The 144,179-nt window shown below is 39.3% G+C and overlaps 5 protein-coding genes and 1 long non-coding RNA gene across 8 annotated transcripts in view; 4 read left to right on the forward strand and 2 right to left on the reverse strand.

The window, feature by feature from the left end:
• LOC145456294 (uncharacterized) overlaps nucleotides 1-2,593 on the forward strand; it is a 2,693-nt gene extending 100 nt beyond the window's left edge. The window contains exons 1-3 of the long non-coding RNA XR_013920559.1: nucleotides 1-61; nucleotides 1,982-2,110; nucleotides 2,476-2,593. The exon at nucleotides 1-61 is cut by the window's left edge and continues 100 nt beyond it. This is a non-coding gene — a long non-coding RNA (uncharacterized LOC145456294). The remainder of the gene's footprint in view (nucleotides 62-1,981; nucleotides 2,111-2,475) is intronic.
• Nucleotides 2,594-5,997: 3,404 nt separating this feature from the next.
• LOC145456025 (uncharacterized) lies at nucleotides 5,998-47,565 on the forward strand. The gene is made up of 15 exons (XM_080334056.1): nucleotides 5,998-6,292; nucleotides 17,813-17,883; nucleotides 17,945-18,110; nucleotides 23,495-23,693; nucleotides 23,769-23,926; nucleotides 23,996-24,048; nucleotides 26,114-26,246; nucleotides 28,146-28,326; nucleotides 35,167-35,474; nucleotides 35,657-35,831; nucleotides 38,568-38,731; nucleotides 38,794-38,986; nucleotides 39,045-39,202; nucleotides 39,936-47,316; nucleotides 47,550-47,565. The coding sequence occupies exons 1-15, from the start codon at nucleotides 6,202-6,204 to the stop codon at nucleotides 47,563-47,565; spliced, it is 9,447 nt and encodes a 3,148-aa protein (XP_080190182.1). The 5' UTR covers nucleotides 5,998-6,201.
• Nucleotides 47,566-50,552: 2,987 nt separating this feature from the next.
• On the forward strand, nucleotides 50,553-54,192 carry LOC145456026 (uncharacterized). The gene is made up of 2 exons (XM_080334057.1): nucleotides 50,553-53,514; nucleotides 54,129-54,192. The coding sequence occupies exons 1-2, from the start codon at nucleotides 50,660-50,662 to the stop codon at nucleotides 54,190-54,192; spliced, it is 2,919 nt and encodes a 972-aa protein (XP_080190183.1). The 5' UTR covers nucleotides 50,553-50,659.
• A 470-nt stretch (nucleotides 54,193-54,662) lies between these two features.
• LOC145456291 (uncharacterized) lies at nucleotides 54,663-85,675 on the forward strand. 3 transcript variants are annotated; one of them, XM_080334369.1, is made up of 17 exons: nucleotides 54,663-64,934; nucleotides 66,545-67,987; nucleotides 68,051-68,203; nucleotides 69,316-69,395; nucleotides 70,013-70,292; nucleotides 70,833-70,937; nucleotides 70,997-71,113; nucleotides 72,863-72,976; nucleotides 74,494-74,601; nucleotides 76,137-76,301; nucleotides 76,356-76,429; nucleotides 77,762-77,888; nucleotides 77,947-78,123; nucleotides 81,330-81,503; nucleotides 82,284-82,460; nucleotides 85,274-85,450; nucleotides 85,524-85,675. In XM_080334369.1, the coding sequence occupies exons 1-17, from the start codon at nucleotides 54,830-54,832 to the stop codon at nucleotides 85,598-85,600; spliced, it is 13,653 nt and encodes a 4,550-aa protein (XP_080190495.1). In that variant the 5' UTR covers nucleotides 54,663-54,829; the 3' UTR covers nucleotides 85,601-85,675. The 3 variants fall into 3 exon arrangements, with proteins under 3 accessions (XP_080190495.1, XP_080190496.1, XP_080190497.1); XM_080334370.1 differs by having other exon boundaries at nucleotides 72,875-72,976; XM_080334371.1 differs by lacking the exon at nucleotides 54,663-64,934 and having other exon boundaries at nucleotides 65,829-67,987.
• Nucleotides 85,676-90,172: 4,497 nt separating this feature from the next.
• On the reverse strand, nucleotides 90,173-91,180 carry LOC145456292 (uncharacterized). Its single transcript, XM_080334372.1, has 2 exons — nucleotides 90,977-91,180; nucleotides 90,173-90,796 (listed from the first exon to the last, which is right to left on the reverse strand). The coding sequence occupies exons 1-2, from the start codon at nucleotides 91,014-91,016 to the stop codon at nucleotides 90,333-90,335; spliced, it is 504 nt and encodes a 167-aa protein (XP_080190498.1). The 5' UTR covers nucleotides 91,017-91,180; the 3' UTR covers nucleotides 90,173-90,332.
• A 320-nt stretch (nucleotides 91,181-91,500) lies between these two features.
• Nucleotides 91,501-105,141, reverse strand: LOC145456027 (ryncolin-1-like). The gene is made up of 4 exons (XM_080334059.1): nucleotides 102,871-105,141; nucleotides 96,110-96,206; nucleotides 94,608-94,707; nucleotides 91,501-91,684 (listed from the first exon to the last, which is right to left on the reverse strand). The coding sequence occupies exons 1-4, from the start codon at nucleotides 103,096-103,098 to the stop codon at nucleotides 91,501-91,503; spliced, it is 609 nt and encodes a 202-aa protein (XP_080190185.1). The 5' UTR covers nucleotides 103,099-105,141.
• Nucleotides 105,142-144,179: the final 39,038 nt, after the last annotated feature.

Below are 144,179 nucleotides of genomic sequence, written 5' to 3' on the forward strand. Positions count from 1 at the left end.
TTGGCAGTCATCGGGGCCATTTTGCTTCTGACATCGTCTATGGGGAATGCGAGAAAGATGAGTAAGTGTATTAGGAATATAACGAGGCGATGCAATGACTGGCTAAAAATCAACAATTAGTTTTACAATAATTTAATTGACGGTATGATTGGATGTGTTGATATTTTTAGTCAACCAACATAAAATCTGGAAGAAAACAGTATTTCGTGAGTTGAGCCTGAAATGTGATTTTTTTCTAGTCAACCAACCACAATTTCATGGTAAATCTACCCATTTTCCCGGATTTTACTCCAGTATTGTAAGTCTGAAAATTGTGAAAAAGTGCACTCCTTTCCCGATTCCGAAATATAGTAACACTACGTCACAGCACTTCGTCAGTCCCCCTAAAAAAAGATTGTCAAAATTTTCTTTATTGCGTGTATGAATAGGTGGTAATTGCATCTATATGCTGCTATAAACTTTTTATCCTCTCAGCCAACGTAATCAGATTAAACAGTCAAGTAATTTATAATTAATAATATTCGGGAGTGCCGTTGGTACAATTTCTTCATCACATGTTGTTATTTTGTTACCTTTTGTCCGCTATATAGTCAAAATATATTGAAACGCATATACGTAATAAACTTAAATAAGCACACGATTCAAAATTTGTATTTCTTCACTGGCAAATAATTTTTCTCTGATAAATGCTATTCGCCATGTGATGTGAAGATTGCGACGACATGATGATTCAGCAGGAAAGATTTAAGCACCTATGGACAATTAGACTTATATACATCGAAGTTTACGGTCAAAATAAGGGCAATCCTCTTCGGCTAAGGTTTTATCGCTGACTTCTCGGAGTCCGATATTGGCCGTAACTTTATATTTCTTCGTGCATCGTGGCGTGGTAATGGCCGACGTCAAAATGCCTGGGTATGTTCATGGGGCTCTCACTCTCAAAAGTGATATACAGCGCCTCCTTCGATATCCACACACTGTGCGATGCAGGATATAATTGTATAATATTTTGTTGAAAATAACCCTAACAAGCGTGACGGTAGTGTTTAACGTGAAATTGGAGATCTAAAAGTACGCGCAATTCATTTTACATGAATCATAATGAACCTCTACATTTACGAAAACATATGTAGAAAACGTTGATTTCGAGATTTGACATGTTTTGTGCAGTGTTAATTTGCTCTGAATACTCATTAGGGATATGTCCTACTACTACATCATCTACTGCGAAGCCATTTTTCTTCAGCGGCCCCCATATCTCTCCTGAGCGTTTCCACACCCTTCAAAATCAAGGCAAGGTTAAGAACCACTGGTGTAGCTTAATGCTTATTATGAAATCCGGTATAATATTCGCAATATTCATCATACGTAATATGTTTTTGTGGTATTCATGGTGTTTGTCGACTACATTGTCATTTACACCAGGCCAAATTTCTTCATTTTTATTATGTAGCTGCCTAGCTGCAGCATGGCCCACTTCTAGGCTTTTATAAGACACCCGCTCACGATGTGGCAAGGAGGAGCCGAGGAGCAGCCTATTGTTGTTTCAGCATTGGATGATACCACTAGGCTATCTCGCAACAGATCATACATAAAGAAATCAGCACTGTTGAATGTATGATTAGCATGAATACTGTGCCGATTGATGACCAGAAGTAGTCAAACTAGTCATCGTTGGTACTCAAAGTAAAAGTAGAAGTAACGATTTCTAAGAAAGTATAAAAGCACATATTGCCAGGTATAGTTGTGTTGAAAACCTGAATACTGTTAAGTAGACGTGGCAATAGTATACACTCATAGCAATTGAGTAAGTAGTGCAAGTAGGCAAAACCTACTTCAGTACTCCGAAAAAGTGGAAGTATTTTGTTGCGGTTCACCTATGTTGCTGATTCCGCGCATTGATTGATGTTCTGGTTTGACTGCATTTGTTGCTGATTATTATCCAATACTGGTATGAAGTATTCTTATTTTTATTCCGCAGTCAGGTTAAGGAGATCACAGTGCGTTGACGGATGGGCAAATTGTCCGGCCGAAGTTGCACTTTCTGGATGCTCGCAGACTTGGATGCAACAACTTTGTCCAGTGAGCTGCGGAACATGCTGAACATAAAGTAAGATTGTCGTTATATATACATAGTCAACTGTGCTACCTCCGCTAGTGTTAAGGTAATGACAACTCGAGGTTCCGACTACTGTACCACTAGATAGGCTAACGGTCATAATTTGTCTACCGCCATTCATCAGTATGCATATAGGGAGTTCTTTTTCCTAATTCACCAAAACGAACTAAAGAATTGCACAAATATTTCATTTCAATTTCATTTCATCCCTGAAATATCCAAATATATCCAATATTCGATACCTCGGGAAGACTAAAAATGACAATAATATCATACAAGAGAAGAAGCAGCTATAGGCTTCTTGTAATAGCATTCATCCTTTTTAGTCATGTTTTAATCAATTATCAATGTTTCAGATTTGTGCTCGAGGAAGATCACTTGCGTCTTGCATGAATGAAACCTGATATATGATATAATCGTGTATAGACTATGATATTCAGAACTCAAATAAACTTGTAACCGGAAAATGCAAAATTCGTTCTTCACGCAGTTCTTGTTTTTTTGGCTCATTAATACGAATATGAAGTCTACCATGCAATATACTACGATTCAATTCGCACAAACCAAGTGCAAATTACCGCTGTCACAAATACTGCAGTTGTCTCTCCTGCTCCATGATTTAGGACGTTACATATTTTTGTTTTTGATGTTTTGGGGCATTTACACAGATATACACACACCACATACGATATGTGCATAATATATGCATACCATGAGCGCATGATGTGGATTTGCCGCTGGACAGAGAAGGTACAGATATCGTTATATAGGGCTTTCCAAGTCTTGGACCATCCCTTCATGCTATCACGGAAATGCTGAGCGCCAGTGGGGGTAGCCACGGATACTAGAGGTTTACTGCAGGTCTTTGGTCTTAGTCGGCCGGGATCGAACCTTATACGACATACTGATCAAGAAGCTGGACGCTCCATTATTTCTCTATCTTGTCGGAATGTGACATTAACATTAGATAATTCTATAAAGAATAGACAAATGTATACACTGCGTTGTTTTACATGCTCATTGGTATGCATTTTTCATACAAATATTTTTGCGATTTTGCGTCGTCGGGTGAGGTCGTTCCCACTCTCATTTGTAGAGCTTCTTCGACCTACATACAGAACTTCAATGAACAAGGAAATAGTAGGCCTATGTGAGGGTTACCATATTTTAAATACGAAAAAGTGGACATTTTTCACAAATTCTGAATGCTCTAGTACCGGAAAAGAAAAATGTTGAAAATTTTTTGACTAATAGTAGGGGAGACCGGATACAAATGTAACTAGGGGGAAATGTAACACTCGACCTCACCACTAGTACGGTGGAGAATTCGCCTTGATACTTTGAATGCGCATGTGGTAGTTATGTCTCCCGACATACTTGAAGTTACATTGAGCTGCAACGCGAAACCCCGAAATAAAATTTTTGGACACTTGAGTAAATATTTTGTGGTCTTGAATAGTTTGTTCAGAGGAATAAAACCTGAAGTGGTTACAACGCAATATATGCAGCTGGAACAATGTCACCAGAGTCTACCGTGATGATAGGAAAACTAGGACTGGTATAGCAGGGAAAGCACAGTCATTAGACAGTAATCATGGTCGAGAGTGTCAGGGGCAATTGTAACACCCTGTTACTTTTGCCCCGTTACAATATCTTTTCAATGCTAAATGTCTTTGTTCGTATATATAATTAGCAACAGCCAGAAGTTCAATACCAGAACAGGTACTCTTGCCACACCAATTCAAACATGATCATATCGTGGTAATGGCAATGTAGTTGTACACTGTGCAGAAGTGGTGATGTAAATCTTAGGGTTCTGTTATTTCCGTGATTCTGCCACCTTTTCTCATGTTATTTGACTTTTGGAGTGTCGACTTCAATGATCATTTACTCGCTCATGACTGAATCATTTCCCCCTCGCTTTGATCATGACCCACTTACAATTTGTCATTAGGTGCAAACAATTTATTTTACCAGACGAAAGCCATTAGCTTTGACGCCACAAAATGTTGTGTAGGCCTACTCGTTTTGCTACACCATCATTGGCCAATTCAGCCATGATATTTTAGTCAGTTGATCGAATGTCCAGCCCGTTATGTACGCTGAACAGCAACACCTTGGTAAAAGAATCCGAATATGTGTAGGGAGATGATGTAATGGATGTGTTTCTTATACACTTTGGGCTCGTGAAGAAGGCATGAAGGGTGACACTTTATTCAGATGCCAAAATGAGATGGGGTGTACAGCCTGGAAGCGTTCAAACTTCTACGGGTAACGGGGCGATTGTAACGTTTGAGCTGTGATTTTCGCGACCAAAAATTGTCTGATTTGTTGTTGATTGAGCTCCATTGTAGTTTTGATATCAACTATCGAGTTGTTGGCTTCTTTATATAAAACCTTGGAATTGAAATTTCCATTAAAAACTCGTAATGCTGGAAAATGGAAAACATGTTACAAATGTCCCCAATCTCCCCTGCTGTGTTGACTAAAAAAACAGGTCATCTTTATCATCTCTACTTCCAAAATACCCGTCGCGCCGTTAATTTCTGGCCAACGCGATCGTGTTTCAACACTTTTTCTAATATAAGAGGACAAATTCCCCGAAATGTTGACATTTGGACGTCCTCCGTGGACACTTTCAATTTATTGAAAAAAGAAGACAAATCCTCCTAAAAGAGGACACATGGTAACCATAATAGTAGGGATGGTACGAGCCCCAAAAGGGTTCTGGTTCATGTGAACACGAACGTGACCACGAAACCATGACGTCACATGACGTCATATTGTTAACTATAACCCAACATTTCCCTAAATTAATCATTAATGTGCCCGATCCCTAGAAATTACTAAGGCCACTCTGACGGGGACCTACAAGGGAATGTAAGGTTACGCCTTCGCGGTCTAGGCTAGACCGGATAATTTATTCGGCAGAATATCGCTATATATTGATATTTCTCAGAGTGAAATATCGGTTTCTATACTTGCTACTGATATTACTTAAAAATGAAGTTATACAGTATAGCCAACACCCAAATCGGGCTGTAAATATATCAGGTCAAGATAGATCCCGTACGTCTGATATATTATTTACATTAGACAACGATGCATTCCTTATATCAATTTCGTTGAGGTCAAACATTGATAGTATTTGTTAGTGTGGGTGCGGGCCATGCTCACGGCACAGAGTCACTAAATATTCACAAATGGAAAGCTGAACATTTCGAGCCAATTTTCTAACAAAGCAAATACTATTTTTGAAAGGGACAAGGTGCCCGCTCGTATAATGCTGAATTTCCTTTCATGCTGCCAGCGCCATGGAGAGAGTGGTCCGAAGTTTAAATAAAATAATTTCAACCATATAGATGTTATAATGACGTGAAACATTGAAAAGCGTTCACTGTGCAGAACCTACCAAGGTTCGTTTGCGGATGCGAACCTCCAAATTCTAAGGCTCACATCCCGAACGCGACACGTGAACTTCACTTTCCCGCCATCACTAATAAATAGTATCTCCATAGTGAAATGAACCCGGATATTTTCGACGGTTACACTCGTCAGAGGTAATCTTTAGCAACTACAGTAAAAAATTGGAATTAAAATTGTATATCAACAATCTTAATGCAAAATATGACGTCACCGACATCAAATTTCGAATGATCGGGGCGAAGAGAGCCTTGCATCTCAAACTTAACATGTACCTTCTCATCTATGAGAACATGTTGTTTTGGTAGTTATTTTCTATAGTTCAAATCTCGTCATGATCATTCATAATTTCATCACATCGGTGCGAATTTTTGACTCCATATATACGAAATTCCCGTAGCGAACGGGAGGCAATGGTTTACAGGCTTTGTTTCGTAGTTAACAGATGGTATGATAGTGATAGACTAACATGCTATTTTAAATGCTGCAACGTTGGCGAAGTGTAAAAATTCTGAGCAACCCGTCAAACCGCACAGCAGTATAAATTTGAACGCAGAAGTGAGAAGATATCATTGATAGACTATACCGTCAGGTCGACACGATTTCATATTGTACTTATTCGTGACATGAGACGGATTGCATCGTAAGAGCTGACTCGGATGCTGCTGTCAGCCTACCTATTCATTCTGCAAATATTTCTTCAAGGATGGAGCGTTCAATCGAGCAGGCAGACCGCGACTGGAGTGTTGCGTGAGTCGGAGCATTTTATTTTCAATGAGATATGACCAATGACTATCTACCACCTCCAGTTTATAAATAGCAAGCCAGTGTAATACCACTTGACTATTGATGACCCGTTTTAGTCATTAGTAGGGCAAGTTTTTGCAACTTTTGCAACTTTTTTTACAGCTTCCGGCAGCTTCCTAAATACTCACATGTTATGTAGTGTGGTGTTTCAAGCTGTTTGGAGGAATCTTATACCGCAACTTTTTGCAACTATTATCCGTTTTTTTCATGCAACTTTCTGGAAGTTTTTCGATAGTTGAAGAAACTTTTTGCAATTTTTTTCGATTTCTCATGAAACTTTTGGCAATTTTCATTTGCATTTTCATGCAACTGACTTTTTACTTGAAATATTTGGCACCATATGTAAATAGTTCGCTTGATTATGTCACTGTCATTTGAATTTAAGGTCCTTTCTGATTTGACGTACATTCTGGCTAGCCGCCAAAAATTATATTATCACCGGTTCAATTATTTCAGGCTATTGAATTCAGTCGCCGACATTGACTTTTGCTACAGTACCTTGGATAACGATCGATTCGAGTATCTCATACCCTAATAATTTCAATTCCATAAATGCAACTTTTTAGTGCAACTTTTGTGAAAAATAAGTGCAACTTTCCACGGATTTGACTGCAACAAAAACTTGCCCTAGTCATTAGTCATCTTTTATTGAATCAATTGGCAAAATGACAGTGGACTGGGCGAAAGTGACGACCTTCTTTCCATCCCAAAAACGATAAATTTTGCTCTAAAAGTTGACTGAGAAATAAAGAACTCAAGTCGTTAAGCTAAGCACTATTACATAAAAATTTGAAATCAATTGCAGTACTACTAAAGTTACTGTGCTGCATTTTCTGGCAGTCAACCATTCATTGAAATTTCAACGATTCAAAAGAACCACAAGACTGCGATTTATTGAAACTATGGTACGAACTGTCTCTCCTTAAGAACGACTTGGCAATAATGGAGAAAGAAGAGTAAGGAGATATATGTTGTTCGCTAGAAGCACAGAGGTTCTGCGTATATTGCTGGTGACACACTCTGTTGCTTCATACTGGCAATTGATGTTGTCTACTAGGAATGGTGCGAACCTCTAAAAGGTTCAGGTTCCTGTGAACGCGAACCTGTTTGAAAGGTTATGTGTGAACGCAAACGTGAACATATGACGTCACGCGACGTCATATTGCTAATTCCAACCCTACATTTCAGTGTACACGACTTGCAAGGGAATATCAGCTTATGGCTTAACGGTTTAGGCCAGCCCGGACAACGTATTCGGCATCTGACTATTGTCGATATTGAGCAGAGTGTGAAACTTACTTACTCACTTACTTACTTATAGAGTACATAGAGTGGTCCGAAGTTGAAGTCCGAAGTTCAACCAAAAATGTTATTATGACGTGAAATTGTAATATATTAATAAGGTTCACAATGCAGAGCCTACCAAGGTTCGATTGTGAACGTTAACCTCTAAATTACCAAGGTTCACACGCAGAACGCGAACGTGAATCTCACCTTCACGCCACCCATATTGTCTACATCGCAGTTGTTTATCCTGCGGTCTTTGATATAAGACCCAATGTCTATCGCGAACTTATGTCAGATTCAGATTTGAGATATCGGCGTGAGCCAAGGCCTCCTAAGTAGGCCATGCGTGAGCTTATGCATAATGCAAGGTCTCTCTATTTCTGAGAGGTAGTCACACTTTCGCTCGGTCTACCAACGCCACAATTTTGACAAAATGTTGACTTTTTGACATGTTAAAAATTAATCGCCGTAGTCATCAGCTTCCCTAATTTCGCGGTCACGCTACTGAGAAGTTTGGCTGTCGACGAGCGTGTGATGGGTAACGAAATCAAAGTGTCGCAGCCAAAAACAGTGGAGGGGCTTAACATATTTGATGGTTTCAGGGAATTACAAATTGTTTGTTTTAAGCAAGGCCGTAGTCGTACTTTGTTAGTCCCTCAGGCACCCAATTCTTCAACCGGGAATTTCGCCACTACCCCGTGTACATACAATTCACAGATACTCACATTACTTTCCGTTGCGAATTAAGTCCGGTATGACGCGAACGAACCGGATGAGGTACAGGCGAACGCAAGAGTCATATTGATATCGGTTTACAATGCACCAAAATTGCCCATATGTATGCTATGAAAAGTCAATGTGAATTTATTTTTTAGTCACGTGGGGTGTGAAAATTTTTCAAAGTTATTGAATGACTTCGGTCAATAAAATTGTTTCTTGTACATATCGCGTATACGTGATCGGATTTACCGGCCGAAGAAAGTGTTGTTTTCATAAATTTAGGGCACATACTGTAAAGATTGTTGCATCGCAAAAAATATTGGATTCGTTCTCACGTACCAGACCTAGCTAGAAGACATATTTATCTGGTGAGACGCGTGCGTTACCAAATCTACATTTCTTCACGAGGTGCAATATTTTCCTCTGCCAGTCGAAATTGTACCGATGGGATAAGATTGTAGGGACAGGGCTAGTTCGTGCCTACCATTTGGACGCCAGGACATATCAATGTCGAAGGTTTCGGCCAAAATGCGTCTGGTATTTTTGACCAAAGTGTCGCGGTCGGTCTGTCTGGAAGCGTATATAGCAAAGACGCATATTCGCCGACACGTTATCTGTCTTCGTGTGTCCTGGCGTGAAGATGGTTAGCGCATAAATGCCGGTGCTTATGATTATTATAATAGTCCTGTATGCAGTCGCAGGCTGCACATATTAAAACTGAAGCTTCTCAACAGCAACCATAAGTGATACAAGTAATATAACGTTATCCAATTATTTTGAGTACGGTTGGACTCAATTCTGTGAATTAAGTGTATATATATATATTTTTTATTTCCAGGAGGGGGTAGCCTACAGAGATGAGCATGGATTAGGATTAGGATTTGAAAAAACAGGATTTGTGAAATTTTGTCGGATTTGGATGGGATTAGGATGAGAGATTTTTTTCTGAACGGATTAGGATTTGGATTGGATTTACCTATTTTCTGGGAGATTGATGTATCGTGTGGCGGATGGCGACAAACTTTATTCAGATCAGTTATAAATGCACTTATGGTTACTAGATTATCTTGAATCAAGGCAATCGTTGGTTGTGAAAGAAAATTTTCCAATCCCTCCCTTGCATAAACTAGCATTTTCCCTGAATTTACAGTTGGAATCGGATTAGGATTGGACATGGACTTGAAAAAGTTATGGATTAGGATTTGGATTTGACGATTCGGATTTGGATTGGATTAGGATATGGAAATTCCAAATCCGCTCATCTCTGGTAGCCTACCGATAATAAAATCAAGAAATATGTTGACAATAATTCGCGCGATGGCGAAGAAAATATTCTGTAGGCCTACGTTATGTTTATTTACGACGAATTACGAACAATTTGTTCGAATGCAAGTTCGCAATAAATTACGTAAGCGATAGTAACTAATTTCGAAAATTACCACGAAATTTACTCGCCTTTGATTTATAAGTAATCAGATCGTACTGTCTTCTTGCTGAGATAGTGTTGCTTAGGTATCAAAATGGCGTGGCGATGCCTTTTAGAGAAGCGAAATGTGGGATGTAGCATTTTTCTCGATCTAAAAGAAGTGTTTGACTGCGTAGATCATAAAATTCTCATCTCGAAATTGGCGCGTTACGGACTTCGGGGCCCACAACTTCAGCTCATGAAAAGTTACCTCACTTATCGCCAACAAATGGTTGCGATCTCAAACACTTTGTCCTCTTCTCACCTGGTGACCTGTGGTGTGCCCCAAGGCTCAGTACTTGGACCGGTTCTCTTCACCTTATATGTCAAAGACATTTTTGAAACCTCCTCATTGAACACCACACTGTTCGCTGATGATACTCACCTCCTCTCTTCCGCATCTTCGACGGCAGAGCTGGATGCCCTGACTGGTGACCAAATGCCTAAAGTCCATGAGTGGACGGCCCAGAACAACCTTTGCATAAACGAGAGAATCGGCGTCCTAAACATAGAAGATAAGCGGAAACTAGAAATCGCCAAGTTTATGTATCAGTTTCACTGCGGTCGTTGCCCCGAATATTTCAATGACTTCTTTACCTCTGAATCAAGAGGGCACAAGTACAACACACGCGCGTCCACGTCGTCCAAATATCATAAGATCGACCGAAAAGATCATCGCTCTATCAAATATGCCGGACCTGATGTGTGGAACAGTATCCCGCCGGCCATCCAGCAGTCGACGAGCATGTCCACATTCAAGTCGATATACAAGCAATTACTACCAAATTAATACAGTCCATCCTCAAGATTACCGGACCACGACTGACCTATCGATATCGCTTCCCATGACATGCCGCCCTATTTCTTGTCGCTTCCTTTTTCTATACTATCTTTCTAACTTTGTGTGCATGCCTCCTCTTTACATCGCCTAGGCCAAGGTGGGTGTCTGATTCCATAGACAACTCCTAGTCGCTTCGACATCTTCCTTTCTTTTCATTGTATCGCATTTTTTGTGGTGTATTGAACTGATAAAATTGCTAATACACCAATGATGATGAATGATGATGATTTAAGAGGATGGATCAGAATGGTCAGTGATTACTGCTCACAGTTTTTGAGCCTGCGATTTATTTACCCATTTTCGACGATGTTGCGATTAACCGAATTATATGCGCCATATCTAAAGTTGCGAATGTTTTCTAAATCGTCATTACTTTCGTGCTGTCCTAATTGTTACTTCTCCATTTAGTGTTGATGTCGCCCGTTACACATATTATGAGTATAGCCTCCATTTCCTATGATAAGACCTGTTACGGGATCTTCCCAGTGACGCAGCAGCCACTTGGCGGTTCTGGCTCTGCGCCAAGGGCGGCTGACTACAAGGGGGTGGTAAATGAGGCTGCACCATGCATAGGGCACGGAGGGCTGCATGACATATCACGAACTAATTTGTTACGATCACGATTTGGTTCCGCAGACACCGAAAACTGTGGAAGATGAAACAGTACTGGGCATCTAAGCGTTCAATTGTAAATGTTTAAGTTATTATGAATTGTAAACGGGTAAATTAAAGGTTTTTGTTTAATTTATGCCTGTGTTAATTTTAACTCTACACCTATTTGAATCTAAACCAGCGCTTCCCAACGTGGGCGATATCGCCCCCCAGGGGGCGATTTGGCGGTCTAGGGGGGCTAAAATAACGAAGAGGGTGATAGGGGGCGAAAACTGACGAAGGGGGCGATAGGGGGCGTTAGGGGGGTTAAAACGGCTATATTGGAGTCAGGGCCATAACTGCCGCACCCCAAACCCCCAATTGGGGGCCGAACTCGAAGGGGGCCCAAAATTATTTCGTGAATTAAAATAAATTATAGAGTATGTTTTTAGAAATACATGCAACTTAAAAAAAAATTGAGGGGGCTGGGATTTGGTTTATCACCATATCAGGGCCCAAGAGCAACGTTTTTTTGGGGGGGAGGGGGCTGACGGTGCTGTTACGGTCCTGATGGGAGTCAAGTCGGAGAAATGACCTTTTTTTAGCTGTAGAAGTGTAATTTCTAGGTCGAGCCGAAAAGTTGACCTTTTTTATTAGTCAACTCGTCGACGATCCCGGATTGTATGCCCATTTTTTGGTTCCCAATATTTTGGGAGCGATGATCGGCGTGGAGCTTCAAAAGGGGGCGATGAGTTGAAAAAGGTTGGGAACCATTGATCTAAATCATTTTATGCTTGTGTCTGAAACTTTATCTTACTATCGGTGTTTCAATTGCGAGCGGTGAGTGGAGTTTCTCAATGCTCAAAATGAAAAAGCCGTATTTACGTTCTACCATGAATGGTGATTTGCTATCAGCTCTAGCGATTCTTTCCATAGTAACAGATTACATTCAAAAAGCAATATAGAACTTATGAAACTTCAGTAAATATTTTTGACAATATTACTTGAATATTACATTACTTGCTGCAGTCTAGTTAGGGCGGCATTTTCAACGAAAGCCCATAGGTGGCTGCATATGCTCCACGTCACTGGGTCTGCCTAAATCCCTCCCGATCTACTGGGAATGTATTCGCGAACTTCTGATTGATGTGATGGCCACTATACAGCACTGGCGTAGCAGCATGCCTGGCTCTCGCTTAAAATGCCCCCCTAAGTAGACCGCAGCAAATTTCGACATAGATTCATGTCCAAGCAATCTTTTCAATAAAAATAATTACAAATAATATGCCGCGTCTCAGCCTCACCGTCTCAACGTTAATAAGGACAAAAATAATAAAGACAAGAAATAGCAAACGAAAGTATTGTGCAAATAGAATATCAATAGCCGCCTCAAAGCAAAATCAGCGATACTATCCTCAGATCCAAGTTTTTGAACGTATTAGTCTCTTTCTATAGACAGAATGGATAGAGCTGATAGCCGATCATCATTCATGGTCGAACGTAAATAAGACTTAATCAGTTTGAGCTTTGAGAAGCTCCTCACACAGCTCGCAATTGAAACTCCAATGGTCAGATAAAGTTTCAGGCACGAGCATAAATATGCAGTTGCACTACGATCAAACGTGGTTTCACTGCTCCGCACCAGCCTCTTATAACCCACTTAAAATCTCAAGTTGAACAACATCATATGATCATATCTTAATTTGTGTACGTCCTAGAGGCCTCATATTGGTTTTTACGAAAAACTAGCAAATCTTCTGATATATATCGAAGGTATAAGGCATGACAATTTTCATGGCTAACTCCAAAAAGTCCACCTCGTCGTCATAAATGCTTCTAAAAGCGCTGGTGAAAAATTGTGACTTTCGCTTTGCAGCAGCGCGTGCGAATTCAGAAATCCAAACATATCATTTAAGTGATGTATGCCGGTAAACCTAGTGTCAGCTTCAAGTTTAAATCTGTCCAAAGCTTGAAACATGCATCGTCTAATTTCTTCAACAACACTGAGGCCAGCATCTTGTGATTGTTCGGCAGGCATTCTCCTTTTTCTGCGAACTCTCCGAACAATCGACCTTGACGGCTATTTCGGAGTGGTTCCCTTGTCATGTTAACATATTGATTCGTATTTTCGGAATCAGCGCGACACTAGCTTTCGATTAAGACCTGTTTGATTAAATTTTAGCTCACGGGACGCCAGCTATAGGACTACCAATTACCCTTATTTTAGCCGGCTGTGTACACTGTGCCGAGCGAGATAGTGTAATGGTGATGCGCCGGCTTCTTGATCGGTAGGTCGTGGGTTCGATCCCCGGCCGGGTCAGACCAGAGACTCGAAAACTGGTATCAGCGGCTACCCCGCTACACGCTCAGCATATCACGCAGGAGAAAAAAACGGGGGTGCAGACTGGATGACCTTCCTATAAAGTTCGTATCGCATCTCCGTCGTCAAAGCATCTTGATGGTGCAGGCGAAAAATAATACCATATGTCTCCCTCTCTCTCTCACTGTGCAACCTCATATTGCTGCCTCTTGGAGCCTGCCGCCCCTGGCGCAGAGCCAGAACCGCCAAGTGGCTGCTACGCCACTGCTATACAGTACGTGTTTTAGTTTTGCTATATGCCACCAGTGTACTGGTGATATTCTTCGTACCTTTACGATGACAAGCTCATAGGCAGTGGTGGCCATACGATTGGGGGGGCTCTAGGCGAAACTTCCGGGGGGCCCCTTATCTACATTATCGCTACTTCTGGGGGGCTACGCCCCCCAGACCCCCCTACTAACACTGAGCGAAGCTTTTATTGTTGTACACCTCGTGTGCACTGTTCCGGTAGTACATTGTCTGTGCTTCATGATAAAACTTTAACCATATTAAATAATTATAATGCCATGCCAAAGTACAATAAACTACTTGTCATATTTGAAAACAAGTGACTCAAGTGAACTGTAGCGCGTGTCGAGACCCACCTATTTAGAAGAATTATGGGATGTAGCATGACATAATAGTATACCAAGGCAACTGCACGTCAAATAGACCATATAAAAATAAATCCAGAAAGCTGTCAGCAGACATTAGTAATAAGCCAGCACACCATGTCAAGGTTTCAGCCAGGTGCTGGATTGGGCCTTGGGCCTATCTTTTGTCTACGAAGAAGATTTTGTTGCATGATTAGGCATACAAGCAAAATGTGCGGCAACGTGGTACAACATCAGTAATACCACAGGAACACATCAGCACTGGTATAACCTGTGAAGAGCTAGTTCCACGATCAGTAAGAATATAGCTTTCAATACAACATCCATTGTAATATAATATTTCTTGCACTCGAATAATTTTCGGGTGCCACTTTTCAAGAGTTAACGGCACACCAAAGGGATTTGAACAGATTTAGAAGCAAAACCAAAAAGGTAAAGTATGATGCAACAATCAAAATAACAAACCATGATATTCGCATTGTAACAATGGCAACAACAACAAACTTTGAAGTATACGGACATACGGTACTATAGTAGCAGCGCAATTTGTAAATAAACAGTCACACACACGAAACAACACGCACTAATGAGAAATTTGTAAGTTATAGAGAAAATCTTTTTGTCTGTAAGAAAGAACTTGCCTGGTTGGATTAAACCTAAAAAGCCACAAATAACATAGACAAAAGACCACTACAATCAAATACCATATACGTATTTGAAAGCACTGTTACATCATTCAAGTCATAAGGCATTATAGTTGTTGGAAAAACAGCATCATCCTCAATTTGTGCAGAACATTCCTGAGCTGACATAGATGGTTAAAATATTTGTGCAGCAGTTCAAAATTTGCATTGTCATTTCTTTCTGAATCTGAACCACTTCCTTTTCTGAGATCCTGACTTACATTTGGCATGTACTCGCGGCATTGTAGCAGATACTTGACTAGAGTAATTAGGAGATACTGATGTTACAAATTACAACATAACTTTTAAATGAGTGATACCAAACTCATCGTAGCTAATGAAATGTACGGTTGTCAGCTGACGAGTGCGCCTTACTTAATACGCTGTTTACCGAGTCATATTTATATTGAACTGGTAGCCCATATGAAGAATGTAATGGTCAAAATTGTCTTATGCAACACCTTATCTTAGGGCAAATCTTGGTTGCAGTCAAATCCGTGGAAAGTTGCATTTATTTTTCACTAAATTTACACTAAAAAGGTACATTTATGGATAAGTTCCTTGAAATTATTACGGTATGAGATACTCAAATCAATGCATATCCAAGGCACTGTCGCAAAACTCAGTGTTAGCGTATTCGACAAAATCAATGGCCTGAAAAAATTGACCCAGTGGTAATATAATTTACGTTGGTCTAGCCTGAATGTACGTCAAATCTGAAATGACCTCAAATTCAAACGACAGTGAAATAATCAAGCGATCTGTTTACATACAGTACCAAATATTTCCAGTAAAAATGCTTGAAAAAATGAAGAAAAGTTGCAATATAAGATTCTTGCAAACAGCTTGAAACACCATACTACATAACTTTTGAGTATTTAGGAAGCTGCCAGACAAGAAATGAACAAATCATGACAACCCTAAGAATGGATTTCCATTCAGAAAAGGCCTAATTCACAACTAATATGTTGAGTCATGAGAATGGCACAGTAAACAACAATATATAGGCTATAATAGCCTATATGCTTTCATTGGCTTTTAAAATGACTATTTCCTTTGGTATTTTGGATATTCAGGCTCAGTGTGGAAACGCTTCATCAGAAATTAACATATCATATGAAAGCTGGCATTATAGAAATTAAACATGGACCGGCAACGACCGATTTTGCAGCTTCGTTCCGCTTCGCTGAGGCTGGAGTGGAGAATTGTTTTGCGCAAGCGACTGTAGGATTTCTAGCAATCCAAAAGTTATCTTCTCGAGAGCAGAAATTACTGAATCTGGTCTTGATCGAAAGCTAGTGTTGCACCGATTCCGAAAATATAAATTAAAATATTCATCAGTCACTGATCCACCTAGAATCTATCCTCCAAGTCTGAAATATCGGCATTGTTCAGAACAATTGGGTGACCGCAACATAATGGCCATAACAATGACCCGTTGCGACTCTCCGATTGTTCGAACAATGCCGATATTTCAGACTTGGAGGACAGATTCTAGGTGGATCAGTGCCTGGTCATTGTTTTAATTTATATTTTCGGAATCGGTGCTACAGTAGCTTTCGATCAAGACCAGATTCAGTAATTTCTGCGCTCGGGAAGATAGCTTTTGGATTGCCAGAAATCCTACAGTCACTTACGCAAAACAATTCTCCACTCCAGTCCCGGCGAAGCTGCAAAATCGGTCGTTGCCGTTCCATGTTTAATTTCTATACTGGCATCAAGAGCTAGCAAGTAGAATCTCACACAAACATATACTGGAAAAGTTTGATGCACTGAAATATACACTGCTGCCACTAGGAAGTATATATTCAGTAATAATTCATTCCATGTTATGATATGACCTCGTTGACATAAAATCGAAGTAAGCTCTTTAAACAAGCACAGAAATTCAATTATCGAACACCGTTTATAGTACCATATTCTACATCGGTAGGCTTACATGTATTTTCACGGTTATTCGCAAAATGATAACTAAAATTCGCATAAATGTGGGAGGCGGGCCCTCATAAAATCAAAGTAAGCTCTTTTAGCGGATGCAGAAATTTAATGATCGACTACTGTTTAAGGTACCAGATGCTACATGGGTACATATATTTTCACGGTTATTCGTAAAATGCTAACCAAAAATCGCATAAATGAAGAAGGAAGGCCCTCCTCGTAAAATCAAAGTAAGCCATTTTAGCGGGTGCAGAAATTCAATGATTGATTACTGTTTACGGTATTATATTCTACATGGGTACATGTATTTTCGCAGTTATTTGCAAATTGATAACATTCACGTAAATGTAGGAGGGGGGCCCTTTACCTAATGGCAAAATGGATAGAGATCATAAAATCGAAGTGAGCTCTTGCACCAATTGCAGAAATTTAATGATCGACAACTGCTTACGGTACCATAATCTACATTGGTGCATGGATTTTTGTGGTTATTCGTAAAATGATAACTAAAAAATGTCGATTGATAATTGACCCCTCTTTCACGGTACAATACCAAGATTCTTTATGGATAAAAGGATTCCGCGGTTATTCGGAAAATGGTAATACTTAAAAAAAAAGCGCGTAACCCGGAGAAATAGTTTTAAAAAGCGCGTAAACTGAGGAGGGGGGCCCTCGAAAGCGCGTAAATCAACCAAGGGGGGCCCTAGGCGACCGCCTACCTCGCCTACCCCAAAAGCCACCACTGCTCATAGGCAAAACACATCACTATCACAACACACTCTCACGCAATCTCCTTGATTTCACGACACATTACGTCTAGTCATTGAGTTGGGTGTCTGATCTGTGAGGATATTTTATAGAGCACCCGTTTTGTAAAAATCATAGAGCTTATTGGTATAGCTACTATTGATTACCACCTTTTCGCGTTACCTCGCTGAACCGTGAAATGTATATTGAAATTCCAGCCAACGGCGAAATAAGGAGATGCGTCACCAACGCACAGTGTCGATACAGAGCTAAATGTAATGACAATGGGGTGAGTAATTTCGTGGCAGTTTAACATGTCGAATTTGTTCCTGAACGCGAAATTTTCGCAGCAATGCGAATGCAGATTCGACTGCCTTCCACCCAATGAATCTACCGTCCACGTATGCGGAACCAATGGAAGAACTTACGACGGCCTATGCTGGTTACGACAGTCTTCCTGCCTGCGACAGAGAAAAATAAGGATCGAGTGCATCGGTAGATGTAAAGATTGCAAAGGTAACGTACGTGTTGATTAGAAGTCACGTTCGCGAATCGGGATTGGCTACGCTTATGATATTATCATTAGGCGGTTATCAGGCATATGCTACCACTGTGAAGCCGCCGGAATATGCTTACGTCATATATACGGTTATGCTGAATCACTATCATGTGAGTGCTTCGCCCGTCAGTATATCAAATATTCAACACGGTAATATATGAATTCATGTTGTAGTATCGCATCAGTATCGTGTTTTAGAGTATTAAGTGGTGATATGAGTAATGTAATAAAATAAGGACGGCAATAATCTCAGTTTAGAAGGGTTTCAAACATTGAGATTCGAATTTCGCACCGACCATACGACCATCACAACATATCACTAGCACTGCGATATCACAATAGCGGCATCACATATCACATCCTTCAATACAAACTATTCCTATCACTCATTAGGGCATCGCAATATATCACTAAGACGCTTATATTTGCACGAAGATATTGTCAGCGAAATACTTTATAATACGCATCCCAAACTACGATTTCACAATAGCGGCAACGCAACCTTCAATACAAACTATTCCTATCACTCATTATGGCATCGCAATATATTACTAAGACGCTTATATTTGCACACGATGTAGATAAAGTATCCTACTATTCTAAAAATGCATTCATTTTATCACATCATTAATGGTATAGTCAGCGAAATACTTTAAAATACGCATCCAAAACTACGATTCCACAATAGCGGCAACGCAACTTTCAATACAAACTATTCCTATCACTCATTAGGGCATCGCAACATATCACTAAGACGCTTATATTTGCACACGATGTAGATAAAGTATCCTACTATTCTAAAAATGCATTCATTTTATCACATCATTAATGGTATAGTCAGCGAAATACTTAAAAATACGCATCCAAAACTACGATTCCACAATAGCGGCAACGCAACTTTCAATACAAACTATTCCTATCACTCATTAGGGCATCGCAACATATCACTAAGACGCTTATATTTGCACACGATGTAGATAAAGTATCCTACTATTCTAAAAATGCATTCATTTTATCACATCATTAAAGGTATAGTCACTAGGGATGGTGTGAACGTGAGGTTCACGTTCGCGTTCTGTGTGTGAACCTCGGAAATTTTGAGGTTCGCGTTCACAACAGAACCTTGGTAGGTTCTGCGCTGTGAACCTTTTTCATATATTACAATTTTCACACTTCATTATAGCATCTTTCGTTCAGATTTATTGCATTTCAACTGCGGGCCAATGTATGCATGGCGATGACAGTATGAAAAATCAACACCAAACGAGCATGCACCTTGACAATCCCAAAACGTTTACTTGCTTTGTTACAAAAGTTTGCTCGAAATATCCAGCTACCGTTTGTGAATATTTGGTGACTCTCTGCTGTGAGCTTGACCCGCAATCAAACAACATCACGAGTGAAATGCGTAGCCAGCGAATGATGCTAATTCAACCAATCAGTGAGATTGATATCGTTTTCTGATGAAAAAAATCTAGCAGGCGTACGGAGTCAATCTTGACTTCATATCTTTACTGTATCATTAAAACCAAATCCGTGCGATTGAGGTGTTGGCTTTTGCTGTATTACTTGTTAATAGCGTAATATCGGTAGCAAGTAGCGAAATCCGTTTTACACTCTGCTTAATAACAATGTAGCAATGTTCAGACGCTGAATACATTGGCCGGTCTGGCCTGGACCGTAAAGGCGTAAGCTTATATTCCCTGGTAAATCCTCGTATTATATCCGTTGATTGCCTCATTTGATACTTTTAGCGACGTTTAAAACGCCAATATGTACTTCAGCATTGTGGCATTATGTGGATGGAGTTGTCGCTAGGTATCGTGTACAGCAGGGGTGGGCAATTATTTTCCTCCGCGGGCCAAATGAGAAGTAGAAAATACGTTGGCGGGCCGAGTGAAAATTTTTAGCTATATTCTCCAGCGTATTTTAATTTCATTTCTAAATTACATTGTTAATATATGCTGCTCAGTGAATGTGTTCAGGTCAGGTAACGATATAGGGACGGTTAATTAAAAAATATATATATTTGCCGTCATGATACGAAATAATGTTAAACATGATACATTTTAACTCTCTTTAAACCCCTATCCACGTTCTTCTATTAAGATTGCAAAACAGAGGTTCTCAAACTTATTTAGGCACGCCTCCTTTTATGATAGTGAAAATTTCGTGCCCCTTATCATAATATCACAAAATTTGAAAAAGTGCAGTCAGAATGCTAGCAATCCCAACGGATAGTTTGATGACGTGGAAGTTTATGGCTGTTATTGAGTTAATTCTGAAATCTCAAAGTCGGACAATTACACAGAGCAATATAACTGTAAGCTGGGGGTAAATCGCGCGAAGCGCGAAAAAAACACATTTAACTTCGGCTTCGCGCTCACTGCTGATGCTTTCGCGCCCCCCCCAGTTCGAGAACCCCTGCCCTGAATTGTATATGCAATAGAGTACGAAGCTTATTTCCTTGGTCGCTGCCTTCCTAGCAGTGTGCACTGTGCAGCTTTAGTAGCCTTGATGTTGAGCGAAGCTTGCAGTTTTTCTGAGCTCTTCCCTCCATTGACCGAGTGTTTCGTGTTTTTTGTCATAAAATAATTAAAATCCCTAATCTCGGCAACATGCTCTGCAAACATTAGAAGGAAGGTCTTACTCCTGACTCCAACAAACAAATATTTAGTGTTTTGTAGTCTAAACCTTCTTTTTAATTTCAGTTTGCTGGTTTCTTTTTTGGCATGCTCGTTAATCAATTATTGGCGATAGATATAACGAGTCATATAGTAATCGCGAGCACTGATTGACTTGTTTTACGAATTAGGGATTTGCCAACGTATATCACGTAACAATTTGAAACACATGCCGTATAATGCGTAATGTGACAATGGCAACAAAGAAGGTTTGGATCAAACTACAGGGAAAGAGTGATTTCTTGTAACTCCAATTGCTACTCGTATTTTGCTATATTGCCTTTTTTTGAAATTTGGATTACGCATGCGAGGTACGTAGGCAGCGTAATCGTGGCACATTAATGAACAGGCTTCAAAGTAAACGAATTTCCTGTTAAGTTGATACAGCCTACGGTTTTATAGTCATTCAAAAATCAAAAAGCATGTTTTATGTCTTGAATTCCAAGCAACCTTTCGCGGGCCGCACAGAATGGCTTCGCGGGCCGCACTTTGCCCAGGTCTGGTGTACAGTGTACTGTGTCACGTTAATAAAGGCGTCATGCCTTTGCACATGCCATGAGGTTCACGTTCGCGTTCACACAGAACCTTTAAAAAAGGTTCGAGTTCACGCGAACCTGAACCTTTCAGAGGTTCACACCATCCCTAATAGTCACCGAAATACTTTAAATACGCATCCAAAATTACGATTTCACAATAGCGGTAGCGCAACCTTCAATACAAACTATTCCTATCACTCATTAGGGCATCGCAACATATCACTAAGACGCTTATATTTGCACACGATGTAGATAAAGTATCCTACTATTCTAAAAATGCATTCATTTTATCACATCATTAAAGGTATAGTCACCGAAATACTTTAAATACGCATCCAAAATTACGATTTCACAATAGCGGTAGCGCAACCTTCAATACAAACTATTCCTATCACTCATTAGGGCATCGCAATATATTACTAAGACGCTTATATTTGCACACGATGTAGATAAAGTATCCTACTATTCTAAAAATGCATTCATTTTATCACATCATTAATGGTATAGTCAGCGAAATACTTTAAAATACGCATCCAAAACTACGATTCCACAATAGCGGCAACGCAACTTTCAATACAAACTATTCCTATCACTCATTAGGGCATCGCAACATATCACTAAGACGCTTATATTTGCACACGATGTAGATAAAGTATCATACTATTCTAAAAATGCATTCATTTTATCACATCATTAATGGTATAGTCAGCGAAATACTTTAAAATACGCATCCAAAACTACGATTCCACAATAGCGGCAACGCAACTTTCAATACAAAGTATTCCTATCACTCATTAGGGCATCGCAACATATCACTAAGACGCTTATATTTGCACACGATGTAGTTAAAGTATCATACTATTCTAAAAATGCATTCATTTTATCACATCATTAATGGAATAGTCAGCGAAATACTTTAAATACGCATCCAAAATTACGATTTCACAATAGCGGCAACGCAACCTTCAATACTCGATTATCCCTAAGGATCGTATCGCTGCAGCCTGTAGTATATTTTTGAATGCATTTTTTACTGAATAAAAACTGTTACTCTCAACACTAGCCTAAACCTAAACCCGAGCCCGAAAACAATAATACCATACAAAGTAATACCAAGTAATAAGTGCCATACAAAGTAATACCAAGTAATAAGTGCTGAATTCACCGAGTGCCGTATAACTACACTTCACTTTATTACTCATGCACTCGAAATATATAATTTTGTTTTGATTTGGTGGATTTCCATTAAAGTATGTAATTACCGTGATGAATATTTGGTACATCGACGAGCGAAACACTGCGTAGACAATGAATCAGCAGATTCGTATTTATGACGTGTTCATATTCCGGCGGCTTCACAGTAGTGCATATGCTTGCACTCCTGTAAGTGATGACTGTAGTGGCTCGACCCGGCGGCTTCAGCCTATTATTTGAGAGGCCGAATCGGCACTGGAAGTTGTTGTCAGGCGTGCCCGGAATATTTCAGCAAATATGCAAATAATTAACATAGAACACGATCATGTTAAACGCAACGTTATTGTAATGTAATCAAGTCTAGCCTGATGACCTGCAAAGACTTTGCCATGCATCATCTGGAATACAGTCTGGATTGGAATTGCCGGATTGCAGGGGCCAGCGTCGGGCAGACTTTCGGATGTTTACCAGCCATGATGGAATGGCATTTGAACTTGACAGTTCACCTGTTAAAACTTGCGTTATCAAATGATATGGTCCAGTCCAAATTCAGTAACTACAAAACAACTTATATAATGTATGCCGTATTCAATCCATCCATGTTATCGTAGTGCTGTTTCTTCGAATGCACGGGAAAAGAACTATTATTATTCACCCCTATTCTCGTAATGTAAAGATAGCGCATGTTGAAAACTCCAAACTATTTCTCATGCTTCAAATATCATGTTTCAATGATGATATAAAGCACGCCATGCAGAATGTGTTATGTATTTCATCTTTCATCTTCAAGCAAGAGTCGGCTATCATAATTACGCTGACGGAGTTGTGATGGACGTATCCGTCAGCTCGGATGTATAAAATTAATGATTGCCAACTAATTTTGCCATCACGATGTACTGCAGTCGTATAATGTGCTTCTGCGAACAGACGATTTGTTACTGGTGGATACGGAATCGCCAAAACGCGGATACCCGGGAGGAAATGTCACGTTGCCCTGCGAGTACACGCCGCCCGGCAAAGAGCAGCGCTATTTCTTGCAAGTGTACTGGTTCAAACGTTTGCCCGACAGGCGCGAGAGCGTTTTCAAAATCGTTCACGTCTTTCAGAAATCTTTCGGAAAATACAGGTGAGGTAACGATTTAGGGGACCAATGTCGAATGGCAATGAAACTAGTAATTCGACTATATCTTGCTAACTGTAGAGATCGTGTAACCGTGTCGCCGAATCGCGGCAATGCGTCACTCACGATATCGAATTTAACAAGCGACGACGCCGGCAGATACTTTTGTGACGTAAGCATTGCTCTGAAACAAAATCGCGCCAAGGTGCAGCTTATAATCGAGAATGGAGCTGATTCGGGTGAGACCATCCTGTCATGCTGAGCTTATCGCTTCAATGTAGTATTGTTAATCAACTTTTGCGTTACAGCCGATGGAGGCGTCGGTAGAGATGTTACAACTGTAAGAGTTACCAGAACAGAGGTGAGTTCCCTACTTTCTCAGGGAGCTACGTTTTTAGAATACTTAAAATTCTGCTTAAACCGTTGTCTCAATCAAAACCACTTTTTTGTATTTTGAACAGTGACATTATTAGTTTTGGGATAAGTTTGGATCACTTACATTACATACATGTTAAATCGTCGTTAGAACCACTTGAAATAGCAATCACAGTAAATGTTGCATATATGATCGAGAAATGAACACATTCGTTGTGTCATTAGTAGGGCAAGTTTTTGTTGCAGTCAAATCCGTGGAAAGTTGCGGTTATTTTTCACAAAAGTTGCAGTAAAAAGTTACATTCATTTTTCACAAAAGTGGCACTAAAAGGATGCATTTCTGGACAGGTTGCTTGAAATTATTAGGGTATGTGATATTCGAATCGATCCGTATGCAAGGCACTGTAGCAAAACTCAGTGTTGGCGACTTCAACAAAATCAATAGCCTGAATGAATTGACCCAGCGAAAATATAATTTGCGGCGGTCTAGCCTGAATGTACGTCAAATGAGTAAGGACCTGAAATTTAAACGACAGTGAAATAATCAAGCAATCTATTTCCATATAGTGCCAAATATTTCCTGTAAAAAGTTAGTTGCATGAAAATTTGGAAAAGGTTGCCAAAAGTTGCTTGAGAAGTCGAAAAAATTGTAAAAAGTTGCATGGACAAATGGATAAAAGTTGCAGAAAGTTCCTCCAAGCAGCTTAAAAAACCATATACATAACTTCTGAGTATTTAGGAAGCTGCCAGAATCTCTTAAAAAAGTTGCAAAAGCTGCAAAATCTTGCCCTAGTCATTAGTCGATTGTGCTAGTCACCAAGATGTAGCTTGGAATTTTGAAAGTAGCCCCCGCCGATTTGCCAACAAGAGTATTCAAACCCCAATTCCAATCCACGTTTCTAAACTACTTACTTAAAATACCACTTAAATACTTTTGAGACCTTCATTTTTACTTCTACCCGAAGCCGTGTTGTCATGTCTTGAAAATCGCCATTCTACTTGTAATTGAGTATCAATTGACGGCGTTCCTGATACTTCTACTTGAGCAGGAGTGGGCAAAATTTTTCTCCGCGGGCAAAATGAGTTCCATAAAATACATTGGCGGGCCGAGTCAAAATCTTTAGCTATATTCTCCAGCATATTAATTTTATTTCTAAATTGAGAGCTAGGTGAAGTACAGGGCCGCACTTTGCTCAGGTCTGTGCTTGAGTATCTACGCTGATCACGTTAATAGTATTTGGTCCTATTCATTGAATCCTTGACTGATAACGACAATGCTGTACTATGTGGTGCGTTGTGGGTGACCAACATAGTGCGGACGAAAATCGTAAATAATTGTCACTTTTTTGACGTGGAATAATTCAAATAAACCTAATAGCATTCACAATAACCTTGTCTCCCATCAGCCGTAGTCAATTAAAATTTGAGCACTATAATTATTACCTAATCAAAGGTCTGATTCAAAAGCGGGTGTAGTAGCAGGCATACATTGCATCAGCCAGTCTGAGTCTGCGACACTGGGGGAAAATGATGCAAGATTGACTTCGTGAATTCTTTCTCTGAACAATCATCATGTTTTCGTAATAATTGTTCGATTATCACGAGGCGCTAATATACTAATACCATCATTACAGACCCACATTTGTAAGTTACTGTAACGGAGATTTTTCTTGTAAGAATTCTTGAAGTATGGGTTGCAAAGAGTCCTCACGGCACCAGAACGATCTGGTAATATGTATGTAATATTTGATGAATTTCGTACAAAAAATGAGACACTTGATGGCATAATCCTGCAGCCTACTTGTTGTATCAAACTTTAACAAAATATTGTTAAGTGTCTTAATTTTCTTTATTTATAACAATTTTCGGTTGCTTTGTGCGGATGAAATTATTTTTGCATAAAAAGTGCGCATGATGCCCAAAAAGGTTGAAAAGCACTGGGCTGGACACCCCCGACATATGGGTTAGGCTTCCACATCGATGCATGAACAAACATTTATATAACTCAATATTATACTATGATCAGGTTGATTGTATTTCTGTTTCTGAAGACTACAGGCGGAGAGGCACTCACAACATCCATACCAACAACTGCAATTGAATCATACTCGAACGCAACAACAGCAGCTGCAGAAACTGGCGAACTCGAAATATCCACCAATACGATTGCTGTCTTGCCCAGAAGTATGTGCTCTTAACAGTTAATGATTTTGAACATTTCCAAGTTTAATTCAATGTTGTCTTAATTGTATAATGTATATGGTATAATTATTATATACTTGAACTTTCTTGTTGAATTTGTGTCAACACCTGCTAGTGTCTATTGCGGGGGATAACTGAGGGATTATATTCTTTCGTGATAGATTTTATAATTTAGTGAATTGGTGGCCGTAAATTCATGTTAGGACGTCATAACTCGCCATGTTTTATATCCGAATATATCCATTAGATTGAATCCCTTTTTTGAGATAACATTCTAAATATGAAGATGTGCGCTCGACTCAACTCGATTTTCTATCATGAATCAGTGATCAACCAATTGATGCAAAACAGTGGTAAGTTATGTCCGTTTCAAAAATACATTCATAAAATGGCGTCGTAATTCCACGATGACCTCACAATTCGTTAAAATTAGGGATGCGTGTAGGTAATAGACTAATAGCCCATGACTTTTTGTACTAGTGTATTAGAACAGCTTCTTGGAGGTACAGAACTTCCATATACAATTGAATAGTATATTCATATTGAAATGAACTCGAATATTTTCTGCTCACACTCGTCAGGGGTAATCATCAGCAACTAGTAGAGAATTCAGAAGAACATCGTATATGAACAATCGTATCACAAAATATGACGTCACCAGCATGAAATGTCGAATACCAGAGAGTTCAATGTACTATTTTTAGATGATAAACGAACTCTTTTTTTGACACTAGTGTATTAGTTAAAAAATTATATTTTCTATCATGAATCAATTTGGAAATGCGGAATTTATATACAGTCAAAAATGCATCCATAAATTGATGTCTGAGCCACAGGATGACATAGCACAGGGGTGGCCAAACTACGGCCCGCAACATCGTTTGTACGGCCCGCGAAAACCTCAAGAAACGTTATAAAATATTTATAAAATGCCTACTAAAAATCAAATTACTGCGGGTGCTTGATTAAACTTTTTCTTTATATATTTCAACATGATAATAAGTTGTGTTCTTACCATACTATTTTTTTTATTTCATTGATGACACGATAGCCCGACATCGAGGCCCATGCATTTTGAAAGGTTTCAATTGCCAAATGTCAAATAAAGTGAAACGTAAATGACTTCATTCGGACCACGAGTGTGATTTTAGATTTGCAGCACGAGCAAGTTTATATCTTTTAGTGCTGTACTTGGAAAAACCCATTCGCGAGTGTGGTAGATAGATTCGTTCTTTGTATGTGTAGAAGTATGTAAGTTTGTAATATTTATATACTGTAGAAGCGTATTTCAAGGTAATATGGTTATGATGCTATCAGCATTGTGTGTCCAGGAGTTAAACAAAAAGTACAATCAGCAAATCTATCAACAGATCTCTGCTCTCAGAGTCAAATTTACATCCAGTTCTAAAAATCGGGTTAACCAACTTTCATCCCTAATTTTGACGACCGCCCTATAAATTTTCGTCAATGTTTCTGAAACGTGTACGTTATCATCAAATCCATGTATGGTTTGTTTCAAATATACAAATACATATAAGGTATTTCCATGTAGTCGGTCACTTTATAATCACATAACAATATCAATTGTGGCCTAATATCCCAATTTTAGATGGTGCGGTCCGTGAATGGATTCAAATGTTGAATGCGGCCCGCGAGCTAAAGATTTTGCCCCCCTGACGTAGCAATTCATTATAATTAGGAATAATTGAGAGCCTCTGGTCTCCATGCTAAACAACAAAACTAATAAATTTCTTTCACAAGTGTAATTGATGCACGATCACATGATCTTACTCTCAGAGCTTCGTCATGATATAACTATATTCTCAAGTGGAATGTCATTTCTCTCATGAACATAACACATAAGCGTGAATAATTTTATAGAAGACCGCAAGGGCAAGCAAGCAAAGATCGTGGGAACGGTGGGTGGGTCAGTGTTGCTGCCATGCGTGTACAAGAAAAAGTATGGCAATTTGCAAGTTCGTTGGCTGAAGAAGAAGGGAAAGAAAACCGAAAAAATTCTCACTCGAGAACCAATATCTATTGAATCTTACGGATCTTTCAGGTAACAAACTAGATTATTCAGAGTTTTGTGAAGGCCTGACTGTAACTCGAGATTATCTGTAGTGTTCATCTAGAATTAGTCCACTATGATTTTATCAATAGCAAAATAGATGCTGAAATGTGATCTTATGGCATCTATCTGTATTTAAAACACCATTTATTGACTGTGAATATGCAATTATGATACCGTATATCTGACTACATTTGTGGGAGTTTCGGTCTCACTATTGAACTGTTGTGCTCTGTTGTTGCGTAATTGAACGAACTGTTACTGATATAGCGATGATGGTATGAAATTATCTCGAGGAAAAGCATAAGTTATAAATTTATTCTTTTACCTAGCTGTGACAAGATAATGTTGATATAGTTTCTCTAACATGGAAATATTTGAAGAGCTTCATTGGCGGTACAGAACTTCAATATATAATTGTATAGCAGCCTATATTCATATTAAAATGAATGCGAATATTTTCGGCTGACACTTGTCAGGGGAAATCGTAATCGACATTTGTTTTTACGTCACAATACAACACTGCACAACTTTATAGTTACGATTTTTCGCACCCAACGATTTGCATTCTAGATAGGGCCGTAACTGCTGCACACTGCATCCCCCAATTGGGTGGGTGCGAGCTCGGAGGGGGCACAAATTATTCCGTGGTTCAAACTAAATTATAGAGTAATTTTGACAAATTGAATTATCTTAAAAATTTACTTTGCGCTTCTCGATTTCATGTTGCATGTCTTGATTTTATTATGCATACCCCTCGCCTTCAAGAAAATAATATGCATAATTTAAAGAAATATACACTTCGGTGCCGGCGATTACCGCGTCACGAAATACCAAGACATATGCAGTGCCGGCCAACATGCGACTTCACGAACTGTGCTACCAAAGAGAGAGAGACATAGACCGAAACTTTCTCTGCATTGTTTATGTCTCATGCCCATTACCATAGCCACGCTGACGAATAGTCCTGTCCTCCGAATCTGAGCCCCAAGTACAAATGCCGCCCTGGGTAATCACATACGAAATTGATGTGCTTGTGAAGAAATTAGAATTTGTGTATCTTTTGACTATATATCTTTTGACTATATAGCAGACGGGAGGTCACCTATTATCAACATTAAACAAAGTAAGAATAACAACGGGCCCGCCTGGATATGTTACACTTTCACTGCGACTCCATATCATATCAAACGTGTCTTCCAGTTGTTGTGAAAAAATCCGTCGTAAAATGGGGGGACACATGATTATGGGGGCCAAACACCAACGTTTGGGAGCAGACGAAGTGCTGTCTCGGTCGTGATTCTATCTACAACCCACGTTAACATGGTGTATAAGCGTGTGGCTATGGCAGCAGATCAAAATGTTGAGTAAAGAATTGTGAAATAGCGATTGGTGCCTATTTCAAATAGGGCCGTATGAAAAAAGGATAAATCGAACATAAATTCTGCATCATGAATAATGTTTCTCGCAGTTGAACAATGAGTATATGCATGCCTATTGCGTACACTCCAATCGGGCGCGTAGACGGGGGTTATGCGAGTAGAACCCCCGTTTGAAAGGCAAAACCCCCGTCCTTTAGAAGTGACCATTCTGACGCTAATATTCAGTTGCAATTCACTAAGTCGTATTGTCGGTATTGCGCGCGGTCAATCAGCGAGTTGCGTGTTGCCAATTAGCGAGTTTCGTCTGTACACAATGTAACGAGGCGCGATCTCCGGCAATCAGGTCATTAATTGCCTTGCGCTCGGCAATCATCGCTGGCCTGATTTATCGCGTCTCAACAAGCCTAGTTCCGCTGGCTTGAAGAATCGCAACAGCAATAGGCCCGATGCGCACGATACCATCACTGGCCTTCACAGTCGCATCTGCACCAATAGGCCTGGTACGTAAGATGTCATCGATGGCCTAACTATCGCGTTTCGGGCCTAGCATGCTTTGACTAATATCTCTCGATGGCTTGGAGACAATAGCGTTACGGGTATGGTGATTTACTGATTAGCGATTGTGATTTTAAAGAGTGCCATCGCGAAACTGAATGACATCGAATGCCCGCAAACATGTGTGACTGTGCTAGAGGTCGACCGATTATCGAGATGGCCGATTATCGAGGCCGATATTTAGAGCTTGCCCGATTATCGATATCGGTCTATGAAGGCCGATATCGCGGCCAATATTTTATATTTAAAAGATGATAAAAATACTGGAAATTCAATGCCCCGTGTTTCAATCTCAGGAACTTGACGACGCAAAGGATAATATATGACAGATTTACCATTGTAGGGCGAGTTTAATTTGGTGAGCATGCAGAGAAACTTTGCTTCCTGCATTACAATCTTCCTTTTCTGAACTGATCAGCAATTCTATATCGTGTTTTGATTTTCGTGTTATCCCAAATTTCAACGAATGTTCACAATTAAGCAATAAGTCTTTTCAATTTCAGTTTTCTCGTTTGTTGTTCAGCTTTCTGTGGCATGAACCAGTGCCATCTTGCCTAATATATAATATTTTTGGCGAAATTGTCCTCTGCTCCTTCCATATTAATATCGGCCTATGATATCGGTTATCGGCCTTGTGAGTGTCTAAATATCGGTATCGGTATCGGCCTGTAAAAATCAATATCGGTCGACCTCTAGACTGTGCGTGCGTACGTGCATAAATGATTTCGGTTTATACTTGAACATAACCACCAGAAGATGTATGTGAAGGCTTGATCTATTAAAGATGAGAGAGGTTTGAACCACTTGAAATCGGTGCCATTAAAGAACAGGCTCCACAACAACGCGAGCATTTTGACTACGTAATACACGTTGATAAGCACTTGTATTTAAGCGGTCACGAGAGATCAGAGACTCCATAAGTGACAGCTCTTTCGGACTAGTTGGCAAGCTTATCAAACGCGTAAGTTCGTCAACACGAGGAGATTGTATAATCGTCATTCACGCATATATTTAACCCTAGTGAATTGATGTTATATTAGTATATTCGAAAAAATCGAATCCTCCCTTTTATTTCAAACGCTGACTTATTTTTTGGCCGGCTACGGGCCTGCTCCACTTAATACATATATTGCAAACTTCCTTCACTCGTAACGGCAAAGAACAGCTCGGCGAAACTTGTGTCAGTAGAGGTTGTTTTCTAATACTTTGAAGTGTAAATCGTAATGTTTCATTTGACAAGTACTAATTATCTAATCTTCGTCCGGTGTACCTGTACGTGCGTCGTACTGGGCATGAACCTACACCTTGCGAAGCAGCAATGTTCAATGTGCTTTCAACTAGGCATAACCAACGATCAATGCGAACGTTACTATTTGCAAATAGGTAGAGATGTGATTATTAACATGCGGTGAGTTAACGGGGCTTGGACTGATATCCTGATATACGGCATGCCGGTATTTCTTACAATCCTATTTACTGTGTGGATAATTCGTTATGCAATGACGACCAAAGGTAATGCTAATGGCGTAATAATGAGCAGTGGCGTTTCAATATATGACGTTTCTACTATCATTACCAGATATTATATGACACTCTTCCTAGTTTACTAATGTTCTGTTTTAGTCATTTTACAAGTAAAAAGTAACCGTTCTTTCGCAAAGAAATCGATTCACTGTTCAACACAATTTTTGTTGACTTTAATCAGTTAATTGATTTCGACTAACTTTTGGGCTCTGAATTCAAAAATGACTTCCGTTTTTCTCTGTCACGTCAGGTTTTTGCGTTATGCACCCACCCCATTGTCTCATAACCCACATAAAAGTACTACTTTTAATATTTTATGTTTATTGTATAACACGTTTCAAAAACCAAAATAAGTCGAAAGCAAATCAATAGACTTCAAATAAACATTTGTACTGCTTTATTTGGTGGATTCGAACTGATATTGCTTCTACAAGACAAATAAAGTGCGAGCTTCGTGGTCCAAATTTACGTAAATAACTCATAATTCTGTGGGTTGTCTCGATTGATATTCGAGCAATAGTCAGCTAACATATGCGAGCTCTGCTACTCAGGTATCTCACCCCATCATCTTCATATATTGGAGGATGCTTTCTCCTTGCCTATCGCTGACCATCCCAAGGTTTTCCGGAAAATTATCGAGATATTTTAGCTTGTTTGAATGTCTGCTGTCTGACGTATTCGATTGCGATTACTAATCACGATTAACCCATGTCCGAACTCAATAAACTGTAAGAAATGACACATATAAATCTGTTTAATCAAAATAGCACAAGAATCGTGACAGTATGAAAAGAAAGGAACGAGTCAAAATACCTTGATGAAGTCCAATAAATCAAAGTCTTACCTTGTCTTATAAATATAATAACATGAATGAAAACAATATATATCAATAAATATAATTATAATCGTAGTTTGGCCTATAATTATTTTCATTCGCCCAAGGCACATAATGCGAAGTGCAATACAGAATGATAGGAATATATTTAAATAACCATAAATCTAAGAACTACCTTGGCCTACTGATTTTAATTAGGCTAGAATTAATGCCGAACATAACACTGACATTGATATTGTTGGTGATCTTCAATCTGTTGTTCTTCGATGCTTTCTTGCTCTTCCAATTATTCTTTTCCAAAGATGCCGTGTGACCAAGGGGAAAGTGTAGATGCCCAGATTACCTTCCTACTCTTCGAAACGTGTTACAGCTGAGGCCGGAATCCTCAAGTGTGATCTTCTACTGAGGCTTAAACCATCAGATGCCATTGGCGGTCACACCAACCAATTGTTCTAACTCCCACATCAGAAATTGCTCAGAAAAATATCAAAGACAGGAGCAGTCAAATGCTAGTTAAAATTAAATCTCATCCAACAGTGTATGGAATATTAAGTCAAGCTACCTTCCATTTGCTTACTTATTGGTTGGCAAATAGTATATTGCAGATCTTGCTCGTGGATTGCGATATATCTCGTCAGACTATTTTTCTGATTGCTATTGAGTCTAACACTCTAAGATATCTTAGGGAGCATAGGCTAACTAATATCAGACAACAAACAGTTTTCCTCGTTCGGTAATAAATATTCAATATTCCCGTTGATATTATTTTTACATATTTAGATTTAAGTAATATATTCATTTCATATATATATTGAAACCCGAAGCTTTTCGAGGGGACACTCTTCAGGGACAATCGTAAGCTAACAGAGAATTTCAAAAACTTGCATTCGACTACATCAGAGGTCTCAAACTCAAATGTGCTCGCAGGCCAATTTCCTACATTTTGATGGCGCCGCGGGTCGCAGCACCAACAATAAGGGAATTCAATGTATTTCCAAGTAGGCCTTATTTGATGGGACCTTGCAGACTGACATTCCACGCACATCGTAAAAATGTGATTTACTATTGTGAATTCACGCCTGGCACGAACAAAAAAAAACATTTTTAGATATTTGAATTTTTATTTAAAAAAATAGTTGTAGAGACCATGCGAGAGTAGAAATGCATCAGGACAGCGTAAAAGCTGTCGCGTTATAATTTTGCACCTATAGCGGACATTTGACGCGCAGCAATTATAGGTAGAATTTTAAAATTTTACATCGTTTGATCTGATATCAGAGCATTGGAGCAGTAGAGTCTAATCCGGGTCTCGGGTATACTGCTGATAACTAGGCTATTGATCATGTCATTATCATTACCAAAGTCAAATTAAATCTGCGTTCGATTTACCTTCGAATATTTGAACAGATCAATAACAACTTGAATTTAAGAATTACTGTGCCACGACAATAGAAATGTCCAATCACCGAAGAATCCATTTGTGTTACAGCTGTGAAGCGTAGGCTGCGACTACTTTATACTCGCCACATTTAATTGGCGATGATAACATGGATAAAGACACCCAAGATGACACAGGATGTAACCAACTATACATCAAGAGGGTAACATAATGCCAATGGTTGCCATACCGACCTGCTTCTAGATATCTAAATAAGCTACGAAACGCAAGCTACGACCTTTTGATATTCTACTATTTTCCATACCAGTTTGATAGTTTGTGGCGTCCGTGGTTGTACCAAGTCACGGCGTTCCGCGTCACAAAAGTCCTTCTCTGATTGTATCTTTTGACGCAAGTCAACTCGAGCCATTTATATTTTATCACCCATTGAGTCCGAGTTCTAGTAATTCTACAAAAGGTCGCGCCCAAGTCCAAATCACAATTTTCTGTACGAATCATCATTAACGGGTCATGTTTAGCCATCATAAACAAGTAATATCACGTAAAATAGGTAATCTTTCACTGAGTCGTAACTTTTGAAGGTGATGTAATAGTGAAGTTTGATGAGTAGTTTCTGGCTTCTGGAGTAGTTTTATAGCGAATATTATGTCCTCAAATTTAAAAAAAATGGTAGTTAAATATTGTCGAATACTTCGAAATCCAAAATGCCGTCGCGGGCCGCGTGTTTGAGACCTCTGGACTACATCATACACATCCTATTGTGACGTCATAAAAAGAAAACAACATTGAGTACAGGCAAAACGCGAGCGCAGCTAGTGGTCAATTTTCAGCTTAAACAAACGCTCTTTCTGCTGGCATATAAATATCAATATAATTGTCGATTCAAGTGCGGACAAATGGGAAAGTGTGCGGCGTCTGCCAAAAATCGAGAATCTCTCGTCACTATAGTTTTTGTCGCAAGTAGTATGCTCAGCTAAATGCTTGCCAATGGCAGAATTCATTGCCGCGGCCTGATTGTGTTCCAACACCCGTAGATCAGTTTCGGTTTCAGTAGCATGTTGCCAAGAATTTAATGTACGCGATCTAATAAAGATCTAATATTTACATTTGATTGCCAATTCTTTTATGTTTTGCAGGTCCAGATCCAGAATATCCTACCAAGATGGGAATGCATCCATAGTCATATGGCAACTGAATGCCAATGATGAAGGGTTGTATATTTGCAAAGTATTGATTGGTGCAAAATGGCGACGATCTCGTGTTCGACTGCGAGTTCTCCCAGAGGGTTCTTTCTCTTCGAGCACCAGAAGCTTCTTCTTATCTTCCATCACTACTGTTACACCAAAAAGGCCCTTCATTAGTCTGGGCTCAACAATACCGTTAACTACGAATGTACCGTCTACAAAGAGGACCAAGCCATTAACAGCAGCAAAGGCTATAGAAAGTGAGTTTTAACAGAGAGGGTGGAATTTTTCCCACTTGTCAAAAAAGATAGTTGTATTCTAGAGTTGATTTTGGCTTAATCTCACTGAATACGTATTCAAATGCTGTCACATCCTTATATTAGATATCTCTATTTTATATGTAACTTATATCACACTGATTTATTTGATTATTACTTGACAGGAATACTATTAAAAGGTGAGGTGGGTGGCATTGTAACTCTGCCATGCATTTACCAGACGAATCATTCGGTCGTATGGCCTAATCCAACGAAATTATGGACTGTATCTGACCTTGAAACCCCACAAAAAGTGGCAATGATGAATTTCTTTGATATTGAATCATACGGCAGTTACAGGTAATGTAGATTCTGTATTATTTTGAAACGCATCTCTAAGTGCATATATTCGGACCCTGATGGCCCTGCTAAGGGAAACTTCATAAGTTCATTCATGTTCCTTGAGCTTTTTACTATTGTCAGATGAAAGCATCCAATTTTAGTAAAATCCTTAGTCATTATCTAAGGCTAAGCAATGCTCTCGTTTTAGTGTTTGATTCACACATGTACAGTCGATTGACTTGTTTACATGACCTGCTCAATGTTCATTGTTTATGCTTTGGCTTGAAAGAAATCAGATATGACACCCGTGGTTAAAACGAACGAAACACGAAATTGGTTACTGGGTAAAAAACCTTAACACATCAAAGATGATTTACTGAGTTACTAGCAAACCAAAGCTTCTTTAATCCAAGGGTGGGCAACCTCAGGCCCGCTGGCCTTTCAGCGTAGGATGCTTACCCAGTTTTCTTGTCGATACCGGATCCACGTAAGCGATGCTTTTAAAAGCCAATGACAAGAGTGGGCCTTACTGCCCTTAGTTTACGTTGACAGCTCAGGAATACTGATAAATCCAAATTTCAGCCTGATGTGACATGACCACAGAGGTCGTGGCACTATATCACTAAACAAGAACAACAGCAACACCAGCTTGTCAGAGAAATGTCTTCCAACTCGAATAGCTGATACGCATTTGAAAAATATTTCGCAGATTTTTAGTAGACAGAGAGATAGATCGTATAATATAGAACATAAACATCGATACGACCACATTATTCTGTTCAAAATCGATGTTATGAAAGAATTCATGAAACATCAACTATCCCATTGAATTTGTACGCACTTCGTATTATCGAAATTTCATAATAATATAGCTAGCGTCGGAAACGAGATGATTTTTCGTGTCGCCCAAATGAATTGACGCAAACGACATATTGTAACCATGTTTCTTCAAAAAGTGAAACAGAAGTTTTTAAAATGTACATAGCTCGTAGGCGACCCAAAATTATTTCGTAAATCAACATGAAATAGAGTTGTCCGGGGCAGATTTTATTTACTTTGGAACAGATACTTCCACGTTTCGCGCGATTTATTGGAACGTGATTTCTCGATATATAATGTAGGAAACCCTCATACATATATGTATGTATGGGGAAACTACTTTAAAAATATGCATAATGTACAGAAATGAGTCCAAACGTATTAGCAAATATGAAAGAACTGAAACTTAATATCGTATGCAACCATCTGGATGATTTAGTCTAGGAAATTGGACTGTGCAGCCTGCAGCAGCGGGACTATCATATGGACTGGCATTTCGGCACTGCGCATTTTCGCTAATTCACTAATTCATTCACTAATTCGATATATGGTACCGAACGCAAGTTGGCTTCGAAACGACCAAAGCAACCACAGAAGATCGGTCATCGCGCGACTAAAAATAAATTATGCTAATAAATTACGTACATTCAAGCGATATATGTGTAGTGCGGCAGCGACAAAAATACTTTAAGAATCACCCGCGTAACCGATGCCTTCGCCAGCTGTAGATAATCGGTTGGTGGGATTCCTTGCTCGAAGCACTAAATATGACAAAATTAAAAATGTTTGTGAGCGTAATAATTTCACATTTCTTTTATATTTTGGCACGCACAATACAAAAGGTTACCGAGCCCTGAATAGCTCTTTCGAATAACCTAGTCTTAAATAACGAACAGTCACAGAAGCATGTAGCATAGCCTAACCGAGGACGTGAATTCGAGATTTGCTTAAAGCGATACATACGTATTTAAGTCTCATCACCACACTATTAAATAGATTTTCCTGACTCTTTGTCTCGCTACAAATCTCCGTGCCGTAAGATTTGATCGAGTGCTAACTACGTATATCTACATCAGCGGTTCTCAAACTTTCTTTGGGCACGCTGCCCTTGAGGATATTCAAATAATAATGTGCAATAGTAGCAGGTATGGTACATATTTCGGTGTTTAATATCATTCAAGTTCATTACCTGACTTGAGCTTGACTCAAACGTACGCTACCTGACCACAAAGCCAAATCAAAAACAAATACTGCACGCTATTCAAACTTGGCAATTCTTCGCGGGGTCAAACAATTTTTCTCTGCGAATCGCAGGTATTCGGCAAGAGAATAATAAAATTAATGACTTTTGGGCTGACATAAATTGCGCTTCTTAAGAGTGGCATTCTAGAAAATTGTCTAAATTGAGTATACTAGGAGTGGCTACTTCGACATTCTAAGCCACTTCGATTTAAGTCCTTGTTCATTAGATTCAAAAGGAATATTATACATGGGATATGACATGACCTTATAGGAAAATATCTTATTTCTCCATAACTCTATGCCTTTCAGCGCAATCTGCACATTTGCTGGACGAACAGACTATAATAGCTAACAGCTGCACATTCATACATTTACCAGGTCCTCTTAATTCAGAGACATCGTTTGATCGATGCAAGGTGAAGTATCAGTCGAAATCTAGCATCGTTACATGGGTGGTATGACGCTACTATAACATTTAAAATCGTAATATTATTAGGATTATTGCCGTTGTTGTAACTTTGAAGTTTTAAACATACAACGAAAAACATCATTTCTCTCAGACGGCTTCGCGCCCCTTCCTCCCTTCAGATGATTTTACTCCCCCTAGTTTTGAGAATCACTGATATACAAGTTCAGCTAGCTTGACTTAATATATCAGTGCAAGTATACAATACATCTACAACTCTATTCCAGAGGTCGTTCCCGTATATCTGCATCTACTGGCAATGCATCCTTGACAATATGGCAACTAAGGGAGAATGATACCAATGTATATGAATGCAAAATCACTTCAGACCAAGAAAATGTTCGCGCCATTGTGAAACTTGAAGTCACCCCGAAGTACATTCCTCATGCGGGTATGCAAATCAACTCATTACTTACTATTTTTTGCAATGATTTACTCATTTTATTTGTACAGTTGACCTAAACTTAACAACAAGAACGCCAGTATTTGGTGTTGCTGGAGAATTGGTCACGTTACCTTGCATATTCAACGCATCTAAAGTGGATGTTTTCACTCTTCGTATTGAATGGCTCAAGAAAGTTGCTGGAGAAACCGTGAATGTGTATAGACAAACTGGTCTGGAATATGAACGCTTCGGACACTATCGGTAAGAACTATTACACAGCTGGCGGGTTTTGTATCGAGTTTATAATTTTATGCTGCAGGGGTAGAACACGACTACCATTTACTCTTGGTGATGCGTCTTTGAATATTTGGCAACTGAAGTCCCAAGATGCTGGAATGTATGTTTGCAAAGTCTCTGGAGTCAATCGTACAGAAAAGATTATCACTGAATTAATTGTGGAGTCATTGTCAGCCCCAGGTACTTTTGTGCGATACAGGTATTTATACTATATAATAATAACTCGTCCCAAAAGTCGGTGAAAAAAAGAAAAGATGACATAATCGAAATTTAAATTAGTGCAGAACTCAAGATACACAATATACAATGCGTGGCAAAAGACATCATGCAATCTAATATAAATAACATTTATCGACAGAAATTTGTTATTATTTTCATTATATATATTGATGTACGAAACGATAATAGCTTGCGCGCTTTATAGGCATGTATAGATTTGATGAAATAGCTGACCAGCTACAATAAATATTTCAACTTTATGCGATAGCTAGAATGTAATTGTGTTCAAACCTGTCACCTACTTTAGATATTTCACACATATACGTAGTTATTCGATTTCCACAAGAATTTGAATATTTTTAAGATATAGAGAGTGCTTACACATTTTAGAACAGTATTGCCATCAAACTAATTGTAGGCTATAACCTGAAATGAAGATATGATATAAAATCCACACAGCTACTCAAATTTCTACTAAACTATAAACATCTTTAGGGTAAAGAAAGAAGTTTAGTGATGTATTTATATTAGAATATAATAAAATATACATTGTAAATATTCAAATGAAAATGTGATACAAAATTAATATTAAAGATATTATGATACAACAGAGGACAAAGTGGATATATGAGTATGCTTGCAGTCAATCCTCCTTCATTTTTGATGTAAGATATAATTAATACTCTTATTACAGATATAGGGACTGCAACATATTCAAATCCTTTGAAAGATGACGAGAATAAGACTGCAGTTTTGCTAGTATCGGCACAGACTACCCCAACAAAGATGCCATTACTGTCTGCCGCATCTCATACCTCTCAATTTCAAATGATACTTGGAACCGACCGAACATATTCTCCCGAATCTAAACCAATATCAACAATTAAAATTATCGAAAAACCCATCACAGATGAACAACTAAGCACCCCTGTGTGGCAATCCGACACAGCAGTGTTATCTGAAGCCATGACAGAAACAATGCTCAGATTGCCCCCAAAAGAAATTGGATCTACGCCTGTTAACAACATTGAACATTATAGGACCACCAATATTCCGGACATTGGTGTTTCGGAAGTATTATTGCTGAATGTCACTGTAGGGATATTACCTTATTTTATTCCCTCGAATAAGTCTGAAACCTTTACCATGCCAGTCACAACTCTAGAACAACTAATTGAGACAACTTCTGGAGATGTCAGAGCTTTACCAGAAGTGACTTCCGCCCAACCCAGCTATGCAACATTGACATCTGATGAAACAACTACTTTGTCACAAATGTTGTCAACGACAGCGGCGCATTCATTTTCCTCGGCACTGAACGCAATCAGTTCTGCATCAACCCTTCAGAGCGAAATTCGAGGTAGACGTCATAATTCGACACATGTCATTGTTGATGATGATGGCACGTCAGGAAGGCTTTCAACTTTTGCAAAGAGCACCGAGCTGTACAAGGATATCAGCAACACAACTACATTTGAACGAACTATCAGAACAGAAAACATGACAAGATCAACCCATCTACCACATCATGCTAAGACTAAAGAAGGTGTAAAACCATCTTCAACTTCTCTGCATCATGTAACTGAATCTTCAGGTCAATTTCCCCATACCTCTCCCAAACTTTCGTTGCAAAGTTCAATTATAGATAAATCCCGCGAATTGCATAGTTCAAGTGTTCAAAAAACAACTTCTAGCGTTTTGAGAATGAATTCAAGCTCTTCTCTTGTCAATATGAGCACCAGTAAAGAATTAATAAAGTCGTCGACAAAACTGTATGAAGCATCCAGAATGCCGGATTTTAATCATTCGCAATCGACAAAAGTGTATGAAGCATCAAGAATGCAGGATTCCAATCAATCACAATTTCCTTTCACCCGTAATACGTTTTCCAAAGCGCGCACATTCTCTCAACACTCGGCTACTATGGATATAATTGATGCTTCATCTGACTCTTACGATGATAAAGATTCTCACGTTGTTACTATCCTTGATGATGAGTTATCAAGAACGTCAAATAAAGAACCAATTTCCATGCAAGTTTCTCTACCGACACGAAAAGCTGAATTACTAGACATATCGCCATCATATACTCCAAGTAGGTTCACTGCATCACAGCAGCAGTATTTGACCTCAAACCCACAATTCTTCAACATTTCAAGTAACGTGGGGATTTATGATGATGGATTTACAGAAGTCACCAAGCAATCTGTGAACGGGACTACATTAATGGGAGAAGCTAAAGATATGACCAAAACCGCAAATAATATGGATGCTACAGAAAATGCAACAACTACTATGGTTTCCACAGTTTCTTCGCCATACACTGTGTTAGGAGTTAATGGGTCACAATCGACGCTGTCGAATTTTATCAGTAAATTTGATGATTCAATATCTGGAAGTGGAAGCATTCATTCCGAAGCGATTGTATCTACCAGTAAAAATATTGTTTCTCAGTCTAACGCAGCATCAGATACCTATTCAATGTCATCCACGCCAACTAGCATTTCCAGTCAATATTTTATGAAAGTTACACCTCTGCCGAAAAAGATTGTGGGTGAATACCAGACTTCAGTGCCTTTGTCATATAAACCATCACTATATGCGAAACTATCATCAACTACGCGCAAAGATATAAATCTCATGAGAACCAATCTCATTCTAAATGCAACCCTATCTGATGATGGAGAGAGGATTTATAGCGGATCAGAACCAACAGTGACTACTCTTAGAGAAGCAGATACTCCTTCAGATCATACCATTTCTATTAGTCTTAGCCCATATACGTCAACTGGTCAGGCTGAAGCATCTGCATCTGATACTTCTGAATTATCTACTGAAGGAGTTAGATCAGCGCAAAAGACAACGGTTGCGTTGGTGAATACGACTGTAATCAATGGAGGGGTTATTCAAACCTTATCAACAACATCTGGATCTACACCGGATGTAGTATTAAGTATTGACGGAAGTATTGATCATTCAATTCCAATGCCTCCGACACTAACTTCCAGGCCTGTAATCTCATTTCCTGTTCGCTCAACACCTTGGTCGTCTGAAATTCATTCAGTATCTGAAATAAATCGCTCATCTTCATATGGTACCTCCCCCAATATCCAGTACACACATCCTCCAATATTCTCCATTGCTTCTAGTCCACATTATTCCAGTCAAACTTCAGACATCCCGAAGGTAACGGAGTCTGATACGTTTGTATATTCCGGTGCTACTGAAACTGCGTTTGACGAGCTATCAAATGTTTCCCGTGTTGTTGAAAATTTGTCATCCTATATTTGGTTGACTACAGGACCAGAAACGTCATTCATTGATATCTCAGACCACGAATTTATATATACCGCTACGGATGAAGATTCCAATGCTTATTCACAAACACCAAAATCTCAGATTGTAAGAAAAGACCATGATGAAGTATATGAAGATTGGGATAAATATTCGACACGGTCCACTGACAAGGAATCATCTATAAATCCAACAACTAATGAAGACTTTTCAGGTAGTGGCAATACAGAAGCTATTGCGACAGTTATTCAAAACATGGCCTCAACTCAGACCAGCACATCTTTTGGGTTATTTACACCTTCCAGAAATGATCTTACCTCTGAACGAACTAGTTTTTCTGCAACTGATGGACACATATCCCAAGGAAGCCCAGTATTTTTGACTGATATATCAATTGAAGGTGCATTTTCTACAACAGAAACATTACAAAACATGTCCTCATATGACGAAACTTCTCCATTTCCTGCATCGACTTTCGCGGAATCTGGGACATCATCAATACCTCAGCAATCAACTTCATATGGTACAATGAAATCGATTGAATCTGTGAAAAGCGTCACATACGCAAGTACAGATAGTACCACATTATCAGAAACCAAAAGTCTATCAAAGGTTTCTCCAATATACGGAATCACTGACAATATTCAGCAGGAAACAATTGTTGTACCATTCGAAAATGTGACATTTGATAATGCATCAGGTAGTGGATTTACCGAGAACACAACTACAAAGAAGCAGAAAGACTCGCATGATCAAACTATATTTGATGAGACTTCGGAATCATCAACACCACGAGATTTAACCCAAACTAACACCAGGGAACAATTGTCTGAATCTTCTGCAAAATTATCAGAAACAATCGTTGTTGGACCGGAATATAATAAACATAACGTTACTGAAGACCTTTTATCCACAACAGAACATGTTTTATTAGAAAATATGAAATTTTTGGATGAATTATCGGGCAGTGGATCAACGGCTTCTGAATATTTTGCTCTGTCTTCCACCAGTCCAGTATCCTTTAAGCCCATTTCTGCAACAGATACTCGTCTGACTGATACTGCCGTTATGAACAAAACATTACCCAACAATATTACATTCGTTCCATTTGATAGTGAGCTATCAAGTCTTTCAACCGATATGGAAATATCTGGAAACGAGGAGATCACAAATCTGTTACCTAAAGATACAACATCGGACCTGGAAACTTTGAATGCCTACGCACCCACTACAGGATTAAAGTCATTGGGAAGAGGCATTGCAGAATCAACAATAAAAGATATATCTTTCAATGAAATGACCACAACAAATGTAATATCAGATATGACAACCTCTTTTACACCAGTCCTGTCTTTTAGTCAAACCAGTGTCAAGACTTCACAAATTCCAATAAAGAGCTATAAAATGACGGCAAAACCAAACGAAGCATTCGCCAAACCAGAATCCAGTACAACTTATCCAGTTATCACAGAAACCATTCAAGGAAATCAACCAACCTCCGCATCCAAAGATTCAATAAAAATTACTGAAACAATTGATAAAGGCACTACCATGTTATTGGAAATCAAGAGTGAAGGACAACTTTCCACAATACATAACATTACTGCGGAAATGTCACCTGGAACAACGTCAGTCTTACTACAAAATGTGTCGTTTGATGATGAATTATCAGGCAGTGGATTGTCACTCTTCACGGTTATAAATGAACAAAGTGCATCATTCAGTCCAGTATCGAATATGGCCCAGCAGAATTCAACATGGCCAATGCCCCAAGGAATTTCCATAAAGCCGACCAATGAATTATTATCAACCATTCCGATTGCCATGGAAATATCTGAAAATAGTGATACAGAAAGTGTAACGCTGGCAACTTCAGAGTTTATAAGTATGACCGAATCAACATCGAGTACAGAATTGAATTTGCGTGATAGAAGCACTTCACAACCAACGGCAGATGTCATATCGTTTGACGACATAACCGCCATAGGTGTAACATCTGATATACCAAAGTCATATACATCAGACATATTTTCCGGTCAAAGCGATATCAAGACTTCACAGATTTCTTTGAACAATTATCCGATGACAGTTCACCCACCTGAAGCATCCAAAGAAACTGAATTCAGTGGAACTCTACCAGACAGCACGCCAATCTTTGAAGAGTATCACACATTGTCAACATCGCACGAATCGACTGAAATCAAAATTAAAGAAGACTCGACAAAAATGATGGAGCCACATGATCAAGACATTGATATCATGTTTGACACCACGAGTGAAGGATCAGATTCTACAATATATAACATTACTGACGACATATCATCTGGAACAACTGGAATCGCATTGCAAAGTACAATATTTCAGTACGAGTTATCAGGCAGTGGACTGTACGAAATGAGATCTACGAATAAACCAAGACCGTCGCTCGCTGGATCAAGGAATCTCGTCCAGGAAAATGTAACACGACCTTTGTCGCATGATTTAAACTTAAAATCGACATATTCGCAAACCCTCTCTGCTGTGAACTCTGGCACGATTTTGGCAGGAGATAATCACTTGACTGCTACTGATGCTCTACTGAAAACATCAGAATATGATATGACATCTACTCGATATGATAGTGCACTATCGAGTATTTCAACTGATACAGAAATATCTAGAAACGCAATTACAGAAGTTCCAACATTGTCAACTGAAGATGGAACTTCAGAGTTGGAAATTAGTGGTGAATTTGCTTCAACCACAGATGTAACTTTAATCAAAAGCACTGAAAAACCAACAATGCAAGACATAACTGTTGACTTCATAACCACTACTAGTGTAATATCTGACATAGCAATTTCATTTACTCGAGACATATCTACAACTCAAAACGAATTTGAGACTTCACAAATTTCTTTGAAGAACCATTCTATGCCGATAGCATTTGATTATCCGGAATTTAGCCAAACTATCTCAGTTGGCACATCGATCTTACCTGTATCACTGGCATCATCGACCTCGTGGGATTCAAATCAAACTGAAATCAAAGAAGCATTGTATGACTCGACAAACATTATTGAACCACTTTTTGAAGAGACTACCACTGTACTTGATACCATGAGTATAGGATCAGTTTCTACGATATATAACATTACTGACGACATAGCATCTGGAACAACTGATATGGCATTGCAAAATATACCGTTGCATGATGAATTATCGGGTAGGGGATTATTTGACTTCAGTTCTACAAATAAACAAAGCACGTCATTCGATCAAACAATTAATGTCGCCAAAGAGAATGCAACGCGTCCATTGTCGCAAGAATTTGCACTATCAAGTATTTCATCTGATATAGAAATATCTGGAAATTCAATTACAGAAGACCCAACATTGTCAGTTAAAGATACATTTTCAGAGTTGGAAACTAGTGGTGAATTCACTTCAATTACGGAATTAAATTTAATTGAAAGTACAGAAAAGTCAACAATGCAAGACATATCTTTTGGCATCATAACCACAAATAGTGTAATATCTGACATTCCAATTTCATCTACACGAGACATATCTACAACTCAAACCAAATTTGAGACTTTGGAAATTTCTTTGAAGAACCGTTCAACGCCGATAGAACAATATGAAGCAGTTGGCACATCGATCTTTCCTATATCACAGGCACTATCAACTTCATTGGATTCAAATCAAACTGAAATCAAAGAGCGAATGTATGACTCGACAAACATTATTGAACCACTTTTCGAAGAGACTACCACTATACTAGATTACTCGAGTGAAGGATTAGTTTCTGTAAAATATAACATCACTGACGACATATCATCTGGAACAACTGCCATTACCTTACAAAACATCTCATTCGATGACGAATTATCGGGCAGTGGATTGTTTGAATTCAGTTCTACAAATAAACAAAGCACGTCATTTGATCAAAAAATAAAGTTCATCCGGGAGAATGCAAGAATGCCATTGTCACAAGAATTTCGCTTGACATCGACGGATTCTCAATCACTCTCTACAATGAAAACCGTTTTCGATAAATCTGAGACACCATCAACCTCTGAATATTCAGTTCAGGCTTCCATCAATCCAGTATTGTATACATCGATTTTTGAAACAGATGCTCACTTGACTAATACTGCTGTTATGCTCAAAGCATTAGAATATGATATGTCATCCACTCTATATGATTATGCACAATCACGTATTTCAACTGATATAGAAATATCTGGAAACGCAAGTGTCGAAGTCACAAAGTTGCCAGTTGAAGATACAACTTCAACTTCAGAGGGTGAACGTAGTGGTGAATTTACTTCGAATACTGTAGCAAATTTAAATCCAAGCACTGAAGAACCAACAATGCCAGACATATCTTCTGGTAATACTACCAGTGAAAGTCGAATATCTGACAAAACAACTTCATTTACAAGTCAAATCGAATTAGAGACTTCACACATTTCTTTGAAGAACCATTCAACCCCAGTAGAAACATCTGAAGCATATCCGAAATTCAGCCAAACTGTTTCAGGTGGCTCGTCGTTCTTTACTGCATCACAGGCATCATCAACTTTATGGGATTCAGATCAAACTGAATTGAAAGAAGAATTACCTGAATCAACAAACGTCGTTGAACTACTTTCTGAAGACACTACCATTGTAACCACCGCCATAAGTGAGGGATCAGGTTTCACGATATATAACATCACTGACGACATATCATCTCGCACAACTGACATTGCATTACGGAATATTTCATACGATGACGAATTATCGGGCAGTGGATTGTTTGAATTCACTTCTAAAAATAAACAAAGCACGTCATTCGATCAAACAATGAAAGTCATCCAGGAGAATGCAACAATGCCATTGTCACAAGAATCTAGCGTGAAATCGACAGATTCTCAAACACTAACTACAATGAAAACAGTTTTCGATGGATTTGAGTCACCATCGATCTCCGAATATTCAATGCAGGCTTCCATCGATCCCGTTTATTTTACATCATTTCTCGAAACAGATGCTCACTTCACTAATACTGCTGTTACACTCATATATGATGATAACGCACCATCAAGTATTTCTACCGAGATAGAAATATCTGGAAACGCAAGTATCGAAGTCATAAAGGGGCCAGTTGAAGATACAACTTCAACTTCAGATAGTGAAAGTAGTGGTGAATTTACTTCGAATACTGTGACAAATTTAATTCCAAGCACTGAAGAACCAACAATGCCAGACATATCTTCTGGTAATACATCCAGTGAAAGTCGAATATCTGATAAAACAACTTCATCTACAAGTCTATTCGAATTAGAGACTTCACACATTTCTTTGAAGAACCATTCAACGCCAATAGAAACATCTGGAGCATATGCGAAATTCAGCCGAACTGTTCCAGTTGGCTCGCCGTTCTTTCCTGCATCACAGGCATCATCAACTTTATGGGATTCAGATCAAACTGAAATGAAAGAAGAATTACCTGAATCAACAAACGTCACTGAACCACTTTCCGAAGACGTTACCACTGTATCAGATGCCAGAAGTGAAGGATCAGGTTTTACGATACATAACATCACTGAGGACATATCATCTGGAACAACTGCCATTGCTTTACAAAATATATTATTCGATGATGAATTATCGGGCAGTGGGTTGCTTGAATTCAGTTATACAAACAAACAAATCGCGCTATTCGATAAAACAATGAAAGTCATCCAGGAGAATGCAACAATGCCGTTTTCACAAGAATTTATCATGAAATCGACAGATTCTCAAACACTCTCTACAATGAAAACCGCTTTCGATAAATTTGAGACACCATCCACCTCTGAATATCCAGTTCAGATTTCCACCAATGCTGTATTTTCTTCAACATTTTTTGAAACAGACCCTCACTTGACTGAAACTGCTGTTACACTCAAAACATCGGAATATGATGTGTCATCCACTCGATATGATTATACACCATCAAGTATTTCAACCGATTCAGAAATATCTGGAAACGCAAGTATCGAAGTCACAAAGGTGCCTGTTGAAGGTACAACTTCAACTTCAGAGGGTGAAAGTAGTGGTGAATTTACTTCGAATACTGTGGCAAATTTAATTCCAAGCACTGAAGAACCAACAATGCCAGACATATCTCCTGGTAATACAACCAGGAAAAGTCGAATATCTGACAAAACAATTTCATCTACAAGTCAAATCGAATTAGAGACTTCACACATTTCTTTGAAGAACCATTCAACGCCAGTAGAAACATCTGAAGCATATGCGAAATTCAGCCGAACTGTTTCAGTTGGCTCGTCGTCTTTTCCTGCATCACATGCATCATCAACTTCATGGGATTCAGATCAAACTGAAATGAAAGAAGAATTCCCTGAATCCACAAACGTCACTGAACCACTTTCCGAAGACACTACCAATGTATCAGATGCCACAAGTGAAGGATCAGGTTTTGCGATACATAACATCACTGAGGACATATCATCTAGAACAACTGCCATTGCTTTACAAAATATATCATTCGATGATGAATTATCGGGCAGTGGGTTGCTTGAATTCAGTTCTACAAACAAACAAGTCGCGCCATTCGATAAAACAATGAAAGTCATCCAGGAGAATGCAACAATGCCATTTTCACAAGAATTTATCATGAAATCGGCAGATTCTCAAACACTCTCTACAATAAAAACCGTTTTCGATAAATTAGAGACACCATCCACCTCTGAATATTTAGTTCAGGCTTCCACCAATGTAGTATTTTCTTCAACATTTTTTGAAACATACCCCCACTTGACTGAAACTGCTGTTACACTCAAAACATCGGAATATGATGTGTCATCCACTCCATATGATTATACACCATCAAGTATTTCAACCGATTCAGAAATATCTGGAAACGCAAGTATCGAAGCCACAAAGGTGCCAGTTGAAGGTACAACTTCCACTTCAGATAGTGAAAGTAGTGGTGAATTTACTTCGAATACTGTGGCAAATTTAATTCCAAGCACTGAAGAACCAACAATGCCAGGCATATCCCCTGGTAATACAACCAGGAAAAGTCGAATATCTGACAAAACAATTTCATATACAAGTCCAATCGAATTAGAGACTTCACACATTTCTTTGAAGAACCATTCAACGCCAGTAGAAACATCTGAAGCATATGTGAAATTCAGCCGAACTGTTTCAGTTGGCTCGGCGTCTTTTCCTGCATCACAGGCATCATCAACTTTATGGGATTCAGATCAAACTGAAATGAAAGAAGAATTCCCTGAATCAACAAACGTCACTGAACCACTTTCCGAAGACACTACAACGGTATCAGATGCCACAAGTGAAGGACCAGGTTTTACGATACATAACATCACTGAGGACATATCATCTGGAACAACTGCCATTGCTTCACAAAATATATCATTCGATGATGAATTATCGGGCAGTGGGTTGCTTGAATTCAGTTCTACAAACAAACAAGTCGCGCCATTCGATAAAACAATGAAAGTCATCCAGGAGAATGCAACAATGCCATTGTCACAAGAATTTAGCGTGAAATCGACAGATTCTCAAACACTCTCTACAATGAAAACAATTTTCGATAGATTTGAGTCACCATCGATCTCCGAATATTCAATGCAGGCTTCCATCAATCCAATTTATTTTACATCATTTCTCGAAACAGATGCTCACTTCACTAATACTGCCGTTACACTCATATATGATAATAACGCACCATCAAGTATTTCAACCGAGATAGAAATATCGGGAAACGCAAGTATCGAAGTCATAAAGGGGCCAGTTGAAGATACAACTTCAACTTCAGATAGTGAAAGTAGTGGTGAATTTACTTCGAATACTGTGGCAAATTTAATTCCAAGCACTGAAGAACCAGCAATGCCAGACATATCTTATGGTAATACAACCAGTGAAAGTCGAATATCTGACAAAACAATTTCATCTACAAGTCAAATCGAATTAGACACTTCACACATTTCTTTGAAGAACAATTCAATGTCAGTAGAAACATCTGAAGCATATGCGAAATTCAGCCCAACTGTTCCAGTTGGCTCGTCGTCTTTTTCTGCATCACAGGCATCATCAACTTTATGGGATTCAGATCAAACTGAAATGAAAGAAGAATTCCCTGAATCAACAAACGTCACTGAACCACTTTCCGAAGACATTACCACTGTATCAGATGCCAGAAGTGAAGGATCAGGTTTTACGATACATAACATCACTGAGGACATATCATCTGGAACAACTGCCATTGCTTTACAAAATATATTATTCGATGATGAATTATCGGGCAGTGGGTTGCTTGAATTCAGTTATACAAACAAACAAATCGCGCCATTCGATAAAACAATGAAAGTCATCCAGGAGAATGCAACAATGCCATTTTCACAAGAATTTATCATGAAATCGACAGAATCTCAAACACTCTCTACAATGAAAACCGCTTTCGATAAATTTGAGACACCATCCACCTCTGAATATCCAGTTCAGATTTCCACCAATGCTGTATTTTCTTCAACATTTTTTGAAACAGACCCTCACTTGACTGAAACTGCTGTTACACTCAAAACATCGGAATATGATGTGTCATCCACTCGATATGATTATACACCATCAAGTATTTCAACCGATTCAGAAATATCTGGAAACGCAAGTATCGAAGTCACAAAGGTGCCTGTTGAAGGTACAACTTCAACTTCAGAGGGTGAAAGTAGTGGTGAATTTACTTCGAATACTGTGGCAAATTTAATTCCAAGCACTGAAGAACCAACAATGCCAGACATATCTCCTGGTAATACAACCAGGAAAAGTCGAATATCTGACAAAACAATTTCATCTACAAGTCAAATCGAATTAGAGACTTCACACATTTCTTTGAAGAACCATTCAACGCCAGTAGAAACATCTGAAGCATATGCGAAATTCAGCCGAACTGTTTCAGTTGGCTCGTCGCCTTTTCCTGCATCACAGGCATCATCAACTTTATGGGATTCAGATCAAACTGAAATGAAAGAAGAATTCCCTGAATCAACAAACGTCACTGAACCACTTTTCGAAGACACTACCACTGTATCAGATGCCACAAGTGAAGGATCAGGTTTTACGATACATAACATCACTGAGGACATATCATCTGGAACAACTGCCATTGCTTTACAAAATATATCATTCGATGATGAATTATCGGGCAGTGGGTTGCTTGAATTCAGTTCTACAAACAAACAAGTCGCGCCATTCGATAAAACAATGAAAGTCATCCAGGAGAATGCAACAATGCCATTGTCACAAGAATTTAGCGTGAAATCGACAGATTCTCAAACACTCTCTACAATGAAAACAGTTTTCGATAGATTTGAGTCACCATCGATCTCCGAATATTCAATGCAGGCTTCCATCAATCCAATTTATTTTACATCATTTCTCGAAACAGATGCTCACTTCACTAATACTGCTGTTATACTCATATATGATGATAACGCACCATCAAGTATTTCAACCGAGATAGAAATATCTGGAAACGCAAGTATCGAAGTCACAAAGGTGCCAGTGGAAGGTACAACTTCCACTTCAGATAGTGAAAGTAGTGGTGAATTTACTTCGAATACTGTGGCAAATTTAATTCCAAGCACTGAAGAACCAACAATGCCAGGCATATCTCCTGGTAATACAACCTGGAAAAGTCTAATATCTGACAAAACAATTTCATCTACAAGTCAAATCGAATTAGAGACTTCACACATTTCTTTGAAGAACCATTCAACGCCAGTAGAAACATCTGAAGCATATGCGAAATTCAGCCGAACTGTTTCAGTTGGCTCGTCGCCTTTTCCTGCATCACAGGCATCATCAACTTTATGGGATTCAGATCAAACTGAAATGAAAGAAGAATTCCCTGAATCAACAAACGTCACTGAACCACTTTTCGAAGACACTACCACTGTATCAGATGCCACAAGTGAAGGATCAGGTTTTACGATACATAACATCACTGAGGACATATCATCTGGAACAACTGCCATTGCTTTACAAAATATATCATTCGATGATGAATTATCGGGCAGTGGGTTGCTTGAATTCAGTTCTACAAACAAACAAGTCGCGCCATTCTATAAAACAATGAAAGTCATCCAGGAGAATGCAACAAAGCCATTTTCACAAGAATTTATCATGAAATCGACAGATTCTCAAACACTCTCTACAATGAAAACCGTTTTCGATAAATTTGAGACACCATCCACCTCTGAATATTCAGGTCAGGCTTCCACCAATGTAGTATTTTCTTCAACATTTTTTGAAACATACCCTCACTTGACTGAAACTGCTGTTACACTCAAAACATCGGAATATGATGTGTCATCCACTCCCTATGATTATACACCATCAAGTATTTCAACCGATTCAGAAATATCTGGAAACGCAAGTATCGAAGTCACAAAGGTGCCAGTTGAAGGTACAACTTCCACTTCAGATAGTGAAAGTAGTGGTGAAGTTACTTCGAATACTGTGGCAAATTTAATTCCAAGCACTCAAGAACCAACAATGTCAGGCATATCTCCTGGTAATACAACCAGGAAACGTCGAATATCTGACAAAACAATTTCATCTACAAGTCAAATCGAATTAGAGACTTCACACATTTCTTTGAAGAACCATTCAATGCCAGTAGAAACATCTGAAGCATATCCGAAATTCAGCCAAACTATTCCAGGTAGCTCGTCGTTCTTTACTGCTTCACAAGCATCATCAACTTTATGGGATTCTGATCAAACTGAAATCAAAGAAGAATTACCTGAATCAACAAGCGTCGTTGAACTACTTTCTGATGACACTACCATTGTAACCACTGCCATAAGTGAAGGATCAGGTTTCACGATATATAACATCACTGACGACATATCATCTCCCACAACAGACATTGCATTGCGAAATATCTCATTCGATGATGAATTATCGGGCATTGGATTGTTTGAATTCACTTCTACAAATAAACAAAGCACGTCATTTGATCAAACAATGAAAGTCATCCAGGAGAATGCAACAATGCCATTGTCACAAGAATTTAGCGTGAAATCGACAGATTCTCAAACACTCTCTACAATGAAAACCGCTTTCGATAGATTTGAGTCACCATCAACCTCTGAATATTCAATGCAGGCCTCCATTAATCCAGTATTTTTTACATCATTTCTCGAAACAGATGCTCACTTCACTGATACTGCTGTTACACTCAGATATGATGATGATGTACCATCAAGTATTTCAACCGAGATAGAAATATCTGGAAACGCAAGTATCGAAGTCACAAAGGTCCCAGTTGAAGATACAACTTCAACTTCAGATAGTGAAAGTAGTGGTGAATTTACTTCGAATACTGTGGCAAATTTAATTCCAAGCACTGAAGAACCAACAATGCCAGACATATCTTCTGGTAATACAACCAGTAAAAGTCGAATATCTGACAAAACAATTTCATCTACAAGTCAAATGGAATTAGAGACTGCACACATTTCTTTGAAGAGCCATTCAACCCCAGTAGAAACATCTGAAGCATATCCGGAATTCAGCCGAACTGTTTCAGGTGGCTCGTCGTTCTTTACTGCATCACAGGCATCATCAACTTTATGGGATTCAGATCAAACTGAATTGAAAGAAGAATTACCTGAATCAACAAACGTCGTTGAACTACTTTCTGAAGACACTACCATTGTAACCACCGCCATAAGTGAGGGATCAGGTTTCACGATATATAACATCACTGACGACATATCATCTCGCACAACTGACATTGCATTTCGGAATATTTCATACGATGACGAATTATCGGGCAGTGGATTGTTTGAATTCAGTTCTACAAATAAACAAAGCACGTCATTCGATCAAACAATGAAAGTCATCCAGGAGAATGCAACAATGCCATTGTCACAAGAATTTAGCGTGAAATCGACAGATTCTCAAACACTCTCTACGATGAAAACCGTTTTCGATGGATTTCAGTCACCATCAACCTCTGAATATTCAATGCAGGTTTCTATCAATCCAGTATTTTTTACATCATTTCTCGAAACAGATGCTCACTTCACTGATACTGCTGTTACACTCAGATATGATGATAATGCACCATCAAGTATTTCAACCGAGATAGAAATATCTGGAAACGCAAGTATCGAAGTCACAAAGGTGCCAGTTGAAGATACAACTTCAACTTCAGATAGTGAAAGTAGTGGTGAATTTACTTCGAATACTGTGGCAAATTTAATTCAAAGCACTGAACAACCAACAATGCCAGACATATCTTCTAGTAATACAACCAGTAAAAGTCGAATATCTGACAAAACAATTTCATCCACAAGTCAAATCGAATTAGAGACTTCACACATTTCTTTGAAGAACCATTCAACGCCAGTAGAAACATCTGAAGCATATGCGAAATTCAGCCGAACTGATCCAGTTGGCTCGTCGTCCTTTCCTGCATCACAGGCATCATCAACAATATGGGATTCAGATCAAACTGAAATGAAAGAAGAATTACCTGAATCAACAAACGTCATTGAACCACTTTCCGAAGACACTGCCACTCTACCCGCTGTCATAAGTGAAGGATCAGGTTTTACGATATATAACATCACTGACGACTTATCATCTGGAACAGCTGTCATTGCATTACAAAACGTATCATTCGATGATGAATTATCGGGCAGTGGATTGTTGGAATTCAGTTCTACAATTAAACAAAGCACGACATTCGATCAAACAATGAAAGTCATCCGGGAGAATGCAACAATGCCATTGTCACAAGAATTTAGCGTGATTTCGACAGATTCTCAAACACTCCCTACAATGAAAACCGTTTTTGATAAATTTGAGAAACCATCCGCTTCTGAATATTCAGTTCAGGCTTCCACCAATCTAGCATTGTTTACGTCGGTTTTTGCAACAGATGATCATTTGACTGATATTGATGCTATACTCAAAACATCGGAATATGATATGACATCTATTCGATATGATAGTGCACTATCAAGTATTTCAAATGATGCAGAAATATCTGCAAACGCGACTACAGAAGTTTCAACATTGTCAGTTGAAGATACAACTTCCGAGTTGGAAATTAGTGGTGAATTTACTTCAACTACAGAGGTAAATTTTATCGAAAGCACTGAACAAGCAACAACGCGAGACATATCTTTTGGCAGTATTACGACTACTAGTGTCATATCTGAAGTAGAAATTTCATCTACACCATATATATCTACAACTCAAACCGAATTTGAGACTTCACAAATTAATTTGAACCATTCAACACCCATTGAAGCATCTCCATATCCGGAATTCCGCCAAACTCTTCCAGTTGGCTCGTCGTTCTTTCCTGCATCACAGGCATCATCAACTTCATGGGATTCAGATCAAACTGAAATGAAAGAAGAATTACCTGAATCAACAAGGTCCGTTGAACCACTTTTCGAAGACATTACCACTGTACCACATGCCATAAGTGAGGGATCAGGTTTAACGATATATAACATCACTGACGACATATCATCTGGAACAACTGCGATTGCATTACAAAATATATCATACGATGATGAATTAGCGGGCAGTGGATTATTTGAATTCGGTTCTACAAATATGCAAAGCTCGTCATTTGATCAAACAATGGCAGTCATCCAGGAGAATGCAACACGGCCATCGACAGATTCCCAAACCTATAGTGTGAAAACTGTCATTGATGAAGTTCATCCATCACCGACCTTTGAATATTCTGCTAACGCTTCCACCAATCCAGTATTCCCTACGTGGGATTTTGCAACAGATGCTCACTTGACTGATACTATTGCTATCCTGAAGAGATCAGAATATGATATGACATTCACTCCATATGATAGTGCGCTATCAAATATTTCAACCGATATAGAAATATCAGGAAACGCAATCATCAAAGTTAAAAATCTTTCAGCTGAAAATACTACTTCAGAGTTGGTAACTGGTGGTAAATTCAGTTCAAATTCAGAAGCAAACTTAATTCCAAGCACCGAGCAACTAACAATGCAGGACATATCTTTTGGCACTATAACCACTAAAAGTGTATTATCGGACATAGCAATTCCATCTACACGCATTATATCCTCAAGTCAGACCGAATTGGAGACTTCACAATTTTTCTCGAAGAACCATTCAACACTGGTAGAATCATCTGAAGGATCTGCCTATCCATATTTTGATCAAACTCTTCCAGCTGGCACATCAATCCTTCAAGTATCACTGGCATCATCATCTTCACAGGATTCAAATCAGACTGAAATCAGAGAACAATTATCTGAATTAACAAACATTATTGAACATCTTTTCAAAGACACTACGACCCTACTAGATAACACAACTGAAGGATCAATTTCTACAATACGCAACATGATAGAAGTCATGTTATCTGAAACAACAGCAGTGGCATTACAAAATATATCATATGATGATGGAATATCAGGTAGTGGTTTTTCTGACTTCACCATAATGACTGGACAAGGTACATCATTCGGCCAAACGCCGAGTGTATCCTGGCAGAATACAACATTGTCGATACCAGAAGAAGTTGACATGAAATCGGTACAATCTCACACACCTGCTATGAAAGAAGTATTTGAAACATCATCAATGTCTGAATATTCTGCACCTGCATCCACCAGTCGACGCTTTTATCAATCAATTTCTGGAGTAGATCTTGGCGTGGCGGATAACACTACGCTTGATGGTGTGCTTGAAGGTGTATCGGCCGATATGGAAATATCTGGACACACAAGTACTGAAGTTATAAAGTTGTCAGTTGAAGAAGCAACTTTAGAGTTGAAAGCCACAAGCGCATCTACTTCAAATACAGTACTCAATGTATTTCAAAGAAGCACTGAACAGCCAAAAATGCAAGACGTATTTAGTGGTGACATAATCACAACAAGTTTCACGTCTAACGTAACGACTTCTTTTACACCAAACAAATCGCCTAGTCAAAGCGATGCAAAGTCTTCACAGATTTCGTCAAATATCTATTCAACGCCAGCAGAGCCATCTGAAAAATTCACAAAACCAGAATTTATTAAAACCTCACTGGTCACAACAACCTACTTTCAAGATTCTCAAGCCTCATCAACATCACAAGATTCAACTCAATCTAAAATCACAGAAGAAATATTTGAATTGATAAACACTATTGATCCACTTGTTGAAGACACCACCATCGTATTGGATATCACAAGTGAAGGAAGATTTTCTACGATAAATAACATGACCGAAGGCATGTTTTCTGGAACAAGAACAGTCTCATTTCAAAATATATCACATGATGATGAAGTATCAGGTAGTGGCTTATCTGACTTCGCGACTATAAACGAATCAAGTACATCATTCAGTGAAATTTGGAATGTATCCCTGCAAAATACAACACTACCAATATCAGATGAAATTTACGTAAAATCTACAGAATCTCGAACGTTTGAAAACTCATCTACTTCGCCGTCTACCAGTACACAGTCATTTGCGTCAATTTCTGCAACAAAAGCTCATTTTACGGATACCCCTGTTTTATCGAAATCATCGGAAATCAATATGACATACACTACAGTCGCTAGTGCGGTACCGAGAATATCAATAGATATGGAAATATCTGGAGATGGCTTACCAGATGTTACGGTACTTTCAGTTGAGAAAACAGTATCAGAGTTGGCAACTAATAGTAGATCTACGTTAAATAAAGAGTTGAGTTTACTTGAAAGTACTACTGAACAGCCAACAATACATAACATAACCGCAGTAGGTGTACTATCTGACATAGCAACTTCATATACACCAGAAAAATCTTCCTTTGAAACTGATGTCACGACTTCTGAAATTTCATTAAAGAACAATTCCATGCTATTGGAACCATCAGATGCATCCATGAAACCGGAATTTAGTCATATATCTCCGGTTAGCACATCAATTTTTCAAGGTTCTTGGTTGTCATCATCATCACATGATGTGACTCAAACTAATATCCAAGTAGAATTATCAGAATCAACGAAAATTATGGAGCCAACTGTACTAAAAACTTCTGTGGAAATAGAAACCTCTAATGAAAGACCACTTTCTACGATGCAGAACGTGAGCGAATATATGTCATCTGGGACAACAGATGTTGCATTACAAAATATATCATTCGATGATGAATTATCGGGCAGAGGATTGTCAGACTTCGTCGTAATATCGTTGCAGAATTCAACACGGCCAATGACAGATGGGTTTAGCATGGAATCAACAAAAATATACTCACTTTCTACTATGAATACCAAATATGAAGACTTTCTGATATCATCGCTTGCTGAATATTCTACTAAGGTGTCGTCCAGTTCTCTGCTGCTTGAGTCGACTTCTGCTACAGATGACACTTCAACCGATAATGCTGTTACACTCAATGTATCAGACAAGGAAATCACTGGTGTCACTTTTCAAAGCACGTTTTCAACCGTATCAGTTGATGAAGAATTATCTGGTAGTGTTTCTTCTGATAATACTGATAATACTGAGGAAATGATTCAAGACACTACTCCTCAGTTAGAGACAATAATTATATCTACTTCAAACATCAAAGACAGCAAATTTGAAAGAAGTTCAATACAAACAACAGTGTCAGAACTAGACAACAAAAGTGCAAGAATCGGACTATCTGAATCCACGCTTCCTTTTATAGCCAACATATCGCATAATCCGCCCAGCAACAATTCAGGATCTCAGTCATCGTTGATATCACAAGATATAACTCAATCTACAATCACCGGTGAATTAATCGAAAATGGTACTGACGAATTAGTGAAAAGCTCTACCACTGATACAGTATTGGTTTATCAAATGCAAAATACCACAAAAGACTTCCTTCTTGAACCAGCAATAGCGACACCGCAAGATCTCTCTTTCGATGATGAATTATCGGGAAGTGGATTTATCAAAATGACTGCTATAGATGAGCTCAATGTAACTTTCACTCAAACGGTTTCAAGTGAATTCTCAACATTCCTACCATCCATGACACAGTACACGGAAAGGCAATCAAATCAAACAATCTTTTTTGGAGACGCAATAGTAGAAATATCTCACACATCACCATCTTCTATATATCCCACTACTCCGTTATTCAGCTCACGGCCAATACAATCAATTCCTGCAGCATCTAAAGCAATTTTCCTTACCTCACAAATTTCAATAAAGAATATTTCAGCGCCATTAGCATCATTTGAAACATTTTCTCAGAGTAATATGTATCCACTTGAAACAACGATTTATGAAGAATCTGAAGCGTCATCAATGCCTCAAGATGTAACGGAAACTTCAATCAAAGAAGAATCCTCTGAATCTACCGAAGATATTGAGACTTTGTCTGAAGAAACGACTTTAAAAATTGAAACTACAAATACTGCAGATGCTTCCAAAATGATGAACATGACTGAAGATTTTATACCGGCAACTGAAACAACGACTGGTGAATCTAATGTATCATTTGAACAAGTCTTCGACTCCACAGCGAAAGTTTCATTGGATAATGTTTCAATGCAATTTGCACCAACTGGAATTTCTCCACAGCCTCACTCTCAAGACATATCAGAAAGTACCACTGAAAAATTTAGGGTGTCTCAAATGACTCCTGCATTAGTACCTTTACCAAGTACAGAATTGTTTGCAACCACAAAAGGTGTTGAGCCAGGTATGAAACACTCTACTAATGCTAGAGATAGTACTTATGAAGATATAATACCAGAAACCATATTATTTGACGAAATATCATCAGGTTTAGAATCTGTCGGATGGAGCACTGTACATTTTCTGAATATATCTACTAATGAAACCTCTTTATCCGCACTTCAAACTTCCTTGAAATACTTGCCAACTACATCAGAATCTTTCGAGATTTCAAAGATGGATTCGAGTCAAGCGTCAGCATTCACCGAAACAATCCGCAGAACGTCTGAAGCACCATCAACCGCATATATCCTTCCCGGCAGAACTGTTGGGGACTCATTGGAAGCTACTATGTCATCCAATCGGTCAAAAACTTCAACATCTTTTTTTACCCCATTTCCATTATCGCGGAACACTGAGATATCCACGGATTTTATTGAGGTTACACATTCTGGTTACGATTCTCCTCACATGTTGAGCGAGAATCCATATCGAAATATTTCGATTGATCAAGCAATTTCTGGAAGTGGACTTAGTCCTACTAATGCGATTTTGACAGGCACTCCTACGGAGGAAAGTATGAATGCGTCAACTATTAACGAAATTGAACAAAGTACATTGCAACCAACAACTTCTTTACAAAGTGTATATTTCAGTGATGGAACTACGGGAACAGAAGTTATTGAACTGGAAACTGCGTTTGAAGTGAATGTATCTGTCGATCAAACATTCATGCCAAAATCATTAACCCCATCACAATATTTTTCGAAAAATATAAGTTTTAAAAATTCTGCTTCTATTCCAGTGTATTGGTATACTAAGGAAGCAATCGAAGGATCTTCAATGCTTCAATATTCAACTCTGTCGTCGGATGATGCAGAATTATTTGCACCTTTATTAACTACTAAAGAGGATAATCAGAACTCAACAGGGGAAACAGAAACCGAAAAAGTAGAACATTTTCTTTCAACTTACAGTGATATTCAAGGCAACGTAACACAAACAACCGTATCATGGATACAACAAACTTCATTTCAAGACGGATTGATACCTATGTCGTCATCTGAGTCAATAGAAAGTACATATCCCACTGAAATCTCCATTTCAACATCACAAAATATTCCAAAGAGCTCTCCAATTCCATCACAATTGTATCATCCTTATGCCTCATCAAATACCACGTCCAAAACTCGAAGTACTTATTCTTCTGCAGCATTTATCACAAGCACCTATGACATGCAGAAATCTCGTGATGTAGCGGTAAATCAGCAACTTTCAACCATGGCACAAACTGAAATAATACCAACAGAGCATAGCATATCAAGTGATGATTTTCAATCTACACTGTCTGTAGAGTCATTACCAGATACTACAACAGATGAAAAAATTTATGGGAGTGGCTTTGCTGAAACGGGATCTCAAAATGCGTTAGATGCTATTACTGCTTACAGTTTATTTGATGTTAAAGCAAATTCGACTCAAGCGAGTTATATTACGCTGAGTTTTCCAGCTGACGGGGAAATTTCAGGCAGTGGACTTTTCGAGGCACATGAGAATGCAACCCCAAACATTGTTTCGCCAACAGTAAAACCTTATCAGCAAATGTATCTAGGTGACAGGAGCACTTTCAGCAGATCGTCTATTTCACCAGCCATATTTACTGCAAAAATACCTTACAGCCATACTATCAGCAAGATGTCACCAACTTCACTGCAGTCGGAAGGAGGTTCCAGTCAAACAATCCCAACATTCACAACGTCATTTAAGGAATCTGAAATTTCGAGAAACCCTCTAAATTCCACTCAGTACCAATCTACTTCAGTAATAGTTGATGCTACTTCTGGGAGTCATGCTGTGAATTCTACATTTTTATCTGATATAACTTCCCCCAATATTGAACTATCGAGTCTGGTCCGTATTTCGGACATACCTTCAAGTACATCAGCAGTTGTATACCAAACAATTTCTCCGGACGCGATGGAAAATACAACTACAAGGAATGTTTCTTATGCCAATACTGAAGAGTCAACGCTGAGTACTTCAACAGGGAAGAGCTATACCGGCAGTGACTTTGCTGAAAACACAACAATCATTGCCGAAGACATTTCCTTGGGAGTGCAGGATTCAACATACAACGATGTTGACGTGACTAAATTGGAAACAACCAAATTAATATCTCAAAACATTTCTTTTACTGATGTCCCTAAATATATTATATATTCTGAGGAGCCAGCTGTTAACAAACCAAAAGATTATTTTGATAGTGAGATTGCTTCAACAGCAGATATAACACTTCCATATAGCACGATGACGCGGAAAGCTATATATTTCCCTGCGAACTTGCATTTGAATCAGACATCCTCATTAAAAACTCTTGGTTCCACAGAAATGTCAACATATATCATCGGATCTCAAGCAATTATTAATGCTTCAAAGAGTCAGATTTTTGACAATACTGTGCAGCATTATGACATGACTACTTCAGATATTGAAGTAATTTCAGGCAGTAAGATTGATGTAGCAACTGTTCCACCAGTGGGAAACACTACCTTCCAAGAAGAAGAAACGACTAAAATTAAATCAATGTTTGCTCGACCTTTTAACACAATTAAGGTCAACATAAATGCTTCGCCAGGGAAAAGTATACCCAATGGTCGTAACAGTACTGAAATGGAAATCAAGACATCCGGAAGTAAAAATGAATACATTAGTCGAATTTATACTTCGTCCCTTGGAATTCAATCTGAAATGATGGTACCAAAATCTACAACATTATTTTCGAAACTAACAGGTTCTCCTGGCCTTCGCGATTCTTCAATTTCATCAGAATCTCAGTTTCCAACACAGCTATCAATCAGTTCATCCTCGCTTGATTTTTCTGAGACTGGTGACTTTAATGTCTCTTCGCGCATTTTCAGCAGTACTGGTGACGATCTCATATCTCCAACACTTGCTACCGGCTTGTCTGAAGAAACTCCACCATCAATGAAAGACACCACATCGAGATTCATAAAAAATGATGCATCAGCGGCTTCTACGACATACACTGGATTGAAATTCGATAGATCACAGGAAACACCAATGCCTTTGCTAAGTGTATTTTCTAGCTCCAGCAGCACATACGCTGAAGGTGATATTATCGAACCAGCAACCTCTCATAAAGTAGACATATCCATGATTCATACTCCTGTTCAAAAGTCACCGAATGCTTCATTAGCTTATTTATTATCCTCCGGGCCTTCTTCAATGCCAACGACTTACCAGAATGAAACATTGATGCCTGGTACGGCCGATGACTTAACACCATCCTCCCGCAATTCTTCGTCAACAGAATCTTTGATTCAAAATCTGCCATATTTTACTAGTGAAAAACCCTCTACATCGATTTATCAATCAATGGATTCACCTCAGTTCCATTTTTCACCGGAGTCTACCACTAATAACGCTAAGATGACACGGGGAAGCACCATCAATCTGCCAGTGACTCCTGACATTTATATCACTAAAGAGAATAACACACGACAGTCAATGATGATTGCTCCGAAAGGTGGATCCCTTGGTAATGTAATTGACGGAATTGATATTTACCAAATAACAACTGTAGATACACCGCGTGCATCTTCCGGTCAAATTACCGTTGAATTGCCCGATACCAGACAAAATTACTCGACATTGTCAGATTATCAAGAAATATCTTCTTATTTCAAGCATCCATCAACCACCTCTAAAACACACAAAAATATTTCTGAAATTCCAAGTCAGAGTATATCTTCTATTTTTGAAGATAGCATATCAACGATGGCTAATATACGAGGAACTAGTTATGCAGCAACCGCTCTTGTTAGAAGTAAGGTTTCTACTAGAAAAATGATCTCCGGCGCATCAGAGGCTTCGACAAACGAAAATGTATTAAATGATGTATCTTCTGAAGCCGTGGAAATTATCAGTGAAACAGTTTTGCCATCTATATCTGCACTTGGAATTTCCAATCAGCAACAGATTTCAGCTGAAGCATCAACGATCATTGAACTGAAGTCTTCGAGTGAAACAGTGCCTGTATCTACGTCAGGATTACGAAGTGATTTTCTTACTAGCACTTTTTCGCCTTACTATTCAACAGAACCATTTGATGACACAATGTCTTCAGATATTAGTCTGATGCGAAGTTTTTCACCTGTCACTAACAAAGTCATCAAGAATGCTTTAGAATTCAATTATTCCAGGCCTGTAATAACAGAGCTACCTGATATTTCAGTCGATGAAGACACTACGATTGGTACGATTCCTGGCACGGAGTTCATGTCATCAAATCCAGCAGAAAAATCTACTGAGCTTGAAACTACTGCTTCAAAACAAACGTTTGCAGGTAGTGCATTGTCCGCTACGGCTGTCAGGGAAGAAATTACAAAAAGTGTCGATATTGAAAGTATGTCCAGCAAAGAAAAGATTGAAATTACAAAGCTGACAAGTACTAGAGTATCTGAAACAGATATATTTGAATCTGCTGCACACATGTCAAACAGAATGGATGACAGTTCAATTTCTGTAACAAGCTTACAGTCAGCGTTACCCGTGAAGAGTTTGAAATTGTCGCACTCTCGTTATTCCACCGGAACAACCAACATACCAGCACAAGGCGAAGAATCAGAGTCATTAACAACTACATTGCTTCTGTCAAGCACTGAATCAGGTATCCATTTGACCCAGTGGTTCTCAAACTTTTTGACCTCGCGGCACACTTTCAAAATGTAAAATAGTTCACGGCAAACCAACACACTGGTTCCCAGCTTTTTGTTGGCTTACGGCACCTGAAAACTACCAGAATAGTTAGCATGCAGCGCCTTATACAGTCGTACAGAGGTGGTCTCTGACGAAGTACTTCTCTTTTTGCGGAGCATTCAAGTACGATTTGCTATGCTTCGATGAATAAATTACGGTATCTTCTATATCTGCGGACATGTCACAAATACGTCTACGAATAGCATCATTTAACACGGGAATCGTTTTCAATTCTTCCGCTGCCTTGGTTCCAAATATTTTTTTTACAATTCTAGTGCAAGCTGGAAGAATAACGTTCTCCGCTTCCGTGTGAGGTGTTGAATTTTTAGCGATTACCTCTGCCCCCACATAACTAGCCTAATGCGATCTCGTTGAAACTTCGACCTGCACTTCCTATTACATAAGATTTATTCGACAATAAACTCTGCCCACTATACCACGCATTGTCGATGTAATTAACCAAAGCGTCGAAGAGACCAAGCACAATCGCCACAGACGAATACACAGGATACAAGGATATTAAAGTCATTTCCACGCGGATCGTGTAGCACGCGTGAGGATTGCAATACCTAGTTCTATTGGGTCACCCGCAGTTCAATTATAGTTCCAACAAACCGGGATAATAATCTCAAAGGCGGGGAAATTTGTAAACTGATATAATTTGATCAACCTTACTTCTCACTTATCAAATTCGTTGCCTGTAACATAACGTTGCTCTCCGCGCCTACATTTTAACGGGATAGCCGGCACGTTGTTTAACAATCGCAATGTGGATGGCTATTGTGTTGTCATTCGAATTTTTAAACGTGAACACAAATTCCAAAGCAGTTCATTTCTCGCAGGTGATCAGGTAGACGATAAGGATTTTAAAACTACATTGTAATAGAGGCGACGCCATGTCTGCTCTCCTCTGCGTTCAGTCAACGAATTGTGCAAAACTGAATTCAGCCTTCCTGGCACACTATATGTCTGGTAAAGCGAATTCGCGCTAGATGTTGATTGCGGGTATGACAGCAATTGGGATTTGTCAAATGTATAACTTCACATCGAGCCCGTTTTTGATTATTGATCGTTTGCTATAGACTAGAATTATTTTGCGCTAAATTTCGAAATTCCGGAAAATTCTCTCGCGTCACCCTTCCGAGACGTAAATGGCACACTAGTGTGTCGCGGCACACCGTTCGAGAACCATTGATTTAACCTCTTCAATGCAACCTTCCAATTCAATTCTGAGCCAAACTTGCAATGGTACTTTTAAAGATTCCAGTCATGATACACAGGAGGGATATTCTATGACTGCTACAATGGATAAATCCACATTTTCCGCATCTGCAATTACTGGATATGTTACGACCATATATAGCACCTCATTTCAACAACGAACATCCACACCTATATCCAAACGATTTCTGCAATATTCTGTCTTAGATAGTAGCCTTACTTCTGATTCAAAGCAGAATACTGCTCCCCGATATGTCCCAGTATAAACCCCTTTAGCTGTAGAAAGCATTCTTTTTACAGATACTACGTTGGCACCTATTTTTGAAGCTGAATCTTCAATGGAAAATTTCAGTACTGCTGTGTACAACCCGACAAATGCAACAGGATTGTCGTCCACCAGGGGTTCTGATCTAACTGAGGCTTCTACAGCAGCTTCTGGATCTATGTCATCGACTATTGTTAGTCGTACATTTTCGCATGATAGAGGTGGTTATCTGTCACCAAATGCCACAGTTCAACAAGGAAATATGACTACTGCAAATTCAAATTTAGGATCAAATAAAACATCCGTTATATTACGGAGTGTGTCTACATCCACTTATGTGACACAGAGCCTTTCATCAAATCCAGATCCTGCAGCAACCTCAGGGAGCATTTTGATCGGTCCCAAAATGATCAATACATCCCTATCTCCGTCTACGGCACAATCTCCCACACAGGACAGCAGTTCATATGATGATGCAGGATCTTTGCCATCAAGGAGAATACCTGCAGTAACAAAAACGTCTGAATTACCAGACACGCCCTCGACAACTACCAGGTTCTCTGATATAGATCATACATATGTACCAGTCACCACCCTTCTACAATTGTACACCATTGCAGCTGCACATGCTGATGATGTTCTGACCTCAACATCAATTTCACAAGATGTTTCCAGATCTGTTGAATCTACCCATAAACCATCTGAGACAAACACAAGTTCACCTAGAATGACGATCGCTCATTCAAAGTCAATTTCGCCTACATCCCGTTATGAAGGCACTGAGCTAAGCAATTCAACTGTTCCTCTAACTCAAAAAGGATTATCATACACCTCAACAATTGCTGACGCAGAGAAAAGATATGGGAAATTTCCATCAGGCACCGACGATTTTGAATCACCATCATACACCGTATCTACTAACAAATTAACATATGAAGTCGTATCCAGTGCTTCCAATTTGATCCAAACCTCTCTAACATCAATAGTGAACGCAACATCAATACGAAGTTTGCCTACTCTGGTATATTCCATATTGAACAATATTTCAAGTTCCAGCCATCCTGTCGATACTGCGAACCGGACTGAAGCAGAAATACGGTCTTATTCAACACATAGTTTGCATTTCCCCTCCCAGGGGCCCTTAGTTCACAGAACTTCCAGCTCAGTGACTAATCTGTTGCAGAAACAAGATAGAGAAAATGCTACGGAGGAATTGAATGAAACAACTGTAATTTCCTCAGTTTCAATGGTGGAAGCAAATGTGACTGTGAGTGTACGTAACGTCTCATCAACACCTCTCCCATTTCCTGAGTCAACAGAACCAGGTGTTCCCTATTTTACTAACATGACTGAAAAGCAGCCTCAGATGCTGCAGACATTGAATATGACAGATTCAAGACAATACATCTCGAATGGGTCACCTCCCACAACCACCAAATCTTCGCCAAGTGCAGTCTCCGTTACAATGAAAGAGACATGTAAGTATTATCCCACAGCGGTAATTCCTTACCTACTTTTGTAATGTACCTATTCATTTTTAGTATATTGCCCAACAGAATGGGTAATGTTCCAACATAACTGCTACAAACATTTTACAAAGAAATTGCGGTGGCATGCAGCTGAAGAGAAATGTGCTGAATTTGATTCTAACTTGGTCAGCATCCACAGTGCATCAGAAAATGACTTTATTTCAGGTGAAGAACATCATATAAAACTCATTCTTCATGTTGCCTGCATGTGCCAATATTTCTACAATGTTTAATATGTATTTGATAGACAAAATGCTGTTGCTGATTATATCTCGCAACAGTTTATACGCCATACAAGAATACACTGCGTAACAGTATTTTTGTTTAACTCGAATTTCAATGGCCCTTCCTGTTTTCTGGGACGCTAGAGTGAGATAGAGAGCTAAGATGAGATCGACAGCTGTCGCATGTTACATCTCAAGTCCGGCCCTTATTTTGGCACTCTCTAGACATGCCAATATGCAATCTAGAAATTTTCCACTATTAGGCTGCTTTCACTATCTTATTTGAAATGTGATTACTACCAAAGAAATATCCACATATACATAAAATAAGTTTTGCTGGAACAAATTGCGACTTACGTATAAAAAAAAAATATAAAAAGTAATTTTGCAATAACAAGGTATCACACTCATAAAGATGTGACTCTGGTATAACCTCTAGTAATGTATCAAACCTGCGAACGATAAGCGAAATAGTTTGTAAGCAGATATTTGCTATACTAGCCAAGTTCCGCAATTCTGATGTAGATTGTCAAAACATCACAGCATTTATGAGTTAAAAGATGAGATATGGTTTTTCTTCACCTATCCAAATATGTATAGACTAGACCTTAACCCACAACTTAATTATGGTGCCATATTAACAAATGGAATTTGTGCTTTTCAGTGTGTAGTGCAGTTTGGCACTGCTCCACTCCTCACCCCACTCCCGCAGCATAATAAAAATATCAAGGCAAATCAAAATTTCATCCGATTTTGTTACATCGTGATATGAGTGATGGTACCAATTTATAGTACCAGTACCCCTCGTGATAATTATTGGTCAAAAAAGTTATTTTCTCTTGAAATGAACTCCATTTCATGGCATTAATTGGCTTGATAATTTGACTTAAAATTTGAAAAACGTAATTCCAAGGTATCAAATATACCCCTGATAATAAACGATTAGCGACAGAGACATGCTTCACTATGAATACACTCTGAAAGCAAGAAACTTTCATCAGTCTCCGGTAAAATTATCCAAGTCATTATTGTTACAATTTTTAACCATTCAAGGACAAGCAAGAGTATCGCAATGGATTGGATTAAAATCTGAAAGAGGAAGCACATCTATGTGGTCTGATGGAACAGCTATGGTGAGTTCCATTATTAGCTGTAACTGAAGCAATTATTGGAAGGAAACCCAGGTCAAGTCAAAGTCAAACCGGTCCCTTCTAATTAACTTCATCAAGGTGATTATTTTTAGATGTACACTGAGGAAATTGACTTGAAATGAACATGGGCGGTTGAGCTGTTTTAAAATTCAATATTATGCGTTTTAGTGTTAGCATTTGTCTAATTGGAAGACAAAGTTGTTTCGATTCCTTTTCATTCTATCTCAATTTTGTGGTGTTTTGAAATAATAAAATTATTGATATATTGAACGGAACCAAACATGTACCAGAAATTATGATTGCAGTTCTGTAACCTTATATTTTGTAAATGATTAGGTATAGAATAAATGTTTGTATAAGTTGTTATTGTTCCTATCCTCTGGCTGAGAAGGTAATTTGAAACGAGTCGATAATATTGGTTAAGACACAAAAATTGATAACAAATTTTGATCCAGGCTTTCCATGTATGTATTATATAGTGCACCTTGTCTAGGAGCAGTTGTCCGTGGCTGCCATAACTATGGAAATGTTAAATGTTTGAATATGTAAACCATATGCTTAGAGAATGGTTATTGGTTACTTATGATCTATTATGTTAGGACTATCACAACTGGAGAAGAAGGGGCGAAAACAGGAAAAAAACAAGGTGCGGAATGCTGCTACAGAAAGCCGCCAAATGGTCTCTCACTGTTTGCAACAAAAAGAGGAGGCAGTTTGTTTGCAAGATGGCTATTCCGGACAGTACGACATCTGCTGGCAATGCTGCCACCATTGCTTCTTACACACCACCCGTAGATAGCACAGACGTCCATAGATTACAAACTGAGACAAGACTTAATCTACCCACCTCAGATTTCCTGATTACTGATATAATAACAGGTATAAGCATTTTTGGAATTTGTTTTCAATATCGTAATTATTCATATCATTTTTCGTGGGATCTTTCGGCTCTTGAAACTTTTGAAGGGTGATGCATACAAAAAAATATACCAGTCAGGGTAAAAGTGTATTGTGATAATAGGTCAATTTCAAATTGTGAAGATTACATGTTGAATTTTACCGATGAGTTGCAATTCATTCCAGTTGACAAACCAATATAATGACCATTGCGCAGTCTCTATACTTAATTTGTCAGATAAATATAGATATCATGATGTTATTCCTTTTATTTTGAAATTTTCTTATTATCAAAGAATTTGTGATCATTGTATTGATTAAATTTCCTGAACTTTCCATTTTCTGAGGTAACAATACTCGTATGATCTGAAATATCAACCCTCGCTTCCATTTCAATTCCAATCTAATTTCCTACAGGCATTCGAATGGATCATATAATACATATAATATTCTGATTTTGCACTTGGAGCATGGTTGAGGCCGTATTCAGCTGATCAATTGTATTCGTCAACTTTGTTTTAGCATGCGATGCAGAAACATGTCTAAATGGGGGGAAATGCTCAGAAGTGGAATCAGCGCCCTTGTGTAATTGCGCCGAGGGATTTGATGGAGTCATTTGTGAAATAGGTAGAGTTTGTTGAGGGTGTTTTAGATTCATTGTAATCAGCTTTCCTGTAAATATTCAGATGTGGATGAATGCTTCAATGGAAAATGCGACCAGTTTTGTACTAATACCTTTGGTTCGTACATATGCTCTTGCGACATTGGGTTCCGTTTGGATGAAACTGGAGAAAGTTGTACAGGTAATAATGTGCATTTATCATTATCTTTATCCGTGGTTCCAATTCTAATATATACATCTGTTCAAGACACACAATATACGATGTCCTGTAGTGAACAAATAGGTGGATGGCGAAACAATTAAGCGTAGACTGTCGGCCTTCTGGTATTACTAGTATAAATGTCCGATATTACAGTGTTCGATATCTCAAGTCTTTATTTTAGGCACTTTCCTCGCCTTTTTCATTCTTCCATTTGCTCCCGCTTCACCATATCTTTATCATAAGCTTTTTGTTAATATTAGTATGGTAGAAAGTGGTAGTACCGCGTAACTCCCATAACTGACTGGTGCGCCATGGTCGAAAATTACCTTCTGGTATAAGCTACTTCGAAACATACTTTAGCTTTTACTATGCAGGTCCAGATTTAAGGAATCCATCACACGATATCACAAACTCGGTAACATGTGTTAATAGCGCAGGCAGGACTAAGAGGTATTCAGTTTTGAATGAAATGTTACAATTATGAAAGAGTTCCATGAAAAAAGAACGCGGAAAATCATATCTTGAACAGTAGAGAAGTAAATGGTCGACGGTTTCGGCGATATTGCAATGATTACAGAGCGGAGTATCTGAACATCCTGTTCTAAATAAATGAGCATAAAGCCTACAGTGACCGGATGACGGATGACGGAAATTTATGACCTCAAATTGCCGATTTTTTTGCATTTACGGGACTTTTTACGGGACTTTTGATGCAACTCTTTTTTGTAAAGACGGTGTAAGAGTAGCGAGACAGGAGAGATTAGGGTCCGGATAAAAATCGGTGGTTGTATTTAGGGCTGTTCAAAATCGAGTACCTGAGTGATTCGATTCTGAATCACATAATATGCCTCGGGTCGAGTCGAGTAACGAGTATCACCCATTATGACGTCATAACATAATGTTATACGTCAAAGCTCAAACATGTACCGTTTATGCCACCAAAAAGAATAAGCTGCCAGTTATCCGTCTCATAAAAGATACTTGGGTATTTTTTGACCATACCGATTTCATTCCAGCTGGGGACAATGTTGTGGGATAATCATGACTTTGGAAATGTGCTATGCCCAGTAACCTTCGTAGCTTTTTACCAGATGTTTCGTACACTACGATACCGCCAATCAAGGTTTCAAGGCTTCAACAGTGAAAAATAGTATCGAAACTATAATTCTCATTGATAAATTGACTTTTAGCGCTGAGAAGCGTATAATTTCAGTACTCGAAAAAATCGTATTTTACTACTCTACTCGACTCGAATCATCAAATTTATTATTCGATTCAGATTCGAGTACTCGAATCATTGTGCCCAGCCCTAGTTATATTATTTATAATCACAAAATGTACAATCCGATACACAAGACATAATGCGCAATGCAACGTAATTAGCAGATAGAATAATACTTAAACGAACAAGTACAATATGAACTACTGTGTTAAGAAATTATTGCCCAACAATTATGCATGAAAACTCAAATATAGATAGTCTTTGTTCGAAAAAGATTTCACAGATCAACAGATTGTGGTATTATATTTTGATTAAATGTTTATTTCAAAAGTATTTTCTCTCTTCATATTATATCAGTTTATTTGTATCACCATTTATATTGCCAAAATGTATTTTCTAGAATCTATATGATACCCGATCATATTATCATATGTAAGAAATTTCTGTAAAACTCCAACTCAACAATTGAAGTTCTGTACCTACAAGAATCTCTTCTAACACAACAGTTCACCATGCAGACTTGTGCGATTCTGAAAGATGTCTCAATGGAGGCACTTGTATCCCGAACTCTGGAGAATGTTTATGTTCCCAAGGATTTGTGGGTACGAGATGTGAGATAGGTGAGATTGCAATTTTCCAATTCTTTGCAGAGCTTGAACATTTTCTGTCAACTTTCGTTTCACCGTCTGTCAGGGACGTTATACTATTTGTGAACTGATTTAGTGTGATCTTTGTGATCGTTTATACTGTAAATTACACAAAAAGATGGATATGATACACTAGTAGCACTGTGTTGTTGCTTTCAAGCCATGAACATGATCTGGAGTATGATTCCAACTATTTTCAGTGATAGGCAGGCGCGTAGCCAGGGGGTCAGGGGTCAAACCCCCTTTTTGAAACGCGAAACTCCGCTCTTTTGGAAATGAACATTATGACACTAATATTCAGTTGCAATTCAAGAAGTCAGTGTTTCGTGCGGCCAATTAGCGAGAAGCGTGCTGCTAATTAGCGAGTTTCGTCTCTGAACAATGTAACACGACGCGATCACCCGCAGAGATGATCGAGAAACTAAGTCATTGATTGCCACGCGCGCGGCATCGTCGCTGGTCTGATTTATCGCGTCTCCAACAAACCTAGTTCCACTGGCTTGAAGAATCGCATCTGCAATCAGCCGGTGCGCATTATACCATCATTGACCTACACAATTGCATTTGCATTGGTCTGGTGCGCACGATGTCATCGCTGGCCTACACAATCGCATCTGTAATAGACCTGGTACGAAAGATATCATCGCTGACCTAACTATCGCGTCTCGGGCCTAGCATGCTGTGGCTTGCTATGGCTTGGAGACCATGCCGTTAAGTGTATGATGATTAGCGATTGCGATTGAAGAGGGACATCGCGAAACTGAATGGCATCAAATGTCCGCAAACAAGTACGTGCGTAATGGATTTTCGATAATACTTGTTAACATATAACCATCAGAAGGTTTGTGTCAAGGCTTGATTTATTAAAGATGAGAAACGTATGAACCACCTGTAATCCGTGTCATTATAGAGCAGATTCCATAACAACTCGGACACTTGGACTTGCGCAAATCGTCTCCGAGGTAACGGAGCACGCGTCGATAACCTAACCAGTAACCACGCGTATATTTAATTATTCATGAGAGATCAGGGACTCGCTAATTGACAGCACTTCCGGACTCGTTGACAAGCTTATCAAACGTGTAAGTTCGACAGCGCGATGATATTGTATAATCGGCATTTACGCATGTACGTAACCCTAATGAATTGATGCTATACAAGTAAATTTGAAAAAAATCGACCCCCTTATTTTTCGGCTGGCTACGCGCCTGGTGACGGGCATGGCATTTTAACATATCTAACCCAACCACAGAATGAAACATGCCACTAGTCACCTGTATGATAAGTTGGTCACAACTGACATCTAAAGTCTAGTTCTCTGAGAATTTGTAAAATATGTGAATAATACTAAAAATTCAGAACAAATTTTAGTTGATGTTGATCCCCAACCATCAACTGTCGTCAGACTGTTGGTTCATACACAGAGTTTACGGTCCGAGTTTATTTATTACTGACACTTATTCAGGTATGATATGACTTTTCAATCACAGAGACTTGTAGCCCTACATCATGCTTAAATGGTGGCACATGTATTCCTGGGATGGAAAGATACTCTTGTTTGTGTGCAGACGGATTTGCAGGTCATAGGTGTAAGGCAGGTACGTGCAATGCAAGTGTATGTGTAAAGTAAGCCGACAGTAGGGCTCTTCAAAAATGACTTTTTTTCTCAAATCGTTCTGGCTACTTGATAAAATTGTTAGGTTACCTAATTTAGGCCTACACACCAAATTTGGTTCAATTCCAACCAGTAGCCGCATTGCTACAGAAGAAGAAAGTTTCTATTTATTATATAAAAATAAATAGCATAAAATTTGAAAATTTTCTGTTCACCCCATGAAAGTGTTAGGTTGTGTATAGAAACGATGCTCACCAAATTTGGTTCAATTTCAACCAGTGGAAGCGGAGTTATGGCCGTCGAAAAATTTGGATTATGAATAAAATAGTATTTACGGTGACCAATTCTTTACTTATTTATTATAGTGGTGCCACCGTAAATACTATTTTATTAAAATCCAAATCCAAGATATTGAGCGTCGAAATGCCCTAAGATGGCATAATAGCACACTAAAACAGTGGTTCTCAATCGCTGCTGCCGGTCCGTGGCAAGCTTCCTGCCGGTCCGCCAAATATATTAGAATTTCCTGTCTCAATTCTAAAACGCAAGAAGTTGGACGTCCGGTAATAAGATAAATTAAACAGCAACTTGATGATGATTAATTTAGAAGTTTAGAACGTAATTTCCGCATGGTGTCGTAATAGGCAATTCATGGTATACTTTGAGCGTACGTGAAAAAACTTCGGTAAATTCCGACAGTGCGATTAAGCGTGATATACAGATTATCTAATTATTACTATGCGGCTCACGGCCCGCAGCCGCAATATTCATAACCATGATCAGCAGTTTTTTTTATTTTCCTCCTCTCAAGACGTTGTACCATGCAATACACACGACAGAATGCAATGTAGTAGTGCACAGATGACGATAACGGGTGGGTAACGAGTGGACAATGGACATCTGTATATGGTTCCCATATTCTGACGAAGAAAAAAGGTTGTAACTTTTTCTCGACTACCTGGAAACCGCTTTTTTACGATACATTTGTGGTGCTGACTAAAACAATGGGTCATCAGTTCGACTCGACCTCCGCTTTTCCCGATTTTTACGAAACTTTGTCGTACGCTGTCATACGCTGCGTCGCGGTCGAGTTTTTAATGCCATTTTCATACTTTTTCTACAAATAGAAGACATTCAGGTGCCCTCCGAGTACACTTTCAATTTATTGGAAAAACAGGACAAAACCTCTGAAAAGAGGACGTATGCTAACCCTACATATATGTAGGATTTAGTGAAGAGACGAGGGAACATGGGAACAATGACCATGACCTGTTTATCAATTTAACATTGACCTCAGATGTCGCAGGCTAAATTAGCTATTTCTTGTCCGCAATTCAGGACTCAATATTGAACTATAACAGTCAATTGAGAATCAGTTTATGCTCAGCAACTTCAGTTTCAATCTATTACTATCAAACATCACCAATACACTACTCGTGCTATTGTAGGACATACATACAAGCATCGCTGTGAACCTTCATAATAATAATATAATGCGATACTATTATTATTTCACAGATATCAAAACACCATGCATGACTGGCTGGCTCAAGTTTGAGGGATATTGCTATCAAGGGCAAAGAGACAAGCTTCCATGGTTAGAAGCTGAGCAATATTGCAACGATCGCTACAATGCAACGCTACCCAGTGTCAACTCGATACACGAAAATAGATTCCTTAACCGTGAGTGACACTCTCGACGTTCTAAAAGTCACATTCAACTGATTAAAATTTCAGGTTTCGGCAATAACTTTCAATGGCTCGGTTTGTCTCAATTGCAAAGACGGCGATGGACGGATGGTTCCCCTGTAGTATGTATAACAGCCTCTTTATAATAATGTTCTAATATTATTTTCCATAAAAGGTGGTAGCCTACTGTGAATATGTAGTGAGCTCCAAGTGGGTGTCATACATTTCCAAACAGATTACAGTAACTTATAGTAAATACAGGAGGACATGAATAATTAAAAAGAAGTCAAATGAATAACTATATGAAGAATTTGTAGGGATATGTCTTAACCACGTTTTAATCGTATCAGTAGAATTCGACTACAGTTAGAACTAAGCGGTAGGAATCCGTTGACCGTGACCGATGTAGGACCACTAATAGCATTATAAAAAGGAAAGGAATCCTGTCACAGCTCGTGTTCGTATTTGCAGTTGTTATTTTGTGTAAAATCAATTTGTTCACTTGCATTAAAAGAAAATACAAATGGGGCTACTCCATCATCCAAGATCCTATCTGTAAATTGGAGATATTAAATCCAATGCCCCCCTAAAATGGAGGCAGAAACAATCCACTTTTCCAACTCAAATAGAGGATGCTAATATGAGTATTAGGGCGGATCACTAAAGCTACTAGAGCAGGGGTGTAAAACATAAGGCCCGCGGGCCGCATCCGGCCCGCCAGACGATTTCGTTCGGCCCGCGAAGTAATTCTGACTAGATTGAAAAATTATTTTATCCAACACATTTGTAAAAAATATTGAAATTTTCTGCAGTAAATACTTTCATAAAGTAATCCCTCAAGACAGCAAATGTAGAGCAGTTTCAATTGTTCATAGGTCACATTATAACCAACCGACTATGGCGTTGTGATTTCACTCTATAATTCGAAAAAGCAAAAAGTGCACACCGAGTTCAGAGTTTTATTGAAAAAGGACTCTGAAGTAGTTATTCACAGAAGCGAAAACGCCAATGTGGAACAGGTATATGCAGTTTACATGGAAAGTATATTATTTATTACACAAAAATACAATTCAAATATCTCTGATCGCACTGCTGTGTCGTTTCCACCCTATCGGTCCCCGAACTCGAGATTAGGTTAGTAACCTGTGATTCATTCTGACCGTAATCGTATTTTTGCCAGTTTGATTGTTCGCGAATAAGGGTATTGCAACAAGCTATAATAAAACCCCTATGAGCTGTGTATTTTTTCTCTATATAAGCTTGATAATGAAGAATTCAAGTGAAAATCAAGGCCATACTGGTAACATTTTGGAATGAGTTGAATGGTCCGCTCCGCGACGGATTTGAAGGCTTGAATATGGCCCGCAACGCAATTTGAGTTTGACCCTGTACTAGAGTAGACTTTCTTCATAATACCTGTTGCAAAGGGATACTGATTTTACTCTGTAATACAGACTTTCAGAAACTGGAAAAAGTCAAACCCTACGGATGGTTGTACGCTTATGTCATCCTCACAAAGCGGGATGTGGAACACAGTGAAATGTTTCCAAAGGGTTGGATTCATTTGTAAAGTCGCACCTGGTAATATGACCATTATCCTTATGAAATCAGACTTATGCCAATTTTGCTTGCTCCTCAGTTGGTTGCAGAAAATTGCCGGCTGTATCGTTCGCTCGAGTACACAATCTGAGAGAAGTGTACAGTCTTGGGGAAATTGCACAATATTCCTGCCAGAGTGGCTACAAACCAACCAGTCAAACTATAGTAGAATGCTTGTCAAGCGGACTATTTTCGGAGCCTGATTTCCAATGTGTTGGTAAGTTTTAGAGGATTTAGTATGTGTGTGTGATAATGCTGATTGTGATAGGCGTAATTTGTTTATTTACCTTGCATCGGTACATATGCGACAACAATATTAGCACTATGTACCAGGGCTGTAACCAAGTCACATGGTTCCGAGACACGAGTCAATCTTACTTTTGTGGTTTTGACTCGAGTCAAGTTGAGTCATTTTCAATTAATCACCGAGTCGAGTCCGAGTCCAAGTCACCGTTTTAAAGGTCAAGTCCGAGTCATTGTGTTATGACTCGAGTCCGAGTCCAAGTCACAGTATTGAAGTCATGTTCAACTTATGTTTTCAATCCTGCTTGGGTGATATCGAATTCCCTGCTTGCCAAACATGCTTATTTTGTCCCTATCATAGTCTTGGCACATGTTTATTTAGCCAGATTACGGACAGTTCCTGGCCTCATTTACCGATGCTACAGATAGACGAGACAGGCCGCCAATATGATAGCTTTACTAATCTTAGAACTTTAAATCAAATATCTGTCTTTTCAGTATGATATATCACAAATACAAGCATTCAGTTTTTATTACGAGCACATCGACGACCGCTCACAAATAGCTTATAGAGAATTAATGAATTCACGTCTACATACTATCTGATAGAGAACCAACGAATTCACGTCTACATACTATTTGATAGAGAACCAACGAATTCACGTCTAGATACAAGCTGGTAGAGAATCAACGGATAAACGTTAAGTAGAGGTGCATTTTTGCTTTCACATTATCAGGTGGTTGACCAGAAAAACGTCAACTTTCCTGCTCAGCTCCCGAAATAGTCGCCAGAGCGTTACTTTAGTGCTGATTTACTGTTATCTTAGTCGAATTCGCCCTACATTTACCAAAAATTCTCAAAAATGAGGACAAAATCTCTAGAAGGAGGCTACTTCTTAAAATTGTTAGATTATCTAAAAGAACTTAAATTTGGCTCAATTCTAACCAGTAGAAAGCAATGCCAAGAGAAAATATTTCGGATTAATTACAAATTGAGACTTTCGAATTTTACCGGCTACCTCATGATATTGTTAGATTGTGTAAAAATATGATTCATAGCAAATTTGGCTCAATTCCAACTAGAAGAAGCGAAGTTATTATAGTGGAATATTTTGGATATGAAAAAATAGTCGACTTACTAGTATGTAATTATATTATATGAAATCCAAAATTTTCTCCTCTCGTATCATTGATTCTACTTTTTATATAATTAAGCCAGATTCAGTGTTCTTTTTATGCAACGTAACAATTTTATCAAGTAGCCACCCAGTAGAATAAACAAGAAGTTATTTTTGATCAGCCCTATTGTACAAACATCACACAACATTAGCCATTCAATATTACTCACGTGCACAATGCACATACCTAACAAAACGTCAAATGGACGGAGGGTATTGTGTGTTTTCACAGACAGCAGATCAAATCAGTGAGTTAAACTTCAAAAATACTAAAGTGGAGATCCTCAGATATGTTAAAGCGGCATGTCCTTAGAATAATCCACATCCACTGGATACAAGTTCCACTGGTGCATTCTACACATGAGCGAATCAGCCTCTTCCAAGTAGGCTACTTGACCATCTGAGTCATTTCATTGCCTCTAATTAAACTTTGCTTCGATTGTTTGCTTGTATAATTGATAAGTCTTGAGTACTATGATGGCGTAGGATCTATTACCTCTTTATCACTGGATGATTTTGTACAATGCACTGCTACTATGTACCATTGTCTTTTGTTTTTACGGCGGCATATCTGATATAACACGAGTGCAACGAAAGCAGTGGTGACAAATAGCGATGTCGCCAGAATTCGTCACATGCGTTGATCTAACCATTGTGATTCGCAAATTTCTTCACCTGCAAGTCATATAAAATAAGCCAAGTCAATGACTTGAGTCGAGTCATGCGTAATGACTCGAGTACAAGTCGAGTCAATCCAAATATTGACTCGAGTCGAGTCGAGTCATTTTCCCATTTCAAGAAAATGACTCGAGTCAAGTCGAGTCACAAAAAAATCGAGACTCGAGTCATTACAACCCTGCTATGTACCTTGTTTTAAATGATATTGTGAACTCTCATCGCTGTACGCAACTTAACAGTGAACATCGTATTCTGTTTATCCAACTCGCATAGGTACATATGCGACATCTATAGTGTAGCACCGTTTACCTTATTTTAAATCAGTGGTTCTCAACCGAGGGTCCGCGAAGCATTTTCAGGGAGTTCGCGAAGCCTCTGAATTTACAAAATAGTTGATAACCTAATTCACGAGGCAGTTTCGCTTCATTTCTAGTAGAACTCACATCAACAGAATGGCCGTCTGAGATGAAATATCCTGCTGTGCAGACTAATTTTTGATGCTAAATTGCCAATAGTGATACTGATAAACTGATACAAATATTTTGCTGTATAGAGATTTTTTGTTAGGGACTATGTAAAAAGTAAATAATTGGATTAGTAAAGTCAATCACGGTGACTTCGAAATATTTACAAAAATCCATTCTCTCCTGTGATTTAGGCATACATAATAATTTTTCGATAATAACGTCAAGATGAGCTGCTAGGTAGAAATGAACAGGCTTGTCGTTATATGTTCAATAAAAAGTTGATTGTCAATTTTGGTGTCATAATTGTTGCGATCATACCCAAATGTGTCGTCGGTAGCGTTACGCGTCATTATTACATTCGACACCACATTTCTTTGTCTGAGTCGGTTTTCAGCACTCGTTGATATGAAATAGAAGGTACGGATTTTCAAGACACGACCACGCATTTCAAGAAATGCAGTTGCAGAATTCGCTTTGAAATGATAAAAGTCAACCCAATTTCTACATAAATAGTATGATGCTATTTTCAAGGAAAGTCATTTTGTTGCTGTTTATCACTATCCTTACAGTTATCATTTACACAAGACAGTTGTGCTTCGTTACCGACCACCTCTGGGAAATGTAGTCTGCGATTGCTAAAGAAGCCTTTTCAAACTTTTCAGCCCTCCATGCCTACTCCCACCTGAAATAGATCTCACAGGCCTTGGAACTCACTACTTCTTGTAATTTATACTTTTACTTCTACTTGTGTACCAACACTTACTACTTTGACGATCCCTGGATATTTGCCAGTCTTTCAATGTGCATCAGTTTTGCTGGGATTTTAAAAGTATATAATGTCACATTGTCACATACAGGAACGTGCCCTTCACCCCCGAACGTGCGGAATGCAATCAGCCCGCTCTTGTCGGAGTATTCTGTTTCGGACACCATTAAATATGCCTGCAACTCCGGTTACAGACTAGAAGGAGATGCATTCATACGGTGTAATCCGGATTTGACGTGGACACAGCCGCAGTTTAGATGCGCAGGTATGTTTGACAATCGTGACCTGAGGTGGTCAGTTACAAAATACGTCTCCTTTTAGAAGACAAGTGGATTATGTCTATTCAAACTGCTTGTCCATCTGTATACGTTTTTCGACTACTTTTGAAACCCGACTGCTTACTTTTTTCTTTTCGATTTTGTCACGCCAAAAGAGTATTTGATTAGATTCGCTTCTATATTTCTTGAGTGAAATTGATATGGCAACTAGACGATGCAGACCCAATATCCCGATACCAGGTTACTGCACCTATTTGTATCTCATTACTCATTCTTCGCTGGCCTCGAAGATGCATTTGGCAATTCACACTGACACTGTCACTGACTTTGTCGATTAAATAACGAAAGTCTGCGACTAGTATGGAATCTACCTGCTTGACTATTTTGTTTGCTTGTTTTTTCCATCCAAATTATATTTTTCATGTCTCAAAACCGATACTTTTTCTTGTAATTGAGCAGGAATTTACCACATTTAGAGAGAGAGAGAGACAGCCTTTATTTTCATCCAGCCAAAATACATAACAAACAGACAGCATTGATGGTGCTACAGAAAATATGCATGCACATGCACAGTATTCGGTATCAGATAAGAATGATCGATACGATCGTGAAGGTCAACTAGTCTGATCACGCCCGCATCAAACAGATACACTTGTCTCTACACTTGTCCGCATTACTTCTACCTGTATTGTGTAGCAACAAAGACTACTTTTGTCCGCCTCTGATGGTGACATGGTGGATTTATAATTGGCACCGCTATTTTGCAGCTCTATGGTGCTATGATCCTCCGAAGGTAGCGGGCGCGTCATGGTCCGGTCGCAGAACGAGAGTCAGACTACCAGTCGGAAGTTATCTTCGTTATATTTGTAAAAGCGGAAGTGGTGAATACAAGCTCCAGTGTGGATCTGATGGAAGATTTGAAACTCCAAATTTCAGCTGTGGAGGTATGCAGAGGCGTAGCAGCCACTAAGCGCATATGGCTCTGCGCCATGGGCGGCAGGCCGGTAGGGGGTGGCAAAATGGGAGGTGAATACCTTATGCGATTATAACACATCGTGTTACGTTGCAAGCGGTTACAAGGCTGTCCAGAGTAGTGTAGGGAAGGGGGCAAAAGGGTCGCAAAGCCAAATATTTTTTAATTAGTCACGAATTGATACCTTTAATTTCCTTATCATTAAAGATGAGAATTACTGACATGAAACCGCTATGCAGAATACAGGATGTAGCCTACATTGTCTATATTAACGGTTAACGGTGATCAATGATATGACAAATACCAAAACAAACATCATATATATTGTGTCGTCACTATTAAATACATTGTAATTCCGGGTACGCGTTATCGGATTGAAAAGATTGTCAGCCGTTTCTATCACTAAATTCAATATAATCAGCAGGTTTTGTTGCAAATAGTAATTAAAAGTAACTAGTAATGCCACACGGTTCACTGATCTCATAATATTTCATGAGACCGTTCTATAGAACCGGCTGAATTCAACCACTGGTATACGGTCAATTTGGGCAAAAAAGTTTCGCATTCCCGCTTGACTTTTTTCCTCTAACTGTCCAATACAGAATGTTTTCGCAATCGTTGAATTCGAGATGCAGTAGTAAGTAGGCACAAGCTATCACAAATTGTTTGGACAATATCAAACTTGATAGTCTGATACCCCGCGATGTTACTATGTGTACTGTTGAGTTTAATGTTTGAATTTCGATGTAGTAACTATCGGCGGTGTGTTGTGGACTGAGAGGATGAAGTACCAATACTTTTTGAAGTGCTCAAGTATGTTATGACTGGGGCGGATTTTTTTTGTTGACATGTCAAAATTTATCAAAGTTGTCAAAATTGTAGCGTTAGGTCAAAATTTGTCAAAATTATTCATGAAGTCAAATTTTTTTTGACATCTTCATTTCGTTTGTATCGTAGATTTTGCACTGTCGGGTGAACTTATCGTTTGATATTTTACAGTTTGTAGCCTACTTTATAGGCCTACCGTTGTAAACGATTATTGGTCTGCTCATTGTGAATCACAAACGGTCAAACAAAACAAATAGGTAGACATGGTATTATGGTTAACGTACCGCAATATCCTATCTGAAGAAAGACTTCCTGGGCATTGCATCATTCTTATATCACGAAGCGCATGATGAAAAAATGGGATGTAGACAACATTGTCACAATGAGAAACACGATGTGTGACCAGCAAGGTACACACAACTTGAGTGTTGGCAGCCAACAACTGCTACTGTTGAGCGTCCTTGGCAAGCTTCTTAGTAAGGACATGCACTTCCTACCCACGAATGTTGGAAAGTATCTCTCGTTTTACTGCAAGAAAATTTAATTATTTCCTCCATAATATGTATCGTAACCACTGGAATTCTTCATAGGACCAGATTTCGTTAAAATATGGTTTTTATCATGTAAAAAGTTGCCTGTTTCTAAGCCAGAAACGATTTTTCAGGCCAAAGTACTTCGTTAGGACAGCCAGTTCTAACCAGAAATGAATATAAGTGGTACAATTTTAACAATATGTGGGAAAACACCTAATGTGCATACGTAAGGTCAAAATTTGGTCAAAATTCTGTTTGTTTATGTCAAAAAAGTCAAAATTAATATTTTTTTGGTCAAAATTGACCTTTTTTTAGGTAAAAAAAACGCCCTAGTTATGACAATATACTTGTGCCATTCAGTCACGTGGTCACAACTCAACTTATATTTCAAAAACTATGATTCCAAATTATACTGTCGTTCGATGTAAAGTAGTGCTTGGATAGCCCATATGAAATTTGTGAGTCTGATTGTAATTGCGTTTTGGCTCCTGTGTTGCCATAAGGAAGTGGTATTTCGATAATTGTACCTATGTAGTAGTGGTAGCACTAGTCTTTTTGCGTTAATCACGTCCTGAAATTTCGACAACTTTCGCCGGCGATTGAGCAACGAATCTGCGACACATGACTTCTTCAAACTACTTTTAAGTGCGTAAATTATCTTGCAGCAGACGTTTTGTGTGCGCCGTACTTCTATTCCGAGTTGTCTTGAATATCGACATTTCTTCTTGGAATTGAATAGCAATTTACGACATTACTGCTACTTCTGCGTGAGAGGCATCAACGACTACTTTAAATACCTGTCGTTGCGGCGATTCGTGGAGTGGATTCGTAAATGGAGCTGTAGATAGAGCGGATTTTCTCATTTTCGTAACCCAGACTCATCCTGCATCGCTTATACTTTTATAAATCGGAGTCCGACAAAATCCAGCAGAAACGAAAATCCAATGCTTTCTCGTTCCCCAAGAAACAACGCACTACAATCCGACATTCGAAGCAATCTTGATATCCGAAGCCAATCCGGCTCCGACTGTTGTGCCCGCTCGTGATCACCGCTGCTTTGTATTTCACGATTTGTGACAACGCTTAATGGCTTCATTTGTGAGCTCTAACTGCAGTGAATAATTATTATCGATTCGTTACGGATTTCCCACGCACTATGAAGCGTAATAAAAAAAGATATCCATTGTCCGTCTACAAATGCTAATCAAGACGAAATTTCGAAATAAAGCGACAGTGAACCATAGCGTCCTTAAGGAAATTGAAGTACTGTAAACATTAAACAATAAACATACAACAAATCAACAGTGCAGCGCACAAATGAAGCAGAGCTGTATTATTTCATTTGCATTCAAACCAAATAATGTCGATCACTTGAATACAGTACGCTTTGTAAATGCATGTTTACGGATTCATTTTATTGTAGAAAGCTGCGGAGACCCTCCCAACGTACGGCACGCGACACCGACAGTGCGAGCACGTGGCGCTGATGCCGTATATGTCTGCAATCGTGACTTCGGGTTTACATCTTCGCTCAGAGCAGAATTTAGCATCAAATGTGTCAATGGTGTTTGGGAGAAACCGCGATTCGATTGTCCGCAGCGTAAGTGAAATATCTACGATTCATACACATTATTGAACAGCGTATCGTGAACAGATTTATTTTGTGTAAACAGAGACTGATGGCTTCTTGTTTGGCGGCAGAATGAGACCTGGACGTCGAAGAAGGCCTAGGTCCCGGCGAAGACGCTGATTTGTATATGGATATATACGTGTGTTGCCGCTGCACTTCTTTCGAAGATATACGCAATACGATGATTGAATTTTCTTTGTGTAATGGAATGTTGTTTGATTCGTCCAGTAGAACGTATGCAATACAGTGACTACACAGTTAGCAACAGCAACGCAGGTTGCAGTGAAAATGACTTTTTTTAATCAAAAAAAGGGGTTTCTTAAATCCCGACAAATGACCAGAAACTTCATAAATATTGAATTTAGGGGATTGCTCCCATTTTCCAGCCGGCAACCCCCCGATTTCCGTGCGCGAGGGGGTAAAATTGCATATCTCGGCAACATAGCAATTCGACCCCGACATGGGATGCAATTTATAAATTAGCTATGGAAAGCGGTTCTTCCCCGTTTCATCAAATGTCATGCAACGACACTCTTCCCCATGTTAAGGCCTATTCAGACGATGCGTGGTTGGTGTTTTTAATTGGCAGTGTCAATTAATTTAGCGTCAACGCCGGTGGTGTGAGAAGGTTTAAGGCAGTGATGAGCGGAGTGTGCTATTTTTCAGTCCTAGTCGAGTCCTGAAAATTTCCAGTTCAGTCAATCTCCATCCTGATCTTAAAATATTTTTTAAATTCACAGTCCAACTCCATTCAGATCCAAAAATTGTTAAAATCTGAAATCCAACTCTATAACTGAAAAATGATTAACCACGTTACAGAGAATGATTGAACTTCGTGTAATAAAGCCCGGGTCTGATATACACAACGATTATCAACTTCTCCAGTATGCCTACTACTAAGTGATCTTCATTCTGCGTTACAACAACAAAACCGCTAATCAAAACTGGCACGATCCCTGTTTCTACCTCAATAATCACAACATGTATAATAAGCTACATATATGCCTACATACAGGAGGAATAGTGAACAATAAATTTATTATCAGGGGATCACTATGCTCAACAAACTGGTTATAGTAGTTGCATGGACAATTCAATAAACTAAAGGTGAACGATAACCAGTGACGGTATACCTTTGTCACATTTGTGAACATTTTCCGCCTGACTATTCTGACTATAGGGCTGGGCACGATGATTGGAGTACTCGAATCTGGATCGAGTGATAATCCTGATGATTCGAGTCGAGCAGTAAGGATGAACTTTTCGAGTACTGAAAGTTTATGCTCCTTCCCACTAAGTGTTAATTTATCAATATGAATTATAGTTTCGATAGTATTTTCCATTGCGAAAGGCTGCGAACCTTGATTGGGCGTATCGCAGCATACGAAACATAAGCTACACAAAGACATATCTGTGAAGTCAGGAGGATCAAGCCACAGCATTATCACAAACTGCAATGCAAGATGTATGGCTCAAAAATACCAAATCATCTTCCATGTGATATAGAACCGGTATTATATTTTTGGGGCCGCATAAAAGGCGCCTATTTAAACTTTCCACATCATTCAGACTGTTGTGAGGTCATAATAAGAGATACTCAAATACTCGAATCGAAGCCTAATAGGCTACTCGATTCAGAATCGACTAACTCAGGTACTTGATTTTGCCAAGCCCTACTTGTGACCCGTGTTCACTGTGATTTGGTATCATGCAAACTATGAAAGACTACGTCAGTGCCACGCATTCAAAAGGGAGACCACCATCCACTCTGTGATGGCGATATTTGCAGAATTACTAGCAGCTGTCAGCTCAACAACGTTTGTGGCTTATGCACCGGTCCTGGAGTTATAAGATAAAAACTTCCTGAAATAACAACTTTTCTCCTTGTCTCTCCGATCTTTCCGCGGTGCTGGTTGCGAAATCAGCGTATCTCAGTCCGGATATTTCCATGCTAAAAGTCCAAGTACATCTGAATCCAATTTTATTTTTGAAAAATCACAGTCCTTTTCGATCCGGATCCAACGGAAATAACGCATATTCCAGACCATGTCCAATCCAAGTCCAGTCCAGTACTCATCTCTGATAAAAAGCAATGAGAGAATCAGTCATCCATGTCCATATATAGATCCTTTGTGCACAAAATCAAGTTTTATTTGATATATACGCTTGAGGGGTAATGTTCGGTCGGCTTGTCTTGAAATTACACTTATGCTACCACATTCCGTGTATTACACGGTATAACACATGTCACAATCATGTGGATTTTGGCATATGGTCATGAGTTACATGAGCCTGTGCACTATGTGACATTAAGCGCAAAATATACATCTCATGATATCAAATATTTTCAATTAAATTTATTGATAACAAATTCATCATTTCACTACACCAAAAGGCTACGATGCAACGAAAGATAGGAAGGTGTCGAAACGACTTGTAGTATTTTTCGAAATCAGGCACTTACAATTCGTAATATAGACTACCACAACATGTAATCAGATCACACGATATTGAAGACGATGACGATACATCGCACTACCCACGCAGGCACGACGGAATAGTACATCCCTGATCTTCTTGACAGGAGGGTTTCCGTTACGGCAGTTAGACATCCGGGACAACGCCAAAGAAGCGAACACCATTACTATTCGTTAGCAGAAGCATTAGATGATAACGTGATTTTCTATCAATGTGGGTCTTTGCCTAAATATTACGTATTTTTGAACCATTCAGCACTAGCTGATATATTTTGAAACAGACTCGTGCACTTACAGACAATAACGCAGTTTAGTGCCATGTTTCGGCACATACACTTACGAGATTCTCCGGCACATACATGAACGTACCAAGGTCATTCTGACGCAGCAATGCACCGAGCTCATTAAGCATCCAGTCTCAACGCTGGCAACGCCGTCAGCGCTAAGTCTGATACGGCCTTCATAAGGCCCGAATGGCCGAAGCGAGATAGTGAGTATAGTTATATAGAATACTGCATTAGTGATTTGCGTGATTATTGCATTAAATAGAAATATTGTAGATCATGAAAATGTCATTTACATTAAATTTTACTTCCAGATAATAGGGACAATCCTGCCCTTAGTATTAAACGTCAACATGATTGTGACAAAACGACTCAAATTAATTAAAATTCGAAGTTCTGATACCGTGTATAAATCCAAATACATTATTCAGCGGAAAATATATTTCATGTCTTTTCTGCAGAAAGCTTCAATTGTGGTCCTACCGTATAGTCAGAATTATGACTAAAACAGGCTACAGATCGTCATTTGTCGCAAAAGGTATTTTGTGGAGTCACAACCAAGATAACGATACAAGTTATCGAAATTTTAAATTTTCTAAATTGTCCTAATAGTATTTTCGCTGTATCTATATATTTGACGATCGAAAGACTAATTTGTCGGTCCGAACATCATCACAGTAGAATTTAACTCATATCTTTGTCTGGTATTTGTTTTCCAAAAGATCCTTTCTTCCGATGTTCCGAAATAATTTCCGTTCAGGTTGCTACTAGCACATGCATTATACCAAAACGCCGCTCTCATGTGATTCGCACAGTTACAGTATAGAGACTGTAGGATGGAGCGACGACCCATTGTTCTAAGTTTAGATCCGTCACGCTTGACTTTGCGTAGTAAAATTACATTCGCGAAAGTCCGATTGTCCTATTTTACATGTAAAAGTATAGGCGATTTCGGAAATGCATGGACGAATTTGAGTGCCGAAAAAGGGTGGAAATATTCTGGCTAGACGGTTCAAATTTTGCATGTTACGAGGAAGCATCAATATGTTCTCACTAAAAAAATTTCACAACTGTCCTCCACCCAGAACACGTTTAAAATTAATTTCCCGCAATGCCTTAATCAGTGACAAGTTCTCCGCGGCCGAATCCCGTAAACACGTAGACAATGCTATAATTGATAAGGCTTTATGCGGTAATAATTGAGTGGCCGTTGAAAGCCGCTGATACCGATACCAAACTATTTTCTGTGCATAAGCAACCGATGAAAAAACGAATAGCCTACACGTAAAGCGGATGAAAAATAGCGACGAAAAGATTATCAATACATCCAAAAGATCAATATCGTACACTGTTTCATCGGGCATTAGGCCTATGTTACATTGGAAGACTCTACTTGTTTCTTTTCTGTTCACTAGGCTAAATCGCATTGTCTTATATCCAGTTGCACATTTCGCGTCTTTAGCAGTAAAAATAATAGAACCGCCACGGCAATTATGGTCAACAACTGCGCCATCCCTGGATGTACCTATGTGAACAATCCGCGTAGTGACCAATCTTGTAAGAGATCCTTATTCACGGTACGAAGACCAGAGCTATTAAGGAATGAAGCGGCCCAGAAGCAGCACGCAGCAATGGCCAGCCTCCTTCTTTCCACCAGGGACCCCTCAAAAGGAGATCGTATCAAGACGTTGCTCCATAAGGAGACGTAAATAAAGCAGCTGTCTCAACTTCAACAGAATTAACAGTGTAATTTATAATAGAGCCGCAATCTGCGAAAATCATTTTGAGGAGAGCAATATCATTCAGCTCAAAACCAGAGCAACTCAAAGTGGGAGCTCTGCCTAAGCTAAATTTGCCTGAAAGATGTAGCACAATCATAAAGGTATGCGGGGTATCTCTCACTCAGATCAAGAAACCAATGCACCAAACGATTCCAATTGATATATTTATTCATATAGAAGGCCGGCACACGGAACTAGAATATTGATTGGTATGCTGTTAAATTTCATTATTAACACCACACATTCAACAGAATTGCACAATATACCATTCCCTGCTATTGATACCAGACATTCTTGCAGTGGAAACTTTTTACTCAGCTTGAACAAGTGCATCAACAATCTTCACGAGCAAAGATGCAGCAAGAAGCTGATGCTGCAGTCCAAGAAGTTTGCTTCCCTGCTGGCAAATGTTGGAGTAGTATTGATAAACACCATCAGTACCAACGTCACAGAACACAGCATTCAAGCGTTTGACAAGTGGAACAATAAGATTTAAATCCAATTCCTCAAATCGTGGTCCACACCTGGAAATAGAATGACAATTACGGCAAGCAATCTTCAAAATGTTCATTACTCGGTCGATGTCAATTTGCTCAGTTGGTGACGGGAGCTTATGCACTTTCCCGTGCTTCTTGAGTTCCCTTACAGTGGGAAATATGGCTTCACAGACGTCACAACTTATTCCACTCCACTCATCCAATCCTTCAAAGCATTGGGAAATTTCCTCCTCGGTGATGGATTCCCAATCCTCCCACAATGATTCTTCGGCCATAACTTTTACGAAAAAGTATCGGTTATAAAGGAATCAAAATTTCTGTGAAAGCATAATACTCGGAATTTTATTTCCGTTTTGCCGTTTCATTTTCATCGCCTGCCCTTTTATTGTTATCTTCTATCATCATATAATACGCCACTATAATAGCTATGATATCATAAATCATCGCTGGTATTCACCGACCGGGCGCATTGCGCAGCGATATACCGGCATATTCATCGCTTCGTACGGCAACAAACGCAAGACCGTCACGCAAGTATCCAAGATATTCGCTAATCCGGCCAAACATATTAGGACGTCCAATTAGTAACAGAGTCCGTTATAATAAGTATTCAACCTCCAATACTCCGACCCACTCCCATCGACAACCATGCATTAAACCAACAAAAACTCAACTTTCCACCGTCTGAATTCCATGTTGGATTAATAGTGGTATACGTAACAATGGGTAGCTCCCTACGCAAAGCGGAGCGTGACCGATCTAAAGGGAGTTGAAAATATTATTGCGCGCAGTGTAAATAGAGTAGTTCTACTTATATAGATATTTCGGTATATCAATGCACTAATACCAGTATAATATAAAATATTTATAGTAATATGGGCAATAATACCATAAATATTCATTTTTACAAGATAATTGCTGCAAAACCATGAAAACAAAATATGTTGCGGATGAATATTAATTAGGCATTTAAATCAGTCGTCACTCCATCCTACAGTCTCTGTAGTTACAGTCATTGCAGTTGTCATGGTCGGCGTCCTTCGTCGTAAATTGCTGATTGTTGATATTGGTTTTCGATTTCAACTTGAATGCATCACTGGCATTTCCTGAATATCCACCCACTTTTAGTCGGTACTTGTCAGATTTTGGGCCCACTTTGAACGAGCTAAATACAGAATAAATGAGTTGCCAGCTTACTGTGCCGCTCACATCGATTAGTCTTTTATCGGAACAATGAAAATACTAGGTATCAGGATACATATAGCTGCTAACTGGCAGGTAAAATTAGAAGTTTGATCAAAGACCTACATTGCACGACACAGAACGAATGTGCCGTCTGTACCTTGAGTCGTAAACGAAAGAATCGTTCATTAGTATCCTTATGTCGACTTCAAATCTGTGATCTGTATTTCCAATTAAGCGGTCTTGGCGCTGGACTTTACTATTTTTCAGTTGGTTTAGCGATTGAAAAATACGATGTAGCGAATACCGATAGACTTGGTACAACTTCTTAACCTCTCTCTGCCTTGAGTGTGAAAAGGCATATTCTTACACCATATTTCATCAAGTAGGCTGTAGGATGTAAATCTGTGATCCCAACCGCGGCTCCCATTGCTGTTTGAAAATCCCACAAAAATAATACAAAATTAACTAATAACAAAAAATGAAATTCATATTCAGAAATACCCATGCTTGGTTTGGAGTCCGAAGTCTATAAGTAGGCTAAGGGTGAAGCCCAATTCCTCTGCTGTCGAGTAGCGATTTCGTTACTCAAATCACGCCAAAAAGTATACTCACACTCAATTGCGTTCGAATCGGCACTCAAAGTCAAGACAAAAGTGCAGGTGGTGTTACAACACATTTTCCAGTCGGATCTTACCATCAAACAAATGAATCATTTGATGCAGACATGGTCAGGCTTATCAGCAACTTTATTGATGAGTTCACCCGCCGCATTGCCGGAATGAATGCTTTTTTGCCCATTATGAAAATGTTTTCAAATCTTATTGCAGTTAATGTGGCCACTGTCTCTAGTCATTTTCAATTTGAGTTGCTAGACATGCAGTCAGCTATCGAGCTCAGACAATTATTTTAAAGGGAAGCACTTGTTAGCAAAATAGTCAGAATCAATAATCAATATCGTGATCAATTGATCGATGTCTGTCTGTCTCAAACAGCTACTGCGTAATGCATTCTCTGCAATTACGCCTCCCTTTGACACACTTCTTGAAGTTCGAAGCCAATGCCAAGTTGAGCATTAAAGTGATTTGTGTATCTTTTTTCTTGTTAGTGTTGCTATTCGTTGTTACGTGACTTCATGCTTTAAATTTTTGTTACACCTAATGAGTGCATTAGTACGGCTCCAAACGTACTCTGAAATTTGAAATGCGGCTCCGACGCCAATAAAGGTTGGGAATCACTGATGTAGCCTAAATCCTCAGGATCTTTATGATGTAGCCTAACAATTAGTAGGAGGTATTGGTCAGCCATAGCCGTCTGAAGTTCAAAGTGGATGCAACAGACGACAAACGTGATGAAAGGATTGATATTCCCTCATGATGACTAGAGAAATAGAAAACCCCAAGATTCCGCATTCAGTATCATTTCTCGCGAAGGCTCGTGAGAAGGTTTGGACGTCGAATCGAATATTAAATGGACATTCGTACTCTGAAGCACTGTATACGAACAATAATTGCGAAACAGTGAATTTAATGATAAAGGTACCGACGCAATGGCCAAAATGTAAACTGACAAAATTGGTTGATCTGCTGAATGAAATGGCCACGAGTCACGACAATGTATTTGGCTGTACCGAGGGCATTTTATAATCAAGGCATCACCGACTGAAGGGGAAATTTCTGAAGGATGAATTCTATTTATATAAATGAGACGAAAATCGGACAAGGAGAAAGAAATAATATTTGCAAGGTTTCTTGGGCAAGCAGTATTGCTTGATGCTAACTTACAAGTTTCGAGTAAATGTTTAAAATTTCAGTAATACAGTCAAATCGTTATTCCTACGCAATACAGGAAGAGGTCAGATTACAGAATTGGAGAATTGCAGTAGATGAAGAATTTGCGCGGGTTACAGAGCAGAGGTAGAGATGATTGAAATTAAAGAATCGAAATTACAGAAATCATGCTGTGATTCACAAGTGCAATTCTTTTGGATCATATAGATCATTATTATTATATGTAGTAGAAATTTGTTTTTTTGACTCAATGAAAACTTGGGGGTTCGGAGCATTATCGAAATCAAAGGTTCCGACTGACACTCGGCAATCATTGAATAGTAGGACCGGTCTTTCAAAACACGGATTCTTCTGCTAGCGTACTGCATGGCAACTCATGTTGGCTTAATAAACTTGATGTACCAGGGTTGTAACCATTAACCAAGTCACAAGTCAATCTCACTCAATGTCTACTTTTCCAGATTAGGACATGTCATGGGCAGCTAGGTATAATATGTAATTGCTAGATTGCGAAACGTTAGTTTCAAACGTTATGGGGGCCACACTAACTGTGCTGAAATATTTGATATAGGCCACAATGTGGTGTGAACGGAACCACGCTACCTGGCATCTAAATTATATACAGCGATACTTTTGTTGAAACATATTTGTCACTTCATATCTAATGTGCACGAAGCGCAACGAAATTTCTGAGTATTACATGACTTTTATGAAAATTAAATGTTGGTACTACGTGAAAACAGGCCCGAAATTGCTTAGGCTATCTTTCTTGTTGGGGGATTAAACTGCTTCTACTTGACAAACTGAAAATAACGAAAAGTAAGTAAGTAGGTCAAAAATATTACGAAGTAGAAGTAGAAGTAGCGAAAAAAAGATCTACTTGATTAAGTACCAGAGGTAGAGGAAAACTACTTGAGTACTTCGAAAAAGTAGAAGTACTTCGTTACTGACCACCTCTGGTCATGACTCGAGTCATTACAATACTGTGATATACCTTGACATGACCCCGCACACTCAGTATAACGCTATGAGCAAGCATTAAAGGATTTCCGCCTCTCGTGTCAAGTGGCTGCAGCGATAAGATATTATGATTATGTTGAACATATGAAGCACAACCTGTAACTTGCGTAGTAAAATTCTCCGGTCATTGCATCAGTCATCTCTATCTTGAGCGCGAATGTTTTGTTACGCGTTTGCAAATGGAGACATTCGAGTCCTGACAAAGAGAGAAACGTCTGTATCTGTCATACTTTCTACGAAACACGACGCAAAACATCTGTCAATCGGGGAGGGTGCTTTAAACTTCTGCTGCACTGATTACTGCGGATAATGAAAGAGTGACAAATCCATTTCAACTTTCTCAGATCGGATAGCGACAAGCCTTAGCTACATTGCATAACTTATATGCAGTCGATAGAGCTTTGTGATTGAAATAGGCTAATAGTCGTTTGTCTAGATACCATCCAGGCATCTCCTTGCAGTGTTGGGCTTGGAATGACTCGAGTCATGACTTAACTCGAATCAGACTAGGGTCAACTTTTTCGTGTGACTTGACTGACTCGAGTCACTTTACAAAAATGATTTGACTTCAGTTGACTCGTCGCTTCAGAAATGTGGTTTGACTAGTGACTCGTAGCAAAATTTACTAGTCAATTTCAAGTCACCAAGTAAACGTCGAGTAACCAACCCGATTTGTTTCAACTTCTTGAGGCTTCGTATTCCATTTCGGCTGATTATTAAGAGACTTTAGCATATGTGGCTATACAGTTACTCAAGTATTTTATTAGCAATTCAATGTGTGCGTGAGCGATACAACACGTTTTTGCATTGAATATTTAACTTTATATTCGCTATTTTAATCAAGATAAATGGCCATTTAATCTGTCTTTCACACGGATAGAAAAATGTAATGACCTTGAATCATCACTTATAATTAGAAAATTCAATTTGAGTTGGATTGCGACTTGACTTCTGTCTTGACTGGACTTGACTCGAGTCACTTTTAAAAATCGAGTCAAAATGCCCAATGACTCGAGATGACTAATGACTCATAGGTAGTGACTTGATCCCAACACTGCTACTTGCTGGATTTTCGTTCTGTAATCGTGTGCAGCTTGCGCGTTTTAATACAATATATTGTTACAACTTGTGGGAAATTAGCCCCAATATGATAATCTGACATTTCTTAGGGGTAATGATATTGTCAACGCACCATCCTTTATCGTCCAGATTTTTGTATTCAGTATTCTTCATACAATGCTGTGATCTGCCTCGAAACATATTTCTTCGTATAGGACACTAACTATATAGGTTTGTGGTTCAACAAAGTATTACCTACATTTGATACCTTGATTGCAGAATATAGTAAGCATACACTTTATTCTAGACACAATTGTAAATTATGGGATCATAATTTTGTTTGTAACCACCGTGCTCTGGAACCATAATGACTCTGGATCTCCGGGTGGCGAGATCGGTCCCGCGTTCTTTGCAATTGTATCCATCGACTCTGCAAAGTCCCCTAGTTGCTTGTATAAACACATAATTTTCTGGGCTATTAGCCGCCCGTGGATTTTTATACCGATATTAGTTTGATATACCAAAATTATTATTCTCACCCAACCAAAATTCGCCGTTCGGATCCCCAAACCCCTTCACGTATTGGTCCCATCCTCTATAAAAGTTCACTTCGCCATTAATTCGTCGTTGGAAGGGCTGCAAAATAGTCACCCAAATACGAGTGATTCCCTTCGTAAGCGTAACACTTGAATGTACCGAAAAACGTCTAAATCTTTCACCCGTTATTTTACCTGACAATTGCATTCCATATCGGTCATATAGGAACCATGGGTATTCACTATGCAGCATATTTTCATGTACATCAATTTTGTAAAATAGTAGGCCTAAACGCTACAGTTGTGTGCAGTTGCGACATAGGGTACATGCGGCGTCGTCCTTGTTGTGCAAGGGTGTCAAACATACGGCCCGCGGGCCGCCAAACGATTTCATTCGGCCCGCGAGGCAGTTCTGAGTAAATTGAAAGATTGTTGTATTATGCCCCACATTTCTAACAAAAGTTGTGATTTTTTAGCAATAATTACTTTGAGTTAAATAAATCCCTTAAGACAGCAAATGTCGAACATGTTCATTTGTTCATATAGGCCCCACAATAACCGCCTATCGACAGTGCTGAGTGCTCACTCAAGTAACCATCAGGTACAATTTGGTAAATTTGACACCACGTTATGAGAAGGAATAAAAGTGCACACTCAATTCAGAGTTTTCCGAAACAATAATAGACCAAATAATAGTTACCCAAAGGTGGGAACGCGAATGAGAAATCGTGGTATGTAAAATACGTGGAAAATATAACAGTTACACGAAGAATACAATTAAAATATCTATGGTTGCACTGCTATATACCTTACTGTGACCCCAAAAGCCCCAGCCCCAGTGTCCAGCGAAACTCGAATTATGAAATGGTGGTATACAAATGATGAACAAAATTTCAACGTCCGCGTTTACAATCTCTTGTTGCCCACAACACGGATATGCAGACGTGCCTGGCAAACGACGCACCACGACTGCAACAAGGGGAGCATAAAACATAATCCAACTTACATCGTCGTTAGAGCCACCGTAGTTTGTCGCTGTATTCAGTCGACTAATCATAGTCTTTTGCCGCTTCCATTGTTTGTGAATAATAGTGTTGCACGATTAGAGCCCATATGACCCGCGATATAATTAGCCTTTAATACTATTTCATGCACAGCGTTGATAATTAAGCATTCGAGTGAAAAACAAGGGCATGGGTTTGGCGGTAACAATTAAAATCATTTGACTGTTCTTACCCGCGAGCTAGTAAAACTTCTGTAACCGGCCCGTGACCCAATTTGAGTTTGACACCCCTATTGTAGTGTATCAGCTATGTTATTAAGGAAGCTATACGTTTATAGTCGCTCAGTAATTTTAGATTTTATCATTATCAGTATTGCACATGATGATATGTATGTTCTAATCTTAGAACGGTAATTAAACTTGGGCAATGAAATCGCCTATAGTTTACTACATTAGCGCCTACCACATCCGAATTGAAGAGTTCATTGTTCAAATATTAGGGTTGTAATCAATGTGCTGACATGGTCTCTGCGCACAGAAAATCTAGGCTGCGCACAAAAAATCCGAAGTGATGACTTATTTTTTAGTCGTTACGCACTGTTGTCCAAGGGACCGCGCAGTGAGTTGGTTAGTCATAAGGGCGTGCACGCGAAGTCTCGTCAGAAATTAGAGGGAACATTGGTTTTAATGCGTTTTTTTTTATGTCTCGACTTCACTTGAGGCACTTCGTGCGTTGACATGACTCGAGACTCGGACGGCCAAGACAGGCATTATAAAGTAACTTCGAAGAATAGTAAGCTACTCTAGTAGAAGCGGAGTTATTCGATTTTTTTCGTTGATAATTCTAAATTGTGTCGAAATTTACTCTTCGCAGACACGATATATGAAGGTCTATGACCTATGACCTCGAGATATATCCTTGTTTAATGGGTATCAATCCATGCCAGGGGCGGGCAACATATCCAATCGGCAGGCCGGATATAGGAAAATGAAGTACTTGGCGGGCCAGATTCCTGAATCGATACAATAATCGTTTATTATTTCACCCAGGACCGTAACCACCACACCCCAAACCCCCCAATTGGGGGGAGAGCTCGAAGGGGGACCAAAATATTTTCGTGAATTAACATAAATTATATAATTTTTTTTTAAAAATTTATGCAACTTCTTTAAAAAACAATTCGCGCGATTTAATATGGCCAAATGGCCGAAAAGGACTGCCCATATAGTAACCGAAAACTCCAATATATATACATGTATTTTAAATTTTCCATTGGCTCTTAAATGGCTGGCGCCGAATGTTCCTGACCTGGCAATCTGAACCCCACAAGACAAATTTCATCCTACAGAGAATAATTATTTCCCAGTGAAGAACTATGAATTTGAAATCGTGTGCGTCTTTTAGTTTAGTAGGCCAGTAGGCCTACGTTTGGGCGATTTCAATATCTGTTGACATATAGCAACATGTAACGAAGCCATTATACCAACAGGCCCAACCGAATATGTTTCATTATTATTTACGGACCCTACATTTTCCAAGACACCTCATTCAGCTCTAATGGTAAGTATGTATTACGTCAGCAGAGAGAGGATAAAAATTAGCAATGCAATTCCCGATCATATTGACCGATTCCATTATGAATTACAGAAAATTTCTGCGCCTCAGACGTTTAGCCAGCATAAGCTGGTTCACTAAACAGTACAAGTTATCTCGCTGATAAGTAGCGGCAACAACGTATAACCTGAAGGGAGTCCAAGACCAACGATTTGGGGGGGCTGACGAAGTGCTGTTTCGGTCCTGTATCCACCTATACACTATTTAACGTAAATTTAAAGTTGAAAGCATAGGGACCAAAAGCATTATATCTTATTGAATTTATTAGCTTAAAGTAGGCTACTTGAATAGCTGTTGAAATCAATTATATATGTGTTCGATCAAAGTTGTCGACAAGTTCTTTGAACTCTGGTTGCATGTCGGCCGTAGCAACCCTTAGTAAGGACTGCACTTGAGCTTTAGTTAGATTGGCACGCAGCTTTGCCTGTTCAATTTCATGGTCGAAAATATTTTCTCGCAAATGTATGTAGACCCGGACAGAACAAGTAGTTTCATGGTCATATTTATCTGGCAGCGGTAAATATTATCATGTGAGGCCTGAAACTCACTGCGGGATGCTCAAAATCCCTTTGCCCGCCCCTAGTCCATGCGTTGGACGCCATAGTCTGCAAGAATTCTATTTCCCGGTTTTCAGAAGCGACCTTGGACGGCTTTAGGCATAGCTAATATCCCTCATTTTAGCATTCATATACAAAAATTGACTATAACTATTTATAGAAACAAACAACTGTAGTCTATAATATTTTTATGGCATATTTAGAGATCACAGAGCCGCAAGGAGGCTACCTTGGAGCCGCGTACGGCTCTGACAGCCGCTATTGGGGAATCACTGGACTAGATTCTCAGCACTGTGACTTAGACTCAAACCTTTGAGCGTTGACTTGAACTCCAATTCTACTCTACTCCGGTTAAAACTATAAAAGTATAATTGTCTTGTGACTTAGTTACAGCCATGTCAAAAACTGTGACCAATTCCAGGTAAATGAAGCTGTAAAATATTCTACCCATAGTGTTGTGCAGAGGTGGTCAAAGTAGTCAAGAAAGCAACTCAAGTAGAAGTAGAAGTAGCGACGAAAAAAATCTACTCAAGTACGAGTAGAAGTACTTCTTCCATGAGCAACCTAAAATTACTTGAAGTAGAAGTAGGATTGACTGACTTTAAAAGTACTCAAGTAAGTAAGTAGTTGTGAAAACTATTCTACCGTTCACATGGATTGTAAAAGGGTGCAAATTGAGCTATGCGAAAGGTGCCTAGCTTGATTCATATTGATGCATACCAGCAGGTCTCCAATTTTCGATAGCATGTAAGCATTCGTCCACATCATGGGATGGAAATGATAGTATTGATATGGAAATGCGATATTAATTCTCTGTTTACTGAAACAGCACGTTTTAGAAAATATCATGGTACTGCGCGCTCCTCCATATTATAAGGCCTGTCGTTTAGTCGAAGAGCAATACGGAAATGTTGTGTTGGATACGGTGTAAACGCTTTGTGCGATTAGTAAACGTTAATAAAAATATGGTGGACCGTAAGCTATATTGTGTAGCTTTATTTCTGGAAATTGAAGACATTACTACACTTGTTTTTATACTTCAACATGTACGTTTTCCAGACGAAAGAACTGATATAGATCTAAATTAGACATCAAAATATATGGTACTGGGAATTGAAAGTGAAATATAAATCTAAAAACGGAACATGTATTTAATATCTTTAGTCCAGAAAGTTACGAAGGCTGGTATGCTAAAACAGCTCTAAAACTAAAAAAAAAAGTCAGAGTCCACTTTTCCAGATTAGGAAACGCCATGGACAGCTTGATTACAATATGATAAGTAAATGCTAGATTGCGAAACATCAGTTTCAAACGTTATGATAAGCCATATATACTGTGATGAAATACTTGATATGGCGAAGGGCGACAATGCGGTGTGAACGGAACCACGCCAACCCGCTACCTAAATTGTATTCACCGATACTTTCGTGAAATCATACTGGTTGCTCCGTATTCACTGCGCGAGAAGCGCGACAAAAATTCTGGGCTTGACTCAACTTTTATGAAAATTAAATGTCGATACTATGTGAAAACAGCCCCGAAATTTCTCAGGCTATCTTCGTGATTGGAGGATTAAACTACTTCTACTTGACAAACTGAAAATAGCGAGAAGTAAGTAAGTAGATCACAAAATATTATGAAGTAGAAGTAGAAGTAGTGAAATTCAGGTCTACTTGAGTAAGTACCAGAAGTAGAGGAAACCTACTTGAGTACTTCGAAAAAGTAGAAGTACTTCGTTACCGACCACCTCTGGTGTTGTGACATGTACAACCTCTTACTGGCGGTTCATTGCCGCAAGACAAAAAAGCCCCGTAGCTTGTCTAGGGTTTTATTTATAACGAAATTGAATTTGATGTACGGATGTGTAAGCAAGACCCTAATTTAATACCCGTTTTAGTTACGATTCCGAGAAATGAAACGAAAAGAAAATATTGCAATACATGTGCTCACTATACTGCAGTGCAGAACATATACAATACTTTCAAGGTACCGTCTACATTAAAGAAACAATTGAGTTGAGTCTTGTCCAATAAATATTTTCACGTGACAAAATCACTCAGTTGCAACTACGCTTGAATTCCTTGTTCAAAATTTTTGAGTTGGAGAGCCATATTCTAAGCCAGTGGTTCCCAACGTGGGTGATATCGCTCCCCAGGAGGCGAAAACACCAAAGGGGCGACTTATAGGGTCGAAAATGTTAGAAAGTTCTGTTAGATATATGGGAGATGTGGTACTGGTGGGTCAAGAATTCCAAAATGATCTCTGGCCCCCAAATCTGCAGCCGATGAGAGCAGATCTTTTGCTGGCTCAACAAGTTGATAGAGGCTCTACCTACCGGATATATATAAATGAACATCAACCAATTGAAAAATTATTTATGAACATACGAAATTTGTTGCTCGAGCGTATCATCGGTCCCCACCCGGTGGTTCGAAAGGAACACGACCTGGGGACCAATGTTCCCCCTAATTTTTCTCGAGTCTGCGCGCACTCACCAACTCACTGCGGGCGGTCTCTCCGACAACAGTGCGTAACCGCGTAACCAACAGCGCGTTTTTCTGTTCGCGGCGACATTGATCAGTGCTCGCACGCACACAGCTTAGAAGAAACAGTGCTGGGGACCTATGAAACATACGATCGAAAACTTAAATGTTCCAAATTTTCTTGCTGTATAATATTAGCTAAGCTATAGCAAGCCAAAAAAAACGTTTGGTCGCAACTGTCGAGAAAATAGAAAAAATGTTGTCATGAAATCACGTTTCGATTTAAGCACAAACTTACAAACTTGAGAGTACATACACATTGCCCGTAAATCGAGATTTTGACTTCAAAACAACTCATTAGAGCGATTAAACATCATGGGTACATATTAAATAATGGGTATGTCTGTGTGTGTAGGCGTGTTTCTGTTGTGGCATGACTAATTATAGTCCAACTATTTTGCTTGATTATGGTATCATTGGCCTCAACTCTATAAATTATGTATTTGAATTGAAAAAAGTTTACCTAAATATGGTATTGAATAATAAATATGTGAAGTTATATATCCTGGTACAAGCCCTACACTTTGCATTAAAAATTATTGCTGGATTGTTCGTGTTGAATGTTACGAAGAAAAATGGATGTCTCATCGGTATCACAACTCTCCCTATTTAATTAACACGACCAGAAATACACGTGACGACGGCTTATTCTGCATATGACGTGAAAGTCGACTAAAAAAGGTCAAAACTACGGAAGGTAGTCATGAAAACCGGTTTTCCGAGCACCTGCTCGGATAAATGACCTTTATTAGTCAGTTAATCAGCGATCAGAGTTAATTGAATAAATTTTCCGCATCTATATATGTCCTCTTTTTCGAATCGCAAATATTGGGGGCGAAAATTTGTGTCATCATCATCATCATCATTGGTTTATTAGCAATTTTATCAGTTCAATACACCAGAAGAAATGCGATACAATGAATAGACAGGAAGATGTCGAAACGACTTGGATTAGTCTATGGTGTCGATCGTGATAAGGGGTCTATGAGTCGAAAAAGGTTGGGAACCACTGATCTAAGCGGAATAAATAGACATATAAGACCCACTATCCAGTTTGCTCCGTAGTTGGTGAAGTCGCAGCACAGTCCTTGATCCTCTTCACTGTTCCTTCCTTCTGGAGCCTGTATTGCTGTAATTCCAAGGATCGCAACCGATATAGTAAGGATGACTGGAAAAGTGAGACTTTCAAAACGTTGTGTCATTGAAAATCGAAAATAAAACTCATGTCGTAACATATACTTCTGAACGCATCCCGAATTTATAAGCGCCACCATATGGTTTGGTTTGGTTTGTTTAACACACACAACAGTGGTGTTTATCGCCTATCAAAGTCATGTACACCACGTCTTATAGGCGCCGACTTTTATTTTTGCATGGGGTGACGGCTGGCGCGTGGCCATGGGGTGTCGAAACCCCCTCCTTTTGAAACGCAATGCCCCGACCTTTCGAAATGACCATTCAGGCGCTAATATTCAGTTGCAATGCAACAAGTCGTGTTATCAGTGTTACGTGGGGCCGCGATCAATTAGCGAGATTCGTTTGTGCACGCATGTCGCATCGCACAATGCAGCGCGACCCGATCTCCCGCTGAGACTATTGCGAAATTAGGTCATTGGTTGCGGCGCACTCGGCATTCGTCGCTGGACTGAAAACTGAGCAGTAACACGACACGACAATTCTTGAACACGAAGGACAGACAAGAATTATGATTACAAACGCGCACGGCCAATCAGTAATTATCCCTTACCGCCAACGCAATGGGTTTTTACTTAGTATTGAGTAGCTCGCATCGCGACAATTGATTGCTGATTAAAACATTGATTTTGACTGCATTGCTGCATTTCCGATTTACGTCCGCAAAGCATAATTGGATTAATATTATGGGCACTGGAATAAATTTCAACTAGCAGGCACACACTATAAAACACTGTTCAACTTTTCGCTCCGCGAATATTTATCACAAAAATGGTCACAAAATATTTTAAACGCGGCTTGCGGCCCTCATCGATGCAATTAATGCACTTTAATTTGTAGAATGTGAACGTATATTTGGTCGTTAAATCGCGATAGGAGATGGTGTTTCAAAGAACACGCGATGGAATCTAGGTTTCTAAGGATGAGGTCGAATTTGTACATCTAATAAGTATCGTTACGCATCAGTACGCTGTGCGAAATACATAGTATTGATCAATTTTATCGGATTGTACAATCGGCCGGCAAGGTTGCGCTGATAACGAAATTGCAGACATGCCGCAAACCTGCAATAATTACAATTACAGGGTGCGCTTATCATACCAAATACCCAGATTCGGCAATGGCAACGAGCACAATTTGCTCAGACGCGACCATAAGTTTTAATCAAAAAGATACATAAACACAAACAATTTTACACTCGGAGATTGTTACTGTTTGGCGAAACTGTTTCCGCGGACGACAGCAGGCCTGCATGCGGACGTGCTAAATCAAAATACCGACGATGGTGCACATGAGATATCGATGACCCATTTCGGATTCAAATGATTCTAGCTAATTTGCAGTACGCAGCATCGATAATACGAATTAGTGAATTGCATTTCGAAAGAACGAGATTTCTAGTTATAAATGAGAAACTCCTTTGCTACGCATCTGGGATTTTAATGCCGACAACGCGCTGGTTAATATCAGCCCGGGGCCTATACGGCCTACGTAGGCCCCGATCAGCCAGTCGAATTTGATCGTAAAATGGTGCGCTTTCAATTATCCACGTGTTATTGCAGTAAGAGCGATATGGGCGAATGGCGCGACCTTATCAATAGAAATACTTATCCCAATGGTTTGAAATTCTATCCGCGATATGGTTGCGCTCGACAGAGTCCGTCCAGCAATAAAATGTATTGGAACATAGAAGGTTCCCGTTCCAACTGATCGAATAAATTCAGAATTTGCGCTACCGAGAATCTCGTGTTTCATCAATATTTGACAAGGTAATTCAACGCTGCGCACTGCACAATGCGAGGTATTAATAACAACTCAAACACTGACGTGTGATACCTAGGGAATACGAGTGTATAAAGCAGACAAGAATTAGTAGCTTACAGATGATAGCGAACGAGAAAGCGCGCATCTAATCAGTAATTCCTCAATTTGCGTACAGCACAATGGGGTTCCGAGTCTGACATCGCGGCAATTGTTTGCTCATTATAACTAGGGCTGGGCACAATGATTCGAGTACTCGAATCTGAATCGAGTATTAATTTTAATGATTCCAGTCGAGTAGCAAAAGACGATTTTTTCGAGTACTGAGATTATACGCTACTCGTGAATGAAAGTTTATTTATCAACGAGAATTATAAGTTCGACACTAATTTTCACTGTTGTACCCTTGAAACCTTGATTGGTGGTATCGTAGCATACGAAACATATCGTTCAAAGCTACGAAGGTTACTGGACGTAGCATATTTCCGAAGTCATGATTATCCCACAACATTGTCACCAAGTGGAATAAAATCGGTATGGTCGAAAAAATACCAAAATATCATGTATGAGATAGATACAGGTATTTTAATCTTCGTGATGGCATAAACGGTACATATTTGAACTTACTTTGACGTATTACATTATGTTAAGACCTCATAATGAGTGATACTCGATTACTCGACTCGACTCGAAGCATATTACGTGATCCAGAATCGAATTACTCGGGTACTCCATTTTGCCCAGCCCAAATTATAACGACGTTTGAGCTGCATTGTTGCATTTCCCGATAAAAGTTGGCAAAGCCATGTTAGAGTAGTGAATATGCGCATTGCGCACTTTGCTCAGGAATGACGTTTAATTCGCAGGCATTCACAAACACACTGTCCTCCAAACCTCCAATTAAAGAGACCATCACGGAACTAACTCAATAATTATTTTGTAAACGCATGTGGGCAGCGCCCATTGCCCATTGGGCACAAATACACATTAAGCAATAGCAGAACGTGAATTCGCTCGTCTGGTCGAGAGAGAAGATGGTGTTTCTTAGCGCAAGCGTGCCGAAATCGACGTCGTAAGCAAGGTTGCTTCGATTGTCTGATTACTAATCACTAGGGCAAGTTTTTGTTGCAGTTAAATCCGTGGAAAGTTGCATTTATTTTTGACAAAAGTTGCAATAAGAAAATGCATTCATTTTTTTCACAAAGTTGAACTAAAAGACCACATTTTCATCGGTTGACAAAAAAAAAGGTCAACTTCCCAGTTCCACTCCCGAAATACAGTTTTCCATCCGCATTCTCTATTGATTGACTGAAAAAAAACGTCAACTTTCCGGCTCAGCTCCCGAAATACCCGTAAGAGCGTTACTTCAGTGCTTATTTACCACATTTCAGTCGAATTTGGCCGTGTATTTCACCAAAATCAAAAACGCTTTCCTGATAAATCGAAAAATTTGTAAAAAGTTGCAAAAAGTTGCATGAAAAAAATGGACAAAAGTTGCACTATAAGATGCCTTCAAACAGCTTAAAACAGCATTCTACATATCATACGAGTATTTAGGAAGCTGCCGGAAGATGTAAAAAAAAGTTGCAAAAGCTGCAAAAACTTGCCCGACTAATCACGGTTACAATTTATTGGGGCGTTTTAAGTACTAGTTCGTCGTCGCCGGCGAAGCTACGTACTCAATTATTCGCGCGCGTATCGGTTGGTTAATAGTTGGCATTTACGCGCTATCTCGGACTCGCTAATTGACAGCGCTGATGATTTGAAATCGCAGACGGTTGGCGTTTAATGTTATTGTATGGGGTGGCCGCCACCCCATAAATATGTCGCGGCTCACCATCATACTGGGCTTTTTCAGATACTGCTATTCCAGTGAAGTTAGCGATGAAGAGCCCAGATAAGCCTCCGACACATAGAAGTTGATTCGAACTGGGATTCGAACAACTGCCATTGGTGTTGTGACGCCGCCATCATATGGTCAAAACTATAGGTAGGCTTGGCATACCAACAACTTTTATCCAACATAACTACAACAATGCAACATATGATACTTTTGCCTGTTCCTCAGTTTGTTGCTGGAAATTGCCGACCGTAGCGTTTGCTCCGATTCGCAGTGTGATTGAATTGTACAATCTCGGAGAAATTGCACAGTATTCTACATTCAACCAGTCAAACTATATATTAAAATGCTCATCTAGCGGATCATTTTCGGAGCCTGATTTCAATGTATTGGTGGATTTAGCAAAGGATTTAGTACATGGCTGTATTGACGTTGATTGCGGTATGTATAGGCGAAGCGTGCTCTGTTTATCTAACCGGCATCGGTAGCCTACATATGCGGCATCCATATTAGCATCGTCTACCTTATTTTAAATGCTATTGTGTACTATCATCGTTGTACGAAACCAGAGATATCTTGATAGATATATAAATAGATATCCCTGTACGAAACTTCACATTCTCAACGTCATAATCTGTTCTTCATTTTAATGCTTCTTTCATGAATTCACTTGACTTCGTGCCGCCTATTTATTAGCCCACATCTTCCTATCTTGCTATCCTCAGCTTTAACGCACATGCTTAAATGTCGCATACCCGAGTGTCACATACTCAAGGCTCAGATGCTCAGTTGTCCACGGACCATTACTCAGATCGTCATTTGACGAATCCCCCATAATCCACAAAGCGAAATTAATGTTAGGTTTATGAATCAGTTTGGCGCTGGGGGTCTGTCATTGCAATTTTCGATTTGGATCTAAGCTTGGAGTTTCCTCGTGGGTTGTACATTTGCTTCTTGATCGTGCTTGTCTGACTCATGGCTATGGAGAGTATGGGCAGAAAGGGCAGTGGGCACTTTCCACCATTTCCTATTGTACGACAATCGTATTTTGACGTCACCGCTCAACGTTGAAACTTCGTGGCCATGAAGTAACATGTGTTGTGTAATTATATTTTGAATACCCTCACTTAGGGTTGCATTTAAAACAAAAATCTATGTAAAACAAGCATGTTTAAAACAAGCCCTAGTTGACGATGGAAAATATAGGGTAAATGGAGCTCCTTTGACGAGATATCTACGAACAATAGCTGTTGAGCCAACTATTTTGAGGGTTCCAACCTTACCATATTGTATAAGTCGGCTTATATATGGGGCGTAATCGTCCGTAGGCTCATACAACATGTTTTTGGAAAGTATTTACACAATTATGGTTTAATTATTCAACTTTGATATTAAACAATTTTGTCTAAACTCTGTTTAACACATGTTTGAAAAAACGTGTTTTAAACAACCGTTTGTTTTAAATACAACCCTACCCGAACTTGAGACTGCAAGCTTACATCAGCCTGTCACATTGACGTGAACATTCGAAATATCAGAACTAATACTCATTGCAGACATTTTTACTCACTATTGAATAGCATATCAGTATTGAAATGAATCCCAATATATTTTTGCCTGACACTGTCAGGGGTAATCGTCAGCAACTAGTAGAGAATTCAAAAGAACAGCGTAAAGTTTTTGTTGAACTTTTACAGGCAGGTACATGTTCTGTTGAATTTAACGAAGTTATCTATAAACAAATAGATGACATATCGATGGGATCTCCCTTGGGACCTATTTGGCTAACATTTTCGTAGGACAGCTTCTTTGAGGTACAGAACTTCAATATACAATTGAATAGTATATTCATATTGAAATGAACCCGAATATTTTCGGCTGTCACTCTTCAGGGGTAATCGTCAGCAACCAGTAGAGAATTCGAAAGAACAGCGTATATCAACAATCGTAACACAAAATATGACGTCACCAGCACGAAATGTCGAATACGAGAGCGTTCAATGAACTATTTTTAGATGATACACGAACTCTTTTTGTTAACACAGCCTTGGCTGGTGTATTTTGATAAAAGTCGACTCCAAGGCACACAAATGAAAGTGTGAGCGACCCATTCCGAGTATGCGAAATCTGTCGTCTCGATAATTTTTCGCACAGGCGGGATTATCCAACAAGTGTTTGCCAATTGCAGAATTTATGGCTTTTGATTGTTCCGCATCAATCTTGAGCGGGTGAGTTAAGGGTGAGCTTTTCACCGAGCGTTCTGTTCTAATGAATCTAGGGACATGCTGATTTATGCGTTCCTGCAAGCGCTTTGACGTTCTTCCCACGTAGCCACAATCACAGTGACACCTAAATTCAAAAACTACATTGCTTTGCTGAAGTGCGGGTAGCACGTCTTTACGTGTTGCAGAGAGCAGTTGCGTTGTCTTGAAAATCACGTTGGTCTTCACTGCGTCGTAACACTTATTGACCGCGGAAATCAATTGCTTTTCAAAGCGGGTGGAAATAGGCCCTATCTATCCAAGGTAGATGGATGTAAACATCTTTGGTTGTTCGTTCGGTAGGCTCTGTTGACTTTTCTGCATTGAAATGCGTTACTATCCTCTCTATGCCGCGGTTGATGACATGTCCAGGGTAATTGTAGGACATTACGAGGGCGAGCTTCTCTCCCAGCGTGTGTCCGTCAAGCCGTTGTTGCGCCGACGATATATGTATACGCTACTTTTGTCATATTCAGGAATGAGTTGGACTGTGATCAATTTCTCATCCACTTAAACTCGCTTCACCCGGCTCTGCTATTCACAATTGAAAAAGAACGAAAAAGCTCATTGTCATTTTTGGACGTTTTAATCGAAAAACATGATACCAATAAATTTGAATCATCAATCTTCAGGAAACCGACATTCACTGGCCAATATCTTCGTTGGAATTCATTTAGTCCTCGACGCAGAAAAATCAACCTCATAGGCACCCTCGTGCACAGAGCGTTGATGATATGTTCGGGTATTAAACTGAACTCAGAACTTGACAATATCCGCAAAATCTTACTTGATAACGGTTACCCTGAACATGTCATCAACCGCGGCATAGAGAGGAAAGTAACGCAATTCAATGCAAAAAAGTCAACAGAGCCTACCGAACGATCAACCAAAGATGTTTACATCCATCTACCTTGGATAGGGCCTATTTCCACCCGTTTTGAAAAGCAATTGATTTCAGCGGTCAATAAGTGTTACGACACAGTGAAGACCAACGTGATTTTCACAACAACGCAAATGCTCCCTGTAACACGTAAAGACGTGCTTCCCGCACTTCAACAAAGCAATGTAGTTTACGAATTCAAGTGTCACTGTGATTGTGGCTACGTGGGAAGAACGTCAGAGCGCTTGCAGGAACGCATAAGTCAGCATGTCCCTAGATTCATTAGAACACGCTCGGTGAAAGGTCACCCTTAACTCATCCGCTCAAGATTGATGCGGAACAATCAAAGGCCACAAATTCTGCAGTTGGCAGACACTTGTTGGATAATCCCGCCTGTGCGTAAAATTATCGAGACGACAGATTTCGCATAGCCTACTCGGAAAGGGTCTCTCACACTTTCATTTGTGTGCCTTGGAATCGACTTTTATCAAAATACACCAGCCAAGGCTGTGTCAACAAAAAGAGTTCGTGTATCATCTAAGAATAGTACATTGAACGCTCTCGTATTCGACATTTCGTGCTGGTGACGTCATATTTTGTGTTACGATTGTTGATATACGCTGTTCTTTTGAAGTCTCTACTTTACTAGTTGCTGACGATTACCCCTGACGAGTGTCAGCCGAAAATATTCGGGTTCATTTCAATATGAATATACTATTCAATTGAATATTGAAGTTCTGTACCTCCAAGAAGCTGTTAAAATTCTACTCACTAATAAGGAAGATGAAGGTTGCTGTCATATTATCCACTTTCCTTCCACGCACATGCATACTCCGGAGCTCCGAACAGTTATCGATAGAGTATAGTAGTTCTAACTCAAACAAATACGACGTTCGAGATCGATTCTTACATACCTCTTCAAAATTACTCTTACAGTTACAAATGCCAGCGAACCTATACAATATTGAATTTCAGTTATCTTTAAAATTGCTGCGACATAAAAACCTATATTCAAGATCACCAGAATGCGATCTTCAAAGGGTACTGGTTCAACATGTGTTTTTACACGACTTTGCCGCAAATTTGAGAGTAGCACCAGCGGCTAACTAAAGTACCATACTGCAGCGTCTTATCGGCTCTACAGATTTAAGTATTTGACAAATGCCTAATGTGAATTTAACTAATCAAATGCATAATGCCATATCATATCCTGTTATATTAGGGCTGCTACTCGGATATAGACAGTCACATGATATTCATAGTAACCTACGTTAATCACAATTGCTTTATGAGAATCATTCGATCAAACAGGCATAATATGCTATTTATGCACTCAATTTCCTCTTGGTGGAGTCAACTTACAGACGCGGTCCTTTGTAAAAACCTTGTAATTTGCCGAAAGAATGCCGTTTTCAGACTTGATCCATTCGCTTCTCTATATTCGCACTCATATCCGATGCTGTTGCATTACGCCGGCTTTACGTCATTCCGTCATTATCGCCTGTCACACGACTACAGAGAACTTGGACACGGTAAGCCTATATATTCCCTGAAATGATTTCATTTCGGTCGTGATGAATCCTGCAAATTGCCAACGAAATCATTCTAGGTTTCAATTCTGATCATAGAGTATCGTATATAGAAAAGATACATCCTGGACTATCACTCGGCTTTTAACTATCATATAGGCCATACATTTTAACATCTTCGATTTATATACTGTATAGCCTACTTCGTGCTAAGGCAGTGGTTCTTAGCTATTGTTCACGGGAATCATAGGGGTTCCCTGAGTCAGTCTCAGATGTTCCGTTGGAGGTAAAGAGTAGGGATGGTGTGAACGTGAGGTTCGCGTTCGCGTTCTGTGTGTGAATCTAAGAAATTTAGAGGTTTAGATTAACAAACGAGTCTTGGTAGGCTCTGCACTGTGAACCTTTTTCATACATTACAATTTTTCACGTTGTAAGCACATCTTTGATTGGAATTCTTTGCATTTCAACTTTGTGCCACTGTATGCATGACGCTGGCAGCATACAAAAAGTCAACACCAAACGAGCTTGCTTTGTTACAAAAACTTGCTCAAAATATCTAGCTCGCCGTTTGTGAATATTTAGCGACTCTCTACTGCTGTGCGCTTGACCCGCAATCACACAACATCAAGAGCGAAATACGCTACATTTAGGTAGTCAGCGAATGGTGCTTATTCAACCAATCAATGAAATTAGTATGAATAATTATTCAATAATATAATATTATAATACATCGTTGTCTAATGTAAATAATCTAGCAGGCCTATACAGGATCCGTCTTGATTTGATATGTTTATTGTATCTTAAAAACCAAGTCCGTGCGGAGTTGACTATTGTATAACTAGTCAATGGGGTAATATCGGTAGCAAGTGTAGAAACCTGTTTTACACTCAGCACTCTACACTCAAACGAATCTGAGCCTTTAGGAAGTTCACACCATCCCTAGTAAAGACACTCACACTGCCTGTCTTGGTCACCATTGCCTGCAATTAGGCTGTTGCGGTTGTTGTTGTGCGCAGTGGGGGGAGGCTTGGATTCCAAATCGAATCCCCTTCATTTTGAAATGACGATTCTACCCCCAATATTTATTAGATCATTTTCAATTAGGCAACTGGTATCAAGCTGTTGGGTTTCGACCTAACAAGCTACGAATACACTCACCAACTAAGGCGAAACCTCGCATTTCAAGCCGGTGTATCAAAGGAACAGAAGTCACACTGATTTGCAATATTATTGGTACTGCTTTCGTTCTGTGTGAATATCATATTTTAATGGATTTGTTTTTAAACACTCTGTCGACTCACAGTTCATTTTGTTCACCAGTGTTCTATAGTAATGTCTTAGGTGTGAAGTTATATGGGAAGACCAATAGCACAGTTGGGTCTTCCCGAGTTCAACAGTAGCCCATTCCAGCTGATCCTGAAACTGAAGTTCCCTACACATCCGCTATAGTTGTAAACAGCCATGCAATGGATGGAGCACAATGCAGCAGTGTTGGGATCAAGTCACTACTTTCGAGTCACGAGTCATTTCGAGTCATTGCACATTTTGACTCGAGTCAAGTCAAGTCAATCTATTTTCGAAGGTGACTCGAGTCAAGTCGAGTCAAGTCAAGTTGCTTTTTCGAAGTACGAGGCATGATTACGTCATTGCATTTTGCTGCCTGTCTGAAATACAGACTGAGTGGTCATTGATTTTAAACCGATGAACGAATATAGATTTAAATATACACGCAAGAAGGCGATCGCTTGCTCACATACACGTGGAACTGCTAAACTACGATTGCGTAACCTCAGTTTATAGTTAGCTACCAGTCAAAATAGAGAATGCAGAAACGAATTGATAAGATACGATACGTTACAAATTTACAAATTGATATGATACAATTCGAGCCTGCGTCAATGGTTGGGGACTGTATGAACTATATTCGAATTCAATTTCAATAAGACAGGAGGTTTGGTTAAGGTAAGAACAGAGAACAGAAATAGACAATTTGCAGTTAAATTAAGCTTAACTATGCTCTAGTCTACGACAACGTAAACTGTAAGCTTCGATCATTTCGTTGGCGGTCAACTTATTTGTGGAGAACAATGGAGGCTCAGTAAATCGCACGAACATTGAATTATTGGTCGCTCTCATGGGTCTTACCAGCGTTTCGCGAACAATCCAAACATATGCAAGATACAGTTCACAATTTTTATCGACACCGATTACTTGATGACTTGAAATTGACTCGTGAATTTTGCTCCGAGTCACGAGTCAATTCAAATTTCTGATACGCCGAGTCAAGTCAAGTTGAGTCATTTGAGCAAAGCGACTCGAGTCAAGTCAAGTCATACGAAAAATGTGACTCGAGTCATCCCAGCACTGCAATGTAGCAATCAAAATCGTGATGTTCCATAAAGTCATAGGTTCGTGTTGTTGTTGTTGTTTGTGGTATTCATGGTGTTTGTCGACTACTATGGTCATGTACACCAGGCCGATTTTCTTCATTTTTATTCCGTGGCTGCCAACTTGTCGCACGGCCGACTTCTAGGCTTAAAGTATGGGTCGCGACCCAAACATGGGTCGAGAAGGGTACAATTTTGGGACGCGACGGCACCCGAGCGATCTTTTAATATCGATGTAATATTTGTTGAATTTGTTAGAGTGAAAAAATTTATTCGCGCTTCGCGCGATTTCCTGTAAATCCTTTGTGCATATTAGAGGTCACTCTGTTGGGTAGGCCTACTATTGAAAATAAGCGAGACACGCAGAATAGTCGTTATGAAAATGTGTCGATATTTGTATCACACAAATTAGTTTGAATTCATGATAACATTTATTTGGCATTGGTTTCTCAGAAAAATACCGTCGGAGACCGTTTGAAGGCTTAGTGTAGTGGTGTGCAACGAGCGGGTGGGAGATTATGATGCACAGATATTTAGAGGCCAATCCCTTCCACGCCTATACTAATGAAGACATGGAATTTCGGCAAGCATACGACTGGGCAACGTGCGGTGCCTAACAGATCAGCGGCGATAAAACCGTGGCCACGAATGACCGTCGCTGGTTCGCCAAAACCCTGGATATTGATATGTCCGGCTGTCGAAATGGTCTGCACCCGCACAGTTCCGTCCTTGCAATCTGAGTAGCGCTAATGCAGTACAACTGCGACCGTAGAGGAAAACAATGCACCCCAATTGGAATTGGCGTGCGGCTGAAATGTTTCATAGAGTTGAGTTGGGTACAACTTGTACAACTTGTCTGCGCTGTCTACGCCCGTGAAACATAGCATGCAAATATTAAAAATACATTATTTTTGATGTGTGACGCTTGGGTCGCAAGATTCCACTAAACTCAGATTTGGGTCGCGGCCTAAAATGTTTATGAGCATCTGTGTTAGAAGTTCATACCATCGCTAGTAAATACCTTTTCCAGTTATCGACGTAGCAGTTTCGTCGTTTGGTCGACTCGAGCGAAAGAAAAGAGTCCGCGAAAGCAGCGTGGACAACTGAGTGTGCGGTGAATCGTCGCCGTTTACAGTTGGTAACCCAGTATTAGTGTGATATCAGCGATCGGTTGCGACACGCTAGACTCTAGAGCCTCGAGGTTCGAACTATGATTTCTTTGTGTATCATATTGATCTTTGTGTATTGCTCCTCTGTTCGTGTATCGTGCTTAAGCAGCAAGAAGAACTTGCAACAGTATTTTGCAAAGCTCGTAGTACCATACATTACAGTGTATAAAGTACATGAAATGCAATCCAGGAAAACATTGAAGCCCAAATATAAGCAAATTCAGCAGTTATAGTTTCAATCCAACGGATATAGCCGGCCATCGACAGGGCAGCGGTTATTGCGTTCAATTTGTGATGACTCTCTTCACTTTAATTGTTTATTAGTTCTTAGAATTACAAGGGTTTTCAAGCTACATACACATTGCGTCATAATTTTCCCCTTTGTGCTCAATAGCTATGAAACCACACTTTACGTAAGCCATGCAGTGCTTTCTTCTCGCAAGAGTTTTAGATATGTATTTTCCAGAGGTGGTCAAAGTAGTCAAGAAAACTACTAAAGTAGAAGTAGAGGTAGCGACGAAAATAATCTACTCAAGTACGAGTAGAAGTACTTCTTTCATGAGCAACCTAAAACTACTTGAAGTAGAACTAGAATTGACTGACTTTAAATCTACTCAAGTAAGTAAGTAGTTGTGAAAACGATCGTAATTCGTTCGCATGGACTGTCAAAAGCTGCAAATTGAGGTATGCAGAAGGTGTAGAGAGATTGATCCATATTGATGCATCACAGGAGGTGTCAATTTTTGACATTTGACAGGTGACAATTTTGGACAGAATAAGCAGTCGTCCACATCATGCGATGTAAATGATAGTATTGATATGGAAATGCGACACTAATTCTTTGTTTACTTGAACACCCCGTTTTGGAGAATATCATAGTATGGCGCCCACCCCCATATTATAAGGCCCCTAGTTCATACGAAGAGCAATACGGAGAAGTTGTATTGGATACGTCTTTAACACTTTGCACGAATAGTATACGGTAATTAAAAATATGGCAATTCGTGCTTTTATACTAAAACATGTATGTTATCCAGACAAAAGAACTCAAACTATAATTAGAACTCAACGCATAATACTCGTAATGGAAAGAAAAATACAAATACTACTTCTAAAAGGGGGAAAATATAGGCTATTTCATGTCTTTTATCCAGAAAGTTTCAACGGTGGTCTGCTAAAACAGGTCTAACATTTAAAAAAGTCAAAGTCCACTTTTCCAGATTAGGACACGTCATGGGCCGCTAGGTAAAATAGGCTACCGCTAGATTGCAAAAGGATAGTTTCAGACATAATGGCGGACCATACTTACTGTGATGAAATATTTGGTATATGCGATAATGCGGTGTGAACGGAACCACGTAACCCGGTTTCTAAATTATATTTAGCGATACTTTCGTTAAAACATATCTGTCACTCCATATCTATTGTGCGCGAAGCGCAACGAAAATTCTGGGTACTACGTGACTTTTTTGAAATAGGAAATACGTAAAAACATCCCCGAAATTCCTTAGGCTATCTTTCTTATTGGGGAATTAAACTACTTCCGCTTGACCAACTGAAAATAGCGAAAAGTAAGTAAGTAGTTCACAAAATATTACAAAGTAGAAGTAGAAGTAGCGGAAAAAAGATCCACTTTAGTAAGTACCAGAAGTAGAGTAAAGTACTTGAGTACTTCGAAAAAGTCGAAGTACTTCGTTACTGACCACCTCTGCACATAGCCATCAGAAGATGTGTGTCAAGGCTTGAGTTATAAAAGATAAGAAAGGTTTGAACCCCCTGGAATCGGTGTCATTATAGAACAGATTCCATAACTTGCGCAAATCGTCGCCGAGGCTGCGTAACTAACACGCGTTGGTAAGCACGCGTATATTTAATGTTTCACGAGAGATCAGGGACACGCTAATAGACAGCAATTCCGGACTCGTTGGCGAGCTGATCATACGCATAAGTTCATCGTCGCATAATCGGCATTTACGCATGTACTTAACCCTAATCAAGTAATACTATATTAGTAAATTCAAAAAAATCGAAAGCCCCCTCATTTTTTGGCTGGCTACGCGCCTGGTGACAGGCATGTCATTTTAAAATATTTAACTCAACCACACAATGAAACGTGCCACTAGTCACCTGCATGATATGTTGGTCACATCTAAAGTCTGGTTATCTGAGAATTTGTAAAATATGTATATAATACTAAAACGTTTAATCAAATTTTAGTTGATGATGATCTCCAACCAACAACTGTCGTCAGACTACAGTCTGAGTTTATTTATTACTGACACTTATTCAGGTTGTCACCTTTCAATCACAGAGACTTGTAGCCCTACACTATTAAATGCATTCTAATTTCGGGTACGCGCGGTCGGATTGAAAAAATTCGTCAGCCGTTTCTATCCAAACATCAATATAATCAGCTGGCTTTGTTTCAAAAAGTGGTTCAATGTAACTTATAATGCAAAACGGTTCGCTGATCTCGTAATATTACATGAGACCGTACTATAGAACCGGCTGAATCCAAGCACTGGTATACGGTCAATTTGGGCAAAATGTTTTCGCATTCCCGCATGGCTTTCTTCCCCTGACTGTCCAATATACATTGTTTTCGCAGTCGTTGAATTCGAGATGCACTAGTAAGCAGTCAGGAATTATGATAAATTACTTGGACAATATAAAAACTGATAGTCTGATACTCCGCGATGTTACCATGTGTACTGCTGAGTTTAATGTTTGAACTTCGAAGTGGTAACTATCGGCGGTGAGTTGCGGACTGAGAGGATCAATAAAGAAGTACCCTTACTTTTTGAAGCGGTCAAGTATGTTACGACTATATACTTGTGCCATTCATTCACGTGTTTGTGTTTTGTCACAACTTCCATTCATATTTGGAAAACCGTGAGATCAAACCATGGCTGTGGAGTCGGAGTCGGTGACGTCGGAGTCCGAGTTTAGCTAATTTTCGCTTGATGGAGTCGGAGTCGTGAAAACTATAATGGCTGGAGTCGGAGTCGGAGTCGTTGAAAAAATACTGACTGGAGTCGGAGTCGGAGTTTGTGAAAATGAACCTGACTTCGACTCCGACTCCGACTTCTCTATCATGAAAACAATTGCTTTCAAAGGATTTTCAATAGAATTTGTGTGTAGCACCAATCACTGTTATTAATAACCATGCAGATCCGGTGCGGCCAACCCGTGGCACAAGGGCCAAATGTGGCCCGCGAGAAGGTTTTGTGTGGCCTGCGAGGTAATTCTCGAAATTATTTATAACATCTGGTAAAATTGCAAGGCCAACCAAAATTTGATTTGCCTGAGCGCGAAATTTGATGATGACTAAAACATCAGTTCTGACGCATTGGCGTATCCTGGGGCCAGCCACATTTATCGCAGATCTTCGTATATGAACATTGAGAGAAATATGTCGTACCAGATTTATTTGACTTGAAGTTTTTCTCAGCCCTTTGCATGATTTATTGTCACTAGATATCTTGCATTCAGTATTGGAGCCCCCTTCTGAAAATTATAAATACATGTTATTTACAGAAGTGAGACAAACTATATTCGCAATTAAGAGATAACGCGTCGTCCAAAATGTGGCTTCGCTTGTGCACTAGCAGGGAATTCGCCGACGACGAAACATTTGCACAAAATCATAGAGGCATATTCACCGGAACCGTCGATATTGCTATGTTTAAACGTCGAATAATCCTGTCCTTGCCAAATGAGCCCAGTGATATACAGATGCGACCCCCAATATATGTTAGTAACATATTTATTGATATAATTCACTTATTACCTTTGAAAAAAGTTCGCTCTTCGCGCGACCAGTGCATGACTGCACACTGCACAGCCGCATGAAATAATTGTTATCAATTTTTGAGCGTCGTAATATAAGTATTGTTTGCAATGTTACCTAATTCGGTTCGCTCCCATCGGACGACTAAAAAAAGGTTATCAACATTCCAATTGCCCGCGCAATGGTTCGTAAGTCTTATGTGTCCCTTTCGCCGAAAAAGTTGCCCACCCCTGATATCGATAAAATTAGACATTACTTGCAAATTACAATTCAGTAGCACAGAGGAAGAAAATCGCTATATGTATTTTCGCGATGCAGTCAAAATTGATGCAATTTTTGGAAATATACCATGATACTGTGACAGAGCAAATGCATCGGCTGGTTTTGTATAATTGTAAAATTGATGTGACTATAACCAAACGATGCTTCCAACTAGAAAAAATTAAAAATATTTGTAGTGAAGCTTAGGTTAACAATGACTCTAAATCCTAGTCCTTGAATACTTGACTATAGTCAAGTACACATAGACTAGCCATAGGCTGTGGTATTTGACTACTTACTAAATTTCATTTATGACCTATGTTTATTAGTACTTAGTAGTATGAGTGTGTGTGCTTGTAATCAGTATAGTGCAGTGGTCGGGAACTTTTTCGGACCGAAGAGCCATATTGACCCAATATTTTCAAATATAAATCCCAAAGAGCCATAAATGTCAATCAAGTAATACGTCACAACTAGAATTTCGTGACGTAGGCTATTCACTAATACATGTGTGCGCCATATTTTCTGCGCTCACATGCGTATGTGGAGCCGAACATGGTCACTACAGTAGCAGATGCATTGAAACCTTCAACGAATGACTAGAAATGAACATTTTTACTCCCAAAATCAAGCAATTTTCAAATTTATTGTTCGAAAATAGAGCGCGAAAGGAGAGGCAATGCATAGGTAAGGTACAGACGGGCCAAGCCTCACCTGCGAAAGCGCAACTCATCGTAAATTGCTTAGAATTTACATTCACTGATAATAATCGAATGTAATTGTCGCACTCATCCCGAATATCCAAATACTGAACGACTTCTCCATTATTCGGCAAACAAAACGTTACATTTTAACGGCGGTATACGAGAAAACTACTTACCAATCAAGAACACGGATAGCTACGTCGTTGATTTTTATTGGAATTTCTAATTTTAAATCTCACTTCCAAGGCGGTCATTTCCCGGTGTAGATCAAGAAAACTGCATTGTTATTCAAGCGTTGCCATGTCTGCTATTCCCTTTGATCAATCCAAAATTTCGAGGCGCGTGATGTCGGGTAGATCGAATTCGCGAGTGATGTCAGTCGCCGCCGCGACAGCAATTTAAAAATTTAAGGATTTTGAAAAAGGAGTTACGAGACCCTAACCCAGGATACCCCACTGTCTTGACCTCTCAAAGACATGTTTAGGCTACCACGTGAATAATTATTCTGGACGTAATGAAAATTTACTAACAAGTTGCTGCAATATTGATAAATTTATTACAAAATTAAAAAATTGTTGAAGAGTCATATCTTATACCCAAAAGAGCCATATATGGCTCGCGAGCCATAGGTTCCCAACCACTGGTATAGTGTGTAATGAGAAAATTAGTGAGTTCAAGCTCTGTATTAGTTGCTGACTCATACACGAGAGCTACACTTGGATTTTTTATCTACATTTTAATTATACAGGACTGGACTTATGTCATATATGAATGATTCATATAGTCCATATTATAAATACTTGTAAAATATGAAAAAAGGAGGATATTTAGAAAATCATTCTCTCATGTTAATTGCATAGTGGATAATTTGAGCTGTGCCACAATGAAACGATTTCGCACGCCCACGTTAATCATATATGTTTGCATTTGCTTAATTTTTGTATGATAGTCATTCAACCGACGGTGCGGCATATAATTTTTGAAGTAAATTGGGAATACTGTTGGAGTCGGAGTCAAAGTTCTCTTAAGAAAATAGTTGGAGTCTGAGTCGGTACGTTTAAAGAATCAGGAGTCGGAGTCGGAGTCGGTTTATGGAAAATGTGTGGAGTCGGAGTCAGAGCCGGAGTCGGTGGAAAAATTTACCGACTCCACAGCCCTGGGCATAACTTCTGTCTGTGGGTGTAAAGCAGTGCTTGGATACCCTGCAGGAAATTTGTGAGCCTGATTGTAATTGCGTTTTGGCTCCTGCGTCGCGATAAAGAAGTGGTATGTTGATAATTCTAGCTTTATGACAGTGGTGCCAATTTTCTTTTTGCGTTAATCGCGTCCTGAATTTTTGACAACTTTCGCCGGCGATTGAGTAACAAGTCTATGACACCTGACTTCTTCAAACTACTTAATTGCGTAAATTATCTTGCAGCAAACGTTATGTTTGCGATTTCTATTAAGAGTGGTCTTGAATTTCGACATTTCTACTTGTGATTGAATAGAAATTTACAACATTACTGCTACTTCTACTTGAATGGCACCAACGACTACTTTCAACACCTGTCGTTGCATGGATTCGTGAATAGAGCTTTAGACGGATCGGATTTTCTCATTTTGGTAATTCGGACTCGTCCTGCATCGCTTATAGATTAAGGTTAACATATTTCTGCGACTGAATTTCCGGATACTCTTTAGCGCCCACTAGTGGATTTCAAAATGACGTATCAAAGGATATCAAAGCTTCGCGTATCGACCAGAGGTGGTCACGATCAATGTTGCCAATTGGCGCATTTGGGAGTCAAATTTCGGAATTTTGACGATGGTTGGCCCCCTGAAATTTGAATTTGGCACGCTGGCACTATTTCGGCGCTTTCGATTTTTGCAACTATCACAATAGAAATTTTTAACAGCACATTAGATCAGTATCAAGTGCTGTTTACTCGTGCACCTAATAAAGTCATTGATGTTCGAGTTAGAGGAATATGGAATGACAGTATATATAGGCATGTAGTTGTCTTGCGTCCTATGAATCCTTATCTTGCATTACCGTACTTCGGAAAATTAGGTCCCAGGTCACTTTATCTGCTGTCCATGGTGAAATCCAATTTGTAATGCCAACTATCACTCAACAGTTAGATTGCTAGTCATGCTCACCCTTTCTTGGGCATATGAACGCAGGCCAGGATTATATCGTTAAGGCATACATATAATTCTTGATGCCACTAAGCGAGCTGATCCATTGGAAAGTTTGCCTGGTTCGTCTTCGTAACGCTTTTGTTTTAGAATTGTGGACTTTTACATATTTAAATAAACTTGACAACCCTATTCAGAGCTAAATGAAATACGCGAAGATGTACGATCTTCTTTCTGCATCATAAATTAAGCTTTATTGGACTGTCGAAGCTCATTTCTCTTTTTATATATGGTCATTTCGAACAGTTTGGCTCTATTTTACGAAGAATTTGGCTCTCAGTGCCTTCCTGCAGTTGTCAACCCTAGTCACGATCCGGTTCACGAGTATGTGGCTTTGTGTTGTGTAACCAGAAACGAAACCCCATTTTTGAGCCCCCTCGTGCCCAAATAAACAATGATTTTGGGCCTATTATAGGGTAAGCGCTGCAACTTCTGAGGAGCTTGCTATATGCATCTGGTCGGTAAAATTTTTGAATGAATTCTGTCAATAATATTGGTTTTTCCATATATTGCATAGTTTGATCCGATCTCCACCCACATGATCAGAGTTAGCGGTAGAGCTGGTGGATGACGATGACTTCGACAATTGTACATCGTTAAGTCCTGTTCATGTCACACCGATAAGATTATTTATCAGCCTAATGCTGGTTTCCAACCTTTCATGGTCGCGACTTCATCTCCAATTTAAAAATGTTCCGTGGCCAAGATCAAAATTTGACGAGCTGATTACGTTCAACACCTTCGCGAACCCCAGAATAAAGGCAAACGACCCACGCGTTTAGAAACACTATCTTTGATTAAAGCATTTAAACGGCCTTAACTGTCTCTGAGAATATACCGTTCACCTATACAATTACGATTACAATTAGGCTCATTTCAGTAAATGAAGGTTGTTTTTATGTATTTTTTTTTTTGCAGTTTTTGCGAGGGTGGTAGTCCCCATATTAAAAACATTAAACGTGATGGTAAATCGCACGCAGCGCGAAGAAAAATTTCATGTAGCATAAATCTTCCAACAAATAATGTTAATATGTTGATTTTCGAAAAAATAATGAGATTTTTTCAAGCCTTCAAAATTCCGGACATTCGGGCATATTTTAGAAATTCCTCCCAGACGCTGGAAATTCGGGACATGTATGGCATTAAACATTAAATATTAAACAATAGACATCGAACAAACCAATATAGAGCAACGCACAAACGAAGCAGAGCTATATGTTATTTCATTTGCATTCAAACCAAATAATGTCGATCACTCGAATACGGTACGTTTTGTAAATTCACGTTTACGGATTCCGTTTATTGTAGAAAGCTGTGGAGACCCTCCCGACGTACAGCACGCAACACCGACAGTTCGAGCACGTGGCGCTGAAGCCGTATATGTCTGCAATCGTGACTTCGGATTTACATCTACGCGCAGAGCGGAATTTAGCATCAAATGTGCCAATGGTGTTTGGGAGAAACCGCGACTTGAATGCCCGCAACGTAAGTGAAATATCCACGATTCATTCAGATTATCGAACAGCGTAACTTGGATAGATTTATTTTGTGTAAACAGAGACTGATGGCCTCTTGTTTGACGGTAGAACGAGACCTGGACGTCGAAGAAGACCTAGGATTCGACGAGGACGCTATCTTGTATATAGATATATACGAGTGTTTCCGTTGCACTTCTTTCGTACGATATACGCAATATGATGATTGAATGCTCTTTATATAATGTAAGATTGTTTGATTCGTCCAGTAGAACGTATATGCTACACAGGTAGAAATAGAAGCGTGCACTGCCCCCTCACCCCCCCGCAAGTAAATGTGTTAACCGTAAACCATAAACCAGGGATGCTACTGTTTTCATTTAGCAATTGAACACACAATATACGCACTGCGCTATACAAGATACATTGCGATGTCATGAACGGATGTCGATGATATCGATTCTGTCAATCTAAGATCCACCTTGGCCTACTGGTATAACTGAGCCGTATAAGTCTTATACATATAGGATTGCATACCTATAGCTGTAGTTTATCAGCCGTGTCCGTAGCTTGTAGAATGTAGACAGGTGGTCAAAGTAGTCAAGTAAGCTATTTAAGTAGAAGTAGTGACGCAATAGACTACTCACAAACGATTATTAGTTGTGCTCACCTGAAACTGCATCACATAGAAGCAGAATTTGCATGCGGGAAATATATTTAAGTATAAGTAACGTATTAAAAGCAGTCATAAATACGCTCTTGTGAACTATCAAAAACTGGAGATTGAGCTATGCGGAAGGTGCAGAGAACTGGATTCGTGTTACTACATTCCAGAAGTTTTCAATTTTTCAGAGCATAACAACACGACCCCTTCATGGGATGCAAACGATAATTTTGCAATGGAAAGCGGTTCTTCGATTTTGTTAACCCCGCCGCTTCGTTTCACCAAATGTCATGCAAAGACACTCTTCCCCGTTGTATAATGCCCGTATGGCCGAAGCGAAAATCGAATCCTGCATTAACGATTTGCATGATTACTGCGTTAAGTATAAATATTTGAACAAGTCATTTGAGGTACAGAACTTCAGAATAACGTGAAACAATAACTTCATATTGTTAATTTATTCGCTTAAAAATTTTACGGCTGACTCTTATCAGTAGCGAAGGTCAGTGATAGGGTGAATCAAATTCGAAATGTAGGAACTATTTCGTCTGTATGACGTAATATAAACAAAAACAAACCACTCGTAGACGAGCAAGATACGGTATAGTAACGATACAAAACAAACGTTAACGAGTACGTATTCGGTTCTAAATAACCGAAAACAACAACAGCACAGAACATTAATGAAATATTCCTAGAGTGCGGAGGCGTTCCTTCTGTGGACAGAGAATCGGATTTCGCAGCTTTATGATCGTATATTCCAATCAGGGCTGTGGAGTCGGTAAATTTTACCTCCGACTCCGACTCCACACATTTTTAATATACCGACTCCGACTCTGACTCCTGAGTCTTTAAACGGACCGACTCCGACTCCGACTCCTGGGTCTTTAAACGTTCCTACTCCAACTCCCAACTCCGACTCCAGCATTATTACCAATTTACTTCGAAAATTATATGCCACATTGTCGGTTGAATGACTATCATACAACCATTAAACATATGCAAACATATGCTTAACGGTGGCATGCTAAATTCTTTCATTGTGGCACAGCTCGAATTATCCACTATGCAATTAACATGAAAGAAAGATTTGCCAAATATCTATCCTTTTTTAGGTTTTTATAACATGGACTCTCCAATATCCTGAAATGTATGAATCATTCAAATATGGCAGATATCCAATCCTGTATAATAAAAATGTAGATAATAAATCCATGTGTAGCTCTTGTGTATGAGTCAGCAACTAATAAAGAGATTGAGCTTACTAATTTTGTCATTGCACACTATCCTGATTACAAGCACACACACTCTTACTACTAATAGACATTGGTCATAAATGGAATTTAGTCAAGTAGTCAAAGACCATAGCCTATGTCTAGTCTACATAGGCCTACTTAATCAAGGATTGGGACTTGCAGTCTTTTTTAATCATTGGTTCGACCCAAACAGCTAAGCTACACTACAACTGTTTTTAATTCTGTCAAGTGGGAAGCATCGTTTGGTCATATTTACATCATTTTTACAATTTTACAAAACCAGCCGATGCATTTGCTCTGTCACAGTATCATGGTATAATTCCAAAAATTGCATCAATTTTGACTGCATCGCGGAATCCATATTGCAATGTTCTTCCCCTGTGCAACTGAGTTGTAATTTGCAAGTAATGTCTAATTTTATCTATATCAGGGGTGGGCAACTTTTTCGGTCAAAGGGACACATGAGATTTAAAAAAACATTGCGCGGGCAACTGGAATGTTGATAACCTTTTTTTAGTCGTCCGATAGGAGCGAACCGAATTAGGTAACATTGCAAACAATACTTATATTACGACGCTCAAAAATTGATAACAATTATTTCATGCAGCTGTGCAGTGCGCAATCAGGCCCTGCAAGATAATGACTGAATTATATCAATAAATATGTTGCTAACATACATTGGGGGTCGCATCTGTATACCACTGGGCTCATTTGGCAAGGATAGGATTATTCGACGTTTAGACATAGCAAAATCGACGGTATCAGTGAACATGCCTCGATCATTTTGTGCAAATGTTTTGTCGACGATCTCGCTGCGAGTGCATAAGCGAAGCCACAAGTTGGACGACACGTTATCTCCTAATTGCGAATATAGTTAGACTCAATTCTGTGAATAATATGTATTTATAATTTTCAGAAGGGGGCTCAAATATTGAATGCAAGAAATCTTGTGACAATGAATCATGCGAAGTACCGAGGAAAATTTCAAGTCAAATACATCTGCTATGAAATATTCTAATTTATGGTCATATACGAAGATCTGCGATAAATGTGGCTGGCCCCTGGGATACGTCAATGCGTCAGAACTGTTGATTTAGTCATCATAAAATTTCGCGGTCATGCTAATCAAATTTTGGCTGGCCTTGCAATTGTACCTGATATCATAAATAATTTTGAGAATTACCTCGCAGGTCACACCTAACCTTCTCGTGTGCCAAATTTGGCCTGCGAGCCACGGGCTGGCCGCACCTGATCTGTATGGTTAATAATAACAGTGATTGGTGGTACATAAAAATTCTATTGAAAATTCTTTGAAAGCAAATGTTTTCATGATAGAGAAGTTGGAGTCGGAGTCGAAGTCAGGTTCATTTTCACAAACTCCGACTCCGACTCCAGTCAGTATCTTCCCCACGACTCCGACTCCAGCTATCATAGTTTTCATGACTCCGACTCCGAGTCCGACTCCATCAAGCGAAAATTACCCAGACTCCGACTCCGACTCCACACTCCTGATTTCCTGATTCCAATACCTTCAAATGAAAAAGAGAACGGCCACGAGCATGAGCAACTAAAGAAAATTGACTGCCATTGTAATGATTTGCACATTCTGGATGGGATTTGCACATTTCGAATTTGATTCACCCCATTACTGACGTTCGCTACTGATGAGAGTAAGTCGAAAAGCTTCGAGCGAATAAATTAACAATATAAAGTATTTGTTTCGCGTTTTGAGAGATATTGCAGATCGTAAAAATTCCATTTACATTGAATTTTACTTCCGGAGAATTGGGGGCAATTCTGACCTCAATTTTAATCGTCAAGATGACTGTGACAAAACGATGAAATTAATTAAAATAATTCAAAGTCCTGATACCGCGCATAAAAATAAATACAATCTTCAAAAAGTGGAAAATATATTCCATGTCTTTTCTCCAGAAAGCTCCTATTGTGGTACTGCCGCAAATTCAGGATAGTGATGCAGATCGTCATTTGTCGCAAAATATATTTTGTACAAGTGATTTGTGGTACAGAACTTCAGAACAACGCGAAACAATAACTTCATATTGTTAATTTATTCGCTAAAAGCTTTTCGACTGACCCTCATCGGTAGCGAAACGTCAGTGATAGGGTGAATCAAATTCGAAATGTAAGAACTATTTAGTATAATTCTGACTGATGAGCGTCAGTCGAAAAGCTTTTAGCGAATAAATTAACAATATGAAGTTATTGTTTCGCGTTAATTTATTTTGTGTAGTCACAACCAAGAAAATAATACAAATTACCAAAAGTTTGGACTTTAAAAATCGTCCGAGTAGTATTTTTGCAGTATCATATAGGCTATAGCGGAAGCGCAGAGGACTAATTCGTAGGTCGGAACATCATCACAGTAGAGTTTAACTCATATCTTTGTCTGGTATGTGTTTTCCAATAGATCCTTTCTTCCGATGTTCCGAAATAATTTCCGTTCAGGTTGCTACTAGCACATGCATTATACCAAAACGCCGCTCTCATGTGATTCGCACAGTTACAGTCAGCACATTCGTCATTGTCAGAGTCACACGTTGTAAATTGATGAGTGTTGATATTGGTTTTCGATTTCAACATGAATCCATCAGTGGCATTTCCTGAATATCCACCCACTTTCAATCGGTACTTGTCAGATTTTGGCCCCACCTTGAACAAACTAAAATAAAAATTATTTTAGTTGTTGTAGTCTAGGAAATATTATTCATAATGTACGCGAGTGAATCTGAGAGTGGTCGCATGCCTATACATGTTACGGATACATGGCTGAGCGTTTAGGCCTTTGATACTCGATGGATGCTGTCTCTATGTAGCCGTTCGTCAACAATGGAAACTGACACAGTTTGCGAATACGATAATAATAATATGGGTCGCGAAAACTATAAATTTGATCGCGACCGCACTGGAACGATTTTCTCCGCGACCTTTTTCTGTGGATTGTTCGGACGTTTCCAAGCCCACTGTGTTACGTACTATAGCCAACATGTAGCACCAGCAGAAAAGTTGATCGTCAAAAATGTGCCCACCCTCATCACATATCAGTTTGCTGTCATAGAAAGATTTGTCTGACATTTGCTTTTTGTTGAAATCTCCATTTTGTTCGTGCAATATGCGGTCATGATAGAAGGGGGAAAGAGTTGGTGTCATCCTATTTGCTGACGTTGGTTAAACTATATAGATAACTAACCAACGGAAATATGCGCAACATGTGATTCACGGTCGAGTGATGCGACAACGGCAGATTTCTTGTCGCTTCATAGCATGAAACGGCAACGTAATTGCTAATCATATAGACGACGAACCGAGTGACTGATTAAATAAAGTTGATCTGATTTGAAAGCTACAGTCGTGCTGATTCTGGTTTGTTTGTTTGTTTTGGGGTATCCATTAGGGATGGTGTGAACGCGAGGTTCACGTTCGCGTTCTGTGTGTGAACCTCGGAAATTTAGAGGTTCGCGTTCACAACAGAACCTTGGTAGGTTCTGCACTGTGAACCTTTTTGGTAAATTGTAATTTGCACTTCATTATAAGATCCTTGGTTCAAATTTATTGCATTTCAACTGCGGGTCATTCTATGCATGGCGCTGGCAGCATAAAAAATCAACACTAAACGAGCATGCACCCTGACAACCTTAAAAAGTTTTACCGGTACTTGCTTTTTTGCTACCAAAAGTTGCCGAAAGCTCGTGTAACTAATAACGTTATATTCATACAAGTGGACGTCAAATAGGGTGTGAAAGCTATCCAGATCTTACGTTTATATATATCGTCTGCCATCGGCGCAACAAAGTATTCAAAAATTTCTCGAAATATCCAGCTTTCCGTTTGTGAATATTTAGTGCCTCTCTGCTGTGAGCTTGACCCGCAATCACACAACATCACGAGCGATATACGTAGTCAGCGAATGATGCTTATTCAACCAATCAATGACATTGATATCGTTTTCTGATGTAAAAAATCGATCGAGTGTACGGGGCCAATCTCGACTTCATATCTTTACTGTATCAATAAAACCAAATCCGTGCGATTAGGGTGCTGGCTACTGCTATATAACTTGTTGTTTATTATATTGGTAGCGAGTATAGAAACCCGTTTTACACTCTGCTCAATATCAATCTAGCGATACTCAGATTCCGGAGACATTGTCCGGTCTGGCTTTGACCGTTAGGGCGTAAGCTTATATTCCCTGTAAGTCCTCGTCGAAATTGTTGGCAAAGCGATGGAATGTATTGATTTTATGAGATTGTTATATCCTCTGATAACCGCGGTTAATACATTTAGCGACGTTTAAAACGCCAATATGTACTTCAGCAATGCGACATTATGTGGCCCGAGTCTTCGCTGGGTATCGTGTACAACTGTACATTAATATAGGCTATCACGTCATTGAAAGATAGGGTTGGAATTAGCAATATGACGTCACGAGGTTCACGTTCGTGTTCACACAGAACCTTTCAAAAAGGGTCGCGTTCACACGAACCCGAACCTTTCAGAGGTTCACACCATCCCTACCATCCATGGTGTTTGTCGACTACTATGGTCATTTACACCAGGCCGATATTCTTCTTATTTTCCGTAACTGCCGACTTATGGCACGGCCCACCTCTGGGCTATTGTAAAACACCGCTGACGCGGATGAGGTGGCGAGGAGGAGCCTAGGCAAACCTCCAACACTTGGGTATCGAAATTCGAAAGTCGCCTTCGGTCGGACCCGAACCCGCACCCATTGGTGTTGCAGCAGCGGATTATACCACTGCACTATCTCGCCACAAGCTGATTCTGGTAATATACATTAGAATTTCATCAAGGCAATGGAACCACCCCGAAATAACCTTTAAAGTCTGAAAATCAGCGTTGCTCTAACAATCGCAACTACGCAAGGACCGTTGTTTTGGTCATTGTGCTGAGCCGTTGCGATTGTTCCATATTCCGCATCTATATCCGTAGGTTAGTTATCTATAGTTAAACCGCCGATTTTACAGAAACGTGTTCCAGTGGGCTTGTCATCAGTTACTGCTGTAGCGTGTAACAAACCCACTCGTCGCATAACAAAAGGAAAACTAAGCATGCACCATGCACGTTGTTGTTCACTGCTGAGTTTTGCAATATATACCGTCAATTTCAATCATTCAGAGATTCGTGATTGTGAAAATATTATGCCAGGAATACTTAATCATGGCAAAAGGTTAAAAACCATTGGCATATATAGCGCTAAATACAAGAGATTAAAAATGCTATAAAGGGGAAATTTCATCAACGTCACTAAATAAATGAATTTTTGCAGTGAATCATGCTTCGTGGAGCTGCGCCGCGTGGAACTGGCTGTCTGCGCCTTCTCTATTTCTTACAGGCCGTGAAAACGTAGCATATACAACCAGTGTGCCGCGACGCGCAATATTTCAATTCTCTTGCGTGTTTTGGTCCTTGATTGTATATTTCAGGGCTTTTTACCGCAAAGACGTCATGAGAAAAGCGACGTATTTGAGGCCAATAAGCCTACGACGCTACCAAACTGGAAGAGTCCAAGAAGAGTCAAACCGGGTCGCTCAGACGACGATTTAAATTGGTATATTTCTATTCCAATTTTAAAACACAATTCACCACCTGTATGACGCGAAGTAAAATTCTCCGGTCACCGCATCAGTCATCTCTATCCTTAGCTCGAATGTTCCGTTGCGCGTTTGCATATGGAGACATTCGAGTCCTGACAAAGAGAGAACGTTCGGTCATAGATTTATTCCAAACGCTGCACAAAAATATCAAACGACCGTCGAGGGTTCTTCTAAACTCTCTTACACAGAATAACGCCGACAGTGAGTAATGGGAAATCCCTGTCTAGAGTACGCGAGTCAGGGATCGTCACTGGCATGTTCGCTTTTTTGTTATATCATGAGCTGTATTCGAATAGTGGACAAACATGAGGGCATAGAGTAGATTAAATGTCCACCGTGGTTAAACAACGATAACACCAAACCCCAGAAAATTCTTGCATTTACTAGGCTACGTAAAATCGCGGCAATAAAGTTACAGGGGAATTCCTCATTTTTTTGCCAATTTATTTCCAGCTCAAAATGCTCACTTGCACAGTGCACACAGATGCAAGGGATGACTAATAGAAAAAAAAGTAGCTAGAATACGTTCTTTACGGTATAATACGTGGGAAACTTACTAAAAACCAGTGTTGGGATCAAGTCACTACCTTCGAGTCACGAGTCATTTCGAGTCATTGCACATTTTGACTCGAGTCAAGTCAAGTCAATCGATTTTCGAAGGTGACTCGAGTCAAGTCAAGTCAGTCGATTTTTGGAGGTGACTCGACTCAAGTCAAGTCAAGTCACGAGTCAAGTCACAAGTCAAGTCAAATTGCCTTTTGAGGTATGAGACGTGATTACGTCATTGTATTTTGCTAGCTGTCTGAAATACAGATTAAGTGGTCATTGATTTTGAACCGATGAAGGGATATAGAGTTAATACACGCAAGTGAGGCGCTGTATCGCTCACATATAAGTAGAACTAATAAACGACGTAAGTAATTGCACAGCCTCAGTTTATAGTTACCAGCCAAAATAGAGAATAGAGAAACGAATTGATTAGATGTAATACATTGCCCTTTTGCAAATTGATATGATACAATTCGAGCCTGCGCCAATGGTTAAGGACTATATAAAGTATTTTTAAATTCAATTCCAATAAAGCAAGAGGTTTGGTTGTTAAGTTAAGAGAACAGAACAGGAATAGACATTTTGGTATTAAATTACTTTTCTATACTATAGTTAAGACAACGTAGGCTGTAAGCTTCGATCACGTCGTTTGCGATCAATGTATTTGTGAGAGAACAATGGAGGCTCAGTAAAACGTACGATCATTGAATGATTGGTCGCTCTCACGGGTTACACCAGCGTTTCGCGAGCAATCCGAACATATGCATTGATTTTTATCGACACCGATTACTTGATGACTTGAAATTGACTCGTGTATTTTGCTCCGAGTCACGAGTCAATCCACATTTCTGATACGCCGAGTCAAGTCAAGTCAAGTCATTTTAGCAAAGTGACTCGAGTGAAGTCAAGTCATACGAAAAAGTGACTCGAGTCTGACTCGAGTCAAGTCATGACTCGATTCATCCCAACACTGCTAAAAACCACTACTTTTTGAAGGTCAGTCTATTCTGAACAACCCTAGCGTATACCCTATACCGGTATAACATCGATTCGACTGAGCTAAGAAGTTTTCTGAAAGAATATTAGCTTCTAAGCCTATTCTCTACTGAAATGTGAACACATGCATTCATTATAGTTTCTTTTAGGTTGTGTGTGTGTTTTTTTTTGTGTGTGTGTTGTGTAATCAGTGGTCCGTTTCAGCCGAATCATACATTACGAAATGTTATGAGATCATCGAACAGGTTAGCCTTACTATGGTTACAGTCACTCACATTTTGTACCAGATCCGGCTGATAAAAAATAACTGTTTGTGATAGAATCGTACATCCACAGTGCAGATTTTGCCTAATTTATGCCGTTTTGTATTTGTGTGTATTCGTAACCTCACTTTTTTAGTTGAGGTGGTGTAAAAATGCATCAAGCCTGTCATGGAAAAGGTTTAAAACCACTCCTCAATTTTATAATCTCTTTTCCTAGCTATATGGCGAGAGCTAACTTCCATTTCATTTAACGGATCCGATTGCTCACAAATATACATTTTCCTTGTACCGACATCGATCTGATATACCAAAATTGCCATCCTCACCCAACCAAAGTTCTTCCTTCGGATCTCCAAAACCCTTTGCGTATTCGTCCCACCCTCTGTAAAAATCCACTGTTCCGTTAATTCGTCGTTGGAAAACCTGCAAAATATTAATCCAAACACGCTAGATTTGCTTCGTGGGTGTAGGCCTACTGGTTAGATCATCTGCATAACGCCTGAATTGATAGCAGCACTGCTACATTATTATTTATTTTGTTTATTGAGCACTTCCCAGTGGATTTCTCTGCATGTGATCGTTCATTCTTCGATTTGAATCTGAACGGAGCAATTCTATTCAAGTCCGATTGTAATCGACTCCTGTAAAGATTTATTTAGACTGTACGCCATCACCTGATCAGCGGTTTTTACAAGCAGTGATACAAGCAGTTGAAACACCAATAACTCTAAATAACTGTGAGGTTCGTGACAGTATTTTCAATTTGATGACGTTTTAATTGAGATTTGTAAAGTTTTATAATTCAATTTCAGCGACTAAATTCGCTGATGCTACGATTGCTGCAATTTTACTTTATTCCAGTTTACAAGTTCTTCAATAACATATTTTCAAACCTTTAAATAACCGATATAAACTTCAGACCTAATACCCACAATTGCATAAAAGCCTAATGAAGAGTCCAGAGTCGCGGTTAGCATTTTAGACTCTAGAACAGGGGTTCTCAGCCCTTTCTTGGCCGTGACCCATTTTCCAGTTTGAAAATGTGCTGTGGCCCACCTCTTATCTTGGAGTCGTAATCCTGTGCAATGCGTGGTAATCGAAGGCGTCGATACGCCCATTTCTCTAAAATATGCGCATTTTCTCTTAATTTACTGATGATATTTCAAGGTAGATCTTTCGGGCCATGATATCGCGCGAAGCGCGACGAAAATTTTCATGTCTAATAAAAGTCCTCCAGCAAACGATCAACGAAATAATCTTGGGCCCCTTCGAGCTCCCGCAATTGGAGGTTTTGATGCAGCAGTTACGGCCCTGGTAGATCACAGGTTAAAGCTATGTGTATATTATGATCGTCTGCTACTCCATTCGCGTCGAGAAACACAATCATCAAATCCATGCATCCGCTGTGTGATTGGGATTTTAGTTCCACTATTGTGGAAAATAATATAATCATACTGGGTCAGCTTCAAACAATTCATTGGTGAATGGGGTACTACAGAGAAGTGGAGAAAGATTTATTTAATATGCAAGTTGTACAATGCACATTGTATGTCTTGTAACAAACCAAATGAAGTTGCGATGTCAGAATATTCAATCCAATGATACAATCTTACATTATGTACAATGATTTCCAGGGCGGACATTTTAAACCGATTCCAAAGATTAATGCTCTCCGCTAAATTCTCAATCCATTGCAATTCGTTGCGGTGGTGCAAATACCTCCGCCAGAAGTTGCTAATAATTTCCAGTTATGGCTATTTTTATCTTACAATAATACGACTTGCCTAAGTACGGTATATCTATACCTCAATTACACTTCATTCCGAGTTTATCGGACACCCCTTTTAACGGCATACGACATACGACGCTGTCGGAATACTTGGTTACTTCAGCATTACCTTCCAGTTATTATATACTCGAAATTATTTTAGTTGCTTTTAGCCCTAGGTTGTCATAGCCGGTGGAAAAGGCTGCCGTTTCTCCCTCCCGTTTTCGACTTCAACATGTTGACTCCATACGTGCCACTACGTCTCATCAGAGTCGGATGAAAAGCTTTACGTAGCCTACGTATAACTAGACAATATGAATATATTTTTAGTGATTAATATAACAAAAATAACTAAACCTACATTTATTTTAAAAGTTTCTAAATAGCTTTGTGGCCCACTTAAAATGCGATTCGAAAACATGCCGCTGAACAAAATTCACTTATGGACATTGAGAGTCATAGCAGTTCCAACCAATTGAACTGTGGTCCTATTCGTTTATTCTGTGTCCCAAAGTTGAGCTTGGAAGCAAAGGCATACCACGAGTTGGTTGATATTGAGCCTTATCAACAACTTCCTCCGGCGATTGAGCACTTAACTGATTCAGAGTTGAAAGAATGCCACGAGAAGCCTCTGATTTTGTTTCATCCATGCCACAATCAAACAGTGGAACGACATGTAAAGCTCGTAACAGAAGCATCAGCACAAGTTTCGGGATTTCAATGACGCGACGGCCTCATTCGCCAAAAAATTAAGTCTCGTAAACTGATGAAAAAACTTGACACAAGAATGCATTTTCAATAAGTCGTTAAATGTGAGTGTTTCATTATGATGTTTTGAACCGATTTTAAAAGGACTGTGTTGTGAATATATTTGTATTATGGGCCCAATATTCGGTATTGTCAGTGTGTTACTTTTCTTTTCAAAAAAACTGATGACAGATCACAATTCGTCAGAATAAATGCTGAATTTCAACAAAAATGTGCGTATATATTGTTTTGGGCTATAACTCATTTTGTGTTCACAATAGAGAAAACTTTCTTCTTAAGACAGATAAAAACATGATGCTTCCGCAGATTTTGAGCTATATATCATGACTCTTCGACCAGCGGTTGCCGAGATAGGCCATTTTACCCCCCCCCCCCCCTACGCGCAAAAATTGGGGGGTTGCCGGCTGGAAAATGGGGGCAATACCCTGACGTCACTTTTTATTGAAGTTTTAGGTCATTTGTCAGGATTGAGGAAGCCCTTTTTTCGATTTGAAAAAAAAAAGTCATTTTCACACCACCCTAATGCCTACGACCGCAGCGCTGCGCGACTGGTGGTATTGACTGCTGAAATAGAGTTGGATGTTCTGGATGTAAGAGTTATTCTATCCCAATTTAAAATTTTACTGATTGTAAATGCTGCAGTAGCGGATTCTCTATCGTGCGGGCGGCCCGTGGCATAATTTTGCAACCCAGACCAGCTCATTTTGAATCAGTCTTTTCATATCGCTAAATAGGCTTTCCTGGCGGATGGACTATTACGCACAATTTTTATTAGAGACCCTTTCTTAATGCAATAGAGGAACGTGTAAGACTCACAGTCCAGTCTGCTTGGTAATCGACGAAGTCGCAGCTCAACCCTTGTCCTTGTCCAGGATACATATCTTCAGAAGCGTGTGTTGCTTGTATTTCAATTAGCGCAACAGAAATAGTAAGAATGACTGGAAAAGTGAAACCATGTTTAATGAAACATAGAAATAATTTTATCCCGGAACATATATTTTTAATGTTTCCTGATTTTGTATAATTCCTGGATTTATATGCAATGTCGCAATTAAAATTTCTTATTGTCGCACACGATATGTGATGTTTCAAGCCCGTCTGGAGATATGAGTAACCGAAGGGCTCTCACTCTCCAAGTGGCTGCATGTCCAAGTGGGAATTTATATTAGGATAAAAGTAATTGTGTGTGTTTTGTGCTATTGTGACTCAGATTCTCAGGTGTGCCGCGAGTCTTTCTGAAATTTTGGAAAAGGACTGTAACATATCGGCAGAAAGTCATGCCTACAGACATATCCGATTTAAAAGCGGTCGAACTTCTTCAACAGCTGATAAATAACCACATGTCACCATGTCCATGAGATCAACCATGGCATTGCCGATGCATAGAGCAATGTCCACATCATAATTGGGCTGATGTGTCACGAAGAAGCTTTTGGTTTCGTTTCGAATCAACTCATAAACAAGACATCGTGCCGTAAATAACGGACACAAGGTATGGAATTGAACTTTAACTTGAACACTACTTCTCATGATTATTTGTTAACAAATATATGTTGGTAGTTGATAGGCATATGATTGTGAACATGTTCTTCTTCGCTTTGACTCAAATTAAAAGCTGTCACCGAGCGACTCTACTTGGAAATGAATTAAATGCTGATATGTTTATCAACAATAAAAGCTCATTTCACCCTTCCTTATTGGATTTGGAACAACATATTAACGACAATCGTACTTTTTACGTCCCCGCGGTACATTAACTATGACATGCCGTGGTCATGAAGCAAAATACACAGTGTGTACTTATTTCATGAACGTCCAGAGTCTTTGTGACTTCAATCTGAAGCAACCTGTCGCATTTACGTGAAATTTTCAATGTCTGAACCATTACTACATTAGGGTTGCATTTAAGAAATTAAACAATGTTAAACAAACGTGTTTAAAACATGCCCATGTGACGTCACAGTGGGTAGACATTGACTGCAGAAAATATAGGGTATAAATATCGCTCCTTCGACGAGAAAGGCTTCCGACCACCGACCACTTTCATATGCAGACAAAAAATATCTTTAACCTGGACTACATCGTTGCGCAGCATTTTTACGGTTGGCGGTCATCATCATCCGAACACCCATTCCATACGAATGATCTATATTTATTTCTATATCTATATGCTATAACTATTGAACCGACGACGATTTCGAGGGTTCCAGCCACTTCGCATAGTATACGCCGACTATATTGGGTGCATATCGTCCGTAGGCTCAACCTAAATGTTTTTTCGAAAGTATTCTCACAATTATGGCATAATTATACCACATCTGAAGAAAAAAACATCACTTCATTTTATTTAAAAAAGCATTTTTCTTAAGCAGTGTTTGAAACATGTTCTAAACAAAGTGTTTTAAATGCAACCCTAAATACTATAGGTTTTTTACTTACCAGTAAAGAACGTAATGCTTGCTTTCATAGCATCCATTTCCCTTTCCTGCATACTCTGTTACGCTCGTAGAGTTACCGATATTGGTAGTTGTTTCCCAACCTTACTATAGGCGAATGCAGCTATAAATATCAGTCAACTTCAAAATGAAGTAATATTTCAATGTAATTATATCAACAATTGCTCTAACATATAGTGCTATCATCGAGATCACCAGAATACGATCTTCTGTGGGTATTGATATACAATCTGTCTTTTATACTCGGCTCTGCCGCAGCTTTAACCGGACGCGTTAAGCGTCAAGTGACTCGATTTTGCGTTAAAATTAGAGCAACCGAAATTAACACCGGACAAAGCCAAAGTGAAAAACTTCAGAATTCAATTTGTTCAACTCCAGGCGTTTGGCTGTGGTCTGACAAGGGCTTCTGCAGGGCCGCATGAATTCAATATCGATATAAACCAAGCAACCACGTCTTAAAACTCTACGTCCGTACAACGCCGTGCTACCTAAAATAGGCAATGGGCATAGAGACCACAACAGAAGTAATATTTTATTGAAGGAATACAAATACAACAAAAAATCGCTATCATCAATTTCATATTATTTTGAACTCTGAGCTGTGCACGATACCTGGAAACGCTTTTCAGCGACTAAGGAATCGATATTGCGGCTAGCGAGATACGTTATAGCTGAAAGAACATCTCCACGTTGAACTTGATCTTGCGGGGAAGCCCTAAGCCAGGGGTTCTCAAACATTTTTAGACACGCCCCCTTTACGATACTGAAAAATTTCGCTCCCTCCTTATCGTCATATCATGAAATGCAACCTAAATGCTAGCAATCGCAACGGATAGTTTGATGACACGGAAGGCTTTGACTGTTGATGAGAGATTTCTGCAATATGTATTCCGGACTACCCACAAAATTCGAATGTGATGTAAATCGCGCGGACCTCTAAAAACAATTTCAGTTGACCGCAGCTCCGCGCCCCCTTCAGATGCTTTCACGCCCCCCCCCCCCGCCAAGAGGGGCGCGCCCCAAGTTTGAGAACCACTGCCCTGTGCCGTTTTGTAAGCGTCTCGGTCTTAGCAGTGTTTGGGCCATTGCACGTCAATGCAATATACCCAGCACATTCATATCAGCTGATTATTCTCCCTCGATAGAATGCTGTTGCCGTCGCCAAAGCCAAAGCTAGCGACGAATAGTGATGTTGGGCACATAAGAACAGCTTATTTTGAAACAACAACAGTAATATGTTGAAACTGTAGTCAATTTCAGCATTTCAAACTGGTTTTCTTAGTTTGCCGAAATCTCAAATCAAGTCGCGGGCCGCATGCAGCCCGCGGGCCATGTGTTGGTGACATCTGTGCTACAGTCTGTTATTATCAGCGAAAATAGAGAATCGAATACGAAGCCTCTAGAACAGGGGCGGGCAACTTCTCCAGTCGGCGGGCCGGATATAGGAAAATTAAGTACTTAGCGGGCCGGATTGCTAAATCGATGTATTATTCGCCCCTTTATCCCAGTGTTGGGATGACTCGAGTCATGACATGACTCGAGTCAGACTCGAGTCACCTTTATCGTATGACTTGACTTGACTCGAGTCACTTTGCTAAAATGACTTGACTTGACTTGACTCGGCGTATCAGAAATGTGGATTGACTCGTGACTCGGAGCAAAATTCACGAGTCAATTTCAAGTCATCAATTAGTCGGTGTAGATAAAAATCACTGTATCTTGCATATGTTCGGATTGTTCGCGAAAAACTGATGTAGCCCGTGAGAGCGACCAATCATTCAATGATCGTGCGTTTTACTGAGCCTCCATTGTTCTCCCACAAATAAATAGACCGCAAACGAAGTGAAGTAGTGAAGAAATATAAAAGAAAATTATCTATTTCTGTTCTCTGTTCTCACCTTAACCAAACCTCTTGTTTTATTGATTTGAATTCGAATATAGTTTGTATACTCCTCAACCATTGGCGCAGGCTCGAATTGTATCATTTCAATATGTAAATGGGTAAAGGGGAATGTATTGCATCTTATCAATTCATTTCTCTATTCTCTATTTTGGCTGGTAACTATAAACTGAGGCTACATGTATGTGATCGATACGGCGCCTTCTTGGGTGTATAGTCAACTCTATATTCGTTCATCGGTTCTGAATCAATGACCGCTCAATCTGTATTTACGGCAGATAGTAAAATGTAATGACGTAATCATGCCTCACACTACGAAAAGGCAACTTGACTTGAATTTTGACTTGACTCGTGACTTGAATTGACTTGACTCGGCTTGACTTGACTCGACTTGACTCGAGTCACCTCCAAAAATCGAGTGACTTGACTTGACTCGAGTCACCTTCGAAAACCGATTGACTTGACTTGACTCGAGTTAAAATGTGCCATGACTCGAAATGACTCGTGACTCGAAGGTATTGACTTGATCCCAACACTGCTTTATCCACATATACAAGGAATAAATCGCAGTTAATAAATTGGAATTTTATCGACAGCAGATGGACCGACAAAGAATATAGATATTGACTATCACTTGAGAAATATATTTACCCGTATTTTACCTGCTTATTCTCAGTTCATTTCCCTTTCGTGGCCGTTAATTTCAGTGTGTAAAGTACTTTATTTGAAAAATATCTCACCATCCAAAATTACCTACTATTTCAATGAAGTGGACTGATTTCCAGCTAATCCTTGTCATATATTTTTTTTTCGTTTACGGGCAATGTCTTCATCCGAACTCCATCATATGCCGTTGTCAAGATCGAAACAAGTGGAAAAAGACATTTCTGCCTCTTCAGGCATACCTGGGACATGACTTTTAGTCATGTCGGAGTGACGAAATTTGCCACCGTAAATACTATTACTTCAAAAATGACTGAAATTTCAATTTGACTGACCTCGGCACCGACTGGTTGGAAGTGAATCAACTTTGGTGTGCAACGGTTGTTTGAGTGACCTGACGATTTGACAACGAAGTCGATGAAATTTGAAAAAAAAGGTTTCTTTTAACACCCTTACTGTGCATCGTAATGTAAGTCATATTCATGATATGGTCAAGATCAAGACCATTCATGAGCCAGAATACCGATGCCGGACTACCGTCGCACCTCCAGTTTCACACTCTATTAATACACACCCAAGTGGCACCAAGCGATATTAGGAATATACCGCGTTCTCTCATAATTGAGAACAAAGTTGGACTCATTTGTGTATTGTACATGATTTGATCTTGAAAATATTTTTGATAGGAGATACACATATTAATATAAATAGAATTAGTGACACTGTATCGCGAGAATCGCGAAGAAACATTTCGAGTTGAACAAATCTGCTATTGATTTACAGACTTATTCTGGGACCCTATTCGAGCTTGCCACCCCCTATTCGAGTGGCTGCAGAAGTTGCGGCCCCGAATATTATCATATTATTCCCGGTATACTCGAATTCTACTATGTTTCATTATAGGAATCACCGAATGAGACTTGTGAATTTTTTGACATCGCGCATGGAGATAGCTGGAATGTTCAATTAAAACCCACTTATATAGTTATAGTGTAAAACAGTACCGGTACACATCTAGCACACATATTCTCCTTGGTCATTTTGCGCAGGACTTTGCTCACTTGTGTCCACTTTACCGACGCATAGCTGTATTCATTGGCTTATGTCTGAAAACTTCGAGTGGTGGCATGACTAGCGATTCAAAACTGAATTTCATGCAATTGAGTGCTAGATAGATATAGATATATATGTAGCAGAGTGCTTTTGTTGGTCCTGCGTGAACTGTGCGGCGTAAAGCGTAAAATACTAAAATTCGTCAAGTTTGAGATGAGCGCTTGGCGCTCCGTGTGTTTACCTCCCTTTCAGAGTAGCACCAACAGTTATACTAAAATAGTCACATTTCGGCGGCGTATTGGGTCAGTAGAATCACTAATATGACTAATATAGGATAAATAACAAGTTTACCTAGATAGATTCGCTTTTTCATTTGTCAAATCATCGACTCTATCGAACCAAAGTGCCAGTAAATTGTGGCTGTTTCAGTTTACGGCTGTAAACGACTGGTGCTACTCTGATAGCTGCAGTAGAGCTCGTTGTATCCATGATTCCCGCGCGTGTTGTTGACGTCAAACCTAACTTTCACAGGATATGGTACAATGCATAGTTCCGCTAGACATATTCGCTTAAGTGCATAATACCATACTATGCACTATATGCTAGCTATAGATAGATTAGCTTTAAGTGCATTGGAAATGATATTATTTACTTAAAGCGAATAGCGGAACTATGCATTACATCATATCCTGTGAAAGTTAGGTTTGACGTCCACAACACGCGCGCGAATCTTGTTACAAAGAAGTAAAAATCTCATTATTTGGCATTCAAACTAGTACGTGACCTCTGCTCAATATCGTATCAGATTTCACGCATCACAATTTCCAAGGCAAAATCGGAAGCATTCTGTTTGCTTGGAAGTTTTAAGTCGTCCCACTTTTTTCTGGCCTTTATCTCATTTACTGGTCGCCCTGCTGTATAATATTCGCCCTAATGAATTATGCTTCTATCACATAAATCAGCAGTGACAATCAACTCTTGAGACCTTGCCGTACATTTGGAAAGGAAAAAATGGTCACTGAGCTCTAGCAGTCCGAGTATCCTGCGTGCAAGATTTGCCATGCTGATGACTAAAACAGAAAAGGAATAGTCTCATCAATCTACGTCATGTCACTAGGCCTGGTTACATGATCTTGACCATGACTTGAAGTTTAGGCCGTCATCGGTGACGTCACGTGAAAACTCCGAGCTGACTCGCAGAAGCACCCTGTTAACGTGATTCTTCGTTAAAATGCGTTCATACATTGTGGATATTCGGGCATCGCTGTTAACAGATGTATTCCTCCTACGTCTGGTGCTTGTTAGGGGGCAGTAAGTAAATTGCAAGGTAGTCCGACAAGTGTTTCGTCCAGCACATTGGTTCGGCAACGTGGGCGATATCGCCCCCCAGGCGGCGACTTGGCGGTCTAGGGGGACGAAAATGACGAAGGGCGCGACAGGGGGCGAAAATAGCGAAGGAGCGATAGGGGGGCGATGACGCGTCAAAATGGCTGACTTTTTTTTAGTCAACCCACGGACATTTAGTTACAAAAGTGTCAAATTCAACATCGAGCCGAAAAGTTGACCCTTTTTTTAGTCAACCCGCCGGTGATTACAGTTTGTATGCCCATTTTTCGGTACACAAAATTTGGGGGGCGATGATCGGTGTTGAGCTTGCAAAGGGGCCGATGGGTCGAAAAAGGTTGGGAACCACTGGTCCCGCACGTCTAAAACGTTTCGTTTTCTCTCGCTGTGGTCGATAGGAATAGCCTACTAATATTTATGAGATATTGCCTTGTAGATTGCACCACTTACAGTTTTGAAAAAGGCTTTTTCAAGCATCTGCAATGGTCGTGATAAAGATAAAAATCGCTCCTGACTTTTGATTGATCAATGAACCTATTTACTCGTGTACCTTTCCAAAACATTTCATGTACAGAGGCGTCAAGCTCATCATTCGCATAAAATTTATGGAACTACGTTTGAAAGTGCAAATGCGTAGTTTGTTTTGCTTCGTCTCTTCAATTGCGTAAACTTCATGCTACATTATTTTAAGGCAGTGGTTCCTACCCTTTTTCTTGCAGCGCTCCATTTTCGAAAATACCTAGGTATGCCCCCCCCCCTCCCCTCATAATATAAGAACGGTGCTAAGAGTTCGAAGTCGAGCCGGTATTTTCGGGTTGGCACTCCAATATATGAAATAGCTTGAATCGCGCCCGAGGACCATTCGCTAATTCACGCTATAATAATAGTATGTGCTATATTCCGGATAAAATCAAAGTTGTTATGACAACTATCGCGTGCGGGCTCATACCATCTGGTTCGAGCCCGTGTACACATCCCTCTGCGACTGGCAATACGGTGACTTTTGGGATTTGCTTTATCGGTTTCTATGACTAGTAAATCAACTGAGATAGTGATAAAGATCTTTGCTCACATTGAATTTAGTACTGCGCCCAGTTTTTAACTTTAACATGAATATATTCCAAACACACGACTCATCCTATTTAACGTAATGTGAGATTGTGGGTCACCGTACTGAACAGTGTCATCCTTATTGATACGATGAAGAAATACTCTGAAGATTTAATTTTGTAGCTCTCAAATACAGATATATTTAGTTCATCATTTTTACCAAAAAGCTTCAAAGCATCTTTAATGTGCAGCAGACTCTCACTCTTAAAAGTGGTAAGGTACCTCTTTCTTCGATTTCGACATGCTGTTCGCTACGGGTTAAAATACCTTATTCGAAACAATTTGTGGAAAATAACCAAAGTTAGCGTGACGGAAGTCTTTTAACGGGGAATTGGCGATCTAAAAGTACGCGCAATTAATTTTACATGAATTATAATAAACCACTGCATAGATGGAAACATGTTGCAAACATTGTCGCCATATATTTCGCGCCTAGCGCGACGAAAAATTTCGAGATTTGACAGATTTAGTTTAATGAAAATTTCAATGATAAGTCA

Source organism: Botryllus schlosseri, chromosome 14, assembly GCF_051294905.1.
Source record: "Botryllus schlosseri isolate E-star chromosome 14, Bs_hap1, whole genome shotgun sequence".
Lineage (NCBI taxonomy): Eukaryota > Metazoa > Chordata > Ascidiacea > Stolidobranchia > Styelidae > Botryllus > Botryllus schlosseri.

Bases quoted from the DNA above. Each gene is read 5' to 3' on its own strand.
- LOC145456025 (XM_080334056.1), top strand. From the start codon at position 6,202: ATGCTGCTGTCAGCCTACCTATTCATTCTGCAAATATTTCTTCAAGGA. The intron at 35,832-38,567 runs GTAATGTAGATT...ACTCTATTCCAG, and splicing joins GAATCATACGGCAGTTACAG to AGGTCGTTCCCGTATATCTG. The intron at 38,987-39,044 runs GTAAGAACTATT...TTTATGCTGCAG, and splicing joins GAACGCTTCGGACACTATCG to GGGTAGAACACGACTACCAT.
- LOC145456026 (XM_080334057.1), top strand. From the start codon at position 50,660: ATGAAAGAAGAATTCCCTGAATCAACAAACGTCACTGAACCACTTTCC. The intron at 53,515-54,128 runs GTTTGAATTCAC...GAACTGTTTCAG, and splicing joins GAATTATCGGGCATTGGATT to GTGGCTCGTCGTTCTTTACT.
- LOC145456291 (XM_080334369.1), top strand. From the start codon at position 54,830: ATGCCAGACATATCTTCTAGTAATACAACCAGTAAAAGTCGAATATCT. The intron at 74,602-76,136 runs GTACGTGCAATG...ATTATTTCACAG, and splicing joins AGGTCATAGGTGTAAGGCAG to ATATCAAAACACCATGCATG. The intron at 78,124-81,329 runs GTAAGTTTTAGA...TGTCACATACAG, and splicing joins GCCTGATTTCCAATGTGTTG to GAACGTGCCCTTCACCCCCG.
- LOC145456292 (XM_080334372.1), bottom strand. From the start codon at position 91,016: ATGAATATGCCGGTATATCGCTGCGCAATGCGCCCGGTCG. The intron at 90,797-90,976 runs GTGAATACCAGC...TTTTCGTAAAAG, and splicing joins CTGCGCAATGCGCCCGGTCG to TTATGGCCGAAGAATCATTG.
- LOC145456027 (XM_080334059.1), bottom strand. From the start codon at position 103,098: ATGGTGGCGCTTATAAATTCGGGATGCGTTCAGAAGTATATGTTACGA. The intron at 94,708-96,109 runs GTGAGAATAATA...TCTCTTTGTCAG, and splicing joins GAACGGCGAATTTTGGTTGG to GACTCGAATGTCTCCATTTG. The intron at 91,685-94,607 runs GTTGTGCTTCAT...TTCTGTATTTAG, and splicing joins TTTTACTACGCAAGTTACAG to CTCGTTCAAAGTGGGCCCAA.